Source organism: Asterias amurensis, chromosome 8 (assembly GCF_032118995.1).
Source record: "Asterias amurensis chromosome 8, ASM3211899v1".
Lineage (NCBI taxonomy): Eukaryota > Metazoa > Echinodermata > Asteroidea > Forcipulatida > Asteriidae > Asterias > Asterias amurensis.
In genome coordinates, this window is record NC_092655.1 from 15,960,274 (window position 1) to 16,084,956 (window position 124,683).

Here is a 124,683-nt window from a genome sequence, read left to right on the forward strand (position 1 = left end):
ATACAAAACTTCATTACATATACCACCACTTACAGTCCTTAACACACTTGTTTAACGTCTTAAGAGTACTCGAAAACTGGACTGATTATCCATATAAATACCATGGACAATGTCTAGACCTTTGTAATTATAAACCTGTTTGATGAGTACTCAAACACACACACAAGGTCATGACCTTTGACATTAAAAACTTTAACAAGAGTTACTAAACCCCAAGTGTGTCACAATATTGACATGTCTTCATATAGTAACCAGTAAAGAAACATGGTAGCCACCATGTGAGGGTACCCCAGAACAGATACCATGTAAACAATTAGACTAACAAACAATTGAATTTCAGAGTGACACAAAATAAAAGTTACAATTTTTAATTAATTCATTATTACAATACAAAACTTCATTACATAAATCACCACTTATAAACAGTCCTTAACACACTTGTTTAACGACGTTAAGAGTACTCAAAAACTGGACTGATTATCCTTAATAAATACCATGAACAATGTCTAGACCTTTGTAATAATAAACCTGGTTAATGAGTACTCAAACACACACAAGGTCATGACCTTTGACATAACAAACTTTAAAAAGAGTTCTAAACCCCAAGTGTGTCACAATATTTACATGTCTTCAGATAGTAACCAGTAAAAAAACATGGTGGCCACCATGTGAGGGTACCCCAGAAGAGATACCATGTTAGTAATTAAAATTATAAATAATTGAATTACAGAGTGACACAAAATAAAAGTTACAATTTATATTTAATTCATTATTACAATACAAAACTTCAGTACATAAATCAACACTTATATACAGTCCTTAACACATTTTTTTTAACGTCGTTAAGAGTACTCAAAAACTGGACTGATTATCCTTAATAAATACCATGAACAATATGTCTAGACCATTGTAATAATAAACCTGGTTAATGAGTACTCAAACACACACAAGGTCATGACCTGTGACATAACAAACTTTAAAAAGAGTTCTAAACCCCAAGTGTGTCACAATGTTTACATGTCTTCATATAGTAACCAGTAAAAAAACATGGTGGCCACCATGTGAGGGTACCCCTGAACAGATACCATGTAAACAATTGGAATAATAACTAATTGAATTACAGAGTAACACAAAACAAAAGTTACAATTTATATTTAATTCATTATTACAATACAAAACTTCATTACATAAATCACCACTTATATACAGTCCTTAACACACTTGTTTACTTTTTATTGGTAGTGAGTTTACTTTAACAAATAAATCGCTACAAATGTCGCTACATACTGCAGAAGTAAGGCCTCTTCATCACCATTCCACCTTGATCGTTCTTGCGCTTGTCGCATCCAAGTGACGCTTCCAAATTCTCTGATGTCATCCATCTAACGCCAACTTGGTCTGCCTCTTCGTCTCGTTTGTGTTCTTTGGGTTCATTCTGTTGACAATGTTCATCTGTTGTCATGATGCCTTAGATGAGGTGGTGAAGCAAGTGTTTTATTGGTGTTGCATAAGGTGGCACAGCATCTTCACGCGTCCAACTTGAAGATGTTCGAACGTGTTAATCCTGTATTAAATATGATCAAAAAAGAAAGAAAAAAATAATTAGAGCGAGATTTGGATTTAAAGGTCAAAGATGTGTGTATACTATATCAAGAATTGCTTTTTATTAAGTATGCATATCCCTCACTCAGTGACCCTCCTGGCGCACGCTTTAACATACATTTTTCAGACAAGGTCAACGGTCATCACTCCTTCAAATTTGCTTCTCCAAGACTTTGGAACTCTCTTCCCAACAATATCATAGACTGTGCCACGCTACGAACATTTAAATCTAAACTTAAAACCCATCTTTTCAATCATAGAAGCCCTTAGAGACTTTATTTTGTAATTTGCGCTATATAAGAACTGTTTATTATTATTATTATTAAGGTATATGGGACTATGTTTGAATAATGAAACCTAAGAAATGTCTATTGTCTGCACTTGTATGGATTTCTAAACTTTCATCTCAAGCTTCGCTAAAACAGATCATACCTTCAAATTCCACTTAGGACCCTGGTGAGTAGCTGAGGAATAAGTCTATCTCCTCAAGCCATGATGTATCTTTCTGTACTGTGACGTCACATCTTCATGGTCCATGTTGACACGCAGTCGTCACAATCATCTACAAGAAAATTACAATGTACTCGCATCAGTACCATATCAAGACTTGGATCATCAGGGCCAACTTTCATAGAGCTGCTTAAGAACAAAAAGGATCCAAGCAAATGAAATGCACTGCGAAATGAAGTTTCGAGATTAAAGAGATCATTCTCTAGCTATCTACCTGTTTGGTGCACTTCAATGACAACTGGGATGTTGTCCGCATAGGCAGGCATCCTCTCGGCTGTTTTCATGTTGGCGCTTGTTATCAGCAGGTATCCCAAGCAGATCTGCAGACTCCTGAAATATATGTCAATTAAGACATTTCAGTATAATTATTTTCACCAAATACTTTTTACTGTAGAACAATTATAGTTCATGTTGCAAGGTTGTATTTGGCACATTTATGTAATACAATGTTATTTTTTTCACATCACTAATCCAGAAGAGGAAAACAGTTATGCTCCAGTCAAAATCACAAAATTTGCCAACAATCAAACTAAAAATAAACTTACCCTGTCTTGTCATTTTGCTCACAGCGTACAAAGGTCCCAATGATTACTTCATGGCCGGCATGTGCAGTTTCCACTGGACTCCCACGGGCAGATGGTTAAACATTTAACCAGTTCACCGTCGCCGTAAAAAATAAACGACAAATACAAACTATTAGCAAAATGCACTTCCCCAACAGAGTTTAGAGATTAAAGAGATCATTCTCTAGCTATCTACCTATGTTTGGTGCACTTAAATGACAGCTGGGATGCTGTCCGCATAGTCAGGCACTGTTGCATCATGGCTTTTGGTCATCGGCAGGTAGCACACCACATCCCCAGCAGAACTGCAGACTCCTGAAATATATGCCAATCAAGTTATTACAAAATCACTATTCTCATTAAATACTTTTCACCATAGAACAATATTCATGCTGCGAGGTTTAGATTTTTTTCATAAGGACTCTAGCAATTGGAAAACTGGTGATTTTCAAAGCTAAATTTTAGCATGGAGCCCCTTTTAAATCTAGACATAATCTTGATTTCAGGATAAATCTCAACAACTTACGGTCCCTTAAAAAAAACTTACCTTTTCCTGTCGTTTTCCTCAAAGATACACAGCTCCCATTGATGTCTTCATGGCCGCAACTGGAATGGTGCAGTTTCCATTGGTCTCCAATAGGCAGATGGATCACCGTCGCCGTAAAAAAATTAAAGAAAAAATACAGACAATGAGAAAAATGCATCTCGAAATAGAGTTTTGAGTATAAAGAGATCATTCTCTAGCTATTCTACCTAGGTTTGTTGCGATTTAATCCCATCTTGGATATGTATTGTTTGAAGCTTTGCATGGTGTGGAGAAATAAGAATTTATGGGGACAACCATGTGTAAACCTCTGAGTATGTGAGTATTGGCTCTGGAAAGAGCAGGTTTGGTCTCGATGTTTCTAACAGTTTATTCTGCTCGTCTTCAGGAGAATGTTGGACTACAGGCGATGGTCGAACTTTAGAAGTGCTGGATGGATGAGCATTTGGGCGGGATGAATCAAAGCTGTTCTTGGCCGGTAATGCATGTGAGTTGATTGCTGGCTGGATGTGTGTGCATTGGAGTGTGACATTCTTGTGGTGAGCTGCTGCTGGAAGGGTTGGCTTGAGGATGTGTGACCAGATGTCTATAATGAAGAAACCGATGTCTTCTGGAACTGTATGGCGTGCTTGTATATCGATGGCCTCCCCGACTCTGCATTGGTGCCAGGACTGTACATGAGCTTTGAGTTTGGCTTGATTCCACTTGATGATGCTGTCGTGTTCGTGTGAATATTTGATGATGGCTGAATTGTTGAGGTGTTCCAGTGTGCCATGTGCTTTGTGTTCCTTGATTCTTGTTGAGATATTGCGCCCTGGTTCCACGATGTATACTTCACAGTAATCGCAGGGAATGTGGTAAACGCTGGCTTTGTCTCGAGTGTCTTGCTTGTCCTTGTGTGTGTGGAGTGATGCTTGAATCTTGTTTGATGCTGTATGGAAGGTCTTGACTTGAGCTTGAATGAAGATACGTTGAAGCTTGTGAGAAGATAGGCCAATGTTTGGGAGGGAGATTGCAGCCTTGAACTCTGGTAGTTCATCTGGTGTGAGACTTGGCTTGGGCTCGCTGAGGTTGAAAGTTTTGTAGCCATTAAGTTGACATGATGTCTTGATGTGTTGTAGTTCCTGCTTCAAGCTGCCCTTGTCACAGGTGTCCAAGGTCCAACGGACCAAGGTGTTGGAGACAGCAGACTTGAAGCGAGGATGGTGGAATGATGAGTTGTGAACGTATCTGTTGGTGTGCGTTGGCTTGTGATGTACCGTGTGGGCTAGAGTGCCATCAGCTTGTCTTGTTACTTCGGCACCTAGGAAGGAGATAGCATTGTTTTGTTCTTGTTCCATGTTGAATCGGATACGTAGATATTGACTGTTCAGTTGATGGAAGAACTTTTGGAGTGCTGTCTTGCCGTTGGGCCAAAACCACAAAGGTGTCATCAATGTAGTGGAACCTGAGGTTGGGGCGAAGATTGGCGTTCTTGATACCGTCAAGTTAAAACTCCTCCATGAACAAATCCATCAGGACCGGGGATAGAGGAGATCCCATGGTGGCCCCAGAGGTTTGTTCGTAGAATTAGTCTCGCCACCTGATCTAAAAGCGGAGAAGCAGGTGATAAGGAGGTCGTGGACTTGTTCTGGAGTGAGTCTTGTGCGGTCTGTCAGTGTAGGTTAGGCTTGAAGGCATTGTTCGGCGATGTTGCATGCTTCTTCAGTTGGTATGTTGGTGAATAGTGACATGATGTCAAAACTGACAAGGGTCTCAGTTGCCCGGAGATGTATGTATTTGATAATGTCGACGAACTTGCTTGAGATGTTAATGTTATGTTCAGTGAGGCCAACTTGTGGATGAAGGGTCTTGGTGGGGTGTCTTGCAGTATTGTAGGTGGGTGACCCCGGGACGCCACGATGGGACGGAGAGGAACATCTGGCTTGTGGCTCTTAAGGTTGGCCAAAAAAACGTGATTAGGCGGATGCGGATGGCTTGAGGTGACGGTACATGGTGTTGTCTATGACCTGCGCTTGATAGAGAGTGCAGAATTTAGCAGTGAGGGTGCGTTCGATGACTGAACAGGAGTTACTTGGCAGGCGTCGGTAGGTATCAGTTGACAGGATGTCGGTTACCTTGTGGTCTGAATCTGTTGTGCACATGAACACGGTGGCATTACCAATGTTCGTTGAAATGATGTAGATAGACTTGTCTTTGTGCAGGGCTCGGATAGCGGCGTGTTCTTGCTTGCTTGTGTTGGGTCTTGGTAACTTGGTGTTTGAAGAGTTTGAAGAATCTGGATGCGGATATGGTTGACGAATGTCTTGTCTAGATGTTTGAGCGCAGGTTCGGTAGACTGAATAATATCTTTGACTGGAATCGTGCAATGTGTGGGCGCCAGCACACCTCGCATGATTCAAGTCAAAGACATCAATCGGTCCACTGAACCTGCACTCAAACATCTGGACAAGACTGTCGCCAACCAAGTCCGCAGCCAAATTCTGCAAAGACTTCAAACGCCAAGTTACCAAGACCCTACACAAGCAGGCGAGAAAATGCTGATATCTGAGCCCTGCACAAAGACAAGACCATCCACATCATGTCAGCGGACAAGGGTAATGCCACTATGGTCATGTCTACAACGGATTATGACCACCAAGTAAATGAAATCCTGTCAACTAATATCTACCAATGCCTGCCAAGGAACCCCAGCCCAGTCATTGAACGCACACTCACCACCAAACTCTGTACTCTCTATCAAGTGCAAGTCATAGACAACACCACGTACCGTCACCTCAAGCCATCCGCATTCACCTGCCCACGTTTCTTCTGCCAACCCAAGATCAACAAGCCAGATGGTCCTCTCCGCCCCATCGTGGCTTCCCAGGGTTCACCTTCTTACAACATTGCAACACACCTCACCAAGAACCTCCATCGACTAGTTGGCCCCACTGAACATCACATCAACAACACAAGCAAGTTAGTCGACATCATCAAGCACATACATCTCCGTCCAACTGATATCCTTGTCAGTTTTGATGTCGTGTCACTGTTCACCAACATATCAATCGAAGAAGCATGCAACATCGCCAACCAAAGCCTTCAAGCCGAACCTACACTGACAGACCGCACAAGCCTCACTCCAGAACAAGTCCACGACCTCCTCATCACCAGCGTCTACGCTTCCAGCTTCAGGTGGTGAGACAAATTTTATGAACAAACCTCTGGGGCCGCCATGAGATATCCTCTATCCTCGGTCCTGGCAGATTTGTTCATGGGGGAGTTCGAACTTGACAGCATCGAGAAGGTCAATCTTTGCCCTAACCTCTGGCTCCGCTACATTAACGACACCTTTGTGGTTAGGCCTTACGACAAGACAGCACTCCAAGAGTTCTTCCATCACCTGACCAGTCAACATCCACACATCCAATTCACCATGGAACAAGAACAAAACAACACTATCTCCGTCCTAGACGTCCAAGTAACAAGACAAGCTGATGGCACTATAGCCCAAACGGTACATCGCAAGCCAAAACACCCCGATAGATACCTTCACAACTCATCATTCCACCATCCTCGCTTCAAGTCTGCTGTCTGCAACACCTTGGTTTGCTGGGCCTTCAACACCTGTGACAAAGGCAGCTTGAAGCAGAAACTACACCACGTCAAGACTTCACTTCAACTTAACGACTACAAGACATTCAATCTTAGCCAGCCCAAGCCAAGTCTCACAACAGATGAACAACCAGAGTTCAAGGCTGCAATCACCCTCCCCTATATCGGCCACACTTCTCACAAGTTTCAAAGTATCTTCAGTCAAGCTCAAGTCAAGATCTTCCACACAGCACCAAACAAGATTCAAGCATCACTCCACACACACAAGGACAAGCGAGACACTCAAGACAAAGCAGGCGTTTACCGCATTCCCTGTGATTGCGGTAAAGTGTACTTCGCGGAAACCTGGCGCAGCATCTCAACAAGAATCAAGGACACAAAGCACATGGCAGACTGGGACACCTCGACAAATCAGCCATCATCAAACATTCACAAGAACAGGACCACATCATCAATTGGAATCAAGCCGAACTCAAAGCTCCTGTACAGTCCTGACACCAATGCAGAGTCAGGGAGGCCATCGAGATACAAGGACATCATAAAGTTCCACGAGACATAGGTTTCTTCATTATGGACATCTGGTCACCCATCCTCGAGCCAACCCTCCCAGCAGCAGCTCACCTAAAGAATGTCACACTCCAATGCAATTCACATCCAGCCAGCAATCAACTCTCACGCATCACCGGCCAAGAACAGCTCTGATCCTTCCCTCCCAAATGCTCATCCATCCAGCGCAACTTAAGCTCCACCACCGGCGCCGCCTGCATTCCAGCATTCCCCTGAAGAGGAGATTATAGAGAGATAATTCTCTAGCTATGTACCTATGTTTTGTGAGCTTCAGTCATCGACAGGTAGTACACCACATTCCCAGCAGAACTGCAGACTCCTGAAAATATGTCAATCAAGTCAAAATATTAAGTGTAAAACCTCCACCTTAAATTGGTCCATTATTACAAAGAGCATCCCAAAATTGGGTCCTTGAGTTTTTCGATGATAATTTGTTATGCTTTCTTTCTCTCAAATTTTCTTTACAGTCGAACAATTGTCATGAACTTGTTGTTTCCATTAAACCAACTTTCAAGAACTTTTTGCGAAGAAACCGACAGGACAGTTTGTGGACTAAAGGCTTAAAGACACTAAACACTATAGGTAATTGTCAAAGACCAGTCTTCACTCTTGGTGACGTATGTCAACATATGCATGAAGTAAAAACTTGTGAAACTTTGAGCTCAATTGATCGTCGAAGTTGCAAGACAATAATGAAAGAAAGCACACCCACCCTTGTTACACAAACTTATGTGCTTTCAGATGCTTGATTTCGAAACCTCAAAATCAAATGCTGAGGTCTCGAAACAAAACTAATAATAATAATATTAATAATAATAATTTGTTCATTTACATTGCGCCCATTCCATAAACTGTACAAAAGCGAATAACATTATAATAATCCAAACAATTGAATGAACAAGAACGTTACAGGACAAATTGCAAAACATTAATACAGTAAACCCACATATTAGTAAAGGAACAATATATGCACAATCCAAGAATTTCCAAATTCATGGAAAATTACTTCTTAATCGAAAACTATGTTAATTCAGAGGGAGAATTGGTTCTCGCAACGTTTTATACCATCACCCTCTCCCCATTGGTCGGTACATTAACTCAGACTTGATGTCCTTTTGATGACAATTTGGAAATGAAACTGAAGAATTTCTGTCCAAAAATGTATGGCCCTTTATATTTGAATTGCAATTGAAGGGCATCAAACACGATAGCATCTTACATAATCGAGTCCCCCCCCCCAGTTTTCATCTTGACTCCAGCAAATGGAAAATTTGTGATTAACGAAGTTAAATTAGAGCGTGGAGCCCCTTTTAAATCTGAACAAAATGTTTATTTTAAGATAAACCTTAATTACTCTCCCTCATTACTTCCCAAGCTATCAATCAAACTGAAAATAAACTTACCTGGTCCTGTCGGTTTCCTCACAGCGTACATAGCTCCCAATGATGTCTTCTTGGTCAGTACTGGAATGGCATGACACCGTCTTCGAAAAAATATAAGACAAAACAAAACAAAAAATGAGAAAAGTGCACTTCGAATCAGAGTTATTCCATTTTAGTTTAAGAATGAAGGTGTAATAAAAGGGGTGCGTGGTTGTTACACGACGTGTAGACAATGACGAATGGTGTGAAAATGGAGATTAAGATGTCACACCAAGCATGCTCGGATATGAGCTTGGTAGATTTAGGTTAGTGTGCAATGCTGCGCATGCCGTAAATTGGTAGGACAAAAATCAGAGCACCAAATTCATGGAAAACTACTTCTTTATCGAAAACTACGTTAATTCAGAGGGAGTTGGTTCTCGCAATGTTTTATACCATCACCCTCTCCCCATTCCTAGTTACCAAGTAAGGTTTGACGATGATAATTATTTTGAGTAACTAACAATAGTGTCCACTGCCTTTTAAACCATAAACGCAGACTCCTGAAATACATTTCAATCAGGACACCATATATACACTCACATCAAATACTTTTCACTGTATTTATTTTCTCATGTACCAAAGTGTTTGCTTCAAAATCCAAAATCCAAAAAAGCAAACAGTTCCGCTCCATAAATGTAAATGATGTGGATCTTGAGTTTTGAGTTTTTGTGAATTTGAGTTTTGTGATGCATTCATTTTCCAACATGTGAGTGGAGTTTGGGGACACCGCATGACTCTATGTCAAGTTAAAATGGTGCAGAAAACAAATTGCGCTCTTTCAGAGCATGACATCATCATACAGCAAAAACAAATTGGTCTGTACATAAGCTCAGACTTGATGTCCTTTTGATTACAATTTGGAAATGAAACTGTAGAATTTCTGTCCAAAAATGTATGGCCCTTTATATTTGAATTGCAATTGAAGGGTATCAAACACAATAGCATCTTACATAATCGAGTCCCCCCCCCAGTTTTCATCTTGACTCCAGCAAATGGAAAATTTGTGAATTACAAAGCTAAATTTGAGCATGGAGCCCCTTTTAAATCTAGACATAATCTTGATTTCAGGATAAATCTCAACAACTTACGGTCCCTCATTACTTCCCAAGCTATCAATACGGTCCCTCATTACTTCCCAAGCTATCAATCCACCTTAAAATAAACTTACCTTTTCCTGTCGTTTTCCTCGAAGATACACAGCTCCCATTGATGTCTTCATGGCCGCAACTGGAATGGTGCAGTTTCCAATGGTCTCCAATAGGCAGATGGATCACCGTCGCCGTAAAAAAATTAAAGAAAAAATACAGACAATGAGAAAAATGCATCTCGAAATAGAGTTTTGAGTATAAAGAGATCATTCTCTAGCTATTCTACCTAGGTTTGTTGCGATTTAATCCCATCTTGGATATGTATTGTTTGAAGCTTTGCATGGTGTGGAGAAATAAGAATTTACGGGGACAACCATGTGTAAACCTCTTAAGGTGAGTATTGGCTCTGGAAAGAGCTGGTTTGGTCTCGATGTTTCTAACAGTATATTCTGCTCGTCTTCAGGAGAATGCTGGACTACAGGCGATGGTCGAACTTTAGTAGTGCTGGATGGATGAGCATTTGGGCGGGATGGATCAAAGCTGTTCTTGGCCGGTAATGCATGTGAGTTGATTGCTGGCTGGATGTGTGTGCATTGGAGTGTGACATTCTTGTGGTGAGCTGCTGCTGGAAGGGTTGGCTTGAGGATGTGTGACCAGATGTCGTTAATGAAGAAACCGATGTCTTCTGGAACTGTATGGCGTGCTTGTATATCGATGGCCTCCCCGACTCTGCATTGGTGCCAGGACTGTACATGAGCTATGAGTTTGGCTTGATTCCACTTGATGATGCTGTCGTGTTCGTGTGAATATTTGATGATGGCTGAATTGTTGAGGTGTTCCAGTGTGCCATGTGCTTTGTGTTCCTTGATTCTTGTTGAGATATTGCGCCCTGGTTCCACGATGTATACTTCACAGTAATCGCAGGGAATGTGGTAAACGCTGGCTTTGTCTCGAGTGTCTTGCTTGTCCTTGTGTGTGTGGAGTGATGCTTGAATTTTGTTTGATGCTGTATGGAAGGTCTTGACTTGAGCTTGCATGAAGATACGTTGAAGCTTGTTAGAAGATAGGCCAATGTTTGGGAGGGAGATTGCAGCCTTGAACTCTGGTAGTTCATCTGGTGTGAGACTTGGCTTGGGCTCGCTGAGGTTGAAAGTTTTGTAGCCATTAAGTTGACGTGATGTCTTGATGTGTTGTAGTTCCTGCTTCAAGCTGCCCTTGTCACAGGTGTCCAAGGTCCAACGGACCAAGGTGTTGGAGACAGCAGACTTGATGCGAGGATGGTGGAATGATGAGTTGTGAACGTATCTGTTGGTGTGCGTTGGCTTGTGATGTACCGTGTGGGCTAGAGTGCCATCAGCTTGTCTTGTTACTTCGGCACCTAGGAAGGAGATAGCATTGTTTTGTTCTTGTTCCATGTTGAATCGGATACGTAGATATTGACTGTTCAGTTGATGGAAGAACTTTTGGAGTGCTGTCTTGCTGTTGGGCCAAAACCACAAAGGTGTCGTCAATGTAGCGGAACCTGAGGTTGGGGCGAAGATTGGCGTTCTTGATACCGTCAAGTTAAAACTCCTCCATGAACAAATCCATCAGGACTGGGGATAGAGGAGATCCCATGGTGGCCCCAGAGGTTTGTTCGTAGAATTTGTCTCGCCACCTGAATCTAAAAGCGGAGAAGCAGGTGATAAGGAGGTCGTGGACTTGTTCTGGAGTGAGTCTTGTGCGGTCTGTCAGTGTAGGTTAGGCTTGAAGGCATTGTTCGGCGATGTTGCATGCTTCTTCAGTTGGTATGTTGGTGAATAGTGACATGATGTCAAAACTGACAAGGATCTCAGTTGGACGGAGATGTATGTATTTGATAATGTCGACGAACTTGCTTGAGTTGTTAATGTTATGTTCAGTGAGGCCAACTAGTGGATGAAGGGTCTTGGTGGGGTGTCTTGCAGTATTGTAGGTGGGTGACCCAGGGACGCCACGATGGGACGGAGAGGAACATCTGGCTTGTGGCTCTTAAGGTTGGCCAAAAAAACGTGATTAGGCGGATGCGGATGGCTTGAGGTGACGGTACATGGTGTTGTCTATGACCTGCGCTTGATAGAGAGTGCAGAATTTAGCAGTGGGGGTGCGTTCGATGACTGAACAGGAGTTACTTGGCAGGCGTCGATAGGTATCAGTTGACAGGATGTCGGTTACCTTGTGGTCAGAATCTGGTGTGCACATGAACACGGTCGCATTACCAATGTTCGTTGAAATGATGTGGATAGACTTGTCTATGTGCAGGGCTCGGATAGCGGCGCGTTCTTGCTTGCTTGTGTTGGGTCTTGGTAACTTGGTGTTTGAAGAGTTTGAAGAATCTGGATGCGGACATGGTTGACGAATGTCTTGTCTAGATGTTTGAGTGCAGGTTCGGTAGACTGAATAATATCTTTGACTGGAATCGTGCAATGTGTGGGCGCCAGCACACCTCGCATGATTCAAGTCAAAGACATCAATCAGTCCACTGAACCTGCACTCAAACATCTGGACAAGACGGTCGCCAACCAAGTCCGCATCAAAATTCTGCAAAGACTTCAAACGCCAAGTTACCAAGACCCTACACAAGCAGGCGAGAAAATGCTGATATCTGAGCCCTGCACAAAGACAAGTCCATCCACATCATGTCAGCGGACAAGGGTAATGCCACTATGGTCATGTCTACAACAGATTATGACCACCAAGTTAATGAAATCCTGTCAACTAATACCTACCAATGCCTGCCAAGGAACCCCAGCCCAGTCATTGAACGCACACTCACCACAAAACTCTGTACTCTCTATCAAGCGCAAGTCATAGACAACACCACGTACCGTCACCTCAAGCCATCCGCATTCACCTGCCCACGTTTCTTCTGCCAACCCAAGATCCACAAGCCAGATGGTCCTCTCCGCCCCATCATGGCTTCTCAGGGTTCACCTTCCTACAACATTGCAACACACCTCACCAAGAAACTCCATCGACTAGTTGGCCTCACTGAACATCACATCAACAACACAAGCAAGTTAGTCGACATCATCAAGCACATACATCTCCGTCCAACTGATATCCTTGTCAGTTTTGATGTCGTGTCACTGTTCACCAACATACCAATCGAAGAAGCATGCAACATAGCCAACCAAAGCCTTCAAGCCGAACCTACACTGACAGACCGCACAAGCCTCACTCCAGAACAAGTCCACGATCTCCTCATCACCAGCGTCTACGCTTCCAGCTTCAGGTGGTGAGACAAATTCTATGAACAAACCTCTGGGGCCGCCAAGAGATATCCTCTATCCCCGGTCCTGGGAGATTTGTTCATGGAGGAATTTGAACTTGACAGCATCGAGAAGGTCAATCTTTGCCCTAACCTCTGGCTCCGCTACATTAACGACACTTTTGTGGTTAGGCCTTACGACAAGACAGCACTCCAAGAGTTCTTCCATCACCTGAACAGTCAAAATCCACACATCCAATTCACCATGGAACAAGAACAAAACAACACTATCTCCGTCCTAGACGTCCAAGTAACATGACAAGCTGATGGCACTATAGCCCAAACGGTACATCGCAAGCCAACACACCCCGATAGATACCTTCACAACTCATCATTCCATCATCCTCGCTTCAAGTCTGCTGTCTGCAACACCTTGGTTTGCTGGGCCTTCAACACCTGTGACAAAGGCAGCTTGAAGCAGGAACTACACCACATCAAGACTTCACTTCAACTTAACGACTACAAGACATTCAATCTTAGCCAGCCCAAGCCAAGTCTCACAACAGAAGAACAACCAGAGTTCAAGGCTGCAATCACCCTCCCATATATCGGCCACACTTCTCACAAGTTTCAAAGTATCTTCAGTCAAGCTCAAGTCAAGATCTTCCACACAGCACCAAACAAGATTCAAGCATCACTCCACACACACAAGGACAAGCGAGACACTCAAGACAAAGCAGGCGTTTACCGCATTCCCTGTGATTGCGGTAAAGTGTACTTCGCGGAAACCTGGCGCAGCATCTCAACAAGAATCAAGGACACAAAGCACATGGCAGACTGAGACACCTCGACAAATCAGCCATCATCAAACATTCACAAGAACAGGACCACATCATCAATTGGAATCAAGCCGAACTCAAAGCTCCTGTACAGTCCTGACACCAATGCAGAGTCAGGGAGGCCATCGAGATACAAGGACATCATAAAGTTCCACGAGACATAGGTTTCTTCATTATGGACATCTGGTCACCCATCCTCGAGCCAACCCTCCCAGCAGCAGCTCACCTAAAGAATGTCACACTCCAATGCAATTCACATCCAGCCAGCAATCAACTCTCACGCATCACCGGCCAAGAACAGCTCTGATCCTTCCCTCCCAAATGCTCATCCATCCAGCGCAACTTAAGCTCCACCACCGGCGCCGCCTGCATTCCAGCATTCCCCTGAAGACGAGATTAAAGAGATAATTCTCTAGCTATGTACCTATGTTTTGTGAGCTTCAGTCATCGACAGGTAGTACACCACATTCCCAGCAGAACTGCAGACTCCTGAAAATATGTCAATCAAGTCAAAATATCAATTTGTAAAACCTTCACCTTAAATTGGTCCATTATTACAAAGAGCATCCCAAAATTGGATCCTTGAGTTTTTCGATGATAATTTGTTATGCTTTCTTTCTCTCAAATTTTCTTTACAGTCGAACAATTGTCATGAACTTGTTGTTGCCATTAAACCAACTTTCAAGAACTTTTTGCGAAGAAACCGACAGGACAGTTTGTGGACTAAAGGCTTAAAGACACTGGACACTATAGGTTATTATCAAAGACCAGTCTTCACTCTTGGTGACGTATGTCAACATATGCATAAAGTAAAAACTTGTGAAACTTTGAGCTCAATTGATCGTCGAAGTTGCAAGACAATAATGAAAGAAAGCACATCACCCACCCTTGTTACACAAACTTATATGCTGTCAGATGCTTGATTTCAAAACCTCAAAATCCAATGCTGAGGTCTCGAAACAAAACTACTACTACTAATAATAAGAACAAGAACAAGAACAAGAACAAGAACAAGAACAAGAACAAGAACAAGAACAAGAACAAGAACAAGAACAAGAACAAGAACAAGAACAAGAACAAGAACAAGAACAAGAACAAGAACAAGAACAAGAACAAGAACAAGAACAAGAACAAGAACAAGAACAAGAACAAGAACAAGAACAAGAACAAGAACAAGAACAAGAACAAGAACAAGAACAAGAACAAGAACAAGAACAAGAACAAGAACAAGAACAAGAACAAGAACAAGAACAAGAACAAGAACAAGAACAAGAACAAGAACAAGAACAAGAACAAGAACAAGAACAAGAACAAGAACAAGAACAAGAACAAGAACAAGAACAAGAACAAGAACAAGAACAAGAACAAGAACAAGAACAAGAACAAGAACAAGAACAAGAACAAGAACAAGAACAAGAACAAGAACAAGAACAAGAACAAGAACAAGAACAAGAACAAGAACAAGAACAAGAACAAGAACAAGAACAAGAACAAGAACAAGAACAAGAACAAGAACAAGAACAAGAACAAGAACAAGAACAAGAACAAGAACAAGAACAACAAGAACAACAAGAACAACAAGAACAAGAACAAGAACAAGAACAAGAACAAGAACAAGAACAAGAACAAGAACAAGAACAAGAACAAGAACAAGAACAAGAACAACAAGAACAAGACCAAGAACAAGAACAAGAACAAGAACAAGAACAAGAACAAGAACAAGAACAAGAACAAGAACAAGAACAAGAACAAGAACAAGAACAAGAACAAGAACAAGAACAAGAACAAGAACAAGAACAAGAACAAGAACAAGAACAAGAACAACAACAACAACAAGAACAACAACAAGAACAACAACAAGAACAACAACAACAACAAGAACAACAAGAACAAGAACAACAAGAACAAGAACAACAACAAGAACAACAACAAGAACAACAACAACAACAAGAACAACAACAAGAACAACAACAAGAACAACAACAACAACAACAACAACAACAACAACAACAACAACAACAACAACAACAACAACAACAACAACAACAACAACAAGAACAACAAGAACAACAACAAGAACAACAACAAGAACAACAACAACAAGAACAACAACAAGAACAACGACGACGACGACGAGGACGACGACGACGACGTTGACGACGACGACGACGACGACGACGACGCAGACGACAATAATAATTTCCAAATTCATGGAAATTACTTCTTAATGGAAAACTATGTTAATTCAGAGGGAGTTGGTTCTCGTAACGTTTTATACCATCACCCTCTCCCTATTGGTCGGTACATTAACCCAGACTTGATGTCCTTTTCATTACAATTTGGAAATGAAACTGAAGAACTTCTGTCCAAAAATGTATGGCCCTTTATATTTGAATAGACTGTGCAAGTCTCGCGCGCACCGGAGCGAGAAAACACGACAACTGAAGAACTTAATTTTTTTATGAGTCAAATCTTTGCTTTAATTTTTTCTTAATGCCGAATCTGAACAACAAAAATAACCATTAAAGCGTGTTTAAATTAGTTTTAGCTTTTCAAACAAATACACAATTGTCGGTTAAAGTCTATGTATAGACAAAAGTAAAACTCTGGGACAAGGATGTTTGTTTGATCTTAAATGTTTTGAAACCCCTTTTGTAAATCTACGCCCGAATGTGAAACTACTGAAAGCTGGTTTATACGCGGACGCACGATGGTCGCAAGGGCGTTAGATAAACGCGTGACGCATTTTAAAGAGGAAGCCGACGCCTAAGCGACCAATAAAAAGGCTTTCCACCCCGCGCGGCCAAAACAAGCGTCTGCGTAAGTTTCGTGATCGGAGATGGGCACAAATTCTTAATTTTTTACAAGTAACCTGACCTGAGGTCAAGTTTAAATATCGGTTTTTCTTCGTTATTATGTTGACTTTTTTATAACTTTTATATATGTTGTTAATTAGTATTACATTTTTAACAACATATGTCATTTTTATGGTCATAAACTATATTAAACTAAAGTAATGGACGAAACAAAATCTCCCCAACGTAAAACTCCATAAGGTTGGGACCACAATGGTCCCGGAAGTTCAAATCTGCGCGAGACTTGCACAGTCTATTGCAATTGAAGGGTATCAAACACAATAGCATCGAGTCCCCCCCCCCCCAATTTTCATCTTGACTCCAACAAATGGAAAATTTGTGAATTACAAAGCTAAATTAGAGCATGGAGCCCCTTTTAAATCTGAACAAAATGTTTATTTTAGGATAATCCTTAACAAATTACGCTCCCTCATTACTTTCCAAGCTATTAATCAGACTGAAAATAAACTTACCTGGTCCTGTCGTTTTCCTCACAGCGTACATAGCTCCCAATGATGTCTTCTTGGTCGGTACTGGAATGGCATGACACCGTCTTCGAAAAAATATAAGACAAAACAAAACAAAAAATGAGAAAAGTGCACTTCGAATCAGAGTTATTCCATTTTAGTTTAAGAATGAACGTGTAGTAAATGGGGTGCGTGGTTGTTACACGACGTGTAGACAATGACGAATGGTGTGAAGTTGGAGATTAAGATGTCACACGCAAGCGTGCTCGGATATGAGCTTGGTAGATTTAGGTTAGTGTGCAACGCTGCGCATGCAGTAACTGGGTATAGGACTTGCAAGTTTGGTTAGTAGAGTTACATTACTGATAGTAGGGGTGATAATATACCTTTCTTGGTGGACGTGATCCCTCTGTGCGGTAATACAACTCAGTAGAATTCCATGATTTAAAGGTGTGTCCAAGTAATTGAGTACCGCTTTACCATCAACAGGATTCTAGTGGTTGCAGGGCATGTGAAGATGAGAAGGACTCCATACCAGGTAACCAGACTCAGTCATTGCATGTAGGGAAAAAGGGTGACATTTCTAAATTAGACAACAAAAATCAGAGCAAAGCCTGAGCACAGCATGAGCCGGTACGAGGTGCTTAAGAACAATTATTTTTGCATGTGGGAATACAATTCATCTTGTTAATGATAATGTGTTTGATTTGGCACAATAACACAGCGTCAGTGTGGAGTTGTTTGTTTTGTGAGCCCCTGCAGAAAGGCATATCTCTATGGTCAGGACACTGTTCCGTTTGGGAAAGACGTGATCTTACAGGCTTGTTGTTTTAACTGTTGCTATGCAAGGACGTGGACGCAGAGAGAAAGAGAGAGAGATAAAGTTACTTTCGCTAATAATTTATATATATATATTATACATTTTGATAACTTTATATATATTTTTGAGCATTAAATAATATAACAATACTTGATATATTTTGTAACCTTTTTATATTTCACATCAACTTCAACTTATTGTAAAATATCTATTTTCAGTTTTGTTTCATTATATGTATAATAAAAAAAAACATTTTTTTTAGACGTTTGTAATTTTCGTAGTTTTTGAAATGTATATTTCATAACTTTGTACTCATAATTTGTTTTTAATTTTATACATTTTGTTGAATTCTATATATTTTGCAAATACTGTTTTTTGTAAATATTATGCATTTTTAAGCATTTAACATTGTATATTCTGTAAACTTTACTTTGTAAACTTTATATTTCATAAACTTTAAATAATTGTAAAACATAACATACATATTTTTTCTTTTTTTCATTATTTATTTTATTTATATTGTTTTTTTTAAGAGTATACATTTTGTAATTTTTATATATCTTTAAAACGATATATATTTTGTAAACTTTGTATATTTCCAGCATTAAATGTTGCCTAAACTATATTTAATTGTTAACTTGTAAATTTTTCTTTGTAAACCCTTTACGTTTTATAAACTTTAAATAATTGTAAAATAATCGTTAAACCGGAGGTCGTTGGTTGAAATCTCGCTCTAGTCAATTTTTCTGTGTTCATCCCAAAGTCATTTTAAAAATGTACCCAGTCAACTTCCCTTGCGGTTTATTTAGGGAATAACAGTGTTCGTACCCGGTCTTCACTGCGTGGTAATGACCGGGTTGGTGGCTGGCGCTGTTAACGGACCGAGCCGAATGGGCCATATTTTGAGCTTTTGATGGTTCCAATCTCTTTCGTGCGTTAGTCACATTACTGATCTTTGAGACCAGTGACTCTTTTAATTAATGATCTGTTCAGCGCCTTCACTGGGGTCAAAGGAGGCAAATGATTGGACGATAGCTGTTCCTTGTGCATTAAAACGCGCGCATGAGCTCGGCGTCAGTTTATACGCGCGCACATGTTACACGCGCGCACTCAAAATTGATACATTTTCAGCGCGCGTATGCGTAAGTGCGCGAAGTTGCAATAAAACTAACAGGGATATAAGCGTGCGATACAGTGCAACGCGCAAGGTTTACACAATCTATGCTGGTTAAGTGGCCACTTATTCGCTATTTTCCAAAGCCGGTATTTATACCACCGTTAAAACTCTCACACGTGACTGGGTTTTGACCAATCAGAGACTTTCATTAAAAAATTTGTTTTTATATACATTTTGTTAATTTTTTTTTGTTAAAACTTTTTTGTTTAATAATTAGTATTGTAAACTTTATATATATTTAAATTTAATATTTAAACTTAATATCAATGCTTTATGAATGTTCAAACAATTACATTTCCATAGAAAAAGAGGAGAAAGGTTTTAAAGGAAGGAACCAGAAAAAAGGGTTAGATTCTAGTAAATCAAAGTCTTTGTGGGTGGCTATGAACCAATGAGAGTAAAGTGATGAGGACAAAGAATGGTCCATGAAAGGAGAGGATGATTTATTAAACATAGGTATGAGGAACCTGTGGGAATATATATTCCTATAAAAACTATGAATTTATATAGTATAATTTATAAATTATGTATAATATGCCCTATGTCCTATACAAATTTGTTTAATTTATATTATTCTTTTTTTTCCATTGCCACAGAACGGCAAGCAATGTGCCGCGTCTGTGAATTATTCCACACTTCGAGACTTATTTTTTTGAGATCCAGTTTCAAAACACTCAATACGGTTATATTGTAGTCGTTATAAATCTAGGAGTCCTGAAGAAACCTGGAAAATATCGAAGAAACCAGTACTCACAAAACAGGACAGCAAAGCAAAGAACAGCACAGCACATATAAGTCCACAAACAAGCACTCCCAACCGTGGCATATCAGCGAGTCTATTGGACCATAACGGAAATTTCCACTCAATCACAAGCTTACAGAAAAACTATTGTAAATCTTTCACAACTGGGTTATTCACATTTAAATTAGCCAAGGAGCATGCAATCACCGCACCCAAATAACAAAGAAACTGATGGATCCAAAAAGCGCTGGTCTTGCATAATCGCTGATCTCTTATAAGAGTATGACGTCACAGTATTGTCACATAATGTGCGATATTCATTTATGTATGCAAAAAATGTAATATTTTGCAATAAATTGTAATATGTGTGCGATTAACTGTAATAATATGTGCGATAAGGAGGAGGTCCTGTTTTCAAGGTGTCCGTAAAATCGTGGCAAATCTTTTACCTCTCTGTGCGCGATGTAAACAGTCGCTAGATTACAACAAATATGGTTTTATTTGCCAAGCAAAGAGCAAAACTTAGAAACACGTAAGGCTCCACTGGTTATTTGCACTTGTTAATGCAAAAAGTTTGTAGTTTTCGGCATTTCTACAAGGTAGAAAAATAAGTAATAATGTTGAGGCCATATAAAACCTCTCGTCATTCTTTTTGTCTATGTTATTGACACTTTTGTTTGGGGTTGTTTCAAGAAACATTTGCTTGAAGATTTTAGGTGAAAATTATATACGTAAATTTTACTACTGTCACGGCTTATGTATACATACATTAGTGTAAATAGTGGCAAAAATGACAACTTTAAATTTGTGCAAATTATGAAGATTGTCCCTGCTTGATTTGTTTCTTCCATTTGTTCGATGTGTTGTTATGGAGGATTTAAAGAGACTGTTGCAAGACAAATTTATGTTGTATACAAAGTGACGTTTTAATTTCTAGAATAAGAGTTGATAACCAACGATGTTCTTCAAAACAAACACTACTACTTACTGTGTAACTATCTCTTTAATAAAACTGTCACCGTGCCAAGTTTCAAAATCAAAGGAAACCGACTCGGATTTTGCCCGAGTTCTTTTAGGTGAACAAAATTAATCATAATTCACACAGGCACATTTTCATTTGACAAAAAAACAATGCAATACAGGGCAGGGTGTTTTCTATTACTTTACAATGATCATTCTACATCACACAGTTGTTTCTTGTTTCACATGATCAATGTCTTTATTTTATAAATGCGTAATGTTAACCTGGCAAATAAATTGAAATTTTTAAAACTAATTACTGTACACCTAAAGGGCAGGAACAAAAATTGTCAGAGTAAAGTGCTTGGTAATTATGATACTAATGATCACTACTATCACTGACATACAGAAACTGTAAATAATTAAATTTAGAAGAAAAATGTATACCAATTTGTAAACAGGGCGTTAAGTTAATACACAGTTGAGTTATGATTATTCATTAGAGTTCATTAACTGCAAAGAAAGCTTATAAATTGACTTTTATGAAAACACACAAAACTTTTTTAACTTGTCCATTAATGGAATAGATCAGTTCATGAACTTGGTTCATGAACTGCTGTGATGAACATGTCATGAACTGTTTGATGCATGGACTGATCATGAACATTCTTAAAAGTTCATCAAGTCATTAATTCCCTTTTGGCTCAGTCAGTGCACTGGGTTATTCACATTTAAATTAGCCAAGGAGCATGCAATCACCGCACCCAAATAACAAAGAAACTGATGGATCCAAAAAGCGCTGGTCTTGCATAATCGCTGATCTCTTATAAGAGTATGACGTCACAGTATTGTCACATAATGTGCGATATTCATTTATGTATGCAAAAAATGTAATATTTTGCAATAAATTGTAATATGTGTGCGATTAACTGTAATAATATGTGCGATAAGGAGGAGGTCCTGTTTTCAAGGTGTCCGTAAAATCGTGGCAAATCTTTTACCTCTCTGTGCGCGATGTAAACAGTCGCTAGATTACAACAAATATGGTTTTATTTGCCAAGCAAAGAGCAAAACTTAGAAACACGTAAGGCTCCACTGGTTATTTGCACTTGTTAATGCAAAAAGTTTGTAGTTTTCGGCATTTCTACAAGGTAGAAAAATAAGTAATAATGTTGAGGCCATATAAAACCTCTCGTCATTCTTTTTGTCTATGTTATTGACACTTTTGTTTGGGGTTGTTTCAAGAAACATTTGCTTGAAGATTTTAGGTGAAAATTGTATACGTAAATTTTACTACTATCACGGCTTATGTATACATACATTAGTGTAAATAGTGGCAAAAATGACAACTTTAAATTTGTGCAAATTATGAAGATTGTCCCTGCTTGATTTGTTTCTTCCATTTGTTCGATGTGTTGTTATGGAGGATTTAAAGAGACTGTTGCAAGACAAATTTATGTTGTATACAAAGTGACGTTTTAATTTCTAGAATAAGAGTTGATAACCAACGATGTTCTTCAAAACAAACACTACTACTTACTGTGTAACTATCTCTTTAATAAAACTGTCACCGTGCCAAGTTTCAAAATCAAAGGAAACCGACTCGGATTTTGCCCGAGTTCTTTTAGGTGAACAAAATTAATCATAATTCACACAGGCACATTTTCATTTGACAAAAAAACAATGCAATACAGGGCAGGGTGTTTTCTATTACTTTACAATGATCATTCTACATCACACAGTTGTTTCTTGTTTCACATGATCAATGTCTTTATTTTATAAATGCGTAATGTTAACCTGGTAAATAAATTGAAATTTTTAAAACTAATTACTGTACACCTAAAGGGCAGGAACAAAAATTGTCAGAGTAAAGTGCTTGGTAATTATGATACTAATGATCACTACTATCACTGACATACAGAAACTGTAAATAATTAAATTTAGAAGAAAAATGTATACCAATTTGTAAACAGGGCGTTAAGTTAATACACAGTTGAGTTATGATTATTCATTAGAGTTCATTAACTGCAAAGAAAGCTTATAAATTGACTTTTATGAAAACACACAAAACTTTTTTAACTTGTCCATTAATGGAATGGATCAGTTCATGAACTTGGTTCATGAACTGCTGTGATGAACATGTCATGAACTGTTTGATGCATGGACTGATCATGAACATTCTTAAAAGTTCATCAAGTCATTAATTCCCTTTTGGCTCAGTCAGTGCACAACTACGAGATAATGAAGCTGACGCGCAGCGTTTCTTTGCAAAATCGTGATCAGAATAGGCGCTCCCAGACCCTTTGAGAAATCATGAGAAAATCCGAGTGTTCATAAGCACGTCAGTAAAACGCTCCGCTTGGTGGGAAATATTTGAACAACACTTAAAATGAAGGAGGATTATTTTGAGATGTTTTGCTAAATGAAGGGTTGTCAAATTTGTTTAACCGTATGCACATTTTAAAGAAAAACCGTCGCAAAGTGTGTTATGAATATAACTCTTTTTTTATGAACCCTTCACGTTTGCCGTGACCCTGACTGTTTCCCATTACGTTAGAGATTTTAATGCATATTTTAAGTATCTTGAAGAATTTTGCCGTTGTTAGCTTTTTACATTTTTACTGCGGGAAACATATTTTTTCGGTGTCAAAAAAATGGGCAAAATGTTACAATTTCGTAATTTTTTTTATGGAATTGATTTTGACGTCAGGGTTACATGACATACGCGCGTTCTATTCCAGCAGCGCTAACGCGCTAGGCGGGCGCTTTGTTTTGTTTCTTTTGCGTACATACGAATGGGTTACACTAAACAGCATACATCTTCCCCAAAATGAGTTTACTTAAAAACGGAGACGGCGCACGCCGCACGTTTGCCGTGACCCTGCTGTTTCCTGTAACATCTTACAAAATAAACAAGTGATTTGCATAAAAGAACAAACAACATTTCCACACACTTGTTCAAATCTACTGCGGGCATTTCATGAAAAGGGTATGGTTTGATGCATAGAGCTTTAAACTTGTATATTCATAGCTCTAATGTTTGATGACAATTAGTTAACAACAGGATGGACCACGTGAAGGTTGTCACCTCCCACCCCACAAATAACAGTTTAAAGAGATCGTTTAAAATCTACATCGTTAATGAGTACTCAAACCCCCTAGATAAACACCAAGGAAAATGTCATGACCTTGTAATTAAAATTTTGTTTTTGCTGCATAGAGCTTTCTTTATATAGCTCTATTGTTTGATGACAATTAGTTAACAACAGGGTGGACCACGTGAAGGTTGTCATCTCCCACCCCACAATTAACAGTTAAAAGAGATCCTAATACATCGTTAATGAGTACTCAAACACACTAAATTAACACTGCAAACAATGTCAACCTTAATGAGTACTCAAACTCTCTAAATAAACACCAAAGAAAATGTCATCACAATGTCATTAACAAATTGGTTTGGTGCATAGAGCTTTATAAACATGGTTATAAAGCTCTATTGTTTGATGACAATTAGTTAACAACAGGGTGGACCACGTGAAGGTTGTCATCTCCCACCCCACAATTAACAGTGAAAAGAGATCATAATACATCGTTAATGAGTACTCAAACACCCATATTTAACACTGCAAACTATGTCAACCTTACAGCGCCAGCCACCAACCCGGTCATTCCCTTAATAAAAACCCTAGAAAATGGCATGACCTTTGTAATTACAAAACCTCGTTAATGAGTACTCGAAACCGTATATACATGTAAACACCATAAACAATGTCATAACCTTGTTATCAAATAACGTCGTTAAGAGTACTCCAAATCTGGACTGCATACCCTTAATAAATACCGTGGAAAATGTCTAGACCTTTGTAATAATAAACCTGGTTAATGAGTACTCAAACACACACAAGGTCATGACCTTTGAAAAAGAGTTACTACAAACCCCAAGTGTGTCACAATATTTACATGTCTTCCTATAGTAACCAGTAAAAAACATGGTGGCCACCATGTGAGGGTACCCCAGAACAGATACCATGTTAATAATTAGAATAATAAATAATTGAATTACAGAGTGACACAAAATAAAAGGTTACAATTTATAATTAATTCATTATTACGATACAAAACTTCATTACATAAATCAACACTTATATACAGTCCTTAACACACTTTTTTAACGTCGTTAAGACTCTTAGAGTACTCAAAAACTGGACTGATTATCCATATAAATACCATGGATAATGGCTAGACCTTTGTAATTATAAACCTGGTTAATGAGTACTCAAACACACACAAGGTCATGACCTTTGACATAACAAACTTTAACAAGAGTTACTAAACCCCAAGTGTGTCACAATATTTACATGTCTTCATATAGTAACCAGTAAAAAAACATGGTGGCCACCATGTGAGGGTACCCCAGAATAGATACCATGTAAACAATTAGAATAACAAATAATTGAATTACAGAGTGACACACAATAAAAGTTACAATTTATAATTAATTCATTATTACAATACCAAACTTTATTACATAAATCACCACTTATATACAGTCCTTAACACACTTGTTTAACGTCGTTAAGAGTACTCAAAAACTTTGATATTACAAACTTAAACAAGAGTTACTAAACCCCAAGTGTGTCACAATATTTACATGTCTTCATATAGTAACCAGTAAAGAAACATGCTGGCCACTATGTGAGGGTACCCCAGAACAGATACCATGTAAACAATTAGAATAACAAATAATTGAATTACAGAGTGACACAAAATAAAAGTTACAATTTATATTTAATTCATTATTACAATACAAAATTTCATTACATAAATCACCACTTATATACAGTCCTTAACACATTTTTCTAACGTCGTTAAGAGTACTCAAAAACTGGACTGATTATCCTTAATAAATACCATGAACAATATGTCTAGACCATTGTAATAATAAACCTGGTTAATGAGTACTCAAACACACACAAGGTCATGACCTTTGACATAACAAACTTTAAAAAGAGTTCTAAACCCCAAGTGTCACAATATTTACATGTCTTCATATAGTAACCAGTAAAAAAACATGGTGGCCTCCATGTGAGGGTACCCCAGAAGAGATACCATGTTAATAATTAAAATAATAAATAATTGAATTACAGAGTGACACAAAACAAAAGTTACAATTTATATTTAATTCATTATTACAATACAAAACTTCATTACATAAATCGCCACTTATATACAGTCCTTAACACACTTGTTTAACGTCGTTAAGAGTACTCAAAAACTGGACTGATTATCCCTAACAAATACCATGAACAATGTCTAGACCTTTGTAATAATAAACCTGGTTAATGAGTACTCAAACACACACAAGGTCATGACCTTTGACATTACAAACTTTAACAAGAGTTAGTAAACCCCAAGTGTGTCACAATATTTACATGTCTTCATATAGTAACCAGTAAAAAAAACCATGGTGGCCACCATGTGAGGGTACCCCAGAACAGATACCATGTAAACAATAAGAATAACAAATAATTGAATTACAGAGTGACACAAAATAAAAGTTACAATTTATATTTAATTCATTATCAAAATACAAAACTTCATTACATATACCACCACTTACAGTCCTTAACACACTTGTTTAACGTCTTAAGAGTACTCGAAAACTGGACTGATTATCCATATAAATACCATGGACAATGTCTAGACCTTTGTAATTATAAACCTGTTTGATGAGTACTCAAACACACACACAAGGTCATGACCTTTGACATTAAAAACTTTAACAAGAGTTACTAAACCCCAAGTGTGTCACAATATTGACATGTCTTCATATAGTAACCAGTAAAGAAACATGGTAGCCACCATGTGAGGGTACCCCAGAACAGATACCATGTAAACAATAGACTAACAAACAATTGAATTTCAGAGTGACACAAAATAAAAGTTACAATTTTTAATTAATTCATTATTACAATACAAAACTTCATTACATAAATCACCACTTATAAACAGTCCTTAACACACTTGTTTAACGACGTTAAGAGTACTCAAAAACTGGACTGATTATCCTTAATAAATACCATGAACAATGTCTAGACCTTTGTAATAATAAACCTGGTTAATGAGTACTCAAACACACACAAGGTCATGACCTTTGACATAACAAACTTTAAAAAGAGTTCTAAACCCCAAGTGTGTCACAATATTTACATGTCTTCAGATAGTAACCAGTAAAAAAACATGGTGGCCACCATGTGAGGGTACCCCAGAAGAGACACCATGTTAGTAATTAAAATAATAAATAATTGAATTACAGAGTGACACAAAATAAAAGTTACAATTTATATTTAATTCATTATTACAATACAAAACTTCAGTACATAAATCAACACTTATATACAGTCCTTAACACATTTTTTTAACGTCGTTAAGAGTACTCAAAAACTGGACTGATTATCCTTAATAAATACCATGAACAATATGTCTAGACCATTGTAATAATAAACCTGGTTAATGAGTACTCAAACACACACAAGGTCATGACCTGTGACATAAAAAACTTTAAAAAGAGTTCTAAACCCCAAGTGTGTCACAATGTTTACATGTCTTCATATAGTAACCAGTAAAAAAACATGGTGGCCACCATGTGAGGGTACCCTTGAACAGATACCATGTAAACAATTGGAATAATAACTAATTGAATTACAGAGTAACACAAAACAAAAGTTACAATTTATATTTAATTCATTATTACAATACAAAACTTCATTACATAAATCACCACTTATATACAGTCCTAAACACACTTGTTTACTTTTTATTGGTAGTGAGTTTACTTTAACAAATAAATCGCTACAAATGTCGCTACATACTGCAGAAGTAAGGCCTCTTCATCACCATTCCACCTTGATCGTTCTTGCGCTTGTCGCATCCAAGTGACGCTTCCAAATTCTCTGATGTCATCCATCTAACGCCAACTTGGTCTGCCTCTTCGTCTCGTTTGTGTTCTTTGGGTTCATTCTGTTGACAATGTTCATCTGTTGTCATGATGCCTTAGATGAGGTGGTGAAGCAAGTGTTTTATTGGTGTTGCATAAGGTGGCACAGCATCTTCACGCGTCCAACTTGAAGATGTTCGAACGTGTTAATCCTGTATTAAATATGATCAAAAAAGAAAGAAAAAAATAATTAGAGCGAGATTTGGATTTAAAGGTCAAAGATGTGTGTATACTATATCAAGAATTGCTTTTTATTAAGTATGCATATCCCTCACTCAGTGACCCTCCTGGCGCACGCTTTAACATACATTTTTCAGACAAGGTCAACGGTCATCGCTCCTTCAAATTTGCTTCTCCAAGACTTTGGAACTCTCTTCCCAACAATATCATAGACTGTGCCACGCTACGAACATTTAAATCTAAACTTAAAACCCATCTTTTCAATCATAGAAGCCCTTAGAGACTTTATTTTGTAATTTGTGCTATATAAGAACTGTTTATTATTATTATTATTAAGGTATATGGGACTATGTTTGAATAATGAAACCTAAGAAATGTCTATTGTCTGCACTTGTATGGATTTCTAAACTTTCATCTCAAGCTTCGCTAAAACAGATCATACCTTCAAATTCCACTTAGGACCCTGGTGAGTAGCTGAGGAATAAGTCTATCTCCTCAAGCCATGATGTATCTTTCTGTACTGTGACGTCACATCTTCATGGTCCATGTTGACACGCAGTCGTCACAATCATCTACAAGAAAATTACAATGTACTCGCATCAGTACCATATCAAGACTTGGATCATCAGGGCCAACTTTCATAGAGCTGCTTAAGAACAAAAAGGATCCAAGCAAATGAAATGCACTGCGAAATGAAGTTTCGAGATTAAAGAGATCATTCTCTAGCTATCTACCTGTTTGGTGCACTTCAATGACAACTGGGATGTTGTCCGCATAGGCAGGCATCCTCTCGGCTGTTTTCATGTTGGCGCTTGTTAGCAGCAGGTATCCCAAGCAGATCTGCAGACTCCTGAAATATATGTCAATTAAGACATTTCAGTATAATTATTTTCACCAAATACTTTTTACTGTAGAGCAATTATAGTTCATGTTGCAAGGTTGTATTTGGCACATTTATGTAATACAATGTTATTTTTTTCACATCACTAATCCAGAAGAGGAAAACAGTTATGCTCCAGTCAAAATCACAAAATTTGCCAACAATCAAACTAAAAATAAACTTACCCTGTCTTGTCATTTTGCTCACAGCGTACAAAGGTCCCAATGATTACTTCATGGCCGGCATGTGCAGTTTCCACTGGACTCCCACGGGCAGATGGTTAAACATTTAACCAGTTCACCGTCGCCGTAAAAAATAAACGACAAATACAAACTATTAGCAAAATGCACTTCCCCAACAGAGTTTAGAGATTAAAGAGATCATTCTCTAGCTATCTACCTATGTTTGGTGCACTTAAATGACAGCTGGGATGCTGTCCGCATAGTCAGGCACTGTTGCATCATGGCTTTTGGTCATCGGCAGGTAGCACACCACATCCCCAGCAGAACTGCAGACTCCTGAAATATATGCCAATCAAGTTATTACAAAATCACTATTCTCATTAAATACTTTTCACCATAGAACAATATTCATGCTGCGAGGTTTAGATTTTTTTCATAAGGACTCTAGCAATTGGAAAACTGGTGATTTTCAAAGCTAAATTTTAGCATGGAGCCCCTTTTAAATCTAGACATAATCTTGATTTCAGGATAAATCTCAACAACTTACGGTCCCTTAAAAAAAACTTACCTTTTCCTGTCGTTTTCCTCAAAGATACACAGCTCCCATTGATGTCTTCATGGCCGCAAGTGGAATGGTGCAGTTTCCATTGGTCTCCAATAGGCAGATGGATCACCGTCGCCGTAAAAAAATTAAAGAAAAAATACAGACAATGAGAAAAATGCATCTCGAAATAGAGTTTTGAGTATAAAGAGATCATTCTCTAGCTATTCTACCTAGGTTTGTTGCGATTTAATCCCATCTTGGATATGTATTGTTTGAAGCTTTGCATGGTGTGGAGAAATAAGAATTTATGGGGACAACCATGTGTAAACCTCTGAGTATGTGAGTATTGGCTCTGGAAAGAGCAGGTTTGGTCTCGATGTTTCTAACAGTTTATTCTGCTCGTCTTCAGGAGAATGTTGGACTACAGGCGATGGTCGAACTTTAGAAGTGCTGGATGGATGAGCATTTGGGCGGGATGAATCAAAGCTGTTCTTGGCCGGTAATGCATGTGAGTTGATTGCTGGCTGGATGTGTGTGCATTGGAGTGTGACATTCTTGTGGTGAGCTGCTGCTGGAAGGGTTGGCTTGAGGATGTGTGACCAGATGTCGTTAATGAAGAAACCGATGTCTTCTGGAACTGTATGGCGTGCTTGTATATCGATGGCCTCCCCGACTCTGCATTGGTGCCAGGACTGTACATGAGCTATGAGTTTGGCTTGATTCCACTTGATGATGCTGTCGTGTTCGTGTGAATATTTGATGATGGCTGAATTGTTGAGGTGTTCCAGTGTGCCATGTGCTTTGTGTTCCTTGATTCTTGTTGAGATATTGCGCCCTGGTTCCACGATGTATACTTCACAGTAATCGCAGGGAATGTGGTAAACGCTGGCTTTGTCTCGAGTGTCTTGCTTGTCCTTGTGTGTGTGGAGTGATGCTTGAATCTTGTTTGATGCTGTATGGAAGGTCTTGACTTGAGCTTGAATGAAGATACGTTGAAGCTTGTGAGAAGATAGGCCAATGTTTGGGAGGGAGATTGCAGCCTTGAACTCTGGTAGTTCATCTGGTGTGAGACTTGGCTTGGGCTCGCTGAGGTTGAAAGTTTTGTAGCCATTAAGTTGACATGATGTCTTGATGTGTTGTAGTTCCTGCTTCAAGCTGCCCTTGTCACAGGTGTCCAAGGTCCAACGGACCAAGGTGTTGGAGACAGCAGACTTGAAGCGAGGATGGTGGAATGATGAGTTGTGAACGTATCTGTTGGTGTGCGTTGGCTTGTGATGTACCGTGTGGGCTAGAGTGCCATCAGCTTGTCTTGTTACTTCGGCACCTAGGAAGGAGATAGCATTGTTTTGTTCTTGTTCCATGTTGAATCGGATACGTAGATATTGACTGTTCAGTTGATGGAAGAACTTTTGGAGTGCTGTCTTGCCGTTGGGCCAAAACCACAAAGGTGTCATCAATGTAGCGGAACCTGAGGTTGGGGCGAAGATTGGCGTTCTTGATACCGTCAAGTTAAAACTCCTCCATGAACAAATCCATCAGGACCGGGGATAGAGGAGATCCCATGGTGGCCCCAGAGGTTTGTTCGTAGAATTAGTCTCGCCACCTGATCTAAAAGCGGAGAAGCAGGTGATAAGGAGGTCGTGGACTTGTTCTGGAGTGAGTCTTGTGCGGTCTGTCAGTGTAGGTTAGGCTTGAAGGCATTGTTCGGCGATGTTGCATGCTTCTTCAGTTGGTATGTTGGTGAATAGTGACATGATGTCAAAACTGACAAGGGTCTCAGTTGCCCGGAGATGTATGTATTTGATAATGTCGACGAACTTGCTTGAGATGTTAATGTTATGTTCAGTGAGGCCAACTTGTGGATGAAGGGTCTTGGTGGGGTGTCTTGCAGTATTGTAGGTGGGTGACCCCGGGACGCCACGATGGGACGGAGAGGAACATCTGGCTTGTGGCTCTTAAGGTTGGCCAAAAAAACGTGATTAGGCGGATGCGGATGGCTTGAGGTGACGGTACATGGTGTTGTCTATGACCTGCGCTTGATAGAGAGTGCAGAATTTAGCAGTGAGGGTGCGTTCGATGACTGAACAGGAGTTACTTGGCAGGCGTCGGTAGGTATCAGTTGACAGGATGTCGGTTACCTTGTGGTCTGAATCTGTTGTGCACATGAACACGGTGGCATTACCAATGTTCGTTGAAATGATGTAGATAGACTTGTCTTTGTGCAGGGCTCGGATAGCGGCGTGTTCTTGCTTGCTTGTGTTGGGTCTTGGTAACTTGGTGTTTGAAGAGTTTGAAGAATCTGGATGCGGATATGGTTGACGAATGTCTTGTCTAGATGTTTGAGCGCAGGTTCGGTAGACTGAATAATATCTTTGACTGGAATCGTGCAATGTGTGGGCGCCAGCACACCTCGCATGATTCAAGTCAAAGACATCAATCGGTCCACTGAACCTGCACTCAAACATCTGGACAAGACTGTCGCCAACCAAGTCCGCAGCCAAATTCTGCAAAGACTTCAAACGCCAAGTTACCAAGACCCTACACAAGCAGGCGAGAAAATGCTGATATCTGAGCCCTGCACAAAGACAAGACCATCCACATCATGTCAGCGGACAAGGGTAATGCCACTATGGTCATGTCTACAACGGATTATGACCACCAAGTAAATGAAATCCTGTCAACTAATATCTACCAATGCCTGCCAAGGAACCCCAGCCCAGTCATTGAACGCACACTCACCACCAAACTCTGTACTCTCTATCAAGTGCAAGTCATAGACAACACCACGTACCGTCACCTCAAGCCATCCGCATTCACCTGCCCACGTTTCTTCTGCCAACCCAAGATCAACAAGCCAGATGGTCCTCTCCGCCCCATCGTGGCTTCCCAGGGTTCACCTTCTTACAACATTGCAACACACCTCACCAAGAACCTCCATCGACTAGTTGGCCCCACTGAACATCACATCAACAACACAAGCAAGTTAGTCGACATCATCAAGCACATACATCTCCGTCCAACTGATATCCTTGTCAGTTTTGATGTCGTGTCACTGTTCACCAACATATCAATCGAAGAAGCATGCAACATCGCCAACCAAAGCCTTCAAGCCGAACCTACACTGACAGACCGCACAAGCCTCACTCCAGAACAAGTCCACGACCTCCTCATCACCAGCGTCTACGCTTCCAGCTTCAGGTGGTGAGACAAATTTTATGAACAAACCTCTGGGGCCGCCATGAGATATCCTCTATCCTCGGTCCTGGCAGATTTGTTCATGGGGGAGTTTGAACTTGACAGCATCGAGAAGGTCAATCTTTGCCCTAACCTCTGGCTCCGCTACATTAACGACACCTTTGTGGTTAGGCCTTACGACAAGACAGCACTCCAAGAGTTCTTCCATCACCTGACCAGTCAACATCCACACATCCAATTCACCATGGAACAAGAACAAAACAACACTATCTCCGTCCTAGACGTCCAAGTAACAAGACAAGCTGATGGCACTATAGCCCAAACGGTACATCGCAAGCCAAAACACCCCGATAGATACCTTCACAACTCATCATTCCACCATCCTCGCTTCAAGTCTGCTGTCTGCAACACCTTGGTTTGCTGGGCCTTCAACACCTGTGACAAAGGCAGCTTGAAGCAGAAACTACACCACGTCAAGACTTCACTTCAACTTAACGACTACAAGACATTCAATCTTAGCCAGCCCAAGCCAAGTCTCACAACAGATGAACAACCAGAGTTCAAGGCTGCAATCACCCTCCCCTATATCGGCCACACTTCTCACAAGTTTCAAAGTATCTTCAGTCAAGCTCAAGTCAAGATCTTCCACACAGCACCAAACAAGATTCAAGCATCACTCCACACACACAAGGACAAGCGAGACACTCAAGACAAAGCAGGCGTTTACCGCATTCCCTGTGATTGCGGTAAAGTGTACTTCGCGGAAACCTGGCGCAGCATCTCAACAAGAATCAAGGACACAAAGCACATGGCAGACTGGGACACCTCGACAAATCAGCCATCATCAAACATTCACAAGAACAGGACCACATCATCAATTGGAATCAAGCCGAACTCAAAGCTCCTGTACAGTCCTGACACCAATGCAGAGTCAGGGAGGCCATCGAGATACAAGGACATCATAAAGTTCCACGAGACATAGGTTTCTTCATTATGGACATCTGGTCACCCATCCTCGAGCCAACCCTCCCAGCAGCAGCTCACCTAAAGAATGTCACACTCCAATGCAATTCACATCCAGCCAGCAATCAACTCTCACGCATCACCGGCCAAGAACAGCTCTGATCCTTCCCTCCCAAATGCTCATCCATCCAGCGCAACTTAAGCTCCACCACCGGCGCCGCCTGCATTCCAGCATTCCCCTGAAGAGGAGATTATAGAGAGATAATTCTCTAGCTATGTACCTATGTTTTGTGAGCTTCAGTCATCGACAGGTAGTACACCACATTCCCAGCAGAACTGCAGACTCCTGAAAATATGTCAATCAAGTCAAAATATTAAGTGTAAAACCTCCACCTTAAATTGGTCCATTATTACAAAGAGCATCCCAAAATTGGGTCCTTGAGTTTTTCGATGATAATTTGTTATGCTTTCTTTCTCTCAAATTTTCTTTACAGTCGAACAATTGTCATGAACTTGTTGTTTCCATTAAACCAACTTTCAAGAACTTTTTGCGAAGAAACCGACAGGACAGTTTGTGGACTAAAGGCTTAAAGACACTAAACACTATAGGTAATTGTCAAAGACCAGTCTTCACTCTTGGTGACGTATGTCAACATATGCATGAAGTAAAAACTTGTGAAACTTTGAGCTCAATTGATCGTCGAAGTTGCAAGACAATAATGAAAGAAAGCACACCCACCCTTGTTACACAAACTTATGTGCTTTCAGATGCTTGATTTCGAAACCTCAAAATCAAATGCTGAGGTCTCGAAACAAAACTAATAATAATAATATTAATAATAATAATTTGTTCATTTACATTGCGCCCATTCCATAAACTGTACAAAAGCGAATAACATTATAATAATCCAAACAATTGAATGAACAAGAACGTTACAGGAGAAATTGCAAAACATTAATACAGTAAACCCACATATTAGTAAAGGAACAATATATGCACAATCCAAGAATTTCCAAATTCATGGAAAATTACTTCTTAATCGAAAACTATGTTAATTCAGAGGGAGAATTGGTTCTCGCAACGTTTTATACCATCACCCTCTCCCCATTGGTCGGTACATTAACTCAGACTTTATGTCCTTTTGATGACAATTTGGAAATGAAACTGAAGAATTTCTGTCCAAAAATGTATGGCCCTTTATATTTGAATTGCAATTGAAGGGCATCAAACACGATAGCATCTTACATAATCGAGTCCCCCCCCCCCAGTTTTCATCTTGACTCCAGCAAATGGAAAATTTGTGATTAACGAAGTTAAATTAGAGCGTGGAGCCCCTTTTAAATCTGAACAAAATGTTTATTTTAAGATAAAACTTAATTACTCTCCCTCATTACTTCCCAAGCTATCAATCAAACTGAAAATAAACTTACCTGGTCCTGTCGGTTTCCTCACAGCGTACATAGCTCCCAATGATGTCTTCTTGGTCAGTACTGGAATGGCATGACACCGTCTTCGAAAAAATATAAGACAAAACAAAACAAAAAATGAGAAAAGTGCACTTCGAATCAGAGTTATTCCATTTTAGTTTAAGAATGAAGGTGTAATAAAAGGGGTGCGTGGTTGTTACACGACGTGTAGACAATGACGAATGGTGTGAAAATGGAGATTAAGATGTCACACCAAGCATGCTCGGATATGAGCTTGGTAGATTTAGGTTAGTGTGCAATGCTGCGCATGCCGTAAATTGGTAGGACAAAAATCAGAGCACCAAATTCATGGAAAACTACTTCTTTATCGAAAACTACGTTAATTCAGAGGGAGTTGGTTCTCGCAATGTTTTATACCATCACCCTCTCCCCATTCCTAGTTACCAAGTAAGGTTTGACGATGATAATTATTTTGAGTAACTAACAATAGTGTCCACTGCCTTTTAAACCATAAACGCAGACTCCTGAAATACATTTCAATCAGGACACCATATATACACTCACATCAAATACTTTTCACTGTATTTATTTTCTCATGTACCAAAGTGTTTGCTTCAAAATCCAAAATCCAAAAAAGCAAACAGTTCCGCTCCATAAATGTAAATGATGTGGATCTTGAGTTTTGAGTTTTTGTGAATTTGAGTTTTGTGATGCATTCATTTTCCAACATGTGAGTGGAGTTTGGGGACACCGCATGACTCTATGTCAAGTTAAAATGGTGCAGAAAACAAATTGCGCTCTTTCAGAGCATGACATCATCATACAGCAAAAACAAATTGGTCTGTACATAAGCTCAGACTTGATGTCCTTTTGATTACAATTTGGAAATGAAACTGTAGAATTTCTGTCCAAAAATGTATGGCCCTTTATATTTGAATTGCAATTGAAGGGTATCAAACACAATAGCATCTTACATAATCGAGTCCCCCCCCCAGTTTTCATCTTGACTCCAGCAAATGGAAAATTTGTGAATTACAAAGCTAAATTTGAGCATGGAGCCCCTTTTAAATCTAGACATAATCTTGATTTCAGGATAAATCTCAACAACTTACGGTCCCTCATTACTTCCCAAGCTATCAATACGGTCCCTCATTACTTCCCAAGCTATCAATCCACCTTAAAATAAACTTACCTTTTCCTGTCGTTTTCCTCGAAGATACACAGCTCCCATTGATGTCTTCATGGCCGCAACTGGAATGGTGCAGTTTCCAATGGTCTCCAATAGGCAGATGGATCACCGTCGCCGTAAAAAAATTAAAGAAAAAATACAGACAATGAGAAAAATGCATCTCGAAATAGAGTTTTGAGTATAAAGAGATCATTCTCTAGCTATTCTACCTAGGTTTGTTGCGATTTAATCCCATCTTGGATATGTATTGTTTGAAGCTTTGCATGGTGTGGAGAAATAAGAATTTACGGGGACAACCATGTGTAAACCTCTTAAGGTGAGTATTGGCTCTGGAAAGAGCTGGTTTGGTCTCGATGTTTCTAACAGTATATTCTGCTCGTCTTCAGGAGAATGCTGGACTACAGGCGATGGTCGAACTTTAGTAGTGCTGGATGGATGAGCATTTGGGCGGGATGGATCAAAGCTGTTCTTGGCCGGTAATGCATGTGAGTTGATTGCTGGCTGGATGTGTGTGCATTGGAGTGTGACATTCTTGTGGTGAGCTGCTGCTGGAAGGGTTGGCTTGAGGATGTGTGACCAGATGTCGTTAATGAAGAAACCGATGTCTTCTGGAACTGTATGGCGTGCTTGTATATCGATGGCCTCCCCGACTCTGCATTGGTGCCAGGACTGTACATGAGCTATGAGTTTGGCTTGATTCCACTTGATGATGCTGTCGTGTTCGTGTGAATATTTGATGATGGCTGAATTGTTGAGGTGTTCCAGTGTGCCATGTGCTTTGTGTTCCTTGATTCTTGTTGAGATATTGCGCCCTGGTTCCACGATGTATACTTCACAGTAATCGCAGGGAATGTGGTAAACGCTGGCTTTGTCTCGAGTGTCTTGCTTGTCCTTGTGTGTGTGGAGTGATGCTTGAATTTTGTTTGATGCTGTATGGAAGGTCTTGACTTGAGCTTGCATGAAGATACGTTGAAGCTTGTTAGAAGATAGGCCAATGTTTGGGAGGGAGATTGCAGCCTTGAACTCTGGTAGTTCATCTGGTGTGAGACTTGGCTTGGGCTCGCTGAGGTTGAAAGTTTTGTAGCCATTAAGTTGACGTGATGTCTTGATGTGTTGTAGTTCCTGCTTCAAGCTGCCCTTGTCACAGGTGTCCAAGGTCCAACGGACCAAGGTGTTGGAGACAGCAGACTTGATGCGAGGATGGTGGAATGATGAGTTGTGAACGTATCTGTTGGTGTGCGTTGGCTTGTGATGTACCGTGTGGGCTAGAGTGCCATCAGCTTGTCTTGTTACTTCGGCACCTAGGAAGGAGATAGCATTGTTTTGTTCTTGTTCCATGTTGAATCGGATACGTAGATATTGACTGTTCAGTTGATGGAAGAACTTTTGGAGTGCTGTCTTGCTGTTGGGCCAAAACCACAAAGGTGTCGTCAATGTAGCGGAACCTGAGGTTGGGGCGAAGATTGGCGTTCTTGATACCGTCAAGTTAAAACTCCTCCATGAACAAATCCATCAGGACTGGGGATAGAGGAGATCCCATGGTGGCCCCAGAGGTTTGTTCGTAGAATTTGTCTCGCCACCTGAATCTAAAAGCGGAGAAGCAGGTGATAAGGAGGTCGTGGACTTGTTCTGGAGTGAGTCTTGTGCGGTCTGTCAGTGTAGGTTAGGCTTGAAGGCATTGTTCGGCGATGTTGCATGCTTCTTCAGTTGGTATGTTGGTGAATAGTGACATGATGTCAAAACTGACAAGGATCTCAGTTGGACGGAGATGTATGTATTTGATAATGTCGACGAACTTGCTTGAGTTGTTAATGTTATGTTCAGTGAGGCCAACTAGTGGATGAAGGGTCTTGGTGGGGTGTCTTGCAGTATTGTAGGTGGGTGACCCAGGGACGCCACGATGGGACGGAGAGGAACATCTGGCTTGTGGCTCTTAAGGTTGGCCAAAAAAACGTGATTAGGCGGATGCGGATGGCTTGAGGTGACGGTACATGGTGTTGTCTATGACCTGCGCTTGATAGAGAGTGCAGAATTTAGCAGTGGGGGTGCGTTCGATGACTGAACAGGAGTTACTTGGCAGGCGTCGATAGGTATCAGTTGACAGGATGTCGGTTACCTTGTGGTCAGAATCTGGTGTGCACATGAACACGGTCGCATTACCAATGTTCGTTGAAATGATGTGGATAGACTTGTCTATGTGCAGGGCTCGGATAGCGGCGCGTTCTTGCTTGCTTGTGTTGGGTCTTGGTAACTTGGTGTTTGAAGAGTTTGAAGAATCTGGATGCGGACATGGTTGACGAATGTCTTGTCTAGATGTTTGAGTGCAGGTTCGGTAGACTGAATAATATCTTTGACTGGAATCGTGCAATGTGTGGGCGCCAGCACACCTCGCATGATTCAAGTCAAAGACATCAATCAGTCCACTGAACCTGCACTCAAACATCTGGACAAGACGGTCGCCAACCAAGTCCGCATCAAAATTCTGCAAAGACTTCAAACGCCAAGTTACCAAGACCCTACACAAGCAGGCGAGAAAATGCTGATATCTGAGCCCTGCACAAAGACAAGTCCATCCACATCATGTCAGCGGACAAGGGTAATGCCACTATGGTCATGTCTACAACAGATTATGACCACCAAGTTAATGAAATCCTGTCAACTAATACCTACCAATGCCTGCCAAGGAACCCCAGCCCAGTCATTGAACGCACACTCACCACAAAACTCTGTACTCTCTATCAAGCGCAAGTCATAGACAACACCACGTACCGTCACCTCAAGCCATCCGCATTCACCTGCCCACGTTTCTTCTGCCAACCCAAGATCCACAAGCCAGATGGTCCTCTCCGCCCCATCATGGCTTCTCAGGGTTCACCTTCCTACAACATTGCAACACACCTCACCAAGAAACTCCATCGACTAGTTGGCCTCACTGAACATCACATCAACAACACAAGCAAGTTAGTCGACATCATCAAGCACATACATCTCCGTCCAACTGATATCCTTGTCAGTTTTGATGTCGTGTCACTGTTCACCAACATACCAATCGAAGAAGCATGCAACATAGCCAACCAAAGCCTTCAAGCCGAACCTACACTGACAGACCGCACAAGCCTCACTCCAGAACAAGTCCACGATCTCCTCATCACCAGCGTCTACGCTTCCAGCTTCAGGTGGTGAGACAAATTCTATGAACAAACCTCTGGGGCCGCCAAGAGATATCCTCTATCCCCGGTCCTGGGAGATTTGTTCATGGAGGAATTTGAACTTGACAGCATCGAGAAGGTCAATCTTTGCCCTAACCTCTGGCTCCGCTACATTAACGACACTTTTGTGGTTAGGCCTTACGACAAGACAGCACTCCAAGAGTTCTTCCATCACCTGAACAGTCAAAATCCACACATCCAATTCACCATGGAACAAGAACAAAACAACACTATCTCCGTCCTAGACGTCCAAGTAACATGACAAGCTGATGGCACTATAGCCCAAACGGTACATCGCAAGCCAACACACACCGATAGATACCTTCACAACTCATCATTCCATCATCCTCGCTTCAAGTCTGCTGTCTGCAACACCTTGGTTTGCTGGGCCTTCAACACCTGTGACAAAGGCAGCTTGAAGCAGGAACTACACCACATCAAGACTTCACTTCAACTTAACGACTACAAGACATTCAATCTTAGCCAGCCCAAGCCAAGTCTCACAACAGAAGAACAACCAGAGTTCAAGGCTGCAATCACCCTCCCATATATCGGCCACACTTCTCACAAGTTTCAAAGTATCTTCAGTCAAGCTCAAGTCAAGATCTTCCACACAGCACCAAACAAGATTCAAGCATCACTCCACACACACAAGGACAAGCGAGACACTCAAGACAAAGCAGGCGTTTACCGCATTCCCTGTGATTGCGGTAAAGTGTACTTCGCGGAAACCTGGCGCAGCATCTCAACAAGAATCAAGGACACAAAGCACATGGCAGACTGAGACACCTCGACAAATCAGCCATCATCAAACATTCACAAGAACAGGACCACATCATCAATTGGAATCAAGCCGAACTCAAAGCTCCTGTACAGTCCTGACACCAATGCAGAGTCAGGGAGGCCATCGAGATACAAGTACATCATAAAGTTCCACGAGACATAGGTTTCTTCATTATGGACATCTGGTCACCCATCCTCGAGCCAACCCTCCCAGCAGCAGCTCACCTAAAGAATGTCACACTCCAATGCAATTCACATCCAGCCAGCAATCAACTCTCACGCATCACCGGCCAAGAACAGCTCTGATCCTTCCCTCCCAAATGCTCATCCATCCAGCGCAACTTAAGCTCCACCACCGGCGCCGCCTGCATTCCAGCATTCCCCTGAAGACGAGATTAAAGAGATAATTCTCTAGCTATGTACCTATGTTTTGTGAGCTTCAGTCATCGACAGGTAGTACACCACATTCCCAGCAGAACTGCAGACTCCTGAAAATATGTCAATCAAGTCAAAATATCAATTTGTAAAACCTTCACCTTAAATTGGTCCATTATTACAAAGAGCATCCCAAAATTGGATCCTTGAGTTTTTCGATGATAATTTGTTATGCTTTCTTTCTCTCAAATTTTCTTTACAGTCGAACAATTGTCATGAACTTGTTGTTGCCATTAAACCAACTTTCAAGAACTTTTTGCGAAGAAACCGACAGGACAGTTTGTGGACTAAAGGCTTAAAGACACTGGACACTATAGGTTATTATCAAAGACCAGTCTTCACTCTTGGTGACGTATGTCAACATATGCATAAAGTAAAAACTTGTGAAACTTTGAGCTCAATTGATCGTCGAAGTTGCAAGACAATAATGAAAGAAAGCACATCACCCACCCTTGTTACACAAACTTATGTGCTGTCAGATGCTTGATTTCAAAACCTCAAAATCCAATGCTGAAGTCTCGAAACAAAACTACTACTACTAATAATAAGAACAAGAACAAGAACAAGAACAAGAACAAGAACAAGAACAAGAACAAGAACAAGAACAAGAACAAGAACAAGAACAAGAACAAGAACAAGAACAAGAACAAGAACAAGAACAAGAACAAGAACAAGAACAAGAACAAGAACAAGAACAAGAACAAGAACAAGAACAAGAACAAGAACAAGAACAAGAACAAGAACAAGAACAAGAACAAGAACAAGAACAAGAACAAGAACAAGAACAAGAACAAGAACAAGAACAAGAACAAGAACAAGAACAAGAACAAGAACAAGAACAAGAACAAGAACAAGAACAAGAACAAGAACAAGAACAAGAACAAGAACAAGAACAAGAACAAGAACAAGAACAAGAACAAGAACAAGAACAAGAACAAGAACAAGAACAAGAACAAGAACAAGAACAAGAACAAGAACAAGAACAAGAACAAGAACAAGAACAAGAACAACAAGAACAACAAGAACAACAAGAACAAGAACAAGAACAAGAACAAGAACAAGAACAAGAACAAGAACAAGAACAAGAACAAGAACAAGAACAAGAACAAGAACAACAAGAACAAGAACAACAAGAACAAGAACAACAACAAGAACAACAACAAGAACAACAACAAGAACAACAACAAGAACAAGAACAAGAATCAGAACAAGAACAAGAACAAGAACAAGAACAAGAACAAGAACAAGAACAAGAACAAGAACAAGAACAAGAACAAGAACAACAACAACAACAACAACAACAAGAACAACAACAAGAACAACAACAAGAACAACAACAACAACAAGAACAACAAGAACAAGAACAACAAGAACAAGAACAACAACAAGAACAACAACAAGAACAACAACAACAACAAGAACAACAACAAGAACAACAACAAGAACAACAACAACAACAACAACAACAACAACAACAACAACAACAACAACAACAACAACAACAACAACAACAACAACAACAACAACAACAACAACAACAAGAACAACAACAAGAACAACAACAACAAGAACAACAACAAGAACAACGACGACGACGACGAGGACGACGTTGACGACGACGACGACGACGACGACGACGACGACGACGACGACGACGACAATAATAATTTCCAAATTCATGGAAATTACTTCTTAATGGAAAACTATGTTAATTCAGAGGGAGTTGGTTCTCGTAACGTTTTATACCATCACCCTCTCCCTATTGGTCGGTACATTAACCCAGACTTGATGTCCTTTTCATTACAATTTGGAAATGAAACTGAAGAACTTCTGTCCAAAAATGTATGGCCCTTTATATTTGAATAGACTGTGCAAGTCTCGCGCGCACCGGAGCGAGAAAACACGACAACTGAAGAACTTAATTTTTTTATGAGTCAAATCTTTGCTTTAATTTTTTCTTAATGCCGAATCTGAACAACAAAAATAACCATTAAAGCGTGTTTAAATTAGTTTTAGCTTTTCAAACAAATACACAATTGTCGGTTAAAGTCTATGTATAGACAAAAGTAAAACTCTGGGACAAGGATGTTTGTTTGATCTTAAATGTTTTGAAACCCCTTTTGTAAATCTACGCCCGAATGTGAAACTACTGAAAGCTGGTTTATACGCGGACGCACGATGGTCGCAAGGGCGTTAGATAAACGCGTGACGCATTTTAAAGAGGAAGCCGACGCCTAAGCGACCAATAAAAAGGCTTTCCACCCCGCGCGGCCAAAACAAGCGTCTGCGTAAGTTTCGTGATCGGAGATGGGCACAAATTCTTAATTTTTTACAAGTAACCTGACCTGAGGTCAAGTTTAAATATCGGTTTTTCTTCGTTATTATGTTGACTTTTTTATAACTTTTATATATGTTGTTAATTAGTATTACATTTTTAACAACATATGTCATTTTTATGGTCATAAACTATATTAAACTAAAGTAATGGACGAAACAAAATCTCCCCAACGTAAAACTCCATAAGGTTGGGACCACAATGGTCCCGGAAGTTCAAATCTGCGCGAGACTTGCACAGTCTATTGCAATTGAAGGGTATCAAACACAATAGCATCGAGTCCCCCCCCCCCCCCAATTTTCATCTTGACTCCAACAAATGGAAAATTTGTGAATTACAAAGCTAAATTAGAGCATGGAGCCCCTTTTAAATCTGAACAAAATGTTTATTTTAGGATAATCCTTAACAAATTACGCTCCCTCATTACTTTCCAAGCTATTAATCAGACTGAAAATAAACTTACCTGGTCCTGTCGTTTTCCTCACAGCGTACATAGCTCCCAATGATGTCTTCTTGGTCGGTACTGGAATGGCATGACACCGTCTTCGAAAAAATATAAGACAAAACAAAACAAAAAATGAGAAAAGTGCACTTCGAATCAGAGTTATTCCATTTTAGTTTAAGAATGAACGTGTAGTAAATGGGGTGCGTGGTTGTTACACGACGTGTAGACAATGACGAATGGTGTGAAGTTGGAGATTAAGATGTCACACGCAAGCGTGCTCGGATATGAGCTTGGTAGATTTAGGTTAGTGTGCAACGCTGCGCATGCAGTAACTGGGTATAGGACTTGCAAGTTTGGTTAGTAGAGTTACATTACTGATAGTAGGGGTGATAATATACCTTTCTTGGTGGACGTGATCCCTCTGTGCGGTAATACAACTCAGTAGAATTCCATGATTTAAAGGTGTGTCCAAGTAATTGAGTACCGCTTTACCATCAACAGGATTCTAGTGGTTGCAGGGCATGTGAAGATGAGAAGGACTCCATACCAGGTAACCAGACTCAGTCATTGCATGTAGGGAAAAAGGGTGACATTTCTAAATTAGACAACAAAAATCAGAGCAAAGCCTGAGCACAGCATGAGCCGGTACGAGGTGCTTAAGAACAATTATTTTTGCATGTGGGAATACAATTCATCTTGTTAATGATAATGTGTTTGATTTGGCACAATAACACAGCGTCAGTGTGGAGTTGTTTGTTTTGTGAGCCCCTGCAGAAAGGCATATCTCTATGGTCAGGACACTGTTCCGTTTGGGAAAGACGTGATCTTACAGGCTTGTTGTTTTAACTGTTGCTATGCAAGGACGTGGACGCAGAGAGAAAGAGAGAGAGATAAAGTTACTTTCGCTAATAATTTATATATATATATTATACATTTTGATAACTTTATATATATTTTTGAGCATTAAATAATATAACAATACTTGATATATTTTGTAACTTTTTTATATTTCACATCAACTTCAACTTATTGTAAAATATCTATTTTCAGTTTTGTTTCATTATATGTATAATAAAAAAAAACATTTTTTTTAGACGTTTGTAATTTTCGTAGTTTTTGAAATGTATATTTCATAACTTTGTACTCATAATTTGTTTTTAATTTTATACATTTTGTTGAATTCTATATATTTTGCAAATACTGTTTTTTGTAAATATTATGCATTTTTAAGCATTTAACATTGTATATTCTGTAAACTTTACTTTGTAAACTTTATATTTCGTAAACTTTAAATAATTGTAAAACATAACATACATATTTTTTCTTTTTTTCATTATTTATTTTATTTATATTGTTTTTTTTAAGAGTATACATTTTGTAATTTTTATATATCTTTAAAACGATATATATTTTGTAAACTTTGTATATTTCCAGCATTAAATGTTGCCTAAACTATATTTAATTGTTAACTTGTAAATTTTTCTTTGTAAACCCTTTACGTTTTATAAACTTTAAATAATTGTAAAATAATCGTTAAACCGGAGGTCGTTGGTTGAAATCTCGCTCTAGTCAATTTTTCTGTGTTCATCCCAAAGTCATTTTAAAAATGTACCCAGTCAACTTCCCTTGCGGTTTATTTAGGGAATAACAGTGTTCGTACCCGGTCTTCACTGCGTGGTAATGACCGGGTTGGTGGCTGGCGCTGTTAACGGACCGAGCCGAATGGGCCATATTTTGAGCTTTTGATGGTTCCAATCTCTTTCGTGCGTTAGTCACATTACTGATCTTTGAGACCAGTGACTCTTTTAATTAATGATCTGTTCAGCGCCTTCACTGGGGTCAAAGGAGGCAAATGATTGGACGATAGCTGTTCCTTGTGCATTAAAACGCGCGCATGAGCTCGGCGTCAGTTTATACGCGCGCACATGTTACACGCGCGCACTCAAAATTGATACATTTTCAGCGCGCGTATGCGTAAGTGCGCGAAGTTGCAATAAAACTAACAGGGATATAAGCGTGCGATACAGTGCAACGCGCAAGGTTTACACAATCTATGCTGGTTAAGTGGCCACTTATTCGCTATTTTCCAAAGCCGGTATTTATACCACCGTTAAAACTCTCACACGTGACTGGGTTTTGACCAATCAGAGACTTTCATTAAAAAATTTGTTTTTATATACATTTTGTTAATTTTTTTTTGTTAAAACTTTTTTGTTTAATAATTAGTATTGTAAACTTTATATATATTTAAATTTAATATTTAAACTTAATATCAATGCTTTATGAATGTTCAAACAATTACATTTCCATAGAAAAAGAGGAGAAAGGTTTTAAAGGAAGGAACCAGAAAAAAGGGTTAGATTCTAGTAAATCAAAGTCTTTGTGGGTGGCTATGAACCAATGAGAGTAAAGTGATGAGGACAAAGAATGGTCCATGAAAGGAGAGGATGATTTATTAAACATAGGTATGAGGAACCTGTGGGAATATATATTCCTATAAAAACTATGAATTTATATAGTATAATTTATAAATTATGTATAATATGCCCTATGTCCTATACAAATTTGTTTAATTTATATTATTCTTTTTTTTCCATTGCCACAGAACGGCAAGCAATGTGCCGCGTCTGTGAATTATTCCACACTTCGAGACTTATTTTTTTGAGATCCAGTTTCAAAACACTCAATACGGTTATATTGTAGTCGTTATAAATCTAGGAGTCCTGAAGAAACCTGGAAAATATCGAAGAAACCAGTACTCACAAAACAGGACAGCAAAGCAAAGAACAGCACAGCACATATAAGTCCACAAACAAGCACTCCCAACCGTGGCATATCAGCGAGTCTATTGGACCATAACGGAAATTTCCACTCAATCACAAGCTTACAGAAAAACTATTGTAAATCTTTCACAACTGGGTTATTCACATTTAAATTAGCCAAGGAGCATGCAATCACCGCACCCAAATAACAAAGAAACTGATGGATCCAAAAAGCGCTGGTCTTGCATAATCGCTGATCTCTTATAAGAGTATGACGTCACAGTATTGTCACATAATGTGCGATATTCATTTATGTATGCAAAAAATGTAATATTTTGCAATAAATTGTAATATGTGTGCGATTAACTGTAATAATATGTGCGATAAGGAGGAGGTCCTGTTTTCAAGGTGTCCGTAAAATCGTGGCAAATCTTTTACCTCTCTGTGCGCGATGTAAACAGTCGCTAGATTACAACAAATATGGTTTTATTTGCCAAGCAAAGAGCAAAACTTAGAAACACGTAAGGCTCCACTGGTTATTTGCACTTGTTAATGCAAAAAGTTTGTAGTTTTCGGCATTTCTACAAGGTAGAAAAATAAGTAATAATGTTGAGGCCATATAAAACCTCTCGTCATTCTTTTTGTCTATGTTATTGACACTTTTGTTTGGGGTTGTTTCAAGAAACATTTGCTTGAAGATTTTAGGTGAAAATTATATACGTAAATTTTACTACTATCACGGCTTATGTATACTTAGTGTAAATAGTGGCAAAAATGACAACTTTAAATTTGTGCAAATTATGAAGATTGTCCCTGCTTGATTTGTTTCTTCCATTTGTTCGATGTGTTGTTATGGAGGATTTAAAGAGACTGTTGCAAGACAAATTTATGTTGTATACAAAGTGACGTTTTAATTTCTAGAATAAGAGTTGATAACCAACGATGTTCTTCAAAACAAACACTACTACTTACTGTGTAACTATCTCTTTAATAAAACTGTCACCGTGCCAAGTTTCAAAATCAAAGGAAACCGACTCGGATTTTGCCCGAGTTCTTTTAGGTGAACAAAATTAATCATAATTCACACAGGCACATTTTCATTTGACAAAAAAAACAATGCAGAGTGTTTTACAGGGCAGGGTGTTTTCTATTACTTTACAATGATCATTCTACATCACACAGTTGTTTCTTGTTTCACATGATCAATGTCTTTATTTTATAAATGCGTAATGTTAACCTGGCAAATAAATTGAAATTTTTAAAACTAATTACTGTACACCTAAAGGGCAGGAACAAAAATTGTCAGAGTAAAGTGCTTGGTAATTATGATACTAATGATCACTACTATCACTGACATACAGAAACTGTAAATAATTAAATTTAGAAGAAAAATGTATACCAATTTGTAAACAGGGCGTTAAGTTAATACACAGTTGAGTTATGATTATTCATTAGAGTTCATTAACTGCAAAGAAAGCTTATAAATTGACTTTTATGAAAACACACAAAACTTTTTTAACTTGTCCATTAATGGAATGGATCAGTTCATGAACTTGGTTCATGAACTGCTGTGATGAACATGTCATGAACTGTTTGATGCATGGACTGATCATGAACATTCTTAAAAGTTCATCAAGTCATTAATTCCCTTTTGGCTCAGTCAGTGCACAACTACGAGATAATGAAGCTGACGCGCAGCGTTTCTTTGCAAAATCGTGATCAGAATAGGCGCTCCCAGACCCTTTGAGAAATCATGAGAAAATCCGAGTGTTCATAAGCACGTCAGTAAAACGCTCCGCTTGGTGGGAAATATTTGAACAACACTTAAAATGAAGGAGGATTATTTTGAGATGTTTTGCTAAATGAAGGGTTGTCAAATTTGTTTAACCGTATGCACATTTTAAAGAAAAACCGTCGCAAAGTGTGTTATGAATATAACTCTTTTTTTATGAACCCTTCACGTTTGCCGTGACCCTGACTGTTTCCCATTACGTTAGAGATTTTAATGCATATTTTAAGTATCTTGAAGAATTTTGCCGTTGTTAGTTTTTTACATTTTTACTGCGGGAAACATATTTTTTCGGTGTCAAAAAAATGGGCAAAATGTTACAATTTCGTAATTTTTTTTTATGGAATTGATTTTGACGTCAGGGTTACATGACATACGCGCGTTCTATTCCAGCAGCGCTAACGCGCTAGGCGGGCGCTTTGTTTTGTTTCTTTTGCGTACATACGAATGGGTTACACTAAACAGCATACATCTTCCCCAAAATGAGTTTACTTAAAAACGGAGACGGCGCACGCCGCACGTTTGCCGTGACCCTGCTGTTTCCTGTAACATCTTACAAAATAAACAAGTGATTTGCATAAAAGAACAAACAACATTTCCACACACTTGTTCAAATCTACTGCGGGCATTTCATGAAAAGGGTATGGTTTGATGCATAGAGCTTTAAACTTGTATATTCATAGCTCTAATGTTTGATGACAATTAGTTAACAACAGGATGGACCACGTGAAGGTTGTCACCTCCCACCCCACAAATAACAGTTTAAAGAGATCGTTTAAAATCTACATCGTTAATGAGTACTCAAACCCCCTAGATAAACACCAAGGAAAATGTCATGACCTTGTAATTAAAATTTTGTTTTTGCTGCATAGAGCTTTCTTTATAAAGCTCTATTGTTTGATGACAATTAGTTAACAACAGGGTGGACCACGTGAAGGTTGTCATCTCCCACCCCACAATTAACAGTTAAAAGAGATCCTAATACATCGTTAATGAGTACTCAAACACACTAAATTAACACTGCAAACAATGTCAACCTTAATGAGTACTCAAACTCTCTAAATAAACACCAAAGAAAATGTCATCACAATGTCATTAACAAATTGGTTTGGTGCATAGAGCTTTATAAACATGGTTATAAAGCTCTATTGTTTGATGACAATTAGTTAACAACAGGGTGGACCACGTGAAGGTTGTCATCTCCCACCCCACAATTAACAGTGAAAAGAGATCATAATACATCGTTAATGAGTACTCAAACACCCATATTTAACACTGCAAACTATGTCAACCTTACAGCGCCAGCCACCAACCCGGTCATTCCCTTAATAAAAACCCTAGAAAATGGCATGACCTTTGTAATTACAAAACCTCGTTAATGAGTACTCGAAACCGTATATACATGTAAACACCATAAACAATGTCATAACCTTGTTATCAAATAACGTCGTTAAGAGTACTCCAAATCTGGACTGCATACCCTTAATAAATACCGTGGAAAATGTCTAGACCTTTGTAATAATAAACCTGGTTAATGAGTACTCAAACACACACAAGGTCATGACCTTTGAAAAAGAGTTACTACAAACCCCAAGTGTGTCACAATATTTACATGTCTTCCTATAGTAACCAGTAAAAAACATGGTGGCCACCATGTGAGGGTACCCCAGAACAGATACCATGTTAATAATTAGAATAATAAATAATTGAATTACAGAGTGACACAAAATAAAAGGTTACAATTTATAATTAATTCATTATTACGATACAAAACTTCATTACATAAATCAACACTTATATACAGTCCTTAACACACTTTTTTAACGTCGTTAAGACTCTTAGAGTACTCAAAAACTGGACTGATTATCCATATAAATACCATGGATAATGGCTAGACCTTTGTAATTATAAACCTGGTTAATGAGTACTCAAACACACACACAAGGTCATGACCTTTGACATAACAAACTTTAACAAGAGTTACTAAACCCCAAGTGTGTCACAATATTTACATGTCTTCATATAGTAACCAGTAAAAAACATGGTGGCCACCATGTGAGGGTACCCCAGAATAGATACCATGTAAACAATTAGAATAACAAATAATTGAATTACAGAGTGACACAAAATAAAAGTTACAATTTATATTTAATTCATTATTACAATACCAAACTTTATTACATAAATCACCACTTATATACAGTCCTTAACACACTTGTTTAACGTCGTTAAGAGTACTCAAAAACTTTGATATTACAAACTTAAACAAGAGTTACTAAACCCCAAGTGTGTCACAATATTTACATGTCTTCATATAGTAACCAGTAAAGAAACATGCTGGCCACTATGTGAGGGTACCCCAGAACAGATACCATGTAAACAATTAGAATAACAAATAATTGAATTACAGAGTGACACAAAATAAAAGTTACAATTTATATTTAATTCATTATTACAATACAAAATTTCATTACATAAATCACCACTTATATACAGTCCTTAACACATTTTTCTAACGTCGTTAAGAGTACTCAAAAACTGGACTGATTATCCTTAATAAATACCATGAACAATATGTCTAGACCATTGTAATAATAAACCTGGTTAATGAGTACTCAAACACACACAAGGTCATGACCTTTGACATTACAAACTTTAACAAGAGTTAGTAAACCCCAAGTGTGTCACAATATTTACATGTCTTCCTATAGTAACCAGTAAAAAACATTGTGGCCACCATGTGAGGGTACCCCAGAACAGATACCATGTTAATAATTAGAATAATAAATAATTGAATTACAGAGTGACACAAAATAAAAGGTTACAATTTATAATTAATTCATTATTACGATACAAAACTTCATTACATAAATCAACACTTATATACAGTCCTTAACACACTTTTTTTAACGTCGTTAAGACTCTTAGAGTACTCAAAAACTGGACTGATTATCCATATAAATACCATGGATAATGGCTAGACCTTTGTAATTATAAACCTGGTTAATGAGTACTCAAACACACACAAGGTCATGACCTTTGACATAACAAACTTTAACAAGAGTTACTAAACCCCAAGTGTGTCACAATATTTACATGTCTTCATATAGTAACCAGTAAAAAAACATGGTGGCCACCATGTGAGGGTACCCCAGAATAGATACCATGTAAACAATTAGAATAACAAATAATTGAATTACAGAGTGACACAAAATAAAAGTTACAATTTATAATTAATTCATTATTACAATACCAAACTTTATTACACAAATCACCACTTATATACAGTCCTTAACACACTTGTTTAACGTCGTTAAGAGTACTCAAAAACTTTGATATTACAAACTTAAACAAGAGTTACTAAACCCCAAGTGTGTCACAATATTTACATGTCTTCATATAGTAACCAGTAAAGAAACATGCTGGCCACTATGTGAGGGTACCCCAGAACAGATACCATGTAAACAATTAGAATAACAAATAATTGAATTACAGAGTGACACAAAATAAAAGTTACAATTTATATTTAATTCATTATTACAATACAAAATTTCATTACATAAATCACCACTTATATACAGTCCTTAACACATTTTCTAACGTCGTTAAGAGTACTCAAAAACTGGACTGATTATCTATACTATTAAAAGCGTAACCTGCGCCATCTTGGATTGAAAATTAGAAGGTCCAGTGGTATGGCATCCTTGTGGAATCCAACACGGTTGTTTGTGTGGAATTCAATACGTTTGTGTGGTTTCAGACGTCGGGTTGCAAGTCTGCAAAACCCGGATCCAAACTCGCACTTACAAGTCATGTGATTGGAGGAAGTTTGGGCGGCGACCGTGCGTCAACCACTGGTCGATGTTGTTACCAGACTTCCTAGAAATCTTTCTGACAGGCGACTCATTGGACAGTGTTTCGCAGATGGTGCTCCGGATTGGTTCATTCATTGCCCCTTGAACGCCCACCCGCCATTCGATCCGCCCTTTTTGGTCAGGTTACTTTCGTGTTGTACTAAGCATGGTTCTCCGGATTGGTTCATTCATTGCCGTGCAGGGTCGAAAGGGTCGAAGAGGCTGGGTGCCAGGACAAATCCGAAACCAATCTCACGAACTTGACCGAATTTGCATTGAATGGATTAAGTACCGTAGATTGATGTTTCGCAGGTGACCATGTGTCAACCACTGGTCGATGTTGTTATCAGACTTCCTAGAAATCCTTCTGCGGGTGACTCATTTGTTGAAAAGATTAAATGGAGAATATTTATAAAAAAGCATTCACTTCCAAACGGCATGAGAATTATCATGATGAACAAGGATGGGATCAAACGGAAGCTTAATAATTTGGAAACATTGGGTAGGGCCGGCTATAGGTTGGAAGGTGTCTGAGGGAACTTTACAATTAATAACATTTTGGGGGTGGGGGGGCCTTACACAAAGAGCCATTCTGGTCAGTGTATTGTGAGTGGTGTGTTGTCTGGTTTGAGACAGGCCACCTGTTGCTTGGTGAAGAAGGTCGCCGTGGGACCACTTTAGGTTGACAGTGGGTGGCGACCTTGGACCTTTTGCCAGTAAACTCAAATGGGTACATGAATACCGTTTCAGAATACGGTCTGTTCATGGAGGTATAATGTTGCAGTTTCAGAGTTTAACCATGGCGGTAGAATTGTGAAACCATTCCTTACTCTATGGTGAAACTTATACACACACGTCAAAGGCTGTTTTGAAGCTGTAAAAAAAAAAAACTTTGCTTTGCATTTGGTCAAAGTTGTTAAGCAAAACGACATTAAGTTTCCTTTTGAATAAGTCCATTCACAAAATTGGTTAGAGCAGTGTGTCGGTCAGGTCTCAGAATGTACATTTTGCCAAATCCATTATGAAGATTAATTTAGATATGGGATGTATGGAGGTTTGTTCCTAGAGCAGCGTGAACATGAACGCGGTCAGAAATTGTGTCGTTTGTCGTTCAAATTTCGCGAGATGCAATAAGCCCAAAGTGACAATAAAACAAAACCAGACCTGCCAAGTCTCACGCATTAGGCGTGAGACTCACGCATTTGGGCTCTGTCTCACGCTCACACGCACATCAACCATTATTGGGGCGAGATCGGGAAAAAACAATTAACGACATTTTTTGTACAAAATTTGTACAAACAGAGCGCAAATTTGCAGATTGCGCACGCTTTTGCTCATCCAGTAGGTTCAGCTCAAATTCGGCAGAGCGCAAAACGCTTATTGCGCACAAGTTTGTTCCGATTCTTTTAGCAAATTCGTTGAAATGCGCTCCACTAGCGAAGACACAACAGGCAGAAGAAGTGAGCGATTGATTTTGGACATCATTTTTAGTCTATTTTTTTCAAGTTTGGAAGGATATAATCTGACACAATCGAACCTCCACATTAACCATCAACATCTCCTGTGTACCTCAAGTGAGTTTTAATTATTCTGAGGAGGCTTTTGATGCATTTTGAAACACTTTTTGTCCACAATTAAATTTCACATTGTTTTATTTATTTATAAACAAAAATAAAAATAAAAAAAAGGTTGGGCGGCGATTTAAAAATGCCTTCTTAAACTGGCAATTTTTTTTCCGGGGGGATGGGGGTTGAGCTTTGAAAAATCTCACACATAGCTAGCCTCTGGACTTGGCATCTCTGCCTGCAAAACACTTTTTTGACGTTCACGTTAAGTGCTCCCGTTATACATGCAGCCTATTGACCAGAAAGTTTACAAGACCAATTCAGATGAGAATAAACTAAAAAGAGGCCTACGCTCTTACCACCCCCGCCCCCCCGAAAAAAAAAACAGTAGATAAATTAGATTTGTGGCACACAGCATGTTCCAAAAACTCGCTTTACTTATAGTGCTGTAGCAACGCTATGTATCGTGGGACGTAAAAATGTCATTTTAGACGATGTTTTTTAAAAAGGAAATGCAAGCATTATGAATGTATATTGAGTGTGTGGAGAAAGTTTTGGTAGTGCAGTACAAAAGAAACTTTAGTTATTGCTGGCTAACGGTCAGTTTCACCTATCAACGCTGATTTGAAAAACGTGTAACGTTAGGGAGGCCCAACATATTAGACCCCTATAAGGATAACGGGGGAGCCTTATAGTTTCTAGATGCATAAGGTACGTTGTCTAACCCAAAACGAGGTGGGTACAGCCACTGCAAGTAGTGGTGGACGTGCGAAATAGCTTCATTTTGGGTTAGAATTATGACGCCATGCATAAATATTGAGAGAGGCATATAACACCCTCACCCACATTTCGAAATATTTGTGTAAAGGATTTTTATATCCTAGCGGGGTGCCGCGCGAAGCGCGGCATCCCGCTAGTCCTTAATAAATACCATGAACAATATGTCTAGACCATTGTAATAATAAACCTGGTTAATGAGTACTCAAACACACACAAGGTCATGACCTTTGACATTACAAACTTTAACAAGAGTTAGTAAACCCCAAGTGTGTCACAATATTTACATGTCTTCATATAGTAACCAGTAAAAAAAACATGGTGGCCACCATGTGAGGGTACCCCAGAACAGATACCATGTAAACAATAAGAATAACAAATAATTGAATTACAGAGTGACACAAAATAAAAGTTACAATTTATATTTAATTCATTTTCAAAATACAAAACTTCATTACATATACCACCACTTACAGTCCTTAACACACTTGTTTAACGTCTTAAGAGTACTCGAAAACTGGACTGATTATCCATATAAATACCATGGACAATGTCTAGACCTTTGTAATTATAAACCTGTTTGATGAGTACTCAAACACACACACAAGGTCATGACCTTTGACATTAAAAACTTTAACAAGAGTTACTAAACCCCAAGTGTGTCACAATGTTGACATGTCTTCATATAGTAACCAGTAAAGAAACATGGTAGCCACCATGTGAGGGTACCCAGAACAGATACCATGTAAACAATAGAATAACAAATAATTGAATTACAGAGTGACACAAAATAAAAGTTACAATTTTTAATTAATTTTAATTCATTATTACAGTACAAAACTTCATTACATAAATCACCACATATAAACAGTCCTTAACACACTTGTTTAACGACGTTAAGAGTACTCAAAAACTGGACTGATTATCCTTAATAAATACCATGAACAATGTCTAGACCTTTGTAATAATAAACCTGGTTAATGAGTACTCAAACACACACAAGGTCATGACCTTTGACATAACAAACTTTAAAAAGAGTTCTAAACCCCAAGTGTGTCACAATATTTACATGTCTTCAGATAGTAACCAGTAAAAAAACATGGTGGCCACCATGTGAGGGTACCCCAGAAGAGATACCATGTTAGTAATTAAAATAATAAATAATTGAATTACAGAGTGACACAAAATAAAAGTTACAATTTTTATTTAATTCATTATTACAATACAAAACTTCATTACATAAATCAACACTTATATACAGTCCTTAACACATTTTTTTAACGTCGTTAAGAGTACTCAAAAACTGGACTGATTATCCTTAATAAATACCATGAACAATATGTCTAGACCATTGTAATAATAAACCTGGTTAATGAGTACTCAAACACACACAAGGTCATGACCTTTGACATAACAAACTTTAAAAAGAGTTCTAAACCCCAAGTGTGTCACAATGTTTACATGTCTTCATATAGTAACCAGTAAAAAAACATGGTGGCCACCATGTGAGGGTACCCCAGAAGAGATACCATGTTAATAATTAAAATAATAAATAATTGAATTACAGAGTGACACAAAACAAAAGTTACAATTTATATTTAATTCATTATTACAAATTTCACATTGTTTTATTTATTTATAAAAAAAAAAAGGTTGGGCGGCGATTTAATAAGGCCTTCTTAAACTGGCAATTTTTTTTCCGGGGGGATGGGGGTTGAGCTTTGAAAAATCTCACACATAGCTAGCCTCTGGACTTGACATCTCTGCCTGCAAAACACTTTTGACGTTCACGTTAAGTGATCCCGTTAAACATGCAGCCTATTGACCAGAAAGTTTACAAGACCAATTCAGATGAGAATAAACTAAAAAGAGGCCTACGCTCTTACCGCCCCCGCCCCCCACCCCCGAAAAAAAAACAGTAGATAAATTAGATTTGTGACACACAGCATGTTCCAAAAACACGCTTTACTTATAGTGCTGTAGCAACGCTATGTATCGTGGGACGTAAAAATGTCATTTTTGACGATGTTTTTTAAAAAGGAAATGCAAGCATTATGAATGTATATTGAGTGTGTGGAGAAAGTTTTGGTAGTGCAGTACAAAAGAAACTTTAGTTATTGCTGGCTAACGGTCAGTTTCACCTATCAACGCTGATTTGAAAAACGTGTAACGTTAGGGAGGCCCAACATATTAGACCCCTATAAGGATAACGGGGGAGCCTTATAGTTTCTAGATGCATAAGGTACGTCGTCTAACCCAAAACGAGGTGGGTACAGCCACTGCAAGTAGTGGTGGACGTGCGAAATAGCTTCATTTTGGGTTAGAATTATGACGCCATGCATAAATATTGAGAGAGGCGTATAACACCCTCACCCACATTTCGAAATATTTGTGTAAAGGATTTTTACCGCTAGTGTACATTATGTATGGTATGGTGTATGCTGGTACTCAGTTATTTTTGCATTGGCTTAACACAGCGACGTGAAGAGTACCAGTTATGTAGTGAGTAGAGTAGAGTAGAATCCTACTCGTACATGTACCGTAGGAAATCTGTTCACATATCTTGCACCAATTGGTAGAGGGCGCTGTTTATATTCATTGTGGCCGTTCCAGAAATCAAGTCGGTACCCCGACGCTGAGCGTTACTAAACAGTGATTTTTTTTAAACGGGTGTCCGACTAAAATGTAAAAAGGTCGGTTTTTCTGTACACATCTCAATCGGCGGAAGATCAATCCACGTCCAACCCATAAAAACAGGCGATGCTCAATATTTGGTAACAAAACGAGAATTAAACCAAAATAAGCAGCTATGGATTCGTACGATGTGATAGCAAATCAGCCGGTTGTCATAGATAATGTAAGTCAAGTGGAATGAGAATTGTAACTGTTTTATTTAAAGGGGAAGTTTCAGCCAGGTTGAGTTGAGTGAGATGGTTTTATTTTTTAATAATGTCAGTGTCAACCACCCACCCAGATCAATTCAATGTTTTGTATGTAATGACATTATTGATGACAATGTTACAATACAATGCAATGACTGTTGTGATTTGTTCGCAACTGTAGTTTAAGTGACAGTGTTAATGTTAGTTAATTATCTGGATAACCTTCTGTATGGCGCCACCACTTTTTCACTAATTTTTACAAAAAGGCCAAGGGATATCCAACTAATGAGATAAATTAGATACATCAAATGAAAAAGTGGTGGCGCCATACGGAAACTTTTCCAATTATCTACTCGTGAATCATGATGGATTTGCCGGTGTATAGACTCCACCACTAGTCACTACACTACTCGACCAAAAGGCTTCACTCTGCTGGCTGCTTTGGTGCTGTGTATTTTTCATTCTCCTTTCTCTCTCTGGACTGCTGGAGTCTGTCTGCTCAGCCTTGCCATGCTTGGGCTTGACTACTGGCCTACAGACATTTCTTTGGACTGGTTCAGCACGGCATCATTATCAGATCACACAATGATTTTCTTAACTTATGGACCCTGATTGTGTGTGTTTTTTGTCTGATGTCAAAAATACTAAAAACAATTATAAATGCATGGGTTGGGAAGCAATGCATGATATAAAGACACTGGACTCCTTTGGTAATTGTCAAAGACCATTCTTCTCACTTGGTGTATCTCAACATTATATGCATAAAATAACAAACCTGTGAAAATTTGAGCTCAATTGGTCATCGAAACGGCGAGATAATAATGAAAGAAAAAACACCTTGTCACACGAAGTTGTGTGCTTTCAGATGCTTGATTTCGAGACCTCAAATTCTAAATCTGAGGTCTCGAAATCAAATTCGTGGAAAATTACTCCTTTCTCGATTAACTACTTCACTTCAGAGGGGGCTGTTTCTCACAATGTTTTATACTATCAACCTCTCCCCATTACTTGTTACCAAGTAAGGCAGGGCTGTATGCTTCGTTTTTGAAAGGGCAAGGGCACCAAGGCATTTTCTTCTTGGTAAAGGGCACCCTATGATGAAATTGCAAATTTGTACTGGAGCATTTCAAGGGCACCAAGGCAATGACCAGGGGACACGGAGGCAATCGCCTTCGTTGCCTCCGTGAAGTATCAGGCCTGGTAAGGTTTTATGCTAATTATTATTTTTGAGTACTTACCAATAGTGTCCACTGCCTTTAAATAAAAAGGATAAAAATGATAGGTCAATGTATGAATGAGTAGGCACCAGGCCTATATTGTAATGGTTATAATGTATACTATGACCGAATCCATGCTGTGAACAAAAAAATCCTCCATCGTACCGTTTTTAATCAAGTTATATTTTTTATTAAAAATATATATTTTTTATTATTAAAGATAAATCCTAGTCTTCATGGACATGTTCATGTTGTGATATATGCATGCACTATTCACAGCTGCCCAGTGGTCAGCCCAATCAGGAAGATCAACGATTGATGATCACAATTAACTTTTTACGTTAGTGTTGTATGGTTTCTATAGGTTTGAGCAATTTTTGGTCCTACTTTTTCTCTACTCCTAATGTAAGATAAAACAAAATGTCTTCAATTACAAAGCCTTATTTCGGTATCAGATTGCATGAGATTAGAAATTAACGGAAATATTTTCAACACAGATATTGCATTAGCCTCTAATGATTTTTTTTTCTTTGCAGGGTTCGGGTGTTGTCAAAGCAGGCTTTGCTGGTGACCAGATCCCAAAGTACCATTTTCCTAATTAGTAAGTGTGCTTTGTTTACTTATAAGTTTTTCTTAAAAAATATTGCTAAATCCTCACAGACACAGTGGAGACACTATTTCACTCAATACATACATAATTTGTAAAACTGATTCTTAATATCTGGTTGACTAAAGAAACACAATTTTTCGTCAAAATGAGTGGACAATTTGTGTTTTTGTTTTTAGTCCTCTTTCCCTGTTCTTCACCATGCAGTTTGACATATTATTTTATGCATTATATTTTAAAGTTATTTGTCATTTTGTATGTAATGCAAAATTTGATGGCGAGTGAAGAAAACATTCTTGTGGATGGGACTGGGAAACTATCAACCGAGCATGCAGCATTTGTTGTTTTATGTAGTAATGAAATGAAACCTAGGGCCCCTCAAAAGTGACTAGCACTGTGGCCCTAATGCCTGAGTAATATGTATCTGTGTATAGACCAATCAGACGAAACAAAATTGGTAGCGCCCTCTATTGAAAATTACCAACTGTGGTGTCTTTTTGTGCACAATCTAGGCATTGAAGACATCGCAGCAAATGGCGCGCGGTGCTCAACACTTGCGTTGCGTGCCCGGTGCTCAACACTTGCGCGCCCAGTGCGCGTCGGATTCGTCTTTAGAGAAGAAAAAGAAATAATTCCTGTTTAAGATGTGGGAGGAAAACCCTCGAAAGGGAAATTCCATGCAGTCGAGTAGGGACTGACAACCCAACCCAATCCATGCCAGTGCAAGTCTCTGGTCTGGGATTCGAACCAGGGTCCATAGAGATGAAGGACAGGAAAGTAACCACTGACCTGACCTGAATACGGAGTATATTTATTATCCCATACTGTATGTGTACTTCCGCATGAGCTGGGCCCAATTTCATGGCTCTGCTTACCATGGCTCTGCTAACCATGTCTCTGCTTACCATGGCTCTGCTTGCCATGGCTCTGCTTACCATGGCTCTGCTTACCATCACCATTCTCTGCTTATTGTGCAAATGTGCTAAATTTCTGTGCTAGCTGTGTACATATGTAAGCTACAAATGCCTAGTAACGTGGAGTACGCAAGCGCACAAGCAAAAATTCCCTGCTTTACAGTAAGCGCGGAATTCCTGCTTCCGTAAACGCTGATTCTTTGCCCAGGGTAAGCAGAGCCATGAAATTGGGCTGATATCACACGCCGCAACAAACACAGTGGTGCTGTATAAGAAGGATGCCAAATTCTGAAGGTTATGGGGTGAACTCTGGAACCCCGCTCCCCCTTGATACAATTCTTCCAGTGTTTTTTCTTGAACTGACATTCCCTGACAATCTACATGTAAATGTATGAAGGTTAGAATTTACAAATGTGTAAAGTATTAGACATACACTTAGACCATAATCACATGACCTTCTTACTATTATATTTCCTGGTAGGTGTTCATAATGTATGGGTAGTTTGTTGTCTGTTAAAAACATCAAGTGCAATGCATTTGTCATGCCTTCTTATTCCAAAGTGAGGTAGCAAATATTGTTCACATGATGTAAAGTGTTCTTAACACTTCATGTTCTGCTTGATGATATGTGTAACCTTTGTTTAAAAACAGATTTGCATTGTAAATTCTGGGGTCTTTCTGGCAGGTGAAATACTGTAACTAGTCTAATGTGTGGAAAATTTTACATTTTACAATCCTTCTTAAAATAGTAGTTTACCAAAGTAACAGGTGCAAAAGTTGTTAAATGTGCTCCCTTTCTTCATATCGAAAGTTGATAAAAATCAGACGATGCAATCTCTAAGAGTTTAGCCCATATTTTCTTCCATATAATACGTTGTAGTGTACAAATCATGCTGAATTGATTCATAAGTGTACATCACTTAGGGCTATGTGGTTCATATGTAAACTTGTGATGTTACAGGTAATGTTACACTTACACGTGTACGTTTGTTGAAAATACATGTAATTGACCCAATTCACCTGACGTCGTCATCAGAATAATCTTGGATGCGCCATTTTGGTGGTCAATGTCAACGTGTGTTATTCAGAGAAGTGCGCATTTTTAGCTGACCAACAACATGGTGAGTGTGGCACCAGTCGCCGCGTGTGACGCGCGTGCAAGGGGTCAATAATAATGTAAAAATATTAAAATACACTCTGTATGAATCAATTTGATCAGGCCTGAGTTCGATATCTAGTAAGTTTCTGCTGCTCCTAAGTGTTTCTGGTTCTGCCGATTTTTACAATTTTTACAGTTTTTTATTTAAATTTGTTTGTAGAAAGAAAACATGGAAGGGAAAATTATAATAAAAAACGGTTATCCCAACCTGCCACATTCTCATTATTCGATGCAGTTTGCAATTTTTAAAGGAAATAATAATATTAACTTTTAATTGTTTGTTTCTTTATCCCCCTTCAAGTGTTGGAAGACCAAAGCATGTGCGGGTGATGGCTGGAGCTTTAGAAGGTGACATGTTCATTGGTCCAAAAGGAGAAGAGCATCGTGGTCTGTTGTCAATCAAATATCCAATGGAGGTAAGTTTAGATGAAAAATTGATTAATTTCTCTTGATCAAAAACTTACATATGTACCAACAGAAGGAGAATCCGGAGAAGGCTGAGTATGTCATTGTGCATGCTATTTCTTTGTGAGACCATTTTTATGGACGCGCGTACACCATTTTCTTACGTGTGTATGGCAAAATATTTTGCCATACAATGACGTCATGAATATTGACCAATGAAAACACTAGAAACGGTCTATGTGCGCTGCCATCTTGATATTTTGCCATACATGCGTCTCACGCGATGATCATTTTGCCATACAAGCGTATCGCGTGTTGTCGATATGCCGCGTCCACAGACCACTCAGTGGGTGGCCGAGCTCAGCGTTTTCTTTGTTTTAATTTTTTAGCTTTTCTATTTCTATGCATTTTCCTCAAATGTTGTGTAGACAAGCGCAAGTTCGGTGAGCGACTAGGCTTGACTAGACCGACTAGACTAACTAGAAACCATAGAGCATATCGGAACCATGCACTGGAGAGTACATCACAGTTTCTGCGCAGTCTAGGCTAGGCCGTCTTGTCGCTTACCTGAACATGAATCCTTTTTTTTGCTGATCCCTTCAAATTGAATCAAATTTTCTTACACATAATTATCATTGTAAGAAAACTCTCTGTTTTGTAATGTTGTAGTTTGGTAAAGGGCCTTTTACCTTTGTATTTAGCGCTTTGAGGCCATTATTGCAGTTTGGCCCTTTTTGAATCTTTTAATTATTATTATTATTTTATTTCTTTAAATATTTAGTCACATAGAATTAGAAAAATTAAAAAACGCATAACAATGTTGAATGTGGTTACAGTTTTCCTCTTTTTTCCCCTTTTTTTTGTTGCAATGTGGTTGTAATTTTGTGATAAAACTACTTTAGCTTTGAATAACTTTTTTCTTCTTGTGAAGGGAAACAGGTCACAATTTGATAAAAGCTGCTAAAAAACCACAAGGCACAAAACAATTGGAATTTAAAATGAATAAGTTTTGAATTTAGAGTTCAGTATTTATGAATTTAGAATTTAGTCTGTTTTAATGTCACACATTCACTTACAGTGAAATTCACTTTGGTTTGTGAGTCTAAAAACATTACCAAAATACAGAATACACTAAAACCACTAGGCTACACAACAACGTGATTATTTGATGGGTGATACTCAGCTTGATTAAAAGATTTGTTAGCCTCAAACTCAACATTTGCACATGAGACAAAAATGTTGAATTAAAAAAAGCAAAAAACAAGACCAATGAACTATTCCTGTCTTGAGTTTACTGGCCCAACACTGAAGCCACTTGCCCCGGGCCAGTGCTCCAGTGTAAAACTTGAGCCTTGTGTGTACAAGTACATTGTATGTATGTATTCCACTTCCTTTTGAAAGGGCAAGGGCACCAAGGCATTTTCTCCTTGGTCATGTTGGTAAAGGGCACCCTGTGAGGAAATTGTAAATTTCTACTGGAGCATTTCAAGGGCACCTAGGCAATGATCGGGGGCATGGAGGCAATCGCCTTTTGCCTCCGTGAAGTTATCAGGCGTGCGACTCTGAAAACTAAATATCACCATCATCTTACACATAAAAAATCAGCAGACAGTAAAACTGGTAATATTCAACCAATAGACTAAATAATTTTTACATGATTTTGTGTACATTGGGACTTTGGCTATCAATCAGCAAATGCGCAATATTTATTGTACAGTTCAATATTGATTTTCACACGACGTGTCTTCTAAATGCAGCCCGGCCGTGTCATCTGCACCGCAGCTGTTGTTTGGAGTAAGTAGGGCGTAATGATAATACCTCCACAGATTTCTAATAATACTCATTGTACAACAATGTCAATGCCATTACAAATGCTGTGTACAGTGCCTTGTGGTTGAATGGTGGTTGAGACCAAAACATGATGGCGGGGCTTGGAATGTTTAACATTGATCGTTTAAAGGCACTGGGCACTATTGGTAATAGTCAAAGACCAGTCTTCTCACTCGGTGTATCTCAACACTATATGCATAAAATGACTAACCTGTGAAAATTTGAGCTCAATTGGTTGCCGAAGTTGCGAGATAATAATGAAAGAAAAAACGCCCTGGTCACACAAAGTTGTGTGCTTTTAGATGCTTGATTTCGGGACCTCAAATTCTAAATCTGAGGTCTCAAAATCAAATTCGTGGAAACTTACTTCTTTCTCAAAAACTACATGTACATTACTTCAGAGGGAGCCGCTTCTCACAATGGTTTATACTACCAACAGCTCCCCATTACGTGTTACCAAGTAAGGTTTTATGCAAATAACTATTTTGAGTAATTACCGAAAGTGTCCACTGCCTTTAACAAAATCGTTGCTTGGAATTTCATGGAGGCCACGCTGGCCTTTGCCTCTGTTGACCTCCAGGCCCAAATTCATTGAGCCTCTAAAAGTAGAAAACATTGCTTTTTACTGCTTAGCAAAAATATGCATTATACAATATATGCCAGTCATGGGCAGATTCTTTTACACAATGTATGTACCGGTAACATGGTATTTTAGCTGGCAAGTGGGAACCTTATTCTGGTTAAAGCATAATTGTGTTGTGCTAAGCTACATTTTTTTATGGTTTTAAAAGCTATCCACTTGTTTTCTAAGCGCCCTGATAAATCGTTCGTTGAATCATGCAAGTTTATTGCTTGCAAGATGTGACCCAGTTTAAATCCACGCACCATGTGACACATGCATTCATAAATAAATAGGTTATTACTTCTATAATTCTATTTTCCACAAAGCTATGTAGTGTCAATTTGATTAGGTTCGTCCCCCTTTTGTCTCCAGGGCCTAATTTCATTGAGCTGCTTTGTAAGCAGACAACAGTCAGAATTTGTGCTGGGGCAAAAACAAGCTGGAAACCAGTCACAATTGGTGCATAAATGACATGGGCCCAATTTCATAGAGCTGCTTAAGCACATCATTTTGCTTAAGCAAACACATCATTGCTTAGTAAAATCAGATTACCGGCCAAGACTCCACTCAATTGTTATGCTAAGTAAACAACAGCTAAATACTAGTCATAAGCAATGTATATGGCATGAAATTTTGGCCATTAACAAGTGTAAAATAAGCGAGCTATTTTCGTGCTTAAGCAATTTTTTTGCTTAAGCAGCTCTATGAAATTGGCCCCTGTTGTTTTGGCTGTTCAGCTATTTCTGGAGTGCGTTTTGGCGACCCCAAACAAAGCCCAACCGAGTCCACAAGTCGGTTACCGATTGGTCTGAATAGCGTCATCACTGCGCTCAACAGAAAATGCAAAAATGCTCAACTGATGACCAATGTTTCTGGTTGGGGTCGCCAAAACGCACTCGTGATAAGCAGTAATGTTTCATACATGTACTGGGCATTATGGGTACAAATTGTGCCAAATTTGGAGTATTGACCCTGACGTCATCATCAGAAAAATCTTGAATGCGCCATACTGGTGGGCAATTTCACTATACACTTTTATACACAACTCTATGCTGTGCGTTATGTAGTGAAGTGCGCATTTTAAGGCGACGTGGCATTAATATATGAAACCTAACATGCCCACCAACATGGTGAGCATGGCATTGGTCACCGCGTGTGAGGCGCGTGCAAGGGGTCAATAGGTTTAAAAGAGCAAGGGGACTCGTTTACAATGGATAATAAAGATATATTTTTGTAATAGTGATTTGATTCCTTTTTGGGCTATCCTCAACCTTTTCCTTGTTTGTAGTTGTATAATTATTTTATTTTTTGGGGGCGGGGTGGGGGGGGGACACACACATTTTCTTTTTACGCGAGTTATTTTTAACAAAAATAGTAAGTGAATGAATGTAAAACAAACCAGAAATAAATAGGCCTGAGTTTTGTGCACTAAAATGCTGTAATAATCTTAACTCTTATTAAATATTTATTGACAGCATGGCATAGTAAAAGACTGGAACGACATGGAGAGAATATGGCAGTATATTTATTCCAAAGACCAACTCCAGACATTCTCAGAGGAGGTAAGTTTTTTTCTCTACTATTATGATTTCTCGATGATTTCTCTATCATCATCATTATCATTCGGCATAGACTTGCATCCGTGGCCGCCTCGTCCTCAGATTGTAATGGGGGTGCCATCATGGTGTCTCTCGATCGCTGCTCTTCTCAGTTCTTTGACGCTTCTTCCACTCCACTTTGTGACATTGTCTATCGAGCGCAGGTTAGGGCGGTCTCTGCCTCGAATTGTACCTGTAGGCAGACCATCTATAGCTGCGCCGGGTAGGCCTCCCTGTCTCATAACATGAGCGCACCATTTCGCCTTCCGCTCTAAGACCTCGTCACTCATGAGACGCCACTGTCTGTCCACCGATCAGTTCGGATTTCTCTATGATTTCTCTACTATTGTGATTTCTTTACTATTGTGATTTCTTTACTATTGTGATTTCTTTACCATTGTAAACTAGCAATACCATATTCGTATTAAAAGTTTTAAAACATTTATTTTCGGTATTCCACGATAGCTGCAGCCTGCGCTCTAAATACTTTGTCAGCCACTCCAGGCAAGCAGCTCTGCCATCCCCATGTAAAAAACTCCAAAATATTAATGTTTTTTCCTATGTTAATTCTTGTTAAATTTTGACATGAGGAAGATTTAGATGAAAGAAAAAACCCTACAGAATGGAGTACAAGAAAACCTATAATGAGTAGCCCAATGGGAACTTGCTTGATGATATAGCATTGTAATTGAACACACATGTTAGCTGATGTTGAATGAGTGTCTAGAAGGAAATGCATTAATTGCAAAGTGATGGGGGACTTGTTGTCAGGGTTGTGTGTTAAAAGTAATTGTCGTGGGGACGCCATGTCTTTGTCATATTTTTCTGTTAACGCCATTCATTTACTTACTGTTTGCACCAGAAGCCATGCATTTTTGTGTGTTATTGGTTAGCAGCGTTATGAAATAGAATAATTGCACATGACGTCATTAACCATCATCTTTGATGTAAAGCAATGAAAACTGCACATGTGTACGCACTGTGCATTACGTGTGCATATTTCATCAAAGGAAAATTGCTGTGCCCCTTCAAGAGCAAAGTTCAAGGCCTACGCCCAATTTTCGTGATATGTAGCAGAACAATTTGCCAAGGTGCAAGCGTATTTCACAGGTTAGCAGAAAAATTGGGTGGCCATATTGCGCGCTTACCATGGATTTGCATTGTGACTTGATGTAAGCAACGGAAGGTTAGCATGCCTTTTCCTGTGCTTACGGTTAGCAGCTATGAAATGGAAATTGCACAGTAAGCACAAAATCGACCGCTAAGCAGCGCTATGAAATTGGGCCCTGGACTATTCTTGAAAAGGGCCCTATATCCTATTTTGACAGCTAATAATTCGGATCGATTGTTTGTATCTCATGTCTACAGCATCCTGTGTTACTGACAGAGGCCCCTCTTAATCCGAGGAAGAACAGAGAGAAAGCGGCTGAGGTGTTCTTCGAGACATTCAACGTCCCGGCTCTCTTCATCTCAATGCAGGCCATTCTTAGTTTGTAAGAACAATGTTTGTCTCATAACACTTCTAGAATAAGACAATTTGTATTAAAGGCAGCGGACACTATTTGCAATTGGTAATAATAAATTGTTAGCATAAAAACTTGCTTGTTAGCGGTCAATAGACAGATGTTGATAGTATAAAACAGTATTTAAGAACTCGTCGCTACCCTTTCATTCCCTTATAAAACAGTGAGAAATGGCTCCCTCTGAAGTAACTTCATTTTTTGAGAAAGAAGCTATTTCTCACTAAAATATTTGAATTTTATTTCGAGACCTCAGAATTAGACTCTCCCCAAGTTTTTTTCTTCCATTATCGTTTCGCAACTTCAACGTCCAATTGAGTTCAAATTTTCACAGGTTTGTTATTTTGTGCATATGTTGAGATAAACCAAGTGAAAGGACTGGTCTTTGACAATTACTAAAGGTGTCCAGTGTCTTTAGATATGAATGTTCACAGGTTTTTACAACTTTCATGTGGTGAAGACAGTTGCGGAAAACTTTACTTAAAATAGGTTTGGGGTAAACAAAAAAATGACTCAAGTGTGACTTGAAACTGCGACCTTAACGTTTCATCACAAAAAGTGGTTTGCCTAAACAATAAAACACCTTTGGTCTTTTGGTCAAGCTTTTCATTCCCTTTTTATTGTTTACTAGATATGCGACAGGTCGTACTACCGGAGTGGTTCTAGACTCGGGTGACGGTGTAACGCACGCCGTACCGATCTACGAGGGGTTCGCCCTCCCCCACTCTATCATGAGGGTAGACATAGCTGGACGTGACGTCACTCGTTACCTCCAGCTGCTGCTCAGAAAAGAAGGTTACAACTTCCACACGTCAGCTGAACTGGAAGTTGTCAAGATGATCAAAGAGGTTGGTATAGACCCACTTGCACAATGCGCAGCGCATTTTCACGCACCTATCTTTTCCGCCAGTTTGGGAGTCAAAATTGGGCTCAAAGGAATTGATTCCGAAAATGCTGGAAATGGTAGACGTGCATTCTTAGGAGGTGTGTTCCGCGTTGTGCAAGGGGCCTATTGTCAAATATTGGTTTTTCATTTTCTCTTCCGGATTTTGAACCGACTCGGAGGACAATCTCTGAATATGGCTCATCAGGCCGGTGTCTGTACCCAGTTTCCTTGGCAGTAAACGACTGAGAATATTTTTATTTCCCCTGGACAGGATGCCACTGAGTCCATCGCAGTTTACTTCCCAGCACTTGCCGGTACCCATTTATAATTGCCAAATGATTATGATAAAGTCCCTTGCTAAAGGACACAAGTGTTGTGACTGAGCAGGACCAGATTCGAACCCAAATTCTAGTAGGGGTACAATGTTGCATTCTTTTTGTCATCAAAAGGAGTTTTGGCTACCCAAATGCTTGGATACCTTTTTGTTTACAGGAATGTGGGCGGTTGATTCGCCAGGGTATTTTAAAGGAAAAAGACCCACTGCAGTCTTTAGTCACACACTGCCATGTTGTTTATTGGTGTGTGCTTTGCGTTTTTCTTCTTTCCATTTTGATCTTGTTTAATTGTACATTTAACCCCATTTGTTCCCCTTGGTGTGAGTGTGGCTCTTCTGAGCGTTATGGTCTGTAATTTGTTGTTGCATTTGTACGCTGATTGGTACATTGTATGTAATGTTACCCTATATTGAATGATTGTCTTTAAATTTTATTCTGAATTGTTACAGATTTTTAATTGTGCATTTGATTGTCATGTTCCCCTCGTTAAGGGTGATGGTGTCCATTTTGCGTGTACATTGTATGTAATGTTACCCTATATTGAATGATTGTCTTTAAATTTTATTCTGAATTGTTACAGATTTTTAATTGTGCATTTGATTGTCATGTTCCCCTCGTTAAGGGTGATGGTGTCCATTTTGCGTGTACATTGTATGTAATGTTACCCTATATTGAATGATTGTCTTTAAATTTTATTCTGAATTGTTACAGATTTTTAATTGTGCATTTGATTGTCATGTTCCCCTCGTTAAGGGTGATGGTGTCCATTTTGCGTGTTATTGCCTATATTTTATGCTGCATTTGTATGTTTGGTACATTGTGTTTTTTTACTTTTATTGAACTTTTGATTTTATTTGTTGAACTTTTACAGAATGTTATTGTAACTTTGCATTTTCAAGCGTTTTTGGATGGAGAGGGTGCACTGTAATTGTAGTAGGCCTAAATTATTATGATCATTAATTCTATTATTATTATTATGTAGAAACAAAGCAACCTTTAACCTTTACGGATGTAGAATGCTTTATTTATATCCAAATAATGTTAGCAGGTATATTGGTTGTTTATGATATATGCATTAGGCCTAATAATATCATGCATACGATTTCATCCAGCAGTTTTGCTTAGCAAAATATTTCAACTGAACATCATTAAATGTGCACACAGATTGCTAATATTAAGTAGCAAATCATGATTGTTGAGTAGAAACTAACACATTTTGCGTAGCATTTTGCTCTGCTGTACAAGGGAATTTGTTCACTGCATAACACCCCCTCTGTTGGCGGTCTTGTGGATTTGTCCATCAAATTCGAGCCCTGCTGACTAAGATATTTTTGATCCGGATATTTCTCTTGCAGCGATCCTGTTTCCTGTCCATCAATCCTCAGAAAGAAGAGACAACAGATACAGAGAAATCTCTCTACACATTGCCAGATGGGAGCACACTCGAGGTGAGCCTTAACAATCGTTAAATGTCATTGTCATTTTTCTTCAGTAATTTGTTCGTCTGCCTGACTGTCTGTTTGTTTCGTCTTTGTATATAAAATGTCCTTAACTCGTACTCTAGTCTTTCCAGTTCGTTTGTTTGTTCAAAGAATTTTGTTTTACCTCTTAAAGGCAGTGGACACTTTTGGTGATTGTCAAAGACTAGCCTTCAAAGTTGATGTATCTCAACATATGCATAAAATAACAAACTTGTTAAAATTGAGCTCAATCGGTCACCGAACTTGCAAGATAATAATGAAAGAAGAAAAAAAAACACCCTTGTCGCACAAAGTTGTGTGCATTTAGATGGTTGATTTCGAGACCTGAAGTTCTAAATCTGAGGTCTCGAAATCAAATTCATGGAAAACTACTTCTTTCTCGAAAACTATGGCACTTCAGAGGGAGCCGTTTCTCACAATGTTTTAAACCATCAACCTCTCCCCATTACTCGTCACCAAGAAAGGTTTTATGCTAATAATAATTTTGAGTAATTACCAATAGTGTCCACTGCCTTTAAACATTGTGATTCAATGTAATTACATCTTGCGTCTCCAGGTGGGACCAGCCAAGTTCAGGGCGCCAGAGCTTCTCTTCAGACCGGACCTTATCGGTGAGGAGTGCGAGGGACTCCACGAGGTGCTGACCTTTGCCATCCAGAAGTCTGACATGGACCTGAGAAGGACCCTGTTTGCAAACATCGTCCTGTCTGGTGGCTCAACACTGTTCAGGGGATTCGGTGACAGGCTGCTCAGTGAGGTCAAGAAACTAGCTCCAAAAGACGTTAAGATCAGGGTAGGTTTTGGTTTGGATTTTTCTATTTGCTACAAACCTTAAAATACACATGAAAGTTCTGTGAACAGAAATTGTTTTTGGGATTATGAAAATGTCAATGAATGAATAGGTTACTTACTGGTGTACAAAAGAAACGGCAAATTAAATATGGATGAACCTTTCCTGTTTTGTTTGGAAAGAGCTCATGTCGTAGGCCTTTTTGAGTGCCTGGGGATAAAGTTTTATCCCTCGACAGTGGTCTGCAAACCATTTCAGTAGTTCTGGAGATATTTTCTCCGTGACCATATCAATAAAAGAATTCACTAAAATTTTCCATTTTATTGCAGATATCGGCACCACAAGAGAGGTTATACTCAACATGGATTGGGTAAGCATTACATTTCTTGTTGAAGAAACCTTTTTTTCAAATAGTTTCCCTAACCTCAATTTGATAAACCCCATTTCACAAATTCCTGTAATTTTTTCCTCTAATTTCCAATACCCTTCCCATGAACTATGCTAATCACATTCACGCATGCGTACAGACCCTATTGAGATGTGCAATAAGCAGGTGCACAAGTGCGTCTGCGTCACCCTGCTATTAGCCACATACAAAACAGCGCGATGTTTCCTCATTTTGCCAACCAAAATGTTAGTGCGCACACGCTATGTGCAAATTAATTTACATTTCATGGGAAGGGTCTATTGATTTGACGGTTGAGTTCCTAATATATGTTTTTTCTCTCTCTCTCTCTTCAGGGGTTCCATCTTAGCATCCTTAGACACCTTCAAGAAGATGTGGGTCTCTAAAAAGGAATACGACGAAGATGGTGTCAAAGCCGTCCACAGGAAGACCTTTTAATGCAATAGTAGCAATCTAGATTATAGATCTTCAACAGTAGCGTCCCCTTGTACTCATCGTATCAAAGTTGCAGGTTTTTTCCTCCTTTTTTGACCTTTAGGGAAGTTGGGAAGTATACTTAAATTATAAATGCATATGCTCAGTGCTCTTAAGGCAGGCACCGAGATGGTTGATTCCAACCTCGTTCCCAGGGGTGATCGATCTTGCAGCGCCATGTTGTCCCAGCACGCCTTGCTTGCTTATAACCCATGGGCCTGGTGGCACGGCGTGGGGTGCGTTTTGGCGGTCGTAACCAACAACTGTTTTGGTCATTAGCCAGTGGTTAACCAATGGCCAATTCAACCGCAACAGTCCTTGGTTAGGACCGTCAAATTGCACCCCTGGAATTGGTTCATTAAAATGCGCTAGAATCTGGCACTTTTTACTTAGGCCTGTGGCCGATCCACTCTATGCGCCTGCTCAAGTATCCTAACACGCAAAAAATGCATCGAGTCAAGAGCAACTGGTCATCTCTCGTTCTTCTGTGATCTTTTGATATGTTTAATTGTATGCAGTTTATGGTGACCGTGTAAAAACATGATTCATTTGAAATGGAATCTTGTCAAAATTCTTGCATTTTTAATCTGCGTTTACTAAGCATCGTGCAAGTGCTTTGAAGTTTTTGCAAGTGTAGCTTCAAAGAAGTCACCCTTGGGAGCCAATCAGCACTGGTTTTTAATTACATCCCTCCCGGGCTCAGTGACGAGAGGTATCAATATGGCGTGCTCCCCATGGTAGCGAGGTTGGGTTGATTCTAGCAAATTGCTAGAATAGTCAGAGACCATAGAGGGCTGAAAGTTTAGCATGGCCATGAAACAGCCACAACAGTTGAAGTAGTCTTATTGAACCAAGCGAGGGCCACATGTCATTAACCAAAACTGTACCTTATCTGTAAAGAGGGTCGTCTTCACTTTAAAGAATGTCCTGCACTGATCTGGGCCCAATTTTATAGAGCGGTTACGCAGGAAGCTATGCTTAACAAATTCCTTTGCTAAGCAAGAAATAAGTCGGGTACCAGTAACATCACTAGTTAAAATGTGTAGAAGTTTGTCTGGTTACCAGTTTTTGCTAAGCATAATTTGGTTGTGCTAAGCTAGTTTTTTTCTGCTTATAAGCAGCTCTATGAAACTGGGCCCAGTGCATGAGCCAAGCATCAATAGCTGTCGCCATACGCACATATTGTTTTTGTTTAATGACAACTGCAATGTGGTTTTTTTCATGGTGTGCCATGCTTCCTAATCCAAGTTTTTTTTTTTAAGCTGTAGAAACCCCTTGCTATTACTTCCTATCACTTGGATTTTGAATCCAACTCTGAAATTTAACATTTGAAAGAAAAATCCTTTTGATACAGATGGATACCGATAGTAAAAATTTCATTTTTTGAAAGGAACACGTTGCCCTGGATAGGTAGGGATGGTCTTTGATCATCGCTTGAAACCGTTTGTTATGAAATGCATATGGTTAGATAGATAACTTAACAGTAGAGTACAACTATCCACACAACAAGCCTCGAAATTGCATTTTTCCTTTTACGTTCTATTCCATTTTGTGGAGTCAATATCTTGACTTCATAAAATGGCCAACCGTGTTAGCTGGGGATGTAAAAAGAAAACCGTGCAATTTCAAGGCATGTTTGTGTGGATGGACCATATGAATTTCATTACAAACGGTTTCGTACGCTTTTCAATGACCAACCTGCCTGATCCAAAGCAACGTGTTCCTTTAATAATGTTTTGACTGCGAGAGGGTGAGGATATTTTATCATGTGAGAGAATGGAGAGTTTTTCCCATTTCTGTTTATTGTGTTTGGCCTGATTAACATAATTCAGAGATCTCATGTATTATTTTCTTGCATGACCAAAGCAAGAAAAATGTGGATCAAATTTGTATAGCAAACATTTTTCATCTCTGACGCGTACTATTTGAAAAAGTTTGGAAAATTCAATTAAGGTTTGTGTATTGGAAAATCACTTTTGTTTTTGCATTTTGACTTGCCATTTCTCAAATTTCGAAATTTCATTCCGGTTTTTTTTTGTTGGTTGTTGAAGATTTTAGCAAACGAGAAGTGCCCTTATTGCATTCATCAGTCACTTGGATAAAAGGGTGTTGCGCTTCAGAATTTCCAACATGTAGAATTATAGATTTATTGTTTCTAGATAATGCAGTGGGTTGAACAAACTCAACCTAAGGCCAGGATCCTTTACTTGATGATTTTCATAATATCCTCGTCTTATGGGTCCGAAGGTTTGGTGGTGTTAAGATAAGCTTGTCGTGGCCGAGTGATTTAGCTCATAAGACTCAATTTCTGGTGGGTGACTCTTTAGGGTGTTGGTTCCAATTTCGGTCATGGCACTTGTTTTATTTTTTAGCAAGACACTTGACTATAATTGCTTCTCTTCACCCAGGGGTACTTGGGTACCTGAAATGGTTCTTGTGATTGATTTAAAGGCAGTGGACACTATTGGTAATTGTCAAAGACTAGTCTTCACATTTGGTGTATCTCAACATATGCATAAAATAACAAACCTGTGAAAATTTGAGCTCAATCAGTCATCAAACTTGCGAGATGAAAATGAAAGAAAAAAACACCCTTGTCACACGAAGTTGTGTGCGTTTAGATGGTTGATTTCGAGACCTCAAGTTCTAAACCTGAGGTCTCGAAATCGAACTCGTGGAAAATTACGTCTTTCTCTAAAAATATGGCACTTCAGAGGGAGCCGTTTCTCACAATGTTTTATACCATCAACCTCTCCCCATTACTCGTCACCAAGTAAGGTTTTATGCCAATAATTATTTTGAGTAATTACCAATAGTGTCCCCTGCCTTTAACTTTGTGCGCTACACACTTGGCAGCACAGGTTGTTTACTTACCAGGGAGCTGAGATGGTTTAAGGAATGAAATAAGGCCCATTGACCTGGGGTAATAATGTGGAAGTGCTATGAGCGTCACTGAATGATGGAATGGAACAATGTTTAAGAAACCACTATTATAACTTTAGGCAGATAAAGTCCCTAGTGGGACGGTTTCATGCAGCAACAAGAGCAAAGTAAGGGTCATTATGAAACAGCTATTTGTATTTTAAGAATAATTTGGGGATTCTAGCTTGTGTGTTTACAAAGGGAAGTAATTCAGTGACTATAGGTCCTTTAGGCTCATTGAGTAGTCTTAATTATTGTACATATTGGTCAGTGTGTAGTTGTAAGTTTAGATGCGTGCTGCTAAAAACAAAAAAAATCTTTAATTATTTTATTACTTTTCAATTCCATCATTTTATTGAAAACAAAATCCTATGTAGTATATTAAAAATTAGAGAGTTTTTTAGGACGACTGGTGCTGCAACGGTAAGTAGTTTTCAGCCTAATGTTGTCATTTTCAGCACAGCGCAGATTCATCCCAGGCACTGTCGTAGACATTGGGGGGACGACCGTCCTCAAAGTCGACGCATGCGCAGTTGACGCCAAATGTCATCATTACCGTCGCAGAACCATCCGCCGTTGAAAACTCTCCGTTATGTACATGCTTAATAAAAGCTATGTGACTTGGGGTGGCAACAAAAGTAAGAAACAAATAATAAGGAAAACAGATAATAAATGTTTTTTAATGAGTATCCTGACAGTATGGTCTTGCGAGTCGCACTCGAGTCTTACCTGAGTTTTCGAGCATATGTGAGAACAGGACAGTGTTGATGACAGTCTATGTTGAAAACAGTCTATGTTGATAGTTACTTGATCCAATCTCTGATTTGAATTTAATCGGATCATTTACTGTTTTTTTTTTTATTTTTAGGGGGGGGGGGCTCTTGATTTGTTGTCAATCATGTGGCATCTTTGACTGATTTTGGTTTAAAAAGGATTTATTTCACATGGAGAGTATTAGACAAACATTTTTTTACTCATCTGATCTGGGCCCTGTCTGGATACTGAGAAAAATGTTGCTTGCGCTATGGGTATTTTTGCAGGAAACCTATGTAAGCTAAAATAAATGTGCGGACAAATTTGTGTGCTTTTTGCCCTATGAAAGTCCAATATTATTCAGAAATCAATCGCCACCCCTCCCCATATCAGAATAAATTTGAATATTTGTCTAACCCATGGTATATATTTATTTATGAATTTTTCAGTTTCTGTTTCAATGTCAATATCGCTCGTTAATTAAATATTGGAAAACAAATGTAATGCATGCACATGTTTAATTAAATTTCTGTACAGTATTACGTGCAAGAAATAAAGTTGAAGCTATTACTCTGTCAGGGTAAAACGATACTAATTTGAGTTGGAATTTCTTTTTTGGGGTGAGCAGCTGCATAGCATATGTGAGACTAAATGTAAAACCAGTTTCTGTTTGTGTGTGTGTTGCCTGTTTGTTGGTCCGCCCACCTGGTTGTCTGCACTCAGTTCTTTATTATGCTTGCATTTTCAGTGATGTTCAATTCAATTCACATTTACATTTATTTCCACAAAACATTTCCACAATATTATAGAACATTGGATGCAGGAAAGTAGCAGGAAGCGCATGGAGGCAAGGCTCAAAAGAAGCTAGGTAGCTTGTAGCGGCCTGCAAAAGACATAAACTAAAGGTACATGCTTAAGACAATACAAAGACGAAACAGACACACAAACAAACAGACAAACAGACGGACATACATGCATACATTAGAACAAACTACTGGAGAAAATGACAATGACAAAGTAAGCAAAAAAGTGTTGGAAGCTTTGCTTAGTGTTGAGCATAGAAAAACTGTAACACAATAAAAACTACAACTGCTGAACTACTGTACAACCGTGTATGGTGAGGTCTTGATGCTTCCAAGAGTATGCTCTGCTCGGAATCCATGGTGAATGCTGTCTTCGGGCATTCTCTTGATGGAATGGCGTCTTATAAATTTAAAATGTCATGTTGTTATGTCCCAATTTCATAGTGCTGCTTGAAGCACAAAAGTAGCCTGGCGCAACAAAAATATGGTTACCGGCCAAATACCATGTCATTTGTACAATTTATGACTGGTATTCTGGCTTTTTCTGCTAAGCAGAAATAATATTAAGCAATATTTCTTGCATTGTAAGCAGCTCTATCAAATTGGGCCAAGGTCTATACCTATCATTTTCCATAAGCATCAAGAATTACACAAAAACGAGAGAGCTACATGAACTACCATGCTATATACAGTGCTCTTAAAGCATCTTTATTTTATTTCGCTGAATCAAAATTGTTTGAAATTGAAAATTATATACACCTGTTTTTTAGACACATTGTAAAAAAAAGAAAATATCAAGATAGTTGCACTTGTCCTAGTTGATTTATGATGAATTTATTAATTGTTATATTTGAATTCATTTACGAATGTGGGATATCTGGACACCTGATGACTGCAGACACACCACGTCGATTTCACCAAACTCATCCTAACTTAGGATTAATCTTAGGACTTAGGACGAGTTAAGTTCCCTATCTGAAGACGTAGGATGCATTGAACCCATCCTAAGTTAGGACGGGTTACTCGTCCTACTTCGAGATAGGATTATTAATCCTAGCGTTTCGTGAAATCGGCCGCAGGACCCAATCTCATACAATACAATACAATACAACTTTATTGTCCGTGCATGGGAAATTCCTTTGGCCTTATTGCTCACATAAAAATCGATCACCAGTCATAAGCCTTTTTGAGATATGGCGGGCACAATACTACAGCACTATAAGATTTGAGAAAATTTGTGTGTATACACCCAAACCAAACAGTACACTCCTATCACGTCGCCATACCTCAAAAAGGCTAAAGGTCCTGCTTTACTGCTGCATAATTCTGTGCTGACAGCCATTAATACTGGAGTTACATACTTTACAGGAAGATGCTGTAAGCGCAGATTTCTGCAGTTAGCAGTGCCATGAAATTCGACCAGGTAAGTGTAATTCTGAGCATGCACACAGACTGTGTTAATTTTGCAAAGGTCACTTTCATTGGAAACTCATAAAGTCAGTTTGAAACTTGTGAAGGGGCACCAAGGCCAACACCAGGGGCAACTGCGGCCATGACCGCTGTAGCCTGTGTACAATTCCAGACTTGCACTTCTGCGAACAACAAGTCTACATGGAAGTGTCGTGACCGAGCGGTTAAGAGCACCGAATTCAAACTCTGGTGTTTCTCATCAGCAGAGTGTGGGTTCAAATCCCCAGCCGTGACACGTTAAGCAAGACACCTAACCATTACTTCGTCCTTCGGATAGGACAGAAAGCCGTTGGTCCCTTGTGTTGTGCCAGGCATGTAAAAAAAAAACAGTGCACTTATCGAAAAGAGAAGGGGTTCGCCCCGGTGTTCCTGGCTGTGGCTGCTGTATGCGCGCCGTAGCACCTTGTAAACCCTTTTAAGGTAGTATATAATTGGGTTTAAGAATTCATCCCTGCGATAACCTAGTGTCCCCAAAAGGTCCCCCATTGTGACCTGCATCCTTGCTTTGTGCTAGCATAATTCACCCAAACTTCTCAAGAGTTAAAGACAAAGTATACTTTTGGTTTGTGGAACTATTGGATTGGTTTTAATTCCAAATAAATGTCAACGTAAACAATTAAACTAACATGTGAAAATATCGTTTTAAAAGTTGGTAGCGGCTTTATGATATCGCCAAAAATTCTGGAGCGGTATGTGCATGCAGGAAGTCAGGAAGAATAATCCGATATTTGAATACAAAATCTGAGCCGTCAGACTAAATGTTTTTGAATCTCTCTCCTGAAAATAACACTCCTTTAAAGGGAACTAATTCTCAAAGTGTTATACATTATCAACAGCTGCGGTGCTTCTTACCAAGTGAGTTTTTAGTTTTTGGATTAATCACCAAAAGTATACCCTCCCTTTAAAACCAGAAATGTCCAATGGGGCATAGTTAAACCACCAACAGCGCACTATGAAGATAAATTACAGTAAAAATAGCAACAACAAAACAAGGAAAACAAAACAATTCATCAGATACATGTCATACATGCACATATTATGCTCAAATAATTTGGAGAAAAATTACAGTACACAAGACAACAGTTATATTTAGAACATAGAATATGTACATGGTACATATGATTCTACAATAGCGTCTAGCCACCGTGCATAATTATTTTGAAGGTCAATATTTGAATTAATTTGTGTGCATTATATACAGATTAAAGTTTACAATGAAAATTTGTTCTCTTGGGGTAAACACAAATCAAATTTAACAAAATTATAAAGATGTCTCATTTCACACTTTAAATCTTGTTGTGAAGCCAAGGACTCTCAGAAAATAAACTTAATTATGGTCTACTAACCAATAACCCAATAGACTTGACTCAAGTCCCAATCCCGTGCCAGTGCCACACTAAAATAATTGTTTTCCGGGCCCCAACCTGTTCCGCTTAACTACATTTTGATGATGGGGGCGCACTTGTCTTATGTGACTGCTGGCGCGTTACATGTGTTTAGGACCTCACACGTAAGGAACCCGATCGAGTTCAACTCTGTGTGTCTGAACAGTTCTAAAGTTAGACCGAATCGGGTTTAACCTGAAAAGTTAGACCGTCGAGCTGGGGGGTTTATCTTTAGACCGCTTCAGGTTTATCATTTAACACTGTGTTTGGACAGAATAAAAAAACTACCAAATCTGGTTTACTCACAACAGATGACCCATTGACCTCCGTGACCAAAACAGGATGTCAGAGTGATGGGGTCGCGTTTGCTTTGACCTCTTAAAACTGAAGATAAACTGTATCGGGTTTATCTCATTGCTGTCAGAACGCAAGGGGACGACCACCTCAGAAAGTTAAACCGGTTCGGGTCTAACTTAGTACGCTGTCTGAACACACCCACAGTGTACATAACTGCCCATTCAGTCTTACTACTAAAAATGCTTTCATCTCCAATAAGGAAATTTATAAATATTTGCATATTGGGTTAATTAATTTAACATGACCTCACCTGACAGAACTAGAAAACTATTTTTTAGAAAAGTAGAGTTGAAATGAAATAAATATTTTTGAAACTAGACTTACACTGTCTGAATCCCTACAAACAACATTTACCCTAAACACTCTCCACCCTACATCAGGCCTGATACTTCACGGAGGCAACAAAGGCCTCCATGCCCCCTCGTCATTGCCTTGGTGCCCTTGAAATGCTCCAGTAGAAATTTACAATTTCCTCATAGGGTTCTCTTTACCAAGGAGAAAATGCCTTGGTGCCCTCGCTCTTTCAAAAACGAAGCATTTGTGCCTGATATGAGCTCTGAAATCATTCAGTTTGTTCAATCAATAATATCCCTTCACCCTTCTCTTGCTTTTGCCACAATATTTTAAGCTAAAAGTTTAAAAATAAGATCTTTAGGCATCGTGAAAGACTGGGCATATCTTGCACTATACCTATATTCTTTCTTCTTTGGATTGTTTGAGATACAAGTTGTAACATGTGAGCAAAACATGCACTTTAACATGTCCTAATGTCGAAATATTAGGCTGTTAAAAAAGGACCTGAACTGTGAGCTCATGAAAGCTTGAAAGTGTTGGAGTGCGAAAGTTTGTGAGCACGAAGCCTACTTACATTCATTTATCTTTGGTTCTAAAAACCCTACTTTACAATTTGGGGCATTCTATATGATTTTCTCTCCATGTTTTTATGAATTTGATCTAAATGAAAACAAATCCCGAAAATACTAAAAAAATCCCAACAATACTATTTGTTTTATTAATTTTTAGTTTTAGGGATAAAAAAACCCAGATTTCCGGTAAAAAAAATTGAGAAATCGCATCCCTGAAATATGGCTTAGTATGCACGAACTACCTGCATAAGATACCCCTTGCTCAGGAAACTTGGATGAAATTGCAACTCAAATGTCGACTCTGCAGGCTCTACTGATCTACTTACAAAGCCAAACTTCTTACTTTGCAACGATTAAGGAATGATTGGTGAGGGTTAATATTTTTCTGACATCATGAGCACCACCAGAGCCGACCATCCAGTGAAAGGATGTGACCCTTGACCTTTCCCTGTTTTATCGTTATAATTCTCCCAAATGTAACCCGACCTCTCGTACTCCTTGATAATATTGCTGACAAGGTTTTGCCTGAGCTCTGCATAGAGCGCTGTAGCTTCGTCTTGGTACGGCCCCGCCAGACTTGAGTAATGGTGCAAGGCGCGTACAGCAAGAAAGTTCATGTTTATCCATATAGCACCTCGCCAATATGGCGGGTCATGTTCTGTGTTATACTTCATGTAAATCGGGTCCGATTTCGAGAGTGATCTCAGACCATAGTTAGTCCACAAGAGCTTAGGGTCTTTCAAGTCTGTGAGTATCCTGCCAAGTTTGTTTGACTTTGGCTCAAGGATCTGAAGAAAGAAGGGGAACAGGCTGACGTAGCCGAAGGCATCGACGAACTGTTCCTTGGGTAGGGTGTTCCCTTTGAGCACACGCACTAGAGAGGGTTGGGGAGGTGCAGGGGGGCGTCGCTGACCTGGCTTGGGTCTAGGAGGAGGTGGGAGCGTTGGCCTTTTCAAGACAACAGCAGAAGAGTGTATCCCATAATCACTGTACATCTTTCCCTTCGTGGACCAGTGTAGACTATCGAGCAGTTTATTGTCGCTAAGAACTTTATGAGTGACTTGATAGTCCTGGAATGGGGCGTTGATAGCCTTGGCTATGTCTACCATGACTCCTGAAGCTAAGGCCATCCAGCAGCGTAGATCGACGTGAAGTTCATCATCTGATGGATGGGATGCCCTCGGGAAGTCATCCAGACCGGATGTCAGGGTCTTGGGGTTTAACTCTCTGTCCGTCGTTGCATCCCGGCCTCTCCATCGATACGTGGACGGCTTAGGTCCTGCCTGGGTCGTATTAAACCAACGGTACCAAGCCTCTAACCTCGGATACACATGACCCAGATAGTCCAAGAAATCAGCATTATTACTGGATGTTGCATCTTTTAAAATAGACTGCAGAGGTAGAAACAAGGTCGGCGGGTTGGCATTTTCGTTGTTCTGAACGACAAACTCATCGGGGACTTTGCTGCGGGCCTCTCCTCCCAGGATCTGCTCCCGGGGAATCCACCCTTCCATATTCATAAGATCGAGCCAGTGACCAATTATCTCCTTGCTCAGGACTGGGTCCCACTTGCTGATCAGTAGATTATGGAATCCTTCATCCCAGAGAAAACCTCGAGGGAAGAATGACCGAGACGGCACGGCCGTCAGCAATGGGGCCTCCCAGTACTTCACAGGTTCTGGATTATACTTGGACCGGACCGTAGAATGACCATAGAAATACCCTATCCCTCCTAACATGTTACTAAGCACAGCCTTTGCGACATCGATCTCTCTCTTCTTATACCCTTTCTGTTTTAACCCAAACTTTTCCTCGAAGGTTACGTCAAAGTTCTCTTTGTGCTGTTTCAGCCACTGAGTGAACACATCGCCAGAAAGAGGGACCTGGCGATTGATGTTGCTTCCCGACTCGAATATCACCTCCATTTCAAAAGGGAGAGACACGGTCACCTGATGAGCGATGAAATTCGCCTGGTAGTCTGTGATTTCTTTCAGCGCTAGGATGTCCCCTGCCAGGCCCGCCATGACTTGTTTTCCAGAGTAGGGATAGCGTTTGAGACTCTGCAAGACGACATCCTTACTGCGGTGAATACTCGGGCTGTAAGTGCTGACGTAGTGGAATTTCTTGGCGTTGGTCGCTGGTGGAAACCTGAGGCTGAAACTACCAAGCTCTTTTGAAGATCCACGAATCTGAAGAAGTTGACCTCCCTTCACGATAGACTGGAGGTCACCGTTGGTTCCGTCGAGTGCAGTGTAGAAAATTAGACTTACGATTGTCTTGTTTGCGGCTCTCGTCTGCAGAATTAACACATTTGTGCAAAGAATTAAAATGCTGGAAAAGAACTGAGAATGCAAGCCTGAATGGGATACATAATAAATCTTTTGGTCATTGGTCTATAATTATCTATTTTTACCCTAAACTTTAGTGGGCTGGTGAATCTTGAAGAATTTGTAGAGAAAAAAATAAATAATAATAAATAAAAATTTACAGTGCAAAACATAGTTTGAAACAAGAACAGTTTTGTTTTAAATACAAACATTTGGAGCAAGGAAAAGCATCCGGCTTGGTCACCGGATTAGCACAAGACCTGCTTACCGCCGAATTCTGTGCTTACGATCACGATTCCCAGCTTACGTGCAAGCGCCGAATTTCTGCGCTAGCCTTGTAAGCGTAGAATGCCTATTAACGTGGAGTACGCAGGCGCAGAAGTCAAAATTCGCCGCTAACCCGTGAAATACGCTTGCCGTAAGCACAGAATTCCCTGCTTCCGTAAGTGCCGATTCTGTGCTTACGGTAAGCAGAGCCATGAAATTGGGCCCTGCATGAGTCAATCCAGGGGTGGAGGGCAAGAAATTATACCACTACACCAACTCGACCACCCTCAAGATGATTGTGGCATTGTGGGGTACAGTTTTGTTTTCTCAAGAAACTGCTGGGCCCAATTTCATTGTACTGTATGGTAAGCAAACGTGCTTTAGCATTAGCCTGTTTCACTGGTAAGCAAGAAAAATAAGGCATCCACATTCACCGTGGATTTGCCTTGTTACGTCATTTACTTTCATACAGTGAGCACCGGAAGGTTAGCAAATAGGCCTTTTCCTGTGCATACGGTTAGCGGCGTTATGAAAAGAGAACTTGCTCTGTAAGCACAGAATCAGCTATTAAGCATCTCTATGAAACTGGGCCCTGATCACCCAGGAATTCTATAAGGGGCTGACTGGGATAGCAATTAAGGATTGTCTATTAACTTACCCTGGGCTTTCCGCTGATTCGTGTCGTCCAATCACCCCCATGGTTCCCACCAGGCTGCTTTACAAATTCAGTTTTCAAGGTGAAATTCTTGTCGACGACTTCCTGTACTCCAAAGTTAACTGCATCGTGTTGAAGCCATCCATATCTACATTCATAACCCATATATCAAAGTGAATAATTATTGTCTAGTAACTAAACTCATTAACAAGCAGGAATGGTAAATAATAACTGGAACTCGGACAAATTTGTTTTGATTAAAGGCAGTGTTCACTATTGGTAATTACTCAGAAAAATTATTCGCATAAAACCTTACTTGGTATTGCATATTTGGGAGTTGTTGGTAGTATAAAACATTGTGAGAAATGGCTCCCTCTGAACTAACGTAGTTTTGGAGAAAGAAGTACATTTCCATGAATTTCATTTCAAGACCTCAAAATTAGATTTTGAGTTCTTGAAATCAAGCATGTGAAAGCACACAACTTTGTGTGTCAAGGGAGTTTTTTCTTTCATTATTATCTCGCAACTTCCGACGACCAATTGAGTTCAAATTTTCACAGGTTTGTTACTTTATGCATTATATATATGTTGAGATACACCAAGTGAGAAGACTGGTCTTTGACAATTACCAAAGGTGTCCAGTGTCTTTAAATTGGGGAATGATGCATTTTCTTGTGAAATATCTAAATACCTGATAGCTGGTTTTTGGTATATTGTTGGTATACTTCAACACATTTGTTTGTTTGTCCTTGTTGTGTATCTCTTGTCTAAATTGCGAGTCTAGACAATAGACTCTGTCAATAGGTTAGAGTACAAAAGCCAAGGCTTTCACCCAATCCTGTGTTTTGCCCGTCTGACTTGTTAGGCATTTTGGCTACTGTTTATAACTGTAAAAAAATGTAACTGTCGCTATTATGAAACACCAATGATCATGTGAGGGCAATACCGAAATAAATGTTTATTGAATTAAATTGAAATCGTTTCCCAAAATAATAAAAACTAAGTTCCAGCACAGATGGTGTACACTCGTGCATTAGATTCAGCAGAAATAGTCAGTTTGGGCAGTAGGGAGAATAAATAACCTGCAGTTGTAAAGTTATCTTTTAAAGGGTAATACCGAGCCCTCAAAAATCGTTATCTAGAAAGAGCATGTTGTAAAGATCTTAATTCACAGAAGGCTATTCGTATTTCGTTTGAGAACGAAGTTCTTATCTAGTGTGTTCATCTATCCTTGTTCACTAAGCGCGTCCATTTTGTTTGACAACCCAGCCACATCAGGGACATGATGATGTAGTGACTGCACCAAGTAGTGTGTGTGTACATGACGGGAGACTGTTACGTGGTGTGTGAGACCACCAAGCTCGCGTGTGTTGCAGTATTATCGTACCTAGACACAGCAGGAGATTGCCAGGGATTGGCAGAAGGCTTCAAGGATTTTAAGTCTCGATCCTACAATGCAGACTGTTTGAATAGGAATTTATCAATTCCCATCTTCAGCTCCCCTGAGCAATTGTTTATTTTTAAAATATTTTCTTTGTTAAGCCCCCTTATCAACAGGGGTTTAGCCTTGTTTTGGGCCAACTTGCATAACCTTTTAGCCTTCGGGAAAGACTCTGCTAGGGTTGAAACGTCAGGACATTAATAACTATTTTTTGCAAATTTTAAAACAATTAGTCCCGAGTATTGGCGACATCACTGTGTGTTCACCACTTTGCAGAAGAATGGGAAACCATTGGGTCTCTGAGCACCTGTTCGAATGCAGTTCACAGCACTTATGCAAAGCAGAAATGACCTTTATCACCTCTTGTACCAAGACAATAGGTATTATAACATAGGTCTTTGAATTTCATTCTTGAAGGTGCACAGCTAGGTTCCTCTAGTTAGAGGCACTTCTAAAGAAAATTTGAAATTTTATGTTGGAACTCTCTGAATAGACTGATCCATTAAGCTCCGCCCCATTGCGTATTGACCAATCACAACGCATCGAAGGTCCGACATATAAAGTCTGACATTCCTGCGCGTATGCTTGACGCGCCCATTGGAGAAAGGCATTGGAGAGGCTCACATGTTCTTGCTCACACGTGAGTCGTGGGCGGAGCATAATGGATCGGTCTATTGTCGTAGGCCACTTGTAGGCCCGATACATACCTTGCAAGTTGATCTCCTTGCTCACATGTATGACGAATTGAGAGTTGTTTATCGAACTGAGTGAACCACATGAGACCTGTCACTGGAGAATGTGAACTCCTCGTCTTAAGTCCTGAGAACGTGAGAAAAAATAAAAATAAATCTGTTTATCTTTCTATTTGTATCCTTTTCTGCCAATGTCATTAAATACAAATAATTAGCCATAACATTTATGGCTAATATTGCATCAAAAATTATATACAGCATCACTTACAGACTTCTATTACATATTAAATGTTTGGCCACAATGTGGATATTTTACTAATAAAATCTAACATAAAATCATCCAAATAATCTATTCTGTTTTCACTTTATAAGCTATTTTGTATATTTCTGTTTCAGAATATACTTCTCTCTAGAAAAAATCCTTGGGAGCCACAAATGAGAAAAAAAATAACTACCCTCAAATAAAACGCAGGTAAACTTAAAGGCACTGTACACGTTTGGTTATTGTCAAAGACCAGTGTTATCACTTGGTGTATCCCATCATGTCATCATGATGTATCCCATCATGAAAATTTGGGTTCAATCGGTCATCGAAGTTGCGAGAAAATGATGAAAGAAAAACACCCTAGTTGGACGAATTTGTGAATAAAAGACTTCTAGCTAGCTAGAATATTTTTGTTATTTTAGTGAGAAATTACCTCTTTCTCAAAAACTACAATATTTAGAGGGAGTCATTTCCCACAATGTTTTATACTATCAACAGGTCTCCAATGCTCATTACTGAGTCAGTTTTTAAGTTAATATCTGTTTTGAGTAACTACCAAACGTGGTCTTCTTTTTAAGTAACAATAAAAGAATATTATTTATTTTAAGTGATACAAATTAATAATAAGCAAGCATCAGCATAGCCTTGCTCAAGGCAGTCGAATTATTCACTCCGAAAAAAGACCGCCGCTGTATAAAAACCCACTCGTATTCACTGTGCGTAAAACCCACCCGTATTCACTGTGCATAACATCGCACGACACGATGCCCCCGTACACTATCCGCATGCGGAGGCCGTCAGGCCGACAGCCTTGTAGGGTCTGTGTTGAAGCCACTGACCTCATTACTATAATAAGCGAAGAGTTCCCACGGTCAGCTCATTACCATAATGCCCGCGAAAGATGAGACATGTCTACATCATCACACACTGCACACCACCACCACAGACGCTCAGCGAGCATGATAGGCGTGTGATTGGACGTCAAAATGAATAATTCATTTGCCTCACATCCTGTGTTGTCTGATAGGTCTGACGAACGATATACATATTCATGAGCTGCATACTAGCATATCCTAGAGCCCCCCCAATTTCGTCCTCTATTGGAATTTTTTCAATACAACACATTAAAACGGGAAGATACAGACCCGACAAGGCTGTCGGCCTGACGGCCTCCGCATGCGGTTAGTGCGATGACTTGTGTGAACAGTATTCGTGCGATGTGACAGTGTGTATACGGGTGGGTCATTCGGTGTGATCGCACACACCATGCACAGGGTATACGGCAGGTGGGTTTACAGCTGCGTCTTTTCGGAGCGAATAATGCGACTGCCTTGAGCAAGGCTAGCATCAGCAGGGACTCGAACATAGTCTCATAGTACTAGGCAACTTTACCAAGATCTGGACAATTATAATAAATTTTGTAATTTAACGTGTTTAATGTTGGCTACCTGTATGAATCAAAGACGGCGGTAAAAGTAAACTGCTTTCAAGTATAAAATGCTTTGTGTTGTAGTACGTTTGTGTTATACTGAGACAAGAGTCAACAAATCAGAACTAAATATTTTTCTTCATAAAAAACATCAATCATTGACAAATAATATTTCCAAAATCAATTACATATTTCGTTGCTCTTCTTAAATTAATTGTTAAAATCTTCCCATCTGGAGTCATCAAGTTATTAATTGTTGAATTGTTTAAAAACAATATAATAACATAATACACATTACAACATGAACAATGCTGTAGGTAGCCCCACTTGTGTGGCCAAAGCGAACTGAATAGCCCTGGCTACACAAGTGGGGCTATGCTGTAGGTACACAGTATTTTTAACAATCTATTGAGGAAATTCTTCTTGAGAAATTACCAAAATAAACACCGGGGCGGTACGTTCCCCAGAATCTGGCAGGTGATTTGGAGGCCGAGCTTGCATCTTCACCAATCACACACGGCGCATCAAGCCGTGTAGACACCCTCTTCGCTAAGGCATCTTTATAAAACAGGTACCCAAAAGGAAGAAAACTCAGCACGACAAGGCAAGCAAATGTCTTCAAACTGACAGGTAAAGCTGATTTCTGCTTCCGGTTTACTCCGACGCCGCCACGTGTAATGTTGTTGATAGAGCCGCCGTCGTCCGTCTCGTCGACGGACCCCCCATTTCCGTTGTTCCGGCCGGCGTTGTCGTCTGACGAGTTGTTCTTTTTATGGTTCCGCTGCCGAAGTAAAATTCTCCCCATATCGTTGTCTTGGTCTTGCGCTGGTGGTTGATCTAGGCCGTAACTTTCCACGTTGTTTTCGGCGTCCAATAATCCGGCATTTTTGTCATGACTTGATGAACGCCGTGGGTTTACATTACCGGCGAGTAGAAAGGCATCGTCGGCAACATTTGTTGACCTTTTTTGAACAAGGTCACTTTCACTGATCGTGTCGTCATCGTTTTGCATCAACTCCGCCGGATTTGATTGGTCGGTGTCCGGCGGAGAATTAGAGCTCTCCATTTCATTACCCGAAGCCGCCATTATCATGCAAAATTTTCTTTTTTATCCGGCCCCGGCGTTCGTGTGTGTCAGGTCAATGTATTCGCACTGTGATTAGGTGGTGTGATGCGTGAGTTGTGTAATATAAACGCAAAAGCGTGTATTATCGACAACAAGCATTCCTTACCATTGATCTTTTAATGCAGAGGGAGGGCGCCATTTCTTTTTTTACTGAGTGAGGGTGTTTTGTAATGTAAACTGCCAATTTCTGGCTTGAGTAGAAGACTACGTTGTAGCGCCATTTGAAATAAATCATCAGATGGGGGCCAGGAGTTGTGCATGAACGACGTTATAAAAGTTATTTGGAAATCTTATTATTTTCCCTTTTTTAAATAACTCTCGTAGAGGGAACATGACGCGTGCATAATAACGGCGTTATTAGAAACGTAGTCTCATCTCAAGACAGCAATTGACAGTCAAACCCTAGCCCTCCATGCGGTGTTAAAAAAAGCTGGACAGACAAACCCCGCGGGCACTGGAACTTGGAAGTTCCGGGAAGGAGATTTTGCATTGTTTAATCTAATAAAAAATTGTCGATCTGATAATTTTTTTTTTTGTTACAACAGTGATTTAAAAGTAATTACCACTTTCTTCCCCTTCTTTTAATTGGTCGTTCAGCTCACATGTCTCGGCGGAGGAAGTTCCGCACGAACTACAGAGGGCGCGCTCAGACGTCAGCTAAAAAAACATAATTGGCGCATACTTGCATCAGAAAAGTCATCAAACCCGAAACTTCTTCTAGTTCTACATGATAGTTTTAATACTTCCGCGTTGTTCATTGAGTAAATCATCAGCAAGTTTTCTAGCTACTTCTTGCCGAAACACAGCAGTTAATTCGAGCTTAACCTCGGAGAACGAGCAAGTCAAAAGTAAGTCATAAGTTATAACTTATAAGAATCGGTCCATACAAATCCACTCCGTATCCTTGGCCCGGAAGTCGGGGAACGGTTCAATTCGCGCACGCCAACTCGAATTCGAACGCCTGTATCGTAGCGTCATACGTTATCGACCCTCATATGTTTTCGGTCCCCAACTTTGATTCCCGTTTTCGCGAAATGGTGCAAGCTGCACCGGTGACAGAAGCTATGCAGTTTACTCACGGTCTGTATTTAAATCAGGCTTAATCATGCTGAGAATAAAGTTTCCTGTCGTTGGTTATTCTCAATCAAACATTTATAAAATGATTGATTTTTGGTACTAATCACTAGTGCATTACTAGTGCATTATTAGGCCAACATTCAAATGAGTCAAAGAAACATCATCCAACCTCGAAAGTTCAAAACAAAATTACTATCTGCTAGATTGAGTTTCATTCTGCTTAAGTCACTAGATGGATCACGTGAGGTGGTTACTATTTGAGATTCTATGGTGTGCAAATGTGGGGAAAATATTAAAATATTTTAAGTGAAAATGACAACAATTTCTTTTTTGATTTACTCATGCATCCTGTAATAAATTCCGACAAGCGTAATAAATATTAAGTCTACATTAAAGAGAAAATATCATAGATTGGTTTCTTATCTCCTGAAACCAAAAATTACTGGTCTGAAATGGGGGAAAACGGATTGTTATGAAGTGTCAGTGCATCAAGGGGGGTAGGGTGTTTTACTTTCATGCCTTATGATATCTCTGGATTCTAATAAAGTAGCGGAAAAGTTTCCGTATGGCGCCACCACTTTTTCATTCGAAATAAAATAATATAGTATCTAATTTACCTGATTGATAAATCCCTTTTTGTAAAAATGAGTGAAAAAGTGGTGGCGCCATACGGAAAGTTATCCAAAGTAGCCATAATGCCGTAGGACAAAAATGTAATTAAATTTGTTAAGTAGTATATAATTGAATAATATTTTTGATTTATTTTGCACGCCATACTAGCTTCTGAATATTCAATAAAATAACCAACCAATGAAAGGGGTGAAAACATATGACGGACTGTCTCTCGCAACGTAAAACCAAAACTTTAAAAATTTCAACACACCATGAAGTGAAAGTGTTATTGTTAAAAAATTGGATAGATGATTTGAGAAAAAAAAATTTAGTTTTTGATTGTGAAAAATTTTCCTGTTATCCTACTGAAAACACATGACACCAGGATATATAGTGTAAACCAGTAGAATACCGGACACTTCGGCACCTCGCATAGTCGGCACCTGCAAAGTCGGCACCTTGCAAACTCGGCACCCACTCGGCACCTTGCAAACTCGGCACCCAATCGGCACCAAGATTGAAGATTCAGAATGCCGGCACCTTACAAACTCGGCACCAGCCTTTTTTTATTGACTTTAAACTCTGGGTCCTACTAAAAGCCAACAACAAGCCGACAACGCCGACAACAAGCCTAGAGCGCCGACAACACGCTGACGACAACAAGTTTTAAAAATTAAATACCTCAAAAATTGCAAATAAGCCATAATTAGGACTATGTGTGCTTTGTAATATAAACCTATAAATTTAATGTAAAAACTTCACGAAAAGTGTGAATTTTGAACTAGAAAAACACTCAACTTTCATGGAAAACGGTGGGACGGCATCTTAAAAAACTGTGTTTGGACCTGTCCATTATGATGCCATAATTAGGACTATGTCAATTATGTGTGCTTTGTAATATAAACCTATAAATTTAATGTAAAAAGTTCACGAAAAGTGTGAATTTTGAACCAGAAAAACACTCAACTTTCATGGAAAACGGTGGGACGGCATCTTAAAAAACTGTGTTTGGACCAGTCCATTATGATGCCATCATTAGGACGATGTCACTTATGAGTGCTTTGTAATATAAACCTATAAATTTAATGTAAAAACTTCACGTAAAGTGTGAATTTTGAACCAGAAAAACACTCAACTTTCATGGAAAACGGTGGGACGGCATCTTAAAAAACCTTGTCTGGACCAGTCCATTATGATGCGGGTAAGTCAGATTTAGCAATAGAGGACGGGAGTCATGTAAAAACCTTCAACTGTGCACACTGCAGTGAAGGTCTACACATGACATTCGCCCTCTGTTGTTGACAAGTGCTAAATCTACCCGTATCATAAGTGAAGTTTTTTTCTGGTTAAAAATACACACTTTTTGTAAAGTTTTTCCATTAAATTTATGTTTATATTACAAAGCACATAGTTCTAACATATCTATGGTTTATTTGCCATTTTTTAGGTAATTAAAACTTGTTGTTGGCGTGTTGTCGGCGCTCTGGACTTGTTGGCGGCGTTGTCAGCTTGTTGGCTTTTAGTAGGACCGCAAACTCGGCACCAAGCAGAAAAGTATTATCACCTCGAAAAGTCAAGACTCAAGTGGTTAAAAATAAAGTTACTTACGTACGTGTACTTACACAATAAAAAATGGTTTGATAGTTAATAGTTTTAGTAGCTTTGTAAACGATGTTAAATCACTAGTTCTATGGGTGATGAAAATTCCAAACTTTCAAGAACATTTGGGGCCAGGAAATTTACCGTCCGCATGCACGTCCCGTGTTCAGTTTACAAGTTTGTAAAATGTTGTTTAGTAGGCACGTACAGCTGGTACGGGCCTAGGCTGTCCATCGGTGAAAGTGCAGTGCCATTTTCTTATGATTTGGGCTTTGAACAATTTTAATAAGGGTTTGTTTAGTTTGAATAATGATTTTCAATGGAGTTTTAAAAGCTTCTTAACAGAGCGTGATTTGCCGAAAGGCCCCGGCCATGATCAATGGGGACTAATTTCCCGACGGCTCCGCGACAGTTCTGTGCACGATAGCTCTACGGCGTGCAAACACCAAAGATCGTTGTGCACACTCCTTTCAGTGCAATATTTGCAATGATATTACTGATAACTTTATTATGATTATGTGACTGTGGGACTCAACTTTAACATAAAAATGAGGCCTACCAAGCAGTGTTTTTTCAACTGGGTGCCGAGTTTGTATTTGTACATGTGCCGAGTTTGTGGGTGCCGAGTTTGTGGGTGCCGAGTTTGCAAGGTGCCGAGGTTGTGGGTGCCGAGTTTGCAAGGTGCCGAGTTTGCAGGTGCCAAGTTTGCAAGGTGCCAAAGTGACCGGTACCCAACCAGTACGCAAATTGGTCAACTCGTACGCCGTCCAACTCGTACACCAACCAACTCGTACACACTCACTTACTCCTAAAAAACAGAAGTAGAACCATGGAGGTAGAAATATCATGATGAGGTTCGTTACCACTGTCGCCTCCACATTTCTACCTCCATGATCACTCCATGATCGATACGACATAGCGGAACGAACCTCTTCGTAGTTCTAGGGGTAGGGGTAGTGTCTAGCTAGGGGACTCAGCTGTGTTTATGTTAGTTGCCATAACGTAACCCCCCTGCCGTCGGCAGGATGGTTACGTTATCACAACTATGTTTATGTATGATATGTGTGGTGTCAACTGAGGACTTCTCATTGTTGTCCCATTGCGTGGACATCCCCATTGGTTTTGTACACGAAATCGAATCGAGGATGTCCTCGATTGACTTTTTCCTGGATCCCTTTTTGTTAAAGTCCTCGGTTTGAATGCATAGTCTAGACATGCCAAACTCATACACATACAAGTTTTTGAAACTCTGCACTGTTAGTAGGAATAATCGTTGTAAGTATTTTTTGTCAGCCATCAACAAGACTTTCATTATTTATTCCGCTCACACTTATTTGATATTTTCCAAAAAAGGTATGAGCGGAGTTAATAATAAAAAATAATCATTTTTTGAATTTATCTGTAGCATTGGTTTTGTTTTTTACTGTAAAATAAACATTACGAACGTTACATCATTCATAAGCTTTGATATTTCAGAAACCGACAAAGCTTCTGTGACTATTTTTTTTTAAATTCAGGAAAAAAAAATTAAAAATCCTCTCTTACGGCAAAATTTCAATTTTCAGTCAAATACAAAATCAAATTTAAAAAGATTAATTTTAAAATGGACGAAGCAACTACTTGAAGCATATTATGTTTGTCTATAAAGAGGGCACATTTGAACTTTTAAACCCCTTTGTCTACCCCTTGCAGAATAATGGTATAGTCCAGGAGTTGCTGGGGACTAGGCATGTGTCTACTAGGCGAATTCTAATGATGAGTTAAACAAAAAGGCCTTCACAATAAAGAAGAAAAAACTGAAGAGCAAATATTAATTGACAATCGTGATGGAGAAGTTAGCAAGTGACATTTTGCTAGAAAGCATTCAAAAGCGTCGTCTGTTCGTTAGCTTAGGAGCACATTTGACCTTGTCTGAACTTCGTAGAAAAATAAATCAGACAGACCGTCAACATGACCACACGGGACCCTTTGTTTGTGATCTGTGTGGAAAAGCTTTTCCATCTGAGGCTAAGCAGACAGTCCACCAGCAAATCCACACTGAAGAGAAACCATTTGTTTGTGATCTTTGTGGAAAAGCTTTTCCATCTGAGGCTAAGTGGACAGTCCACCAGCAAATCCACACTGGAGAGAAACCATTTGTTTGTGATCTTCAGGGAAAAGCTTTCCCATATGAGGCTAAGCGGACAGTCCACCAGCAAATCCACACTGGAGAGAAACCATTTGTTTGTGATCTTTGTGGAAAAGCTTTCCCATCTGAGGCTAAGCGGACAGTCCACCAGCAAATCCACACTGGAGAGAAACCTTTTGTTTGTGGTATTTGTGGGACATCCTTCTCACGAAAAAGTAATCTGACATGCCATCAGCTGGTCCATACTCGAGAGAAACTTTTTCTTTGCGACATTTGTGACAAATCCTTCTCACGAAAAAGTTGCCTGACATCACATCAGTTGTTCCACACCGGAGAGAAACTATTTGTTTGCGACATTTGTGGAAAATCCTTCTTACATAAAAGTCACCTGACATGCCATCAGCTGGTCCACACTGGAGAGAAACTATTTGTTTGCGATATTTGTGGAAAATCCTTCTCACAAAAAAGTAACCTGACACGCCATAGGGTGGTCCACACTGGAGAGAAACCTTTTGTTTGCGACATTTGTGGAAAATCCTTTTCACGAAAAAGTGGCCTGACAAGCCATCAGCGGGTTCACACTGGAGAGAAGCCATTTGTTTGCAACATTTGTGGAGAATCCTTCTCACATAAACGTAGCCAAACACGCCATCATCTGGTCCACAGTGGAGAGAAGCCATTTGTTTGCGGTGTTTGTGGAAAATCCTTAGCACATAAATATAACCTAGCACGCCATCAGCTGGTCCACACTCATTGAGAGAAGCCAAGTGTTTGTGACCTTTGTGGAAAATCCTTCTCACATAAACGAAGCCTAACATGCCATAGGCTGGTTCACACTGGAGAGAAGCCATTTGTTTGCAACATTTGTGGAGAATCCTTCTCACATAAACGTAGCCTAACACGCCATCATCTGGTCCACAGTGGAGAGAAGCCATTTGTTTGCGGTGTTTGTGGAAAATCCTTAGCACATAAATATAACCTAGCACGCCATCAGCTGGTCCACACTCATTGAGAGAAGCCAAGTGTTTGTGACCTTTGTTGGGAAAGCCTTTTTGGACTTTTGTACACAAAATCAAATCGAGCCTAAAGGTACCAGGCCACACAGTGCACACGTCTCTATATGCACACAGCCAGGGTGCCCGACAGCTCGGGTTACCGACATGATGTCACGTTTATGCAAACGTTTAATCTCTTGAAAACCATTTAAAAAATACTTCCGCATTTAATAAAAAAACAAACAAACACTGCAGCTACCCTTTAAAAGTAACTTGACTCGCCAACACCATTAGCAAGTCCACTCTCAGAAAAAAACATGTGGATAACACTTTTGTGGAAACCACTTGTCAACTGAAAATATATTTTTTCATCAGCATTTGAGAGAAACATTTTTGGGGGTTTTCTTTGTAGAAATTTTCATTCAAAAATTGTAATTTAAATATATTGGATGTCTTTGCGTACCCATTTAAGAAAGCCATTTGTTTTGAACCCTTCACACCAACATCACACATGTTTTCAGCCGAGGTCTCAAATTCAAATCAAATATTTCTAGGGGCCATTCATAATAGTCAATGTTCAGAATAACTTCTAAGTCAGAAATTACTTCTTTAAAATAAAACTTTGTTACTTCAGAGGGAGCCGTTTTTCATGTTTTATATTATGAACAGCTCTCCATTGCTTGGAAGTGTTGATTTTGAGTACTTACCAATAGTGTCCACAACACAAATATAATGAGTTAATGGCAGTGGACTCCACAGTGCCTTTAACTAATTCCATTTGTGTTGTTTTGAACTTGTAAACTTTGTAAAAATAGTAAGATGATTAACTTTGAAGAGAAAGTGTTTTGATATAAAAAGATTGATGTAACATTGGATGATTTCACAAAATAAATAAACAGTTGGGAATTAACTTTATACTTTTGTTTAGATTTTAATTGTTTTACTTTTTTTATCAAACTGATGAGGCCGCGTGGTGGGGGAGGGGGGGGGGGGTTGGGGGGGTTGTCTAGTGTTTTGAAAGCCAACTTATCATTGATGTAGCACATGGGGGGACATGAAGCTTCCCTAGTTATTAGTTATCACGTAAAAATAACTTATGATTTATGACAGGCTGTATTTTATGACAGGCTGTAACCCGGGCCCTGTGCCTGCCTGAAAATGAGACGCCACAATTCGCGTATAACATTCCCCTATTATTACCCCGCCTCCCCTTCCCCTATACCCCCCACCCCCCCCCCCCCCACCCCCCCCCCAAAAAAAAAATCAACTTTGCATTTTTATTTGCCGCGCGGCGCAAACTTTTTTTATTAGTTCATGAATAATATTGGTTCCGCACGAACTACAGAGGGCGCGCTCAGACGTGCACCCTAAAAAAACACAATATTTGCGCACACTTGCATCAGAAAATAATGTCATAAAACCCGTAACCTTGTCTGCAAGTTCTACATGGTAGTTTTACTTCCGCGTTGTTACTGAGGTGGTGTGAATCATCAGCAAGTTTTTTAGCTCCTTCTGGCCGAAACACAGCAGTTAATTCGAGCTTGACCTCGGAGAACGAGCAAGTCAAAAGTAAGTCGATTTCGGTGGGTGGGGTGGTGGTAGTAGCCCCACTTGTGTGGCCAAGGAAGGATAGCTGAACTAATCCTTGGCCACACAAGTGAGGCTAGGGTGGTGGTTGGTCGGTGGCGGGTCGCAAACGGAAACGGACGTCCTCGGTTCTATTCTATGCATTGCTATTTTATGGGGCGCCATCTGTCAATTAATTGTTTGGCACTTTTAAAAGGCATGTTTTTACCATCATAGCAATTAGATGTAAACCATCCATAGAAAGTGTTGCCAAATCCTTTTTATGATAAATTATGGTTTATATATCCTGGTGTCATGACTCATGTGTTTTCAGTAGGATAACAGGAAAATTGATCACAATCAAAAACTGAATGGTTTTTTTTCAAATCATCTTTCCAATTTTTTAACAATAACACTTACACTTCATGGTGTGTTGAAAGTTTTGGTTTTACGTTGCAAGAGACAGTCCGCCATTAACAGTGCTTATGCATGCACAACATTGGAGCAATGTCATATGTTTTCACAACTTTCATTGGTTGGTATTTTATTGAATGTTCCGAAGCTAGTATGGCGTGCAAAATAAATCAAAAATATTATTTAATTACTATCTGCAAGATTGAGTTTCATTCTGTTTTAGTTACTAGATGAATCACGCGAGGTGGTTACTATTTGGGATTCTATGGTGTGCCAATATGAGGAAAAAATTAAAATATTTGAAGTGAAAATGACAACAATTTTTATTTTTTATTAACTGCATACTGTAATAAATTCCGATAAGCGTAAAAATATTACATTTATATTAAAGAGAATATATCATAGATAGGTTTCTTATCTCCTGAAACCAAACATTACTGGTCTGAAATGGGGGAAAAGGATTGTTATGAAGTGTGTATATGCATCAAGGGGGGTGGGGTGTTTTACTTTCATGCCTTATGATATCTCTGGATTCTAATATAGTAGCCAAAATGCCTTAGGACAAAAATGTAATTAAATTTGTTAAGAGTCATTTCAGGTAAAAAGTTGGCATACTTGCTCACGGACAAAAAAATGAATTTTTTTTATAATTTGTGGGTGGAAGGGCCTTGGGCTGCAAGTAAACAAAATTGCATTTTCAATTCCATATATAGCCCATTGCCATGGTTATGGCTCATTTTGTTTTTGGGCCATTTTAGGCCGATTTTGGGGTCTGAAAAACTGGTCTTTAGGTTATATTTACAACTCCACCCCACCAAAATGCAAAATTATTTCAAAAAACCTTGTATATCACTACAAAGTATCATCCTTGGCCTTACTTTAGAAAAAAAATTATTGCTTTAAATATCACCCTTGTGCTATTTTTGCATCGTGCATTATAGTATGTTTTTAGAACTTGCAAAATCGCCATTTTTACCCTATTTTTGGACCCCAAAATGTCAACTTGCCAGGGGTCTCAGAAAATTTTCCTATCGGCTGTGGTTAGGGGCAACATTGGTCTTTTTATATCTGGTAAGAAAAACTGAGGCAATTGTATCCTGTTCTGACAGTACTGCCTCAAAACTAGACTTTTTTCCCCAAAACGTGAAAAAATGCTTTTTAAGGGTATTTTCAAATAATATTGACATACGTGTCCACGTTGAAAAAAAGGAACATTTTTCTTATACTTTGTGGATGGTAGGGACTTGGGGTCCAAATAAACAAAATGTACATTTCAAATCATTATATAGTACGTTGCCATGGTAACGGTTCATTTGTGTTTAGGCCACTTTTGGCCAATTTGGGGGTCTGAAAACTGTTTTTTAGTTAATATTTACAACTCCACCCTACCAAAAAAACAAAAATATTTCATAAAACCTTTTCCATCACTACAAATTATCATCCTTGGCTTTACTTGAGACAAAACATTATTGCTATAAATTTCACCTTTGTGCTATTTTTAGACCGTGCATTAGAGTGTGTTTTTAGAACTTGCAAAATCAACATTTTTACCATATTTTTGCCCTCAATTCTTTTTTTCTTTTCAGAACACTTTCCTTTCGGTTTTGAATAGGGCCAAAATTTTTCTTTTTATTTCTTGTAAGAAAACCTTGGGCAAATGTATCCTGATGTAACAGTACTGTCTCAAAAATAGACCCTTTTCCCAAAAACATGGGGAAATGCATTTTGAAATATTTGCTTCATTTTGAATTTATAACAGAAAGAAGTATTACTTCCATCGATCTGGCAGATCTTCATAAGCACTCTTTAGGCTTAGTGCATTACCCAACATTGATCAGGACTTGTTGATGACCTAAATCTTAGAACTTGCCCCACCTCGGCCCCGCCCCAATCATATTTCTTGACATTGCATAAAACAAAGTATTGTGAACAGCGGCTCTTTTTTGGAAGTCACATTTTTGAATTCCCTTTACAAATCAAGAAGGTTTGTGTAGTCTAAATTTGTATTGGTTCTCAGAATATTTCCCTTTTGGTTGTGATTGGGCTATCGTTATAGTTTGCATGTCTGCTGGGGCGAAACACTTTGGTGTTGTGAAACTTCTGCATCAAACATGGTAATTTTTCCAAAAACAAGAAAAATGCATTTTGAAGATATCCCTTAGTTTGAATTAATAAAACACAAAAACGAGCATGACTATTAAACAATCTGGCTCTGTGTCCATGCTCTTTAAAGTAACAAGTACAACGTTTTTATTTTTAAGTCATAACCATGCTTTGCCACTGAGAGTTCTTGTTTTGTCATGACTACTTTACCTAGTTGTACAGGTATGATTCACATTGCAAGAAGAGAAGTAGTGCGATGAGCATTCTTTACAAGTTGTCTTTACATGGCCTTATAACAGTCTCCTTGGTCCTCTGCCTGCTACCAAATTAAACATTTTCATCCCCATCAGAACAAAGAGGCTCTAAAAGTGCACAAATACTGTCTCCAAAGTATATAAATGGCCATTCACCTGCTTTAGCCTTCTGTAAGCAGTTCCCCCACCCATGGTGGGGTTCCTTTCAATTGTACTGTTGCAAACAATAACTGAGTTGGTTTATTTTTAACGTGATAAACAATTCAGCAGGTAATGTTTGACAATGTTTTTTGTTCATCGTTCTCAGAGACATATATAACAAATATGAATTAGTAAGATAGTGAATGGAAAAAATAATCAAACTAGGATGAATAAACTTTTGTCACTGCAATTGCATCTTACTTATTTATGTTGAGCAGGTGCAAGTATTTACAACTTCTATCAATGTTGTTTCATTAAAGGAACACGTTGCCTTGGATCGGTCGAGTTGGTGTTTAAAAAGCGTTTGTAACCGTTTATTCCAAAATGCATATGATTAGAAAGATATTTTAAAAGTAGAATACAATGATCCACACAAGTATCACCCAAAACATGTTTCTAACCATATGCATTTTATAACAAACGGTTACAAACGCATTTCAAAGACCAACTTGACCGATCCCAGGCAACATGTTCCTTTTAAATGATCTCTTACGCTCATCTTGCAAATCATTAGTATCATTGTTTTTAACAACACTTTTATGCGGAGGCTTTTTAATTTCCCACATTTGTGTTGGACATGATTGGATGCTCCAAACCATCTGCAGCACAGAGACTATATTGTTTATGATCTCTATCTCTATGAAAAGTTTTACATTTGGTAGCAGGCAGGGACCAAGGAGAGTAGGCCCTGTATTAAAGACAACTTGTAAAGAATGCTCATCGCACTCTACTTGCAATGGGAATCATACCTGTACAATAGGTAAAATAGCCAAATCAAGAACTCTCAGTGGCAAAGCATTGGTTATGGCTTGGTTGGATACCATTATGTTTAAATATAAACTTTGTATTCAATACTGAAAGGGCATTGAAACAGTGCCAGATTTTTACAAGCATGCATTGATTTTGAAAAAATTACTATACTATTGAGCCAGGTAGTTTCACAACAGGATACAATAAACCCAAGTGTTTCTCCCAGAGGACATGAAAACACCAATAATCGCCCCAATCACAACCGAAAGGAAACACTATAAAAAAAGAGGCGCTATTCACAAAACATTGTTTTATGCAATTTCAAGGAATATGATTGGGGCTGGGCCAGGCAAATTCTAAAATGTAAGTCATCAATAATTCCTGATCAATGTTGGGTAATCCACTAAGCCTACAGAGTGTTTAAAAAGAGAAGCAAGATTGATAGAATTATTACTTTTTAATGTTATAAATTCAATTTGAAGAAAAAACAATTCAAAATGCATTTTTCTGTTTTGGGAAAAAAGTCTATTTTTGAGACAGTACTGTTACATCAGGATACACTTGCCCAAGTTTTTCTTACAAAAAATATCAATTTTGGCCCTAATCAAAACCGAAAGGAAAATATTCTGAGACCCCCCCCCCCCCCGAAAAAAAATAAATTTTGAGGGGAAAAAATATGGTAAAAATGTTGATTTTGCAAGTTCTAAAAACACACTCTAATCTACAATCTAAAATTAGCACAAGGGTGAAATTTATAGCAATAATTCTTTGTCTCAGGTAAATCCAAGGATGATACTTTGTAGTGATGTAAAAGGTTTTATGAAAGATTTGTGTTTTTTGGTGGGGTGGAGTTGTAAATATTAATTTAAAAAACAGTTTTTCAGACCCCCAAATCGGCCAAAAGTGGCCTAAACACAAATGAACTGTTACCATGGCAACGTATTATATAATGATTTGAAATGTAAATTTTGTTTATTTAGACCCTAAGTCCCTACCATCCACAAAGTATAAGAAAAATATTTTTTTTTCCCACCGTGGACGACGTAAACAGTATTATTTGAAAAGACCCTTAAAAAGCATATTTTCACGTTTTGGGGAAAAAAGTCTAGTTTTGAGGCAGTACTGTCACAACAGAATACAATTGCCCAAGTTTTTCTCACCAGATATGAAAAGACCAATGTTGGCCCTAATCACAGCCGAAAGGAAAATTTTCTGAGACCCCTGGCAAGTTGACATTTTGGGGTCCAAAAATAGGGTAAAAATGGCGATTTTGCAAATTCTAAAAACATACTGTAATGCATGATGCAAAAATAGCACAAGGGTGATATTTAAAGCAATAATTTTTTTTCTGAAGGAAGGCCAAGGATGATACTTTGTAGTGATATACAAGGTTTTTTGAAATAATTTTGCATTTTGGTGGGGTGGAGTTGTAAATATGAGCTAAAAACCAGTTTTTCAGACCCCAAAATCGGCCTAAAATGGCCAAAAAACAAAATGAGCCGTAACCATGGCAACAGGCTTTATATGGAACTGAAAATGCAATTTTGTTTACTTGCAGCCCAAGGCCCTTACACCCACAAAGTATAAAAAAAATTCATTTTTTGACCGTGAGCAACTATGTCAACTATTTACCTGAACTGACTCTTAAGTAGTAATTGAATAATATTTTTGATTTATTTTGCTTGCCATACAAGCTTCTGAATATTCAATAAAATACCAACCAATAAAAGGTGTGAAAACATATGACGTTGCTCCAATGTCGTGCATGCATACGCACTGATTAATGGTGGACTGTCTCTCGCAATGTAAAACCAAAACTTTAAAAATTTCAACACACCATGAAGTGTTTACAAGTGTTATTGTTAAAAAATTGGATAGATGATTTGAAAAAAAATAATTTTTGATTGTGAACAATTTTCCTGTTATCCTACTGAAAACACATGACACCAGGATACTATAGTTAATACCTTCATGACCATGATGAAGGAAGATGGTGATTAAATAAATAATATTTAATAATAATATATTATAGGATAACTCTCCGTATATATGGCGCCACCACTTTTTCACTCATTTTTACAAAAAGGGATATCTCCATTAAAGCCATTATACACTTTCGGTAAACAGTATTGTCCAAGTCCCACACTTCGTGTATCACAACTTATATATAAAATAACAATCCTGTGGAAATTTAGGCTCAATCGGACATCGGAGTCGGGAGAAAATAACGGGAAAACCCACTCCTGTTTTCGCGTGTTTCGCCATGTCATGACATGTGTTTATAACAAATCCGTAATTCTCGTTAACGAGAATTTATATTGTTTTACCGTTTTCTCAAAAAGTAAAGCATTTCATGGACTAATAATATTTCAAGAGAAGTCTTTCACCATTACCTTCTGTAAACCCTGTAAATTATTTGTAAATCTGTGAACTTTTTTTTTGTTTCTGTACCGAAAGGGTCCAATGGCTTTAAGGAGGTAAATTAGAACCCATAATTACTTCATATCGAATGAAAAAGTGGTGGCGCAATACGGAAACTTTCCCAACAGCAGAAGTAGTATGCCATGCAAACAAAAAACATGTGTCTTAATTAGTTACGGTGAGTTTGTGACACACTGTCGCATGCCTTGACTGTGTGAATGTGATTTACTGCGCCCTCTATCATCGTCATCCATGTCCATGCTTTATTCTACACCTATTGACTGGCAATGAGGTCTATGTCTATTCCCCCGAGGGACTTTGAGTGACCAGAAGAGGGAAATAGGCCCCTCTTCTGGTCACTCACAAGCCTGAGGGGGAAAAGACTTACACTAGTTACCGAATTATGCCAGTCTAGTCAATATGTATTTTATAACACAGCTCGGTCTTAAAATGTGAAATAAGAACAGAAATCAAAAGAAAGGTTTGTAGTTGCTGTTCATGGTTCAATTCAAGAGAGGGCGCTGTAAGCAGGCACTGTTTTCAAAGACTAGTGCCCACTCCACTCGGGAACTAGTTCCCGCAAAACACGCGCGTGCGATCACTAGACTATATTAGTTCATCCCACGTGACCGTGTTTCAGCCAACCAGAATGCAGAAAAAGCAAGAGGTGTGTTAAATAATACTATATAGTTCTCATAGAGCAAGGCTTAATATTTATAAAAATAAGCTTTGTATCACCTAGTCCTAGTTGTGATAACATAACCCTCCTCCCGACGGCAAAGCCGAAGGTTCACCGTGAAGTGGCCTTGTGATATTATATTAGGCAATGACTTACAACATTTAAAAAAAATGTTTTTATCTTGCAGTCGATTTGCTGACGACACCACAAAGTCAAGGTCAAGTGTTCTAGACCCATTGGGCAGATCAACGGAGAATCCCTCTCGACCCCTGATGAGATTGTCTCTCAAATTTTAGGAAACGATCGATTGCAGGGGGCTGAACTTCGCTCCTGAAGGGACACAGCAGCTTTCATCTGGTAAGGGGGCACTTCCTCAGATTGGGAAAATGCAGAGGTTATATATTACCACAGAAAAACCAGACAGGGCACACAGAGCAATTGCTTTGGGGCAACATTGGTTGTCTTGAGCCCTGCAATAGACCCTTCCCATGAATATGCTAATTACATTCAAGCATGCGTACAGACCCTACTGGTTGACAAACCAGAAAATCTGAAACAGTCGCCGCTTGACAAAATTAACAGTCGCAAGAGTAAAACATATATTCAACTTGTACGGCGTGATCCTGACAGTATCGTCAGGAACTAATCGCAGGCGCATAATTTCTCAGTTGTTGTAACTTGAGCATATTTTGGCTGCGCGTTGCTGACAGTTTGTTGCGGGCGCAAGAAAATCTGAGGCTGGCTTTAAAGGCAGTGGACACTATTGGTAATTACTGAAAATAATTATTAGCATAAAACTTTACTTGGTAATGAGTGATGGGGAGAGGTGTTGATAGTTTAAAACATTGTGAGAAATGGCTCCCTCTGAAGTGACATAGTTTTCGAGAAAGAAGTATTTTTCCACAAATTTGATTTTGAGACCTCAAGTTTAGAATTTGAGGTCTCGAAATCAACCATCAAAAAGCACACAACTTCGTGTGACAAGGGTGTTTTTCTTTCATTATGATTGAGCTCAAATTTTCACAGATTTATTACTTTATGTATATGTTGAGATACACCAAGTGAGAAGACTGGTCTTTGACGAGTACCAAAAGTGTCCACTGGCCTTAAGGTACCTGGAGCTAAAACTCTCCGCATCTGGAACTCTCTACCACCTTATGTTAGATCTTTGTACCACAAAATTCAAATCTCTTCTCAAAATTTGTCTTATGTGACAGGTTTCAAAGACTTATTTTGTTGTGTCTGTTTTATTTTGTTTTGTTTTTGAATTTCAAGCAGGGTGGATAACTGTGTAATAACAAGTCTTTTTTAATTCCTCTGAAAAGAAGAGAAACAATGAATGAAACTATTTTGTTTAACTCATCTTTAATTATATTTGTGGCAACTTTTTGTAGTTCGGGTCTAAGGGAATCATTGATTTGACATGAATTGACAATTTTTGAAAAAAATTGTCTCATGATGCTTAGCTTAATTTTTGTTTATAGTGATTATCTGACCCCAATTTAAGAATTGACCAGACTGTATGTGGGCCAGGACCCTGGGCCAGTCCCCTGGGCCAGTCTGTTGTAGTTTGGTCAATTCTATAGATGTTGATTAGCTATTACTGTGCAAAATTAGACGACAACTAGAGCAAGCTAGACGAAACGTTGAGACTAATTTAACAATTTAACATCTGACTCCGTGGTAGTACAGTTAATCGTGATCCTATCAGCTAAAGAGCAGTCCCATCCTATTTTCTATACCTTCCGCCCGGGTAATAGTTAAAAAGCAGAACAGTTCTTTTCAGAATTGAGAAGTCTCCCGAATCCCTGAACATCTACTCCGCGGTAGTAGAATAAAGCGAGACAGTTCTTAAAGAACAAACTCTACCTGGCAAGTAGATACATACATGGTGTTACCGCAAACCAAACGTATATTGGTACCTCACCATGCAATGCCTCAAATCCTATCCAAATTTAGAATGTTAACAATGCACAACCTCGTAGTAACACTTTTCTTTCTCAAGTACAATGTCATCAAAGAAACCTGCTCCAGAAACTATTTTAGGTTGTTAGCAACCTCTGTAGAGCAAGGGACAGGGCCAATTTTATACTGCTTTAGAGCACAACATTCGCCTTAGCCTTGTTCCAAGGCTCTTCATAGAAGTACCCCGCTTTAAATTCACAAGGTAGTATGAATTACAATACTGGCAGAATACTGCATTTCTTGAAATACAGTATAACAAAGGATTGAAGAATGGATTTTCAACCTCGTACACCAAAGTCGAAAAAGAAACCGCGACTTCGTTGTACAAGTTGAAAACCCATGCTTTGAGTCAACACCACGGTATACTTTATATCAAGTTCTGCATGCAGTACCTAGTGATGTGTGATTCATGCTACCTGATGAATTCAAAGCGGGGTGCTTGCATATGAGAGCCTTGGGACAAGGCTAGATTCACCCAAGTATAACCTTGACGCTTAAAGGAACATTACAGAATTGGTTTCTCTAGCAAAAAAGTTGGTGGCAGTGTAATCAGTTTTTGTAATCCACCTGATACATAAACTGACAAACCTGTAGAAGTTTGAGAGCGATCGGCCATCTGGGTCACAAGAAAATAGTGAAAAACCGATTACACATTTTGCATGACATCGATGCAAAAACAAAAATGAATATAATGCTCACTGAGCGATAAACTCCAATCCAAACGGAAAATTAGATTATCTATATTTCTCATCAAATATAACTTTTCAGACCGAAATATCTCAAGGGATGTTTTATACTATCATCATCATTAGACCGTGAAAGTTTTATCTGTGATCTTCTCGATTTTTGTTTCTTTCCAATTCTGTAACGTTCCTTTAAAATGAAAACTTTTCTTTTTTGCCTGATCTTACAGAGCTGTGTAACTTCATGTATACAACAATCTGTGCACATTAAGAGAGAGTAACCCTACTGCAAGACACAACCTGTCTAAATTCATCCATCAATGCAACCTGATTGTTCCACAGTGTCACTCCTTTGATTCAAGACGCACGTATGTATTCATTTTGAAAAAGCTTTCTTATTAGGCAGTGGACACTATTGGTAATTACTCAAAATAATTATTAGCATAAAACCTTACTTGGTAACAAATGGGGAGCTGTTGATAGTTTAAAACATTGTGAGAAGCGGCTCCCTCTGAAGTAAAGTAGTTTTCGAGAAAGAAGTAAATTTCCACGAATTTGATTTCAAGACCTCAGATTTAGAATTTGAGGTCTCTGAATCAAGCATCTGAAAGCACACAACTTTGTGTGACAAGGTTTTTTTTCTCTCATGATTATCTCGCAACTTTGACAACCGATTGAGCTCGAATTTTCACAGGTTTGTTATTATGCATATGCTGAGATACACCAAGTTAGAAGACTGGTCTTTGGCAATTACCAATAGTGTCTAGTGTCTTTAAAAATGATGTTTAACATTTTCTGTTTTATGATTATGGTTAAGTTTAAATCTGTGCCTTTGAATCTTTAAAATGTTTTCAGCACCTTTCCCTTCATCCTATGATCTGCTATCTTTTAATAAGAGGAATATCAATTCCTACCTTTTCAGCTCCACTGATTTTCTGCATTTCTATGTTTTCTTCATTGTAGCCCTTTATACCTAGAGTGGCTTGTAGCCTTGTTTTGGGTGAACTTGCAAAATTTTTTTTTTTTTTTTAAATCTTTGAGTTAATGTGTATACAGACCATATGTGACCTGTTCCCACGAAACCCGGACAAAGTTGCATCTCTTAATTTCGAGTAAACGACATGCAAAGTGAATTCAGGTTGGAATCGTCAATTATTTTTTCATTTGCACATTCATCTATCATTTTTACTTACAAAGAAATAAAAAATGATTAGCAAAACTACCTTTTTTCTCTTTTTTGTGTGACAAATTATTCAACAACACGAGTTAAGTAAAACAAAAGCTTGCAAAAGAACGCAAATTGTTGTAGTAATTAACATGTTTTTTCCACCTTGCGTTTAAACTCCCCCATAGAAAAAGTGGTATCGTCGGAAAGCTTTTTGACATAATTTTAAGCATTTTAATCGAGTTAAAAATTTACATCTTTAATTAGTATACTTTCTGAAGTTTCTGAGCAATATTTTCTGGTGTAACTGCTGACGTAATGTCTCAAAAAGTGACCAACTTGCCGGGGAACAAGAGTGCACTATCGGCCACCGGGGATTTCATGCTTAGTCTACTATTTTTCAGTCAAAGATTAACGGCCATAACTTTTGAAAGGTCCATTAAAAATTGCACAAACTTTCGTCAAATATGTGTCATGGTTGGTTCTTAATGTGTGCCAAATTTCAAGTAAATCCAACAATAGGAACATGGTGGTTGCCATGGTAGTTTGAAGTGACCGTCCGTAGTGCGCTGATGCGTGCAGTAAGTGCGTGTGGAGTTTACTTCCTGTGTTTTCTCGTTATCAAATTTGTATGGGTTGGGGAAAGCTGGGCTTTCAATCCCCTTTCATGGGGTTAAGGGGAGGGATAAACACTACAATCTATATATCATTGGAAAGCTGAATTATTGGACAATATGAAAATACTATAAACTCCATTTTAATTTTTTGCTACTTTGTCCGGGTTTCGTGGGAACAGGTCCGTATTGTACATGTATGTACCATGTATCGCACGCCCAATGTACACAGTAGTGGGGACCTCCGCTTTTTTGCGATAAACTTGTTGTTTATACACACGGAATACAGTGATGTGATAGGATTTTAAAAGGATTTGAGGTGGAGAAGTTGTCCGTAGGTAACAGAGGCAATCGTTTGCATTGTCAAAGGTATTTTGTGATTGTTTTTAACCACTTTTGTAGCAATTTTCACTTTTGAGATGATGGAGAAGTTGAGAGAACTTGAGTACACAACCTTCCACGTAACAAACCTAGGTGCAAACAAAGTTTTCAAATTCTCGCTGATTTTTTCTCTCACAATATGTAAAATGAGTCCCTGTAGTCGAGTCCCTGTTGTCCACGCCCAAGTTCGAGTCCTCCCCATAGAGTCTGAGTCCAAGCCCTGTTTAAAGTTCTACAGCACTCGAGAATATACGATTACAGGCTAAACTGTATTTTCTCATCCCGTTCCGACCCCCGTATTCTATCTCCAGCAACTTTCGTCCTTCGAATGGGACGTAAAGCCATTGGTCCTGTTTTGTGTAACAGGCAAAAAAGAGCCCAGTACACTTATTGGAAAGAGGAGGGGTTCGCCCCAGTGTTCCTAGCTGGATTGGCAGCATATTGCGCCACAGCACCTTGTTTACCATTTCATGGTGCTATGTAAAAGGACGTAGATCTCATAATTCAAACAGAGTCCCACATGCATTGCAGAAAATACGGTATGTTTAAGCGTCACTGAGTGAAGAATATGCGCGCTATAAAAGAAACCACTGTTACTATTATTATTCAGTACTTTGTATAAGACCACAGAGGTCTTTAAGACCCAGAGGGGTAGGAACGAAACTCATATCCCAGGCATCTTTTCATTCAAACCGTATGGCTTGCCAGTCTTTCAGCACTGTCTCTTACCCATGTGTCTCTGCCTTTGATGGACACATCTTTTCGATAGTTAATTGTATTCTAATTGTCTAAAACATTTTGCAGAGTTACTGCTGAACAGAGAATGGCAGAGGGCGAAGACAATGCTGATTTCTCTGCAGCGGACTTGGCCATGATCGGTGGAAAGAGATCCTTCAATAGGGCAATCTCGTTAGCCTTCTCCCAAGCCGTTTATGATGCTTCCTCTGTTGGAGACACTGGAGAAGATTCTGGACAAGTCTCAGATGGGGTAACAGATAAAGAAGAAAGTGATGATGATGATGATGATGATGATGATGATGATGATAATAGTGATGATGTTGATGATTCAGATGATTTAGAACAATGTGAAACTGTCAGTGAAGATATTAGCAGTTGTAGTGAACACAATGATATCAGTTCCTTTGCCAGCAGTAGTGACGACACCCCGCCAGCCCAAAGCCATAAAAAGAAACGAATGCATCGTCAAAATCAGCTGCTTCTCAAAAAACAATTTCTCGGTACCTTTGACAACCTTTTTGAGGCTCAGTGTGCAAGCACAGGATTGAAAGTTGAACCTAAAGACATGAATGTGATCTGTTATGTGCCAACCTTAGTGGAATTATGTCTTCAGAAAGGCCTGAAAAAGACTGCTATATCTGATGGTACTGAACCACCTCAAATAGCCCCAGGTCTTAAATTCCTCCTCAAAGCTCACAAAAATCAACAAAGATTAGAGCAGGTGCATCTGAAATGGTTATTGGAAGCTTTGAAGCAGGCAGAACATCAATTGAAGCCAAATGTTTACCATTTCATCAAGCGAAATGGGCAAAAGATTGACTATTTTATACGAATAGGCAGAGCAATTAACAAAACAGATTACTACTCACGCGATGGCTCAACACATATTTATTCAACCAATGAAACAAAGGTTATTCCCATTGCAGTTGGAGGTTATGAGAACAGAGATTGGGCAGTGGCTGCATTGGCACACTGTATAAATCTTCTTCTGCCTTCTTATATACATGAGGAAGACTCAAAAGAAGCAAAGACAGGTCTTTTGAAAGTTAGGCGGCTTCTAAGCAATCACGTATCTACACTTGTAAGCCATTGTTTTGATATCGCCTTAGCGTATGTCTGGTGGTCCCGAGGTAACATCGATCAAGCCCAGAAAGCGTTGCTTGACATTGTTGGTCGAATCCCATCTGATCATGAAGCAAGATTGCTACCCAACAAAAAACAAACAATCATGTTTTGCTGTCAGAAAAGCCTGTATCTGAATGAGCTTGGTAGGATGCTGTCACAGTTTGACCAGCCTGACTCTTCTGTCCAGTACTACCGCCAGGCGGTAGATGTCTTTGAGGAAACTTCAGTAGTGTTTCTTGATCAACAGGTGATGCAGTCATTTGCCCTCTGTGCTGCAGCATATGATCAAGGCCTGATGGATCATTCTCATGCTGTTAAAGCAGCCTCATTCTGGGAGATTGTTAGTGCCGATCCAAGTTGCCCAGTAGAATTAATCCAAGCATCTGTGGAGTCGTTCCTTCATTGTCATACTGGCTTTATAGAATCAGATAAGAGTGATCAAGTACAGCACAATGCCCACGTGAGAAACGAGACATGGTTATTGGAGGCAGGTTCACAAATAGACAAACTTGTGTCCCGAGCACCTCAGGTGTACCTTCATTACTCTCTGATCATGTCCATGTTAGGAGAGGAACACAGAGCAAAGGCAGCCTATTCTAGTTATGTTGAGCAATTTGTGAACTCGGATGACTATTATCGATCTAAAGGAACAGTAGTTGGAAGTGTTGCACTCGCAGGTTTTGAAGAGACAAAACCACAACCGTGGTGGACGCTTCTCGAATGGATGTCTGCAAAAGCTACTTTGGCTGGTATGTTTATTCGGAGACCTATCCTGGGGATACCTCTTTCGTGGCGAAGATCAATTCAGCATGCTGCTTACAGCTCGAAACCTAGCAATGATATTACTGACGTGAAGGGAAAGGCACTGAACCTTCATATAACACATGATGGGTATTTAAGTGGCACCATGCTGCAGAATGTTCCTCCCTTTAAGTCTGTCCTGCTTGACCCCCAAACAGGGAGCATCTGTATTCCAGACCAACACCGTCAATCGGAAACACTTGACTGGGACAACTACATTTTTGGCAGAAATTATGCTACTGATTTTTGTGTTGACGCCTTCCTCCCTTTTCCGATCCTGCTGTTTCAGAATTCTCGGGAAGATATAACGGTTACATTTTTGAATGTAGGCACAACTGCAGATTTTAGAAATGAGAAAGTAGCGCCTAACTCGCATGGGCATCACTCAAGGCATGCCAATGTGTCTTCTACTGTGGTCTATTCTAAAGGCAGGGACACTGTCAAAGTTAACCTGAGGGAGCTGGTAATGAAGGAAAGAAAGGCAGCCATTTTACAGCACATTAAGGAGCATCACGCTTGTGAAGAAGACCAAACAGTCATCAAAGATTGCACTGCTCTACTTGATTACTGCATAACCAGAGGGCTACAGATAGATTATGCCTTTGTGGAAAGAGTCATCTTCAAGAAGCTGTGGCGTGATGAAGCCTTTATGGAAGTTTTTAGGCAGAAAACAGCTGCCGGCCGCGGCACGAAGGAATCTAAATGTGGCCCGAGAAAGAAGAAAGGTCGACAGATCAACAAGCCTCAACTTCAGGCACTATCATTGCATGACGTGTTTTATGTTGGAAGATCAACAGTAATTTTGTCTCTGTATACTGCTGCAGTAGGGCATAATTACATAAAGGAGCAAGACACCTTTGTTTTCCTCGACTGCAGCTCTCCGGAGTCCATTAGTCATCCAGTCATACATTGTGCAAGTTTAACTGATTCTGTGTGGCTGCTTCCACAACAGAAGACTTGCTGGCAGTCTAAAGACTTTAAACAGGATGTCTTTTTCGCATACATCGACACCTACCAACCACGTGGCAATACAACCATAAAAATGAGAATTCTTAATGTGTTTGATGAGTTTGGGAATATCACACAACGGAAGCACTTACGACATCCTAGACGTCCGGTACGTGCTTGGCAGGGTCCGTATACTGGCTGCTTTGGGCATCATCTTATTGGTAAATGTACTTACTTGGGTGACACCACGTCAACCATCAGGGTATGGAACACACAAGGCTCTACTGAAACAGTTAAAACTACCCCAGTAGTTGAAGACCTCATCGTTACTCAAGATATGGTTTTTGTTTCCCAGCCTCCTAACATTTTGGTCTTAGATTCCCTCACCTTAGAGCCACTGCATGTGCAGACCAGAATCCAAGGCTGTGCTTCGGTCACAAACACAGATGGCATTTTGGTAAGGGATCAATGGCGTTTCATGTCTGTCCTGGCAACCACTGATTGCTCAAAGGTATCACCTGATGATGGCAAGAAGAAGATTGTGTACACTCGTGTAATTTTGGGAGCGGCAAACCATGTGTTATTATTAGAGAAGCAGAAGGTCTCAACTTATTCAGGAACAAACCCACACACAGTTGATGTAGTAACAGATATCCTGATTCCTGGAATCCCCAGGGAGGCATGTTATATCAGTAAACGGGCAGGCATTGTTGTGGCTGCATCGCTGTACGAAGACATCTTCTTTGATCCCTACTATCGTGAAAACCTCTACTGGTTCAGTGTTAGTGGTGTAATACAAGGCATCCACCCGATGCTTGGAAAAAGTCCCCATTGTTTCTATGCTGTACCATTACAGAGCAAGGATGACACAATACCGGGAGAGGACACAAGACGGGAGAAATGTTGGCATTTGTTCTTTGATGATGGACTCGGTGCCCTCTGCTGCATTAAACTTGAAAGTGATGAGGTATTTTGAGGTCAGAGGTCACACATACAAACTCACCCATGCAGAGCTCTGTGTGGCAGTCACTGTGTGACGTATTACTTTCTTCTTTACACTGAATGAAAATGCCATTCAAAAACACTGCAAGTAACACCCTATTGCTGATGTAAGTCCATATGGTGTTTGATGAAGACCCTACTTTTTGTGGACTCCCTTTGTTCTCACGACCAGACTTTATTTGAAGCGTTAAACACCAACCCTTACTGAGGTTCTTTTGGTATTTTGATTGCTCTATTATTATCTTTTCTAAAGAATTTCCTTGTGGAGGGTTGTAGGTTCCAAATGTGTTGCCTCCAATCTTGGACCCCCCCTTTTGTTAAGCTTGTTGTAATGTGGACAGATTTTCCTTTGTAATAACATTTTGACCTAGTCTCCCTTTTCTTTGGTGTTTCTGATCAGCAGAGTGTGGATACGAGTCCACGTCTTGACACCTGTGTCCTTAAGCAAGACACTTAAAAATTTTGCTTTGTCCTTTGGATGGAACGTAAAGTCGTTGGTCTGTGTGTTGTCTAATTCACGTAAAAGAATCCAGTGCACTTATTGAAAGAGAAGGGGTTAGCGTTAGCCCTGGTGTTCCTGGCTGAAGCTGCTGAATGCGCCGTAGCACCTTGTAAACCCTTTTAAGGTGCTACATTATTGTGTCTCAGAATTAATAACTTAAATAACCTATCTTTCTGTAAGAAAAATATATCTACTAGGCTCCTGGTTGGTAGGCGGGGATGCCTTGTATAAACCATAACAAAGAATGACGTATACATCAGTTGTATTGGCGGGGGCGGGGCGTGGGGGGGAGGGGGGATAGAATCGATAAAGCTGATGTCTGCCTTAATGTGCAGTCGATTGATAACGATGATTTTATCTCACCCTTTTGTGGCTCTGAATACTGGAATCTTAGTTTGCTAAGCCTGATGGATGGTTTGTTTGTTTGTTTGTTTGTTTGTTTAGATGAAGTTCCGAATAAGGGAACTTGGTAACGAGGGGATATACACACCAAATGTTGGTTTAAGGTCTATGATTTTAATATGAGTTGTACAAGTCAATAAATTTTGATTTAGTAGCTAGACAACAGTACTTTATCTAACCATTGTGAAATTAGCTGTTGGCTTGGCAGGATTCAAACCCAAAACCTTGTGGTTGCAAGTCCTGCAGTCTAACCACTTGATAACACACTGTTTGTATAATCCACACCAAGGAAACACATTCAGTAGTTAATTTGATATAGCAGCGGAAATTATATAGTCGGAGAAAACAAACTTGCTGGCAAAATCTGCCTTTCTGTGTCTATTTGCAGCACATTGTGCCAAAGCGCCTAACAAACCATTACGCGCTATGTAAAAGGAGTAGATCGTATAATTCAAAACTTAGTCCCACATAATTAGCAGGAAATATTGAATGTTGAAGCGACTTGAGCATCACTGAGTGACGGGTATGGGCACTTTTAAGAAGCCACTATTATTATATACCAGGGTTGTCTGAAAGCAAAATTAGCTTTTCATGCTGATGCTATATGTCATCCCACTCCGCTCTCACCAGTGCTGTCACAGTGTGTCGGGATAAGCAATGAGCAATTCAACATGCGCGCGCAAATCAATGACCTCGCACAGTAACCTTTGCCGTCAGCTGAACTGAACTTTTCCGTTAACTATGGGAGATCAATGCGAGATCACACTTAAGTGTGAACTTGGCACAAAATTGCATGCCTGGAATTTCAGCTTTTAGAGGGCAAGGCCATTTTCATTTTGAAAAGGGCACTTCCATTGAAAATTCTTAAAGTCTATGGGAATTTTTAAAAGGGCACCAAGGCCATGACAAGGGCAACGGAGGTCATGGCCTCCGTGGCCTCCATGAAATTCCAGGCCTGAAAATGCTTGATCTCTCTTTCTGGATCCTCCTTGGATCCTTGTAGGAGGATCAAGTGTAAACGCGGTGGTTGAGTCTGATAGAAATCTTTGAATTCTATTGAGTATCAAAGTACACTTACCTGATAAGACAAATGAGATAGATTTTCTTGCTGCTTGTTCAGCCCATTTTGATTCTGGTCTTGTAAAAAAAAACCTCTGGTCCAGTGAGCCACAAGCCTTATGTGGATTCGAGCCCTGGAGTCTAAGTCCAAGAACGGTCTCAAGTCCTCCAGCACTGTCTCCCACCCATGCAAAGTTTGGTCTCTCTGCCTTTGATGGACACATCTTTGCAATAGTTAATTTGTATAAACTGTCTAAATCATTATTGCAGATGAGCTGCTAAACAGAGAATGGCAGAGGGCGAGGACAATGCTGATTTCTCTGCAGCGGTCTTGGCCATGATTGGTGGAAAGAGATCCTTCAATAGGGCCATCTCGTTAGCCTTCTCCCAAGCCGCTTATGATGCTTCCTCTGTTGGAGACACTGGAGAAGATTCTGGAAAAGTCTCAGATTGGGTAACAGATAAAGGCGAAAGTGATGATGATGATGATGATGATGATGATGATGATAATAGTGATGATGTTGATTATTTAGATGATTTAGAACAATGTGAAACTGTCAGTGAAGATATTACCAGTTGTAGTGAACAGCATGATATCAGTTCCATTGCAAGCAATAGTGACGACATCCCCCCAGCTCAAAGCCATAAAAAGAAACGAAAGCATCGTCGAAACCAGCTGCTCCTCAAAAAACAGTTTCTCTGTACTTTTGACAACCTTTTTGAGGCTCAGTGTGCAAGCACAGGATTGAAAGTAGAACCAGAAGACATGAATGTGGTCTGTTCTGTGCCAACCTTAGTGGAGTTATGTCTCCAGAAAGGCCTGAAAGAGACTGCTATATCTGATGGTACTAAACCACCTCAAATAGCCCCAGGTCTTAAATTCCTCCTCAAAGCTCACAAAAATCAACAAAGACTAGAGCAGGTGCATCTGAAATGGTTATTGGAAGCTTTGAAGCAGGCAGAACATCAATTGAAGTCGAATGTTTACCATTTCATCATACAAAATGGGCAAAAGATTGACTATTTTGTACGAAGTGGCAGAGCAGTGAACGATACAGATTACTACCCGCGCAATAACTATGCACATGTACACTCAATCACCCAAATAGAGGTTATTCCCATTGCAGTCGAAGGTTTTGAGAACAAAGATTGGGCAGTGGCTGCATTGGCACACTGTATAAATCTTCTTCTGCCTTCTTATATACAGGAAGAAGACTCAAAGGAATCGAAGATGGGTCTTTTGAAAGTTAGGCGGCTTCTAAGCAATCACGTATCTGTACTTGTAGGCCATTGTTTTGATATCGCCTTAGCGTATGTCTGGTGGTCTCGAGGTAAGATCGATCAAGCCCAGAAGGCGTTCCTGGATATTGTTGGTCGAATCCCATCTGATCATGAAGCAAGATTGCTTCCTGACAAAAAACAAACAATCATTTTCGGCTGTCAGAAAAGCCTGTATCTGAATGAGCTCGGTAGGATGCTGTCACAGTTTGACCAGCCTGACTCTTCCGTGCAATACTACCGCCAGGCGGTAGATGTCTTTGAGGAAACTTCAGTAGCGTTTCTCGATCAACAAGTGATGCAGTCGTTTGTCCTCTGTGCTGCAGCGTATGATCAAGGCCTGATGGATCATTCTTGTGCTGTCAAAGCAGCTTTATTTTGGGAACTTGTTACTGCTGATCCAAGTTGCCCAGTGGAGTTAATCCAAGCATCTGTGGACTCGTTCCTTCATTGTCATACTGGCTTTATCGAAACCGATAAGTGTTTCCCAGGACAACTACACAACGCCAACATGAGAAACAAGACATGGTTGTTGGAGGCAGGCTCACGAATAGAGAAACTTTTGTTGAGAGCGCCTCACACGCACCTTCATTACTCTCTGATTATGTCCATGTTAGGAGAGGAACGCAGAGCAAAGGCAGCCTATTCTAGGTATGTTGAGCAGTTTGTGAACTCAGATGAGTATTTTCGATCTAGAGGCACGGCAGTCGAAAATGTTGCACTCTCAGGTTTCGAAGAGACAAAACCGCAGCCGTGGTGGACGCTTCTCGAATGGATGTCTACAAAAGCTACTCTGGCTGGTTCTTTTATTCGGAGGCCTATCCCGGGGATACCCCTTTTGTGGCGAAGATCAATTCGGCATGCTGCTTACGGCTGGGGACCTAGCAATGGTGTTACTGACGTGAAGGGAAAGGCACTCATCCTTCATATAACACATGATGGGTTTTTGAGTGGCACCATGCTGCAGAATACTCCCCCCTTTAAGTCTGTCCTGCTTGACCCTCAAACGGGGAGCATCTGTATTCCAGACCAACACCGTCAATCGAAAGCACTAAACTGGGACAATTACATTTCTGGCAGAAACTACAATACCGATTTTTGTGTTGACGCCTTTCTCCCTTTTCCGATCCTGCTGTTTCAGAATTCTTGTGAAGATGTAACAGTTACAATTTTGAATGTAGGCACGACTGCAAATCTTATAAAGGAGAAAATAGCGCTTAGCTCGGATGTGTTTCACTCGAAGCATGCGAATGTCTCTTCTACTGTGGTCTATTCTAAAGGCAGGGACACTGTCAAAGTAAACCTGAGGGAGCTGGTAATGAGGGAAAGAAAGGCAGCCATTTTACAGCACATTAAGGAGCATCACGCTTGTGAAGAAGACCAAACAATCATCAAAGATTGTACTGCTCTAATTGATTACTGCATAACTAGAGGGCTGCAGATAGATTACGCCTTCGTGGAACGAGTCGTCTTCAAGAAGGAGGATGAAGCCTTTATGGAAACCGTTAGACAGAAAACACCTGCAGGCCGCGGCTTGAAGGACGCTAAATGTGGCACAAGAAAGAAGAAACATCAACGCATCACCCTGCCTCCATGTCAGGCACTATCCTTGCAGGATGTGTTTTATGTTGGTAGATCAACAGTCATTTTGTGTCTGTATACTGCTGCAGTGGGGCGTTGGAAAGAGGAGCACGACACCTTTGTTTTCCTCAACTGCAGCTCTCCCGAATCCATTAGGAATCCAGTCATACATTGTGCAAGTTTACCTAGATCCGTGTGGAAGCTACCACAACAAAAGACTTGCTGGCAGTCCAAAGACTTTAAACAGGATGTCTTTTTCGCACATATCGACACATACCAACCATTTGGCTCTACTATGATACAAAAGAGAACTCTTATGGTGTTTGATGAGTTTGGGAGTATCACACAACGGAAGCACCTACAACATCCTGGACGTAGGGGACATGATTGGCAGGGTCCATATACTGGCTGCTTTGGGCATCATATTATTGGTAGAAACCAGGGTGAAACTGCATCAACCATCAGGGTATGGAACACACAAGGCTCTACTGAAATAGTTAAAACTACCCCAGTAGTTGAAGACCTCATTGTTACTCAAGATATGGTTTTTATTTCCCAGCCTCCTAACATTTTGGTCTTAGATTCCATCACCTTAGAGCCACTTCATGTGCAGACCAGAATCCAAGGCTGTGCTTCGGTCACAAACACAGATGGCATTTTGGTAAGGGATCAATGGCGTTTCATGTCTGTCCTGGCAACCACTGATTGCTCAAAGGTATCACCTGATGATGGCAACAAGAAGATTGTGTACACTCGTGTAATTCTTGGAGCGGCAAACCATTTGTTGATACTTGAAAAGCAGAAGGTCTCATCTGATTCAGGAACAAACCCACACCTAGTTGATGTAGTAACAGATATCCTGATTCCTGGAATCCCCAGGGAGGCTTGTTATATCAGTAAACGGGCAGGGTTTGTTGTGGCTGCATCGCACGAAGACTTCTTCCAAGATCCATACTATCGTGAAAACCTCTACTGGTTTAGCGTTAGTGGTGTTATACAAGGCATCCACCCGATGCTTGGAAAAAGTCCCCATTGTTTATATGCTGTTCCACTACAGACTAAGGATGACACAACACCAGGAGAGGACGCAAGACGGGAGAAATGTTGGCATTTGTTCTTTGATGATGGACTCGGTGCCCTCTGCTGCATTAAACTTGAAAGTGATGAGGTATTTTGATGTCACAGATGCACACTCACCCATGTTTGTATACGCCTGCAACCGTGGACATCCTATTGACCCTCTCTTCTTTAAACTTTTTTGCAACAGCTCCAATTGTTTTTTTACACGTTTTCCAACTGTGGGCCTTTCCTGAACCTTGGACTCTAAAATTGTCCTCTTTTGTGATAGGTCTCTGGATTGAATGTGTATACCTGCTCACACCCATACCAGTTTGTTCTTCATCAAAAACGTGGGACCTTCTTCTCCCTCTTTTGTTTGTTGACTAACACTTTTTCTTTTGTATATATGCTTTCCAACTAAGGATCTTTGTAGACGTCCGTCTTCACCCAACACCGGGGAATCTGTTGTCCCTTGTTGTTGTACTTGTATATAGTCCCTGTATCCTGATGCTTCATGTAGGCAGCAAAGGCGAGTTTCTCCATGCCCCCTGCTGGTCAATGTCTTTGTGCCCCTAAATCGATCCAGTAGATTGACAATTTCCTCATGTGGTGCTCTTTAACCGAGGAGAAAATGCCTTGGTTCCCTTGCCCTTAAAACCATGGTACACTTTCGGAAAAAAGAAAAGAAAAAAGTTTTACAAATAACAGATTAACAAATAACTTACAGCGTTTACAGAAGGTTATGGTGAAAGACTTCTCTTGAAATATTATTCCATGAAATGCTTTACTTTTTGAGAAAACATTAAATTAATTCTCGTTGTCGAGAAGTACGGATTTATTTTAAACACATGTCATGACACGGAGAAACGTGCGGAAACATTTTCTCCCGACTCCGATGACCGATTGAGCCTAAACTTTCACATGTTTTTTATTTTATACATTATAAGTTGCGATACACGAAGTGTGGGCCTGGACAACACTGTTTACCAAAATTGTCCAATGGCTTTAAAAACCGGAGCCAAAAAACAGGCCTTTTGTTTATCTTCACACACACACATATTGTAGTGTTGACTGGGGTTGCAATGTACACAGTTTAATGACGCAAGAAGATACAATTCACCGGAGCTTTATATTTTGCACTCGATGAATCATACTAAATACACGAGAATGCCTAAGAGCTTAGGCCAGAGGACGCCCTCTCTTGCGAGCGGGTTCCCCGATCGGCCTGCAGGGCCCGCCAGCAGTGCTCCGATGGGGAGTCGTGCTGGCGCCTCCTATATACCCGTCGATCACAGCCGCAGCCGCTACAATATTTGTTGACCTGATAATTGAACTCTTTTTGTTTCCTCATTGTTTGCACTAGGTTTAGTTCAGCAATGTTGTCACTGTTATTTTTGTGCAGTATCATATTTATTATAGCACTGAACAGGTCAGTTCTTAAAAGTGCAATTGCAGCCAACTTTTTTTCACCCTTAGGCAAAAGGTTGTGGTCATCGACCCTTGGTTTGGATATTTTTTGTTATTTCATTATGTACAGTTAGTGTGGGGAAAGGTGTGTAGGTTTGTCTTTTTTGTTTCCTCTTACTTTAACTTTGAAACCCTACTTTATCTTTTAAGGAAAATATGCAACAAGTCAACAGTTTTGGCACTGATATTTTGTATTAATGTTCTTGGTTGAAATGTTTCAAATTTAATGAAATAGCCATAGATTGTCTTGCCTGTCTTTGAAAATTTTGTTCAATGTTTTATGTATCGGCAATGTTTTAAAAATATTTCTGGTGAAGAAGCAAATGGATCCCGAAGATCAACTAATGTGTATCTTTAAGATACCAGGGGCCGATTTCACTAACGCAGAGAGCACTTTGAAGGCGATTGAGAAATACTGCTGTTCCAAATGTTTGACCAGTTTAACAACTCAATACTCTAGTTTGATAAGGCTGAAATCATATACTCTTGCAAATACTTAATTTTTCTGTTGTAAAAGAAATTATATTTTGTTTATATTTATACACGTATGTTCCAAGTATGTCTTTTAATATTATATCAAAACTTTTCGTAGTGAGCTCATAAGATTGTATTGTAATGCACACATAGGGCCATTTTAGGCCTTCAAAAATAAAACCATGGTAAAACAAATAGAGTTAATATCTTTGTATTGTTTTGTATTAAATTTTGTTCCAAAAGCGGAATAATAATAGCCTAACGTGTTTGCCGAGGATAGGGCCTATACCTTAACACAAAACGTCGAATATCTTTGTAAATGTTAAAATTACAGCATTGGTTTACTCATTTAAAAGGTAAAAGATAGCACCTCGACACTATTTTAAGGGAAGCTTTCAATCGGCATTATCTTCAAACCGTGTAAGTTTAATGTGAATCTATGTACATTGTGTTTTGTATCGTAAAAAGTACCCATTATACCCTTTTCAAAGGAAGTAGTTTTTTTAAATGACACTGTATTAAATTTGTTCGACGAACCGACTCGTGGGAGAGTCTATTGAAAGCTAATCAACAAATTGACCATAATTTATTGTTTTTTACATTTCAGTATACTCTCGTCTATTAGATTTTTTAATAATTGCTCCAAAGATAATTTCTCCGTGAATTGGACTCCTTCATAAGGCTGTCGCCATTGTTCAATCATACCAGGAATTACGAGGTACAATGGTTGCTCTTCTCAAAATGATATTATGTTTCATGACCCATTTCTTTGTGCACGTGCATAATGATTAGGTCTGTGTGAATGTCGCATACAAAACATACTGTTTAATGACCGTTTGTTTAAATTTCTATACCAGTTTACGACAGCAATAAAGGATTAAAGAACATCAATCTTTTCTGAATTATTGTAAAAGAAAGGCACTGGCGGTTGATCTGAAATAGAAAATGAGAGCAATATGAACGAAACAAAATTTTGGTTCAGTGTTCCCAGTAGACCTGGCTGGGAATTGTAAAGTTATTTTGGAAAATGTTCTTCGTTTTCCCTCCCTAATGTGGCAACCATAATTCCTCCAAAATATTATGCCGAGCTTCCGACATAAAAAAATCAAGGCCTTACTCACTATTTTCCGTTTCCAGCCGGTGTCGCATGCAATAATGTCCTCTATGCAATACTATCCGGAGGACATTATTGCATATGCAATAATGTCCGCCGGACGGTTTTGCATATGCAATTGTGTCCGCCCGGACGCTGCTGCATAATGTGTGTCCGCCCGGACGCTGCTGCATAATGCAATTGTGTCCGCTCCGGACACATTTGCATATGCAGTTGTGTCCGCCCCCGTGCAAAACCGTCCTTGCAGTAAATTAAACGCCCTTGGTCGACGGAACACGTTCGCCATTTTTTAACGAGCTCAAGTGCATGTTCGGCCGTTGGTTCAGTGCATGCACGCTCGCAACACATACATTATATACAGACTAGTCATGGACATGGCCACCATAGCCCCGGACACGATTGAGTATGCAAAAGAGTCCGGAGCGGACAGTATTGCATGGCGGACACAATTGCAACTGACACCGGTGCCATGGGAAAAGATGTTCCCCTGAGATTCTGTCCCCCGTATACAAGGCACTGGACACTTTAGTGGTAATTACTCCAAATAATTGTGAGCTTAAAACGTACTTGGTAAAAGAGCAATGGAGAGAGCTGTTGATAGTATAAAACATTGTGAGAAAGGGCTCCCCTGAGAAAGAAGTAGTTTCTCACTAAACTATTTGAATTGAATTCGAGGCGTCAGCTTGCATGGGTCTCGAATTGACGGCATCTGAAAGCACACAAATAGTGCGATAAGGGTATTTTATCTTCCATTATTCCTCGCACCTTCAATGACAAATTGAGCCCATTTTTCACAATTTATTTTATTTTTAGAGGGTGGGGGGTATGCAATTTTATCGAGGTACACTAGGGCCCAATTTCATAGAGCTGCTAAGCACAAAAATTTGCTTAGCACGGATTTTCTTCCTTGATAAAAACAGGATTGCCAACCAAATTTCCATTTGTTGCATATTGCTTGTTACTGGTATTAAGTTGTTGTTTGCTTATCGTGAAACTCACTTGGAAATTTGGTTGGTAATCCTGTTTTTATCAAGGCAGAAATTTCATGCTAAGCAAATTTTTGTGCTTAGCAGCTCTATGAAATTGGGCCCAGGTGACTGACAGAAAGCAAAGGTGAGGATGAGGTGATTCAATAGAGGGCGCTTTCACAGGAAGTTTGCTCAAGCAAGTGCGGCGTTTGGGTGACGTGGGGGGGGGGCACAGAATCTCAGCCGAGGTCCTGAATTCAAGGCATCTGAAAGCACACAACTTGTGCGACAAGGTTGTTTTTTTCTCTTCAGATCCATTATTCTCTCGCAACTTCGACAAACAATTGAGTCTAAAATTTCACAGGTTTGTTATTTGTTGTATATTTTTAACACCCTAGTTTGTGACTCAGTTCATCTGACGTCATCATAATCTTGGTAACGCTTTTTAGGCAACACGCGCGCAATCCAAAATGGCGGACCATGCATAGAACAGGTCCATTCAAATTAGTTCGAGAGTGGTATTTGGTCATGGGGCTGTATAATGAGGCATTTGCAATACCTGATAGTTCCATTTGGAGAATGAATGCAGACTGTCGTGGAAACAAAATATCTTAAGAATGTGAACTCTAGAGAGACACAATAGGAATGTTGAGAACAAAGTTTTTTAGAGGACTGGTGTTAATTTTATCGGGACACAAATAGGGAGATATAAATAGCTATGGGGATGCACTGAGAATCCATGTGCAAACGTGCAGGCTACATTAATGCGTAGGTTGTGTTGGGATGTACAGGTTGGAGATGGGGACGTAATTGCAGAGCCATCTTGATCCCACACCGTATAGCTTTGTTTCTAAGCACACGGTCGAGCATTCCATGTTAAACAATTAAACAGGAATTGGCTTTCCGGAACGGATATTTGAAACTGCACTTATGGTTGATACGGGCCTACCTAAGGAGCCAATTCATCAATAAAGTTACTGAAATATTTTGTGATTATTACCCAGATTCCGGTGTTACCTACCAATACGGGTCGTGCTGCACACTGACTCGGAAATGGGTATAGTCCCTATCTAGTGGCGTAACTGTATGGGAAGGGGTGGGGTCTGTGCATCTTCCTTCCCCGTTGGGGCTTTTAGATTAAAGGAACACGTTGCCTTGGATCGGTCGAGTTGGTCTTTGAAAAGCGTTTGTAACCGTTTTTTGTAAAATGCATATGGGTAGAAAGATGTAAAAGTAGAATACAATGATCCACACAAACATGCCTCGAAATTGCGTGGTTTTCCTTTTACCTCGTCGACTAACACGTCGGCCATTTATGGGGGTCAAATTTTGACTCCCATAAATGGCCGACCATGTTAGTTCGCACAGTAGAAGGAAAACCACGCAATTTCGAGGCAAACTTGTGTGGATCATTGTATTCTACTTTTAAAACATCTTTCCAACCATATGCATTTTACAAAAAACGGTTACAAACGCTTTTGTTTTGACCAACTCGTCCGATCCAAGGCAACGTGTTCCTTTAAAAAGTTTTAGAAAATGTTTTTCGTTTACACGCAGACAAATTTTCATTCGTTTTCGTACACTCTTGTCAGATTAAAGACACTGGATACTATTGGTAATTGTCAAAGACCAGTCTTATCACTTGCTGTATCTCAACATATGCATAAAACAACAAACCTGTGAAAATTTGGGCTCAATCGGTCATCGAAGTTGCGAGATAATGATGAAAGAAAAAAACACCCTTGTCAAACGAAGTTGTGTGCTTTCAGATGCTTGATTTCGAGACCTCCGAGGGAGCCGTTTCTCACAATGTTTTATACTATCAACCTCTCCCCATTACTCGTTACCAAGTACGGTTTTTGTGCTAATAATTATTTTAAGTAAATAACCAAGAGTGTCCACTGCCTTGAACTTAACAGTAAACGGCACAACAAGAGTGCTGAAAATTAAAGGGACACACCGGCTCACCGTTTACGCAATTTAGGGGTGTAGAATCATAAATAATGTTTTTATAGATGGTTGCTGTAAAAAAAATCATCAAAATGTCACGTATTTAGCGAAAAATGATTTTAAAAAAACCAAAGCGGCCATATAACAAGTTTCCGTTACACGGACTCTTTGAAATGTGAATCTTACGTTAGATTTTTCACCATTATTTATACATTTTGTAGCGATAAT

At 39.4% G+C, this 124,683-nt stretch overlaps 4 protein-coding genes and 1 long non-coding RNA gene across 9 annotated transcripts; 3 read left to right on the top strand and 2 right to left on the bottom strand.

The window, feature by feature from the left end:
* Positions 1-877: 877 nt before the first annotated feature.
* On the bottom strand, positions 878-2,417 carry LOC139941022 (uncharacterized). The gene is made up of 3 exons (XR_011786522.1): positions 2,327-2,417; positions 2,035-2,164; positions 878-1,564 (listed from the first exon to the last, which is right to left on the bottom strand). It is a non-coding gene; the product is annotated as an uncharacterized lncRNA (long non-coding RNA).
* A 54,779-nt stretch (positions 2,418-57,196) lies between these two features.
* LOC139940477 (alpha-centractin) lies at positions 57,197-75,888 on the top strand. The gene is made up of 10 exons (XM_071936752.1): positions 57,197-57,353; positions 59,132-59,196; positions 61,577-61,691; positions 65,608-65,694; positions 67,099-67,223; positions 67,882-68,098; positions 69,827-69,919; positions 70,509-70,745; positions 71,072-71,112; positions 71,484-75,888. The coding sequence occupies exons 1-10, from the start codon at positions 57,306-57,308 to the stop codon at positions 71,584-71,586; spliced, it is 1,131 nt and encodes a 376-aa protein (XP_071792853.1). The 5' UTR covers positions 57,197-57,305; the 3' UTR covers positions 71,587-75,888.
* An 878-nt stretch (positions 75,889-76,766) lies between these two features.
* Positions 76,767-88,414, bottom strand: LOC139940741 (mannosyl-oligosaccharide glucosidase-like). Its single transcript, XM_071937109.1, has 4 exons — positions 87,690-88,414; positions 85,576-85,687; positions 83,431-83,575; positions 76,767-82,472 (listed from the first exon to the last, which is right to left on the bottom strand). Exons 1-4 carry the CDS (start codon positions 88,345-88,347, stop codon positions 80,553-80,555), a joined length of 2,835 nt encoding a protein of 944 aa, XP_071793210.1. The 5' UTR covers positions 88,348-88,414; the 3' UTR covers positions 76,767-80,552.
* A 578-nt stretch (positions 88,415-88,992) lies between these two features.
* LOC139940529 (uncharacterized) lies at positions 88,993-95,689 on the top strand. Its single transcript, XM_071936822.1, has 2 exons — positions 88,993-89,228; positions 93,361-95,689. The coding sequence occupies exon 2, from the start codon at positions 93,495-93,497 to the stop codon at positions 94,551-94,553; it is 1,059 nt and encodes a 352-aa protein (XP_071792923.1). The 5' UTR covers positions 88,993-89,228; positions 93,361-93,494; the 3' UTR covers positions 94,554-95,689.
* A 495-nt stretch (positions 95,690-96,184) lies between these two features.
* On the top strand, positions 96,185-121,274 carry LOC139940299 (uncharacterized). Of its 5 annotated transcripts, XM_071936492.1 has the most exons (5): positions 96,185-96,360; positions 103,367-103,536; positions 106,058-106,195; positions 114,835-115,018; positions 115,772-121,274. In XM_071936492.1, exons 4-5 carry the CDS (start codon positions 114,854-114,856, stop codon positions 118,598-118,600), a joined length of 2,994 nt encoding a protein of 997 aa, XP_071792593.1. In that variant the 5' UTR covers positions 96,185-96,360; positions 103,367-103,536; positions 106,058-106,195; positions 114,835-114,853; the 3' UTR covers positions 118,601-121,274. The 5 variants fall into 5 exon arrangements, with proteins under 5 accessions (XP_071792593.1, XP_071792591.1, XP_071792588.1 ...); XM_071936490.1 differs by having other exon boundaries at positions 114,835-121,274; XM_071936487.1 differs by lacking the exons at positions 114,835-115,018; positions 115,772-121,274 and adding an exon at positions 108,792-113,342.
* The last annotated feature ends 3,409 nt before the right edge of the window (positions 121,275-124,683 follow it).

Bases quoted from the DNA above. Each gene is read 5' to 3' on its own strand.
- LOC139940741 (XM_071937109.1), bottom strand. From the start codon at position 88,347: ATGATAATGGCGGCTTCGGGTAATGAAATGGAGAGCTCTAATTCTCCG. The intron at 85,688-87,689 runs GTAATTTCTCAA...TCACGTTCTCAG, and splicing joins CCGCCCCGGTGTTTATTTTG to GACTTAAGACGAGGAGTTCA. The intron at 83,576-85,575 runs GTATGTATCGGG...TTATGAATGTAG, and splicing joins CAAGGAGATCAACTTGCAAG to ATATGGATGGCTTCAACACG.
- LOC139940299 (XM_071936487.1), top strand. From the start codon at position 108,811: ATGGCAGAGGGCGAAGACAATGCTGATTTCTCTGCAGCGGACTTGGCC.
- LOC139940529 (XM_071936822.1), top strand. From the start codon at position 93,495: ATGGAGAAGTTAGCAAGTGACATTTTGCTAGAAAGCATTCAAAAGCGT.
- LOC139940477 (XM_071936752.1), top strand. From the start codon at position 57,306: ATGGATTCGTACGATGTGATAGCAAATCAGCCGGTTGTCATAGATAAT. The intron at 67,224-67,881 runs GTAAGAACAATG...ATTGTTTACTAG, and splicing joins ATGCAGGCCATTCTTAGTTT to ATATGCGACAGGTCGTACTA. The intron at 68,099-69,826 runs GTTGGTATAGAC...TTTCTCTTGCAG, and splicing joins TTGTCAAGATGATCAAAGAG to CGATCCTGTTTCCTGTCCAT.